We start from the raw sequence: 144,179 nt of genomic DNA, 5'->3' as shown, positions 1-144,179 counted from the left end.
AAAAGTACTTGGATGTTAATTATTTTAACTTACCTCATTACTCTTTACAACGTTAAATTAAAAAGAAACTCGAGAAGAAGTTTTTTTCTTACTCTTCACTTTGATTAATTATAAACTTATCTATCGTTTACATTTAACAGCTCGCTTTTCCTTGCGAACAATATATTTCTTCTGTTTCAGTACCCCCGTATTCTTGAACAATAATCGCTGTTAATTTTACTTCATTATTTAGAGCAAATATATATAAGACTAGCTGATGTACCCGTGCTTCGCTACGGAATTCTACGTTGTATACACGTTGTGGGCAAGATTGTATTAAATTGCATAGCACTTAACGTTACCGTAGAAACGCGACGGGGAAGTCACCAAACATCTTTTCTCATATGAAGACTGGGTTAGGGAATTTTCATTGTAATGGTAGGCCCTCTTGCCTACCATCAGTCACAGTCAGGTTGGGGAGTTTTCATTATAATGGCAGACACTCACTCTCAACCTGCCTTTTTACATCCTCAGAAAGACCGTCTTTGTATTTCCCAACTGAAATGAACATAGGTCATTACAAAGATGTCAGTAGGAATGGCTGATTAAGAGCAATGCTTTCATATGAAATACTCGATCAAATGAAAAACCACACATTTTCTCACTTTTAACGAACAGTACTACGCTGCCGATCTAACAGTCCTAAGTTCGAAAGCTGGAATGAGCAATTCGCAGAAAGCCATGGTCCGTGAACACACTTCGTCTTATTTCAGCCGGTTGGGGGTGTCAAATTGTAGAGACTCCCAGGGCAAAAAAAAATGACCTTTTACTAATCTGTTTCCTAGGAGTACTCGATGAGTCGGGAAATCTCAGCTCACTGCACAGGTGGCGGAAAAATCTATTTGATATGGAGGTAAATTTTTCCTCCAAGCCAGAGGAGAAATCCCTCTTCACTGCCAATTTAGAATAAAATGAATGTAGAATTTAATAAAAGTGAAGAGAAAGGAGCTTTCCTTAAGAAACGGCTCTTTTCAGCGTTGAATTTTGAGTTATTTAGTGAATTGTAGCGCTAGAATTTGGAATAGGCCTAAATTGTAATTCTAGACCGGGTCATACTACTAATACTACTACTATTACTAACTGAGCCTCTGCCTTGAGTATGGACACTGCTCATTCAAACCACCGCGTCAGAGTAGGAATCGAATAGCTGGAATACTATGATGAACCAGTCTGTTACGTACCGGCAGTATCAGAAAATGTATGAACCAGAGTAATGGCATGTTAAAGAAGAAAGTTTTACATCTCCCCAGCTATTTCCCGCCAATATTCTGTCAGGCTGTTATTACGCAGCAGTAATCCCATTTATCTGAGTTGAGCGGCAGCATAAGAGACGAAGAACATCACAACAAACAATGGTCAATATAATGTTATTGTTGATCAATGTTGTGAGCTGTCAGTATTGTAGGCCTTCACATTTAGTTTCCTTTCGCCTCTGAAATACCACTCTTGTCATAGTCGGTACGGTAAAACTGAATAAAACATAAATGGTCGAAATTGTATTCTCTATAACTTTCGTTATGTAGTAGTTTTCGATAGGACCAATAACATATGTATTTAAAAATTAAATTTTAGGCGCCTTCCCCTAAACTACAATTTGATCCAGGATGAATAAAATTGTTTATAACTTAGACTGTAGTTTCTTATTCCCCAACTCTATATACCGACTTTCATTAAATTCTGTTCACCCATTTTCTCGTGGCTCGGTGTTGATATGGACTTGGCAACAAAAATACAAATTCATGAATATCTGTGTAATCTAAGCCGGTACGGTGACAATGTATGACATAAATGATCGGAAATTAATATTATACAACTTTCGTTATACAGTATTCATCGATAGGACCACTAACAACATAAATAGTCGAGAATTAAATTTTAGGCCTACCCCTAAACTACCATTTCACTCAGCGTGAGTTAAATTATTTATAGCCTAGATTGTAGTGGCTCATCCCCTGATTTCAATACTGATTTTCATTAAATTCTCTTCAGCCGTTTTCTCGTGATGCGTGTACATACATACATTCATACATACAGACAGACAGACAGACAGACAGACAGACAGACAGACAGACAGACAGACAGACAGACAGACAGACAGACAGACAGAAATTACGGAAAGGTAAAAATTGCATTTCCTTGTTACTATGGACATGACCAATACAGAAATACCATTCTTTTCAAATTCTGAGCAATGTACAGACAAAAACTCTTATTTTATATATATATAGATTACAGCAATTTTACGGAAATGGGAAAATCTATTTTTATAATCCCTCTCGTGTACATGTAATAATAATAATAATAATAATAATAATAATAATAATAATAATAATAATAATGCCGCCTCTGTGGTGTAGTGGTTAGTGTGATTAGCTGCCAGCTCCGGAGGCTCGGTTCGATTCCCGGCTCTGCAACGAAATTTGAAAAGTAATACGAGGGCTGGAACGGGGTTCACTCAGTCCCGGGAGGTCAACTGAGTAGAGGTGGGTTTGATTCCCATCTCAGCCATCCTGGAAGTGGTTTCCCGTCGTTTCCCACTTCTCCTCCAGGCAAACGCCGGGATGGTACCTAACTTAAGGCCACGGCCGTTTCTTCCCCTCTTCCTTGTCTATCCCTTCCTATCTTCCCATCCTCCACCACGGCCCCTGTTCATCATAGCAGGTGAGGCCGCCTGGGCGAGGTACTGGTCATCCTCCCCAGTTGTATCCCCGACCCAGAGTCTGAAGCTCCAGGACACTGCCCTTGAGGCGGTAGAGGTGGGATCCCTCGCTGAGTCCGAGGTAGAAACCAACACTGGAGGGTAAGCTGATTAAGAAAGAGAAATAATAATAATAATAATAATAATAATAATAATAATAATAATAATAATAATAATAATAATAATAATAATTGTACCGGTTGGTACATCTATACGCCGCGCATTTGTATTTTCCGCCTTAAAGTACTCCTCTACAGCTGAAACTCCGAACTTTGAAACTGAATTAATTCAACCGTTTATCAGAAGATGTCACTGTGTTACTTTCGAATTGTGCTTGTTTACTATTATCAAGAAGTGTGGACATTCTCTCACAGATGTCTCTACCAAAAAACTATGATCATGCACCCTGGTGCGAAGTGATGGAACTTTTCTTGAAGATATTTTCTACTCAAAGTTTTCCTATAACTAAATTTCGTTCTTTCATTTGTGGGTTGGCAATACAAATATTTTCTTTCCACCAGATTTGAAGTTAGCCAATCAATAATTTCTGTCATTAATTTTCAGCCAATTGTATCTTTTTTCCCCTATTTTTGATGTGTGAATTTTAGTTAGCCAATAAACGCATGTGGGTGTGTCTTAATTATTCATGAAAGGTCTCGAATCTTCCCCGAGAGTATAAAAACTGCTGATTTTCCTGGCTCTCCGCCACTCGTACAACATTTAGCTTAGTGTGTGGAAGTATAGCAGGAGGCGGGAAGCGCCTCTTTCATAAGCCAGCAGCTCTTCTACAAGGTAATGGCCTTTTAACATCTTTATTTCTTGCTAGCTCAGCAGTTCAGCTCTCGGGGAAGGTCCGAATCCTTTTCAATGTAACCTACCTTTCTAAAAATGTAACTTAGTGCCGGCTTATGTACAAGTTTCTTATTACTTTAACTGTAAATCGGGGATAAAGAGTGCTTTACCCTCTCGAGCTCCCCTTCATTTTGAGTTGAGGTGACTACGTTTTCATAACCGATTTTCTACTCTTAATGTATTAATGTTTTCTCATACGAGTCACCTCTCTAGTTTGGGAATAGCCCCTGTGTCATCGGCCTAGTGCCCCTTAGGTTTTGTAAGGTTTCATGTAGGAAGCAAGCAACGCCTCCATTCATATTGGTATTTTGGGCCATTTAATTAACCTATTATTTTTCCTTTAAGGCTCTGTAGGCTGGGTACAAGATACCCCTGTTTAATTCTTGTAAGTTGCGCCTTGATGGCAAGTGATTGTAAAGCATTGTATTGCCTTTAATAGGCTTGAAAGATTGAGAACGGGTCAGCTCTTTATGGTGTTTTGAAAGGTGCCTCCAGGAGGCTTGACATTACTAGGTGGGAGCAAGTGCTCCATGTAATTAGGGGTTTTCCGCCCTTTGGTAAATTGTGGTTGTGAGCTGAGAACTCAGGAATTATTGATCTTGGGGCTCGTAACCCAGATCTTGTAATGATCCCCTAAAACTTGTGTTTTCGCTTGTAAAATTATCATTGTACCTGTGTTTTTTAATGGTTATTTCACCTAGTGAAAGTTTGTTAAATCTTGTTGTCTATTGAAAATATAACCTTTATTTAAATTTTAAATAATTTTTCGGCCTTGTAGTTAGACCCATTCCAGCCCGCACCCTCTTTCACCTCTGCCTTCCACGGTAAACTCCGTAACAATAATAATAATAATGTTTACGCCGAGGTGACGGAATTTTGTCCCGCAGGAGTACCTTCACGTGCCAGTAAATCCAACGATACGAGGCTGACGTATCTGAGCACCGTAAAATACCACAGGACCGAGCCAGGATCGAGCCTGCCAAGTTGGAGTCAGAAGGCCAAAGTTCAACCGTCTGAGCCCCTCAGCCCGGCTCGTGCACACATATTCACTTCAAAACGAAATACATATTTTTTCTCAAATTTTCATTCACTTTAAGCTTACTAAACAATATAATGGTAATGAATTGTATTCAAGATAGTGGTATCATTAGATGAAAAACACATTGGCCTACTGTAGTTCAATTTTAGAACACATTTTTATTCGACGATACAGTTACCGTACTTGAACCCATGTGGGTGGGGATGGTGGAATAACATCCACAGTATACTCTGCCTGTCGTAAGAGGCGACTAAAAGGATCTCCAGGGGCCCTTAACTTGGGAGCGAAGGTTGGCGATTACGGGGCCCTCAGCTGAGTCCTGGCATTGTTTTCACTTACTTGTGCCAGGCTCCTCACATTCATCGATCCTATCCAAACTCCGTTGGTCAACTCTCGTTCTTTTCCTACCCCGACTGTATTAGAGCACGCAAGGCCTAGGGGCTCTCTCATTTTCTCGCCATTCGTGGTCCTTGTCTTTCTTTGACCAATACCCTCATTTTTCATTGTGTCGGATCCCTTTCATGTTTTCTCTATCATTAGTGTTACATAGAGGATGATTGCCGAGTTGTACTTCCTCTTAAAACCTACCCTACTTGGACGTATTAAACTGAGGAACTAAGTACGTGCCTCTTCGTTTTGTTTTATAGCTTCTTGGTCTATTTTCAAATTTACTGGGGTCAGCACATTACGTGAACTTGGTCCAGTTTTACGGCGGGATGTCCTTCCTATTGCCAACCCTATGCGGGGCGATGTATTCACAATTGCGTGTTACTGTGAGGGATGAAATTACTGAAAAAAAAAGAACAGGGTCGAACAGTCCCGAAATGCCTTGGCATACCAAGCGACCGCTGCTCAGTTCGGAGGCCTGCAGATTACGAGGTAGTGTGTGGTCAGTACTGCGTATCCTTTTGACCATCATTCTTGGCTTTCCAGACCGGGGCCGCTATCTCACTCTCAGATAGCTCCTCAGTTCTAATTTCGAACGCTGAGTGGGCCTAGAATCAGCTTCTAGATCCAGGTAAAAATCCTCGACTTATCCAGGAATCGAGCCGGGGGGCCTCCGGGTATGAGGCAAACACGCTACTGCTACACTACGGGGGCCACCTGAATGAAACTACTACTGTTACTAAAAGTTGTCATACCGAGCTCGATAGCTGCAGTCGCTTAAGTGCGGCCAGTATCCAGTAATCGGGAGAGAGTGGGTTCGAACCCCACTGTCGGCAACCCTGAAGAAGGTTTTCCGTGGTTTCCCATTTTCACACCAGGCTGCACCTTAATTAAGGCCACGGCCGCTTCCTTCCCATTCCTAGGCCTTTCCTGTCCCATCGTCGCCAAAGACCTATCTGTGTCGGTGCGACGTAAAGCAAGTAGCGTTTTTTTTTTTTAATTTGTCATTGCATACCCTGATGACATACGATGGTCCTTCTAGAGGGTGACACCCTTTCTCAGCCCAGGAGATGTGTTGTGGTGACTTGTGGTGCAGAGGAGCGTGAGGGAGGTACGGGTGAGCGGGCGTGCCCTATATAAGGAACTCTTCCTGCCATTCAGCTTAGTGAGGAGAGTGGAAAACCACGGAAAACCATTCTCTGAACAGCGGACAGTGGGTCTAGTCCACAGCCTCCCGAACGCAGAGTTGTAGAGCCAAAGACATTCTGCTCGGTATGGGTGGTAGGACTGCCCGGTCGAGGTCCTCGGTAAAGACGTACTCGGTTCGCTTGGAAGGACGTGGGTTCGAATCCTCGTCACGAAGTCGTAAAATTTAAGAAACGAGATTTCCACTTCAGGAGGTCCACGTGGCCCTGAGGTTCACTCAGCCTACATCAAAAATGAGTACCAGGTTAATTCCGGGGGGAAAGATGGTCTGGCGTGGAGCTAACCACTATACCCCATCAAGTGCCGAGGTTACGGATAGTAGAAGCTTTTACCTTCCACCCCTCCAAAGGCCTTCATGGCCTGCACGCAGATGAGTTTGCTTTTGCTGGATGGTAGGAGTGGGGCGGTTAAATTTTTATTCCCTACCCTGACAGGGTAGGGTGGGCCTCGAAGAGGGTATCTACGTTGGAGGATATCTGCAACTTCCCAAAGCAGGCAGTCCGAAATACTGGTGAAAATTATCCCCTCCGATATGTTACCATGGAAACGCAAGAAATTTCTTTGTCATCACACCAGAGGCGATAAATTATATAGACACCAGTTCATTTGTAAATTATCTTGTTATACTTCATAATGATTTTAAAAATCTAATATGTAACAGTGACGTGTAACGACATACCGTTAATATATACACAGAAAAGTAGGGTTCCTAACCAACAAGATAACACTGAAATGTACCATTTTTACCAATTAGGATTAGGACGGAGAAAGAAGTGCCATAGACTACAATTTATGCAACATACTGACACACACATACTTTTCCAGTTAAAGCAACTCAATGTTGAAAACATCATAGGGATATGAGGTACGAATTTTAGGTCAATAAATGATAATAAAGTATGGAAATAGGTTCTGTATTTATTCCTAAAAATTACATCCCTTTTCTTAATCATCGTTATTGGGTCGATTAGATTAGCAGTTTGCCTTTCTTCTTCGACCACTACAAGCGTTAAGGTGATTCAATGTAGAGTTTAAGCCCTTATAACTACATTCGGTGTGGACATTTTTCAAAAAAATCAAAAAAACGCCCGAGGATATTAAACCAAGGGATACATTACAGAAATAATTCCGTAAATAAGTTAATTTGGCTAGGATTTGAATCATTAAGAATACGAGTAAAGAAACAAGTGACTTTAGGCTGTTTTTACGGAACTGCATTTAGGCAGGAACTGATATTTCGAAATTTGTTTTTTTTTTTTTTTTTTTTTAGAACTATCACATTTTAAAATATTTACGGGACCTTTAGCCCTTCAACGTTCGGCGCAATTGAGGAAATTGCTTAATTTTTAAGAATATTGATGAATATTGAATTTTCACGACCGCATTGTAATCGAAACAGACTTTCGACGTATTAGGTCGTGTTACGTACATGTAGTACGTGTTGAGCCGGGCTGAGTGGCTCAGACGGTTAAGGCGCTGGCCTTCTAACCCCAGCTTGGCAGATTCGATCCTGGCTCAGTCCGGTGGTATTTGAAGGTGCTCAAATACGACAGCCCCGTGTCGGTAGATTTACTGGCACGTAAAAGAACTCCTGCGGGACTAAATTCCGGCACCTCGGCGTCTCCGAAGACCGTAAAAGTAGTTAGTGGGACGTAAAGCAAATAACATTAGTACGTGTTGAAGAGATGTTAAGTACAGAACAAAAATGTCCAGCCGGACACCAGTGGGATCCGAACCCACAACCTCCCGATTTCGCGTCGGTTGCTTAATTTTACCTTTTTCGTAGAATGGGGAGCCCTACTTTGTCTGCTAAGAAATGTTTACGTTCGCATCTATGGTGTAGTGGTTAGTGTGATTAGCTTCCACCCCCGGAGGCCCAGGTTCGATTCCCGGCTCTGCCACGAAATTTCAAAAGAGGTACGAGGGTTGGAACGGCGTTCACTCAGACTCAGGAGATCAACTGAGTAGAGGGGGTTTCGATTCCCTCTTCAGCCAACCTGCAAATGGTTTTCCGTGGATTCCCACTTCTCCTCCAGGAAAATGCCGAGATGGAGCCTAATTTAAGGCCACGGCCGCTTCCTTCCCTCTTCCTTGTCTGTCCCTTCCCAACTTCCCATCCCCCCACAAGGCCCCTGTTCAGCAGAACAGGTGAGGCCGCCTGGGCGAGGTACTGGTCACCCTCCCCAGTTGTATACCCCGACCCAGAGTCTGAAGCTCGAGGACACTGCCCTTGAGCCGGTCGAGGTGGGATCCTTCGCTGAGTCCGAGGGAAAATCCGACCCTGGAGGGTAAACAGATGATGAAGAAGAAATGCTTACAACATAAAAACAAAGTTGATTTTAGAATGGTAATAGTATAATACTAATCTAATTATATTCTCCAGTATGTTCCTGAGACGCAGTGCACCCAGTTCATAACACGAACCAGTCCAAAATCCATCACGGATCAGGAAATCGAACGAAAATCAACTGGTATTTTATGGGACGGTACCATTTTCTTAACTGTATTCCTACGAAGCATTATTGAAATCTGTTTTCTATTGTGATCGAAAAAACGAAAAAGAAGTGCCAATGGCATACAGTGACTTGACAAGCAATAGTTGGTTGGGAATATGTAATGGGAAAACATCTCCATCTCTCGCACGCTCGCAACGGATGCTGTTACAGCGACTGACTAAACAAACCCAATTAAAACAGGATTATGCTTTCGCAAGCATTTGAAATCTGCTGTACACAAATAGAGAGAAAAATAGCATACGTTGTTTTGCAATGCGTTGCATTCCTAGTGGTCCATATCCTCACAAAGCCGCAATATGTGGTGGTTTAGTTGTGTGCCAAATCAATTATGAACAATAATATACTGTACTAAAATAAATGTGGGCAACCTCACTGGCTCTCTTTATATATGCACTAACATAATTATGCATGGTACAGATTTTTGTCATTATAATATTGTTAGAGCTTGCCACAACATTGTGGTTTACTGTTTACCCAGAACTAACCAATCCATGGCCATACGGATTACAAAGGACATCTAGAAAACTTATCAACATTTCTGCTCTTAGTTTAGTATTTTTATTAGTTTTAAAATAACAACTTGAGGTTTGGTTGGACAACACGTTTCGTTTATGATTACCACTACAGTATTTACTTTACGTCGCACCGACACAGATACGTCTTATGGCGACGATGGGGTAGGAAAGCCCTAGGAAGTGGAAGGAAGTGGCCCTGGCCTTAATTAAGGCCAGCATTTGCCTGGTGAAATGAAATGTCGTATGGCTTTTAGTGCCGGGATATCCCAGAAAGGGTTCGGCTCGCCAGGTGCAGGTCTTTCTATTTGACACCCGTAGGTGACCTGCGCGTCGTGATGAGGATGAAATGATGATGAAGACAACACATACACCCAGCCCCCCGTGCCATTGAAATTAACCAATTAAGGTTAAAATCCCCGACCCGGCCGGGAATCGAACCCGGGACCCTCTGAACCGAAGGCCAGTACGCTGACCGTTCAGCCAACGAGTCGGACATTTGCCTGGTGTGAAAATGGTAAACCACGGAAAACCATCTTCAGGGCTGCCGACAGTGGGGCTCGATCCCACTATCTCCCGATTACTGGATACTGGCCGCACTTAAGCGACTGCAGCTATCGAGCTCGGTTTTATGATTACGTAACTTTTCAGTTTGTTTTATATAATTCGCAATCTGCTGTACCATGATCAACTCAATAAGTTAGTTCCGGCCTACTATTGTTGACAGTTCCACAGGGACAACGTCACGGATATGGTGCATTCACATGGAGGATTAAGTCGCATTTACGTGATAGTTTGATTGTATTTTGTTGTAATTTCTTTAGTGTTTTCAACAAAACAATAATATTACGAAAAGAATCCGTAAAAATTTACTTTGGGTAGCCATATATTTTATCCATTACGGAGTATAGCATTTCTACTTTTATTTCATTTTTATTATTTTATTACTTCATTCTATTCCTTAATCATTATTTTACTTCACCTTTTGTTTTACACCATTATTTTCGTTGTTATTTGTTCTCCAATCCAGCATTATTATTGAAAGTGGTTAGGTGTAAGAGAGGGCCGCGAGCACCAACTACGCTACAAAGTAAGTCAAGAATAAATGGTTTGAACAGTTTGGTATTAACAAAACAAGAATTGCAAGGTTGTGTGAATGCACTGAACTTTCATGACGTGTATACTAGGCTTTAATATTCAGTATTTACTTATGATTATCTGTATATTTAAAACGTTTCTTTAAAGCACTTGAAATGAAATGGAGTATGGCTTTTAGTGCCGGGAGTGTCCGAGGACAAGTTTGGCTCGCCAGATGCAGATCGTTGGATTTGACTCCCGCAGACGACCTGCGCGCCACGATGAGGATGAAATGATGATGAAAGCGACACATATACCCAGCCCCCGTGCCAGCTAAATTAACCAATTATGGTTAAAATATTCCCGACCTTGCCGGGAATCGAACCCGGGACCCTTGTGACCAAAGGCCAGCACGCTAACCATTTATCCATGGAGCCGGACACTAAAATCAGTTTTGTCCGTTTTACTGGACCGATTTCCTTCATGCCGGTGTATCATCAGACATTAATAGGTTTCTAAGTTAGTCAACTTTGAGTAATCCTGAAATAAAGTCGCTAAATGACCACTCCAATAATCACAGGTGAAGTTTTACCCCAGCCTGCAATGCATTCTATACTTAGCGGATTGCTAAGTGATTAGCACTTTCATTCCTTAGTACTGTAATTGCTTGTATCCACGTTTGATTACTGCCTGTCAAGCCAGAGAGAATACACTTTCTCCGATAATGGAAGAATACTATTTTCTGTAGATACTCTTTGATTGTCTGACCTTCCCCACTTTCTAAATATACTCCAACAAATGGCAGAACTTTCCTAATAACTCACATACTGCTAAGGTAAAACAGTCGATGAACGTGCAGACGGGAAGATATCAAGGCGACTAGCCTTCTGCATGACCACTAAAAAAGCGCAGGGACAAACACGTGAAACATTGAGTGTTTACTTACTCGAACCAGTATTCAGTCACAGCCAATTGTATGTTGCACTATCTCGGGCAAGATCGTTTGAAAATGTTGAGATCCAAATACGGCTGAACGGTCGACGCACAATGAACATTGTATGGAAAGAAGTTTTATAACTAACTACATTACTAATAAATCCATTATTATGTACCGGTATTAAATTTTCATAAAACTATTGAAAAATGCAGGAAAAACAATATAACTACGATAGGCATATCAAGATGACTTATTTGACGTATTTATAACGAATGCTGTGAAACAGCACGGGTTTACTAGTTTGTAATATTATGTATTAGTGTGATGTAGGCTGATCTATACAAAATAGACTGAATATGTTGTGTGTCTGTATGTCCCATTGCCGTTCAAATATGGAAGGGACCATGTCAATATTTGCGTTTCCTAGTGATTAAAGCAGCGAGATAAATGGATTCATGCTGTACACCGTGCTGATTTAGAACCCTATAAACGTGCATTTATCTATATCAGGGATTCTTCTGCAAAGTTGTCTAATTCTAGTACACACTGTAAACAGACCGGACGGTTCTGTTGTAATTGTGCCAAGGGTAAAACCAAGGCTAAAAGAAAAGAGCCCGAAGAACGAAAAAAGGAGAGAGGATATTTGGAAGAACGATGAATTGAACATCACGTTGAAGATAATGATGCGAAGAATAAAAATATTAAATTAAATTAAATTGTGATTATTTGTTGGTTAAGTTAAGAGATTTAAACATAGGCTACTTGAATTTTAATGGAATATTATTGTTTTTACGTTTTATTTAAGTTCACTTTCACAAATTTCATACTGAACCCTTTGGTCCACCAAAGGGTTCAATGCCTAGACATGCTAATCCGTATCCGTAAGAGTTTTCAAAATGGTAAAAGTGTGTCTAAATTGTTGCAAGATAACATACCTTATAAAATATTTAGCTTGTTATAGATGATAGTTTGCTACGTAAAATAATTTCAGCATCTGAGTGTTCATTAAGCTATTCTAATTCTCTCAGTTACTCTTCTACATCACTAGTTACAGTTAACAATTCTTTGCGCGCAACTATAGACGATTGTATTAGTGAGTCACTAAACCCTGATTGTTATCACGCACTTACCACTCATTCATAAAATGAAGTTCCAGTAGAACGTCATTAATCTTGACTAATTGAGGCCCCAGGTTGTCCGAATGTATTAAAATGCGGATTAAGCCAATTAACTTATGAAAAACCGGGCGAGTTGGTCGTGCGCGTAGAGGCGCGCGGCTGTGAGCTTGCATCCGGGAGATAGTAGGTTCGAATCCCACTATCGGCAGCCCTGAAAATGGTTTTCCGTGGTTTCCCATTTTCACACCAGGCAAATGCTGGGGCTGTACCTTAATTAAGGCCACGGCCGCTTTCTTCCAACTCCGAGGCCTTTCCTATCCCATCGTCGCCATAAGACCTATCTGTGTCGGTGCGACGTAAAGCCCCTAGCAAAAAAAAAACAAAAAAACAAAAAACTTATGAAAAGAGCCGAGGTACATATTTAAACACTCTGCGCAGATACAAGAACGTGTACAGTACAATATTTTAAATTTAAGAAATATAAAGTTTACTTGGTATATAAGATATTTTTTTTTTTTTTTGCTAGGGGCTTTACGTCGCACCGACACAGATAGGTCTTATGGCGACGATGGGATAGGAAAGGCCTGGGAGTTGGAAGGAAGCGGCCGTGGCCTTAATTAAGGTACAGCCCCAGCATTTGCCTGGTGTGAAAATGGGAAACCACGGAAAACCATTTTCAGGGCTGCCGATAGTGGGATTCGAACCTACTATCTCCCGGATGCAAGCTCACAGCCGCGCGCCTCTACGCGCTCGGCCAACTCGCCCGGTATATAAGATATAGGCCTAATGAAATACATTGTTAAGCTCTGAAAAATACAGAATAACTAACACAGTACAGAATTACAACATAGCAATGTACATATATCTCCATTGAGCACACTTGATGCGCTTATTGGTATGAAGAAACTTCTGATCATTTCTTGTCTTCCTTTAACATTAATTTCTTTAATAATTAACTCACGCAAACGGCTCAATGTTTAGTAATATGCAGATATGTTTTCATAGTTGTTATCTTAAATGTATTGAATGACAAAGTTTAGATGGTATTTAATTTCACTAAGTTTTGGTGTAGCGTTAATAATATCACCTGCTTCATCCCGGTCATATTCATCCGCCTCAAAGCTTTCTGTAATTGTATGTATGCATTATTCTTGAACGGCTGTCCGGATTAAGCGAAGTCCGGACTCTTGGGGTGAGAATTAATGAGGTTCTACCGTATTTAAAGAACAGTTTGAGTTCAGCATGACCGAGCTCGATAGCTGCAGTCGCTTAAGTGCGGCCAGTATCCAGTAATCGGGAGATAATGGGTTCGAACCCCACTGTCGGCAGCCCTGAAGATAGTTTTCCGTGGTTTCCTATTTTCACACCAGGCAAATGCTGGGGCTGTACATTAATTAAGACCACGGCCGCTTCCTTCCCATTCCTAGGCCTGTCCTATCCCATCGTCGCCATAAGACCTATCTGTGTCGGTGCGACGTAAAACAAATAGCAAAAAAAAAAAAAAAGTTCGGCATGTGTTCAGGAACAAAGTTCCACCAGATATATACTGTGATCATATTCAGCATTTCTGTCATTATCTGGTGCATACATTTATTTCAAACATGCAATTACTTTCACACTATCTCACCCTTCTTACTTACTTACTTACTTACTTACTTACTTACTTACTTACTTACTTACTTAAGTTACATCAGACGTTGATATCTGATTTCGAAGGTACATTTTTAAGGAGAGGAAATCATATGGATATTTTCATAAATTTTTCAACATGAAACTTGAAGAAACTGCTAATTTTTTCACGAGTGACAGTGTGTGTGTATGGAATTAATGACTGTAGTTTCAAAGATCAGTCGTTTTGTGGAAATATTTTTCGTAATAATTATTTTAAAATATTGAAAAACAACTTTGTGTGCTCTATCAAGCTAAAATTAATGACTTATAAAATCTAGTAGGTAATTCTCCTAGTGATAGTCATAGATTCCAGGTGAGTAACCTTTTTTTTGCTAGTTGTTTTACGTCGCACCGACACAGATAGGTCTTACGGCGACGATGGGACAGGAAAGGGCTAGGAGTGGGAAGGAAGCGACCGTGGCCTTAATTAAGGTACAGCCCCAGCATTTGCCTGGTGTGAAAATGGGAAACCACGGAAAACCATTTTCAGGGCTGCCGACAGTGGGGTTCGAACCTACTATCTCCCGAATACTGGATACTGGCCGCACTTAAGCGACTGCAGCTATCGAGCTCGGTGAGTAACCTTAATACGAACATTTGCATAATGTGCAAAATACATTGAGTGCATGTTCTATTTGCATATGAGTAACTTCGATAGCATTTCTTCAATAGCATTACACGTACTGCAATTTAGGATTATCTTACATTATTTATATGCAATTCTTTATCATGTGAGAAAATATCGAGGAAATTATATTCTTCTTATGATGTAAATGTATGGATTCTAGTAATTAAGTAAAAAATTGTTTTATTAATATGTCTAAACTCTGTATATACGTGGTAAGAATCAGACATCCATTTTCTGGAACGTTACAACTCAGTTCACTTGTATACCATAGAAGGGCGGTGATATTAGGTAAAACCATCGGCCAGAAATATCCTGGGAATTGCACTGAGGTGCGTGACTATTCAGATTAAAACTGGCTAGGAAAAGGTGAAGACTGTGGAACGGAAATTGGCGCAGTGACATTACAGTATGAGCCTGGGTTTGCCCAAGTAATGGAACGGATATAAACTGAAGAGTAAGCTTAGTCATAAAGGCTGAAAACAGAAAGTGTGTTAGGATATATAATCCTATGATGTGTTATTCAGGCGACTTACATTAGTGTTGTCAGTGTGTTGTGCTTACAGTCATGTTTGTAATGTTTATGAAGTAGTATGATTATACAGTCGAACCTGCCCTAACGGACACCCTTATTCAGCGCAAACCTCCCTATACGGACAATTTTCCTCGGAACCGATTTTATTTTACATAAGACAAGTGTCAAATTGGCCTCATTTTAGCGGACACCTCTAACTCCGAACAACGGACATCGTAATTTGTCCCTTCCACTTGACTTAAGCGGACACTTCACACGTTGCTGGACAATTTATTACGCCGAACCATATGTCATCCTTTCTTTTAAAACCATTCTTCAGACATAAGGAAACACCTTTTGAACGTTTGTACTATTTCGCGAGCATGGGGGAGAGGAGGAACATCGGAATGCAGTTCTACATAGTGGTGTACAGACCTATTCCGAGAATTCTAATTGCCCAGAAATGCTGCCAGAGACTGTTGACTTACAAGTTACCTGGGGATTTTCTTCCCTTCTTGCCCCATTCTATTCATAACTCGGATTGTCGCTGATAAGGTCGGGCTCAGGTAGTCAACTTGAGAAGGAAAAGACAGTACAGGCGCTAATTAGTGAGATAGAAATACCGTAGCATTTCAGTTGTCTGTTAAACGTGAGTAACAATGGATTACTTCACGAAGCTGTAATGTTTGTAAATGATGTAAAATCACTTAGAATAACTCTCTATAAAATACTAACACAGAAATGACTTAGAATAATAAAAATAAAGATATGTATGCTTATATTTTATGTCGATGGTGGATGTTCTTTGCCATTAAAATGTCCGAATTTTACAAACTTGTTTTAGCGGACACCTCTCGTAACGGACGTTTTTCCTCGGAACCGACGGTGTCCGCAGAAGAGAGGTTCGATTGTATTTCATTGTGCCAGTGGCTATACATTGTTGTAAGACAGTCATATTACCGGTGTTCTTTATTCACGGTATAAGTGATGTAACTATGGACTTCGTCATAACTCGGTCGCAGTACTGAAATGAGCGTACATGAACTATTGTTAACTTTCCTTTTTTTATATACATTTTTCTTTACGTCACACCGACACAGATAGGTCTTATGGTGACGATAGGATGGGACAGGGGTAGGAGTGGAAAGCAAGCAGTCTTTAACTCCATTAAGGTACATCACCAGGATTCGCCTGGTCTGAAAATGGGAAAACACGGGAAATCATCTTCAGGCCTGTCGACAGTGCGGTTCAAACCCACATTCTCCCGGATGCAAGCTCACAGCTGCGTGCCCCTAACCGCACGGACAACTCGCCCGGTTATTGTTAATTCTTTGGGACTGTGCGCTTGGTCGGCTATGTGATAATAGTTTGAAAAGTACCATCAAGAGTACCAGATTGAAAGGCACTTCACTTCTGCAATTCCTATGCCTATAAGGCATGAGAAGGTGGCACCTGCAACTACACAAGAAAGGATGGTGATATGCGCTCTAGCATAACACGGTACTAGTTTGGAACAGGTTTTCGCAAGGAGACAGGACCAAGAACAGCTCCAGAGTTTCAGGACGTGAGGCTCAAAACCAGCTAAGGGGACAGTGATCTACTAGAGCGAGTAACCTCCCATTTTGAAGATGGGAAGTAAAGGGAAAACTCTAAAGTGAAGATTGTATAAGGTTTACCCGACTTACGCCAGGAACCTTGTGAAGTGACTTCTGTAAAAATTAATTCTATTATTTCTTGGTAATTATTTTACGATTTATTTTGCGTCGCACCCACACAGGTAGGTCTTATGGCGACGATAGGTTAGGAAAGGGCTATGAGTGGGAAGGAATCAACCTTGACCTTGATTAAGGTATAGCCTCAGCATTTGCCTGGTGTGAAAAAAACCATGGAAAAACCATTAGCAGGGCTGCCGACAGTGAGATTCGAACTCAAAATTTCTCAAATGTAAGCTAACAGCTACGTAACTCAAACTACGCAGCCACTTGCTCAGTATTTTTTCTTGTATTACAGAGAATTAAGTCAAATTTTTAGTTGAAGGCATTAGCATGATTGTGCGTTTCTACCATTTTCCATTGTTTAAAGGGGTTATAAGATAAGGCTCAGTCAACAGGATACCAGTTTTCCAGTCGTTAATATAAAATATTACCCGAGATTAGAATATTTTATGCTCTGCAGAAATGTATTAATTTTTATTATTTATATTATAAATTGAGCGATCCTATGGTGACCACTGGCACCCATTTATTTGCACTTCCGGCAAATTAATTATTATTTCATTAATTTAAAGTTATTTAAATTTGGAAGCCGCCAAGTTACAATAACATTCAGTTTTGTTACAAATAGGAATAGAATAATTATTATTATCATCATTTCTTTGGAATTTGAAACTTGTCATCCAAAAGCGGGACAAGTGTTTTTGTTATATTACAATTGACGCAAAAATTTGAGGTAAATATTTTGATAATGTTAAATTACAAAGAATATAGCAAATCGTCTTTACAACACACTACACTACCAACCACCACAGAGACACGCAATACTGAATACATCCCTCCATAAAGGGCTGGCGTCAGGCAGGGCATCTGGCCGCAAAACAGGGCCAGATTCACATGTGCGATAAAGTGCCACCCACGTCCCACAGATGTAGGAAAAGCGATAATAGAAGAAGAAAAATATAGTAAATCGTCTTTAATTAAATCACTAACCCAAAAGCACATGACATTTTTGAACAAAACTCCAATTTTTAGTTTTATCTCTCTGTTTTCCTCATCTGTAACATCGCTATTACTCTCTCAAGAAAATCACCAAGATCTTCAAGAACAATGTTTGCAGACCTCAGATAAATGTTTGACGTGTCTCACTCTTTTGCCTACTCTTAAGGAATCGAGATTTAGGTACATAAAATCATTTTCTTATTTTTAGCCTAAAATTAACTTTGGAAACCTGGCTTCAAAATGTTATATAAATCACCCTTGTATGATAAGTGTAATTATTTTTAAAAAATAGTTCATACATGAAAAGTAGTCATCTGGTAGCCATCATGGCTAAAGGATTTATCTATAAGGTTTCAGCGCGAGCATTTGAAATGTAGCACTTCTATAATGAAATGGGTGGTGTAATAACTGGGATAAATACAACCAATCACACAGTCTACCACTTGCTGTGATGGAAATATTAAAGCCAGTTTTATGGGACTTAGCAAACCATGATCTGCTTAAAAAATATCTGCAGAGACAATCACAAACTCCAAATGGGAGTTTAAAAAACATCACCTGGAGTTAGATTCACAAAACATTATTTGCGCGTATCTATCTATACCATTCACTTCAGAGTATTTGATGCAGTAGCAACATTCATTGAAGGAAATGTAACGAAATGTAAAGTTTTGTAAAAGCTAATATTGAGTGTTGGGTGTCGAACTGTTGACACCATGCTACGATGCGTCAAGGAATGACTCCGAAATGCTGACCGAAAGTTCCATAATTTAACCAAGCAAACCAGGAAGGGACAGAGCTGCCCAAAGAAAACTTCGGGACCAGTTTGAAGTGGGGAGGGATGACTCAAGTTATGAAACAGGCTTATTTTAATACTCTAACTTTGAAGGCTGTTTCCCGTAAGTTTACTTTTGAATAACTTGATGTATATTTTTTCTCAGCTTCTCCAATATGGAGGAGCTTAAAACTTGCACAGTTTCTTCATTGAAGTGTTCTACACGTACTAAAGGTATCTAATTGCTTGATTTCAAATGTGAACTCACCTTAATGAAAATGATATTCTGTATCTGTATATTTTTGACACCGTACGATAAACATATATTTATTAAATCTGAGGCACATCTTTAATTATATACGCTTCAATAGCTAGTCAAGGTAAATATCAAAAACACACAAAAATTTCATACATCTGTCATGGATAGTTTTTGAGAAAAGGTTCATCAAACATTGATGATTTAGCATTGCAGTGATAGGGTATTCCAGATCCCCTTAACTTCATACTGTTTCGGGTAGGGCTAACCAATTCATCTGTATCTGTTATTGTTGTTGGGGTACTATTTGTCCTTGGGCAACCTGCAGCTGGTGCAGGAAGATTGTATAATCAATAAATAAATAAACTAAGGGTAAACTGAATGAATGAAATTAATCAGAGACGTAATATTAAGTAATAATAATAATAATAATAATAATAATAATAATAATAATAATAATAATAATAATAATAATAATAATATCCGCCTCTGCAGAGTAGTGGTTAGTGTGATTAGTTGCCACCCTCGGAGGCTCGGGTTCGATTCCCGGCTCCGCCACGAAATTTGAATAGTGGTATGAGGGCTGGAACGGGGTCCACTCAGCCTCGGGAGGTCAACTGAGTAGAGAGGGGTTTGATTACCACCTCAGCCATCCTAGAAGTGGTTTTTCACTTCTACTTCAGGCAAATGCCGGGATGGTACCTAATTTAAAGCCACGGCCACGGTCACTTCCTTTCTTCCTTCTTCTTTGTCTATTCCTCCTTACCTTCCCGTCCCCCACAAGGATCTTGTTCAGCATAGCAGGTGAGGCCGCCTGGGTGAGGTACTGGTCCTCCTCCCGAGTTATATCTCCAACCCTAAGTCTCAGGCTCCAGGACACTGCATATGAGGCGGTCGAGGTGGGATCCCTCGTTAAGTCCGAGGGAAAAGCCAACCCTGGAGCGTAAACCAATTAAGAAGGAGAAATATAATAATAATAATAATTTGATGATGATGAACAGAATGAAACAGAAATTCGTTTAACAACACAACAATAACAATTTGAAAGAAAATAACTTGCTATTGATTAGGAAATATTTTTTGACATAGCTCTAACTGTATTGTTAAAACGTTTTCACCTATTAGTACATCGATATGAGTTGAGGAATCAATTATTGTACCATTTCATAATAAACAGAATGTTCGTTAATCCGTACTGATGCTCTAACATATTTTTTCTTTGAGGTATTGTTAGCGGGAGGAGATAAGTAAATATCTAACACAAGATCAAGATTCGGATGTGTCATTATGATATTTAACAACTAGAAATGTGTTTAAAATAGAATGCTGAAGAATTACTAAATGTTTTGCTTCAACAATACCAGGCAGATAAATCCCAAGCGCATTGAGTGGAGTGCGAACAGCGATGGTGGTGACATCTAGCAGTACAGCAAGTTTGGAATTTTTTTTAAACTCGGAAAACTATGCAGCCGGTATTTACACATTAAGGAAGCAAACTACTTTTTATAGATCTTAATAGTTGGAATAGATTCGTAATTTAATACTACAGCCTGAAAAGTAGTGAGAAATTGTGGAGTAAGGTTTGATAAGAGGATGACAACTGAGGTTTGTAGTGGGTACCAAATACAGTAGAGATAATACGCGACACTTACGGATTTCGCCTTGCTAAAATGGGAGACAATTCGACAGTGGCGCTCCTAGTGACTTGACCTGAACAAATCGCGCTAAATTCAAATATCAATGGAAATGTATATACGGAAATGGATAAATAAATTACGTCTAGAAAGAAAGTGTTATTGAGATATTAACTTCGAAGTAGCTAAAGCAATTCTGGATAAATGAATGAAGAATTATTTAAAAGGTTATTATTCAAAGACTGAAATTAGACATATAAACAAGAAGTGAAATGGACTGATGTGAAATGGCTTGATCTTTCATTTATGCATTACTTTTTAGCTTTAGCATTCCTGCCTGAACTCTTAAGGTTGGATTTGTCTTTTTTCTCACTTAAAAACACGGTATCATTACATTAAGACACTTGTATCGGCACATTCCTTACACATATGATGCAATAAATTAACATTTAATAGCTGGACAATTTTCCTCTTAACATGAAGCCTACTAACAGAAAGATATTCCTTACACATATGATGCAATGAATTAACATTTATTATTATTATTAATAATAATAATAATAATAATAATAATAATAATAATAATGTTTTTGTTTTACGTCCCACTAACTACTCTTTTACGGTTTTCGGAGACGCCGAGGTGCCGGAATATAGTCCCGCAGGAGTTATTTTACGTGCCAATAAATCTATCGACACGAGCCTGACGTATTTGAGCACCTTCAAATACCACCGGACTGAGCCAGGATCGAACCTGCCAAGTTGGGGTCAGAAGGCCAGCGCCTTAACCGTCTGAGCCACTCAGCCCGGCCAATTAACATTTAACAACTGGACAATTTTCTTCCTAACATGAAGCCTACTAACAGAAAGATAATCTATAAAAACCCTGGCTTTAATCTGAGAAGAGGGATAAAGAAAGAAAAGTATGAAAATGTTGTCGATAGTAATGCTTCAAGGAATATTTACGTATAATTAGAGCAAAAATGTAGCATACCCTTGGCTGTATTGTCGAGGATTTCTAAAGTCGCTGGTCTGGAAATGATTTGAACAGATCTTATAATTCTTATATAAGCGTAACGTCTCTTCTTTCTTGTACACCTTATCCAAATCGCTTCTGTGACATTTCAAAACCCACAGATCACACCAACAACAACACATCAGTATTGAAGGTTAACTGCTGCACTATACAATAAAATATGCGTATTACATTTTATGCCAGTTAAAATATGGGTCGAGCAGGTCAGAAGATTATGAAGTACTATAAAAATCTCTGTCACTGGAAGAATATATATGCAAACACAATATTACTTACATGTTCTTGTCACGAGGGAACCTGAAGAACGACCGCGCATTTTTAACTACTTCGTAATTACTGCAGCCAAACACAGCACATATCTTTCCCCCTTATGTTGAGAGGAGATATCAAGGAATGACACACACTACTATTTATTTATGTCAACTCACTGAAAACGCATAAATAACACCAAAAACTTCACACAAAAATACACGTGCTCTTATGAGGGAATCAGCACTGTTCAGGTCTATCCGCTAGAGTGAGCTCCAGTAGCTGTCCCTCGATATCTCGCTCAGTGTCGCGTATTATCTCTACTGTATTTGTGTGTACTTAACTTCACTAGAAAAGACTACAGATATTTCTGCTGTTGAGAGTACTTCTTGTGACAGTATGATGCGGTTCAAGTCAGCTATTTCTCCAGGGTCTCCTGGGCAGTGAAGGGTGTCCAAGACCATGATCGTGTCGAAATGACTGCGATAGCATTCATGATCACGACACATTAAAGATGTCGCCACCACCACTAAATGTCAACACGATTGCTGTTCACACTACACTCATTGCGCTTGAGATTCAACTCTCTGGTATTGTAGAAGTAAAGGATTTAGTAATTCTTTAACATTGTACTTTAAACACTTTTCTAGCTGCTAAATATTCAAATTCTTGAACCAGACTGGATTTAGGATGGTGGGCTGAAGCCTAGCATAGTGCTTTCCTCTCGTAATATGTGTCGTGCTCCAGTAGTCAGGTAATTCCCTGCAGGCCTTTTGCTTTATTGTGGGCAGGAAATCTGAATGTCGTGGCTGACTCTGGAAATGTTTACTTGTGCGTCTGTGTTCTTATATATTAGATAGCTGTCCCTTGTTATTTCGCGTTTCAGCTGACTGACGGCTTATTTCCTTTTAGGAATCATACTGTAGCATTCCTGATTCCACCATAGATTACGCTGGTTCTTTGTACGATCTCTACTTTTTTCTTGTAGTATCGCTACTGTGACCGCTTCGTTAAGAATGGTTATAAGAATCTGGTATCTGACGTGAGCTGTGTCGTGTTTTGGTATTGTAGAAATGAGCTGTTATATTCTTCTCCTTTTTCCATATTTCAAACATTTAGCTTTTCCAGCATTCCATTTCACTGCTGTTAATTTGTGGTATAGCGATATGAATTATAGCAGAAAATGATGATCCCATAGTGATTTGAATCTAAAGGATAAGGTAACATCTTCCAAAAAATTCCATGGAGATAGTTACTGACCGAAGAGGTAAGTCGACGGCTGAGTGTCTTTGTGTAGGTATTGGTGGACTGTAAGTAGTGAACCATCATTAAAATATAGGTTGTATTCATCCATAGTGTGTAAAATATCTCTCCATAAATGTCGTCTATTGCACAGCCCCACATAGTATTGTGAGCGTTCAAATCACCGTTGAAAAGATACGGAGGTTCTGGATTGCAAGTAAGGTAAAGCTATTCTAAAAAATGGCTTTCATGACCGCAGATCTAAACATCACTGGAATAGAACCAGCTTTTGGGTGGTTTGGGCGTGTTCGTTTGCAGAGTTTCGCCCAGATGTGTCATTTGGGCTCATCAGTTGGATTGTCACGCCCCTCCATGACTGTGCTTAGCAGTGGCAGACCACCCAAAAGCTGGTCCTATTCTTGTGATTGTAAGGCAGAGCTATTGTTGCATATTGAAGACTATGCCTGGAGAGCAATGGGCCTATATATAGAAGATGTAATATTTTAGTTACGAATGAGAACCATAGCTGCTACTGCCTGAAGATTGTCTTTAGATTATTGTTTATAACAGTAGTTACTTCGAAGGGAAGTGTACATTTAATTAATAATGCTCATCCATTGTATCCATCTTCGTGATTTTGGCATAACACGTCATAGTCTGGGATATACCTATCGTTTTTTGTGGAAATATTGTCTCTAAGATAGCTGTGGTCGAGGTATTTTCAGTTTGTAGTAGCCTACCTGTTGTAAGGGTTCTTTATTCGCACAAGCAGACCGTTCGTTCCAATAATAATATCGTGTGGCTGTTTCGAGCCGAGTGCAGCCCTTGTATGGCAGACCCTCCGATGAGGGTGGGCGGCATCTGCCATGTTTAGGTAACTGCGTGTTATCGTGGTGGAGGATAGTGTTATGTGTAGTGCGTGAGTTGCAGGGATGTTGGGGACAGCACAAACATCCAGCCCCTGGGCCATTGGAATTAACCTATGAAGGTTAAAATCCCCGACCCAGCCGGTAATCGAACCCGGGACCCTCTGAACCGAAGGCCAGTACGTTGACCATTCAGCCAACGAGTCGGACGATCGTTCCACTGAAGAATTTTAAACTCCACCGTTAGATGTGTACAAAGTTCTCACCACCAAGTTACAAATGGATAAATTTATTCACCTTTCTACTCTTCTTTTCCTTCTGTCTTATACAAACATATTTTTCCTTTACAAAACAATAAACCATTCCAAAATAATTATTAAATACGTCAGTATTTTTCTCGATAACATTTGTGCATCCTCATTATAGGAATGGTCATACAGTGAGTGCCAAAGTTTCGTTTCGTGTTTCTTCCTGTATGCCTCAACAGTAACTTCCCCTAATATCCTGGGTGGTGCATTGCCACGAAGAAGGCACGGATTGGTGACGGCAGTAGGTTTAACGCAGCTCGTAATAAGATGATACTTATAGTTTGGTCCAGGCCATTGTAACTGCTTTACATAGATTGATGCTACCTATGTCAGAACGTTGTACCTTACTGCAGAGAAACAATGTGCCAAAGCTGATGTTCTGAGTGCTGCTGCTGTCAGTGCTCCCCATACTGAAACCGTTCAATACCATGTTATTGGACATATCGGGAAGACTAGTAAGATATATGTGCCGTTTTCGCACCAATTTATGATATATTTGATTGTAGATAGCATTTTGTGCCCTGTCCGGGATACGAACGACGCTGCGTGATTTCGGAGGCAGGAGCCGTTATTACGCGTAAGGAGAGTGAGAAGCTCAGAGTACCATCACTTCCCGGCCTATTTCCTGGATACCAACCCACAGATTTCGCGGGCTCACTAATAATTGTAATGATGATGATTCGTCACAAGCCCAGGAAAACTACATAAAAGCGATAAATAAACTCCACATAAGTTTCAGTAGGGGTGTATATAATGATGTAAAATTATGATTTACTTGTCGGCGCATTCATAATGACGCCACTTGAAACAGAATCGCAATGACGAAGACCAGATGGCCTTTGGGGGAACGCAGAGTGGGGAGTCTCAATTACCCGCACCCAGCGCGCCTAAAATCCACATGACGCATTCGTAATTGCCATGAAGTCTGCGATACGATCTGAACGAAAATAGTTCAGTAGATAGAGGGTGTAAAGAGCTTCACATTGAGCATCCATCCGACTTTGGAAGATTACTATTAGCGGAGCGAATGTGTCACAGTGGGAGGAGCGTTCCCTCTCCATAGCGAAATACACTAGTCGATTATATAAGGCGTTTCACCCAGCACATTGAGGCTTATTCTATATCGCTGTGTAGTTCACGTCACAGTGCAGACTTAAGTGTTTCTTTTTACAGTCATTATGTGATAGGTGTGGGTGTGTGATACATCAAGTATGGGTGATAAGTACTATTCTGTGATATTACTGTGATATTATATACAGGCTAATTAAATGGTTTTGATTTGAAGGCCGGGTCAAGCTATATGTAATCGTCAGTGTGTAGTATAGTAAGACGGTGAGTACGAAGAGCTAAAGGTCAGTGTGCTATAGTTAGCCCGTGTGAAATTAATAGATGTTATAAACGCTACCAAATAAATGTAGTCATATTAGCCAGGAATGAGTAAGTGAAGAGTGATGTTCAATTTGGAGCATAAGTAAATTCTCAAGTATCGCTATCTGTAAAGAACGGGGTGCGAGTGGCGATCTTCAGGGACATTAATCGCTACTTGTTGCAGTCCATCTCGATCCTATGAGTGGTCACTACCATTGTTGCATTTATCTTGAAGTCAGATAAACAGTACCTCGAATAACTTAACTCTCGTCTGTGTTCACATATAAGTGAGTGGCCCTTGAACCCAGTATCTACAACTACAAGATCGCGCCTAAGTCCCAGCGGTATCCTGAGTAGAAGCACAGCGTGGGATTCTCAACGGCTTGGAGGTAGCAGCAGCATGCCACGGTATTCATGTCATTTATGTTGTTCTCTCACAATACAGTAGATACCTAAACGATATTATCATTAAAGTGAATGGAAAAGTTCCCTAAGATGTAGCAGTGAATTTGTAATATATGCAGTGTAGAGTGGTTTCGTCTTGGGAATATCAGAATGCAATTCCAGAGTGTATAATGAACTCGTTAAGACATTAAATGGCATTACCCATGTGATAAGATCTTAAAAATTACCACGAAGGCAGTTATTTGGTACCTGGTGTGCGTATAGAAATTCTCACTAATGATCTCTCAGTGAATAAAATTGTGTTTTTTATTTGATAAAAATCCATTATTTTCATTTCCTAGATTAATGTATTCTTCTTACTATAGTGCCCAACTTTCAAGATATATAAGTCATATACCCACTTTATTTTCACCGGACAGATCCATGGCCCATATGTCTTGAGCGTAGCCGTTACTCTGAATGAAGGTAGGGTGGATGGGACTTCGATGCCCGGGTTTTGTTCTCCAAAGATTTTCATACATAAGACATGCTTGTGAAGCAGGATTTATACTTCGTACTCTGTCGATGCCCGGGACAGATACAATATTTCCCAGGTAATCTTGCTGGTATCAGCCTTAGTTCTTGAGTTAAGATAATGTTGCCTTAAAGTGAGAGATCTACCAAATGTAACCCCGAGATATTTTGAATTGAAACTTTGTTCTAGCTGCTAATCACATCAAAAGATTCTCAGTTTCCTGCTTGACTCTCGGTTGCGTGGATTGAATGAGTACACTCGGATCTCCGATGGATTCAGTTTCAGGAATTTGTCACAGCAGCATGAAAATTTATCCAGAGCCATTGTCAACTTCGGTTCTAATCCTTCAAAGAGCTTCCCTTATCCAGCTATATATTTATCATCTGAAGAGATAATCTGAGGATTGTGTGTTCAAAAGGTGCTATTTACACCATAATTAAGTTGTTGAAAAACGCAAGTAAAGTATGATAAAAGGCACATGATTGCGTATGGTACTACATTTAAAGGATCACAAATTTCTGGTTCCGATTGTTCATGACATTCTATAGTATTCAACTACTGCAATGCATGTGGACAAAGTAATAAAAAATTTTGTGAGGTGGAAATAGTACGTTTAGAACAGACACTCCTCAATTCTTTAGAGGCTTCATGTTAGGTCGATCATCGCATACATTTTCTGTAGTAAAGGAGCTAGAACACTGCCTTCGGAAAGTCCATTCATCTGCAAGCGTCACCTGCAGATTCGTTCCCAAGTAGACAAGTAGACTAGTAGACTGACCTTGAACCTGCGGTTCTGGTGATAGGTGCCAATTAAAAGTGTTGCCGAGTGTATTACGGTTAACTGTGTCACATGTGGCAGTACCCTACGTCTCTAAATGACGCAATTCATAACATTTCAATTTTGTGATTAAGATACACATCTAGGCTTTAAAGAAACTATTCGCTTTATGATTTGGTTGGACTAAGTCATATTCTATCCGTTTCCATCCGTGGTGTTTTGCAACATTTCATCGTTCCCAACCAACCAATTTATAGAGGCTTTCTTATGGGACGCTTTATTTCCTACTGTTTGGAATTTCGGATATTCACGAGATCTAAATAACGTTATTGATTTTGTTTCATCCTAACTATTTTTGTGGTTTTCAGAAATGCAGACGTGTCGAAACATTATCCTGCACGAAGTTCTCTTACGTGCCGATAAATCCATCGACTCGAGGTTATCTTATTTCAATAACTTCAATTAACACTGGAATGAACTGATCTGAGTTCAAATCTGCCAATTTGTGCACTGTACTATCTGAGCTAGTCAGCACGGCATTATATCGATGGTGCACAGGCTAATTGGCGTAACCCTCCCGAATTTCCAAATTGAGTGTGAAACACTGTGACGAACATTCTGGTAAATTGGCGTAACCCTAAACACCTTCCTTCTATGTAAAAAAAGAAGAAAGTTGATGGCGTAACCCCACACATGGCAAGGTTAGGCAAGCCACTTGGCGTAGCCAACTAGTCGTAATCTACAGTTAACAATAGCGTAAGCCACTCTACTTGCTACAGCTAAGTCTCCCGATCTCACAAGCCCACGCAAGTTAGCTGGTGTAGCACAGTGTTCATCCTTGTTTGAAAAGTGTGTGTCATTTGGTTGTCGCTAAGATCAACTACATACGTCAGTAATAGCAATTTTGTCAAGCGTTATACAAATACTTATTAGTATATGATTCTATTCAGTTTCGTTGTGAATTTGAGTGTTACATATGTGAGGGAAATTTAATTAAATAAATCAGGATAGAAAAGTTGGGTTTTATAAGAGTTTTCTTACCATTAATGATCATTCTTTCACATAATAAACAACTTACCGTTATCATCATTATTTATTCCAATTAGTGTAACCCAAAATATACATCACTGTAACCAATATTGAAGTACTATCAGTCCCAGTAACATGGTGTAACCCTCGAATTTCACGTTAATGTAATAATTTCAAGAAACTGTACGATCCAACTTCATATATTCCAGTATACTACAATCGTATATACGTTATAGAATTCAAATAAACAACAATCGTAAGATAGATCAATGTCTGTAGTCCCTCCTGAAAAGTTTGGTTTATGTGGCATGCGCCAGATTGCCTGTACACCATCTATAGTCAAAGATAACCTACACCTACAGATAGGATACCTCTAATTACACTGGTCAACAATGATTTTGTTAAATGTATAATTTATGGTGATTCTTATGTACTTTTGTGTGCTGATTACGAATATGAAACCAGAAACTTCAGATCACCCGCAGTTTTCTTGTAATTTCAAATCTTTGTTTCATATTTACGGGTTAGCATGCTACCATTAACAAAGATTAATAAACTATTATAATAGTTGGTTTATCATACTCTTACTATATTTTTTTACTTTTTATTCTCTTAAGAATGCACAGAATTCCATATTATTCATTGTTGCCACAACAATTAGAAACTTTAAAACATTGCAGTTGTCAGTTGAATTAGAGATTTCTTTCATGCGACTGTCTGCATAGAGTTGTGCTTCCAAAGTATATTGAAAGGAGATAGTTTGTGTTCAATATACAGTAGTGTTTTATTTTATTGTGTGAAAAATGCCTCGTAACTGTAAAAATAAACCAGATAGTTTCTGTAATATATGTGGCGAGTTAACCCTTAAAGCGCAGAGGCGAAATGTTACTACTTTAATTAAGGAAGCTTATGAGTTGTATTTTGATTGCAAGATGGATCTGAATCACAATTGGGCCCCTAACATATGTTGTGCTTCATGTATAACTCTACTGACTGGATGGATGAAGGGGACTCGCCATATGCCTTTTGGAATTCCGATGCAGTGGAGGGAACCTACGGATCATTTGACCGATTGCTATTTTTGTGTGACTAATATCTCTGGTATATCTTCAAAGTCAAAACATACAGTTGTATATACGTCTCTGAAATCAGCAACCAGACCGGTTCTACATGGTCCAGGGCTTCCTATACCTTCTCCACCAGATACATCGTTGATGCATGGAGATGAAGAAGTTGATGTTGGTGAAGAGTTATGGGATGATAAAATGGATGATGACCAACCCTTTGTAGAAAGTTTTGCTGCTTCTTCTGAGCCTCATTTACTTACACAATCAGATCTAAATGATTTGGTTCGTGATCTTAATTTGTCTAAAGCCAAATCAGAATTACTCGCTGGAACCTTATAGAGAAAGATACCAAAGTCTGTTTCTTCCCCCAACGTCAAAAGGAATTTGAGCATCTTTTTTCTAAAAAGGAAGAACTAGTTTTCTCCAATGATGTTACAGGTCTCTTCGAGTTACTAGGGCAGCAGCATAATCCAGAAGAATGGCGTTTATTCATTGATTCTTCAAAAAAGAAGTTTGAAAGCGGTACTGCTTAACTATGGAAATACATTTCCATCAGTTCCTGTAGCCCATGCAGCTAACCTACAGGAATCATATGAGAACATGAAAATGGTATTATCCGCTATCCAGTATGAAAAGTATTCCTGGCAGATATGTTCAGATTTGAAAGTTGTAGCTCTCTTACTTGGTTTGCAGTTAGGATATACGAAATTTTGCTGCTTTTTATGCAAGTGGGATAGTCGAGATAGAAATAATCACTATATAAAAAAGAACTGGCCGAAAAGACAGTCATTTACTCCAGGACAGGAAAATGTTCATCAGCCTCTTGTTGCATCTGACAAAATCATACTGCCCCCATTACACATAAAACTTGGTTTGATTAAGAATTTTGTAAAAGCACTTGATCATAGTACGGATGCATTTCAATTTCTCCAAACCAAATTTCCAAAAATATCTGTAGCTAAACTAAAGGAATGCATATTTTTTGGTCCTCAGATCAAAGAACTGATGAAAGATACAGTGTTTCAAAGCAAGTTAAAAACATACGAACTAGCTGCATGGTCATCATTTAAGAAGGTGGTCACAAACTTTCTAGGAAATTACAGGTCAGAGAATTACAGGGAACATATTAGTGAACTTATACAAAACTATAAACACATGGGATGTAATATGTCTCTTAAAATACACTTCTTGGACTCGCATCTTGACTTTTTCCCTGAAAATCTCGGCGCTGTCTCAGACGAACACGGGGAACGTTGCCATCAAGACATCGTCGAATTTGAAAGCCGATACCGGGGAAAATGGGGTCCAAATATGCTGGCTGACTACTGCTGGTCACTCAAAAGGGATGTTCCTCAAGCTAAGTTCAGTCCAAAATCTACCTCTCATACTTTTTAGGTATGTAAATGAAATTTAAGTTTAGATAATAAATTTTAGTAGGGACAACAACATTTTTTTAATTTTTTGAAAATTACTCAAAAACTGTGAGTGATGGAAAAATTCTAAAAACGGATTTGAAATCAGCAGAAAAAAGTGTATGTAAATTAAAATGCATGTAAATTCAATTTAAGATAATAAATTTTAGTAGGAATAACAATTTTTAACATTTTTTATTTTTTTGAAAATTACTCAAAAACTGTGCGTGATAGAAAAATTATAAAAACAGATTTGAAATCAGCAGAAAAAAGTGTACCAGAAACACCCTTTCACTTCCATTTAACAAACAAAAGTTTAAATTTTGTTGCCCAGTGTTATTGGTCGTTGACATCGCTTAATGAACTCGCAGGTAGTTTAAAACCAGCTACCAAATAAGAAGTTCCTCTCTGCAGGACCATTATTACACACCGCTGTCCGAGGTCCGTGTTCTATTTCTGCCCCTACCAGAAACTTAAGTTTGGTAGGGATGCTAAAATATGGCAGAGAAGGTACTTTCATCTCGACTCTATTTATCTGAAGTGCACTTGAAACATCGTCACACCACATCAACTAACTACGAGTACAAAAAATGTCTTCTTCAGTATATAGACTGGAAAGTTACGCCCATCCAGCTCATCGGGTGCAATATCAGAATTTAGGTCTTCGGTTCAGAGAGTTCTCGGTTCGACTGCCGGCCAAGTCGGAGATTTAGCAGCGTTCGGAATGCTTTCGGCTCGGAAACTGCGTTTTTGTTCTTCCTAATCCACTTCTCCACATTCACAGATAACACACCACATTTCGTCCCTGTGGGTGGAGGCGGTAGAATAGCAGAAACGGTATGCCTTCCCTGTCGTAAGGGGCCGCTAAAAGGGGCTGCCTCCTGGCTTTGTTTCCACTTACTTATGGTAGACACTTCAGTCTCATCTTTCTTATCTCCCTTTGGCAACATTTGTTCTTTTCCGACCACGACGATATTAGGTTCCGAGGCCTAGGGAGTCTTTCGTTTCCACGCCCATCGTGGCTCTTTTCTTTCTTTGGCCGATACCTCCATTCTTGGAATTTTTGGACCTCTTCAAATTTCCCTCTGCTTAATGTTGTATAGAGGATAGTTGCCTATCTGTACTTCCTCTTAAAACAATAATCACCACCACCACATTACATTACCAACCACTGTAGAAACACGTGTTAGTATATACACCCTCCACACAGGTTTGGCGTCAGGAAGCACATTTCACACTTGGTCCCAACAGCGTGTGGGGTACTTGACGGATAAAGAGGAAAGTAAAAATAGAATGAAAGAAGAAAAATACATATATGGCATTGATAATAACGAAAATATATGGTGCTTTCTTGTGAGGAGAATGCGACTAATTTGCAGTAGGATACAGAAGGAAAATACAATTGATGAATGGAGGAAAGTTAAAACGAAATGTTCATTATGAAATGAGAGAATCAATGGTTGATTTACCGATAACACAAGAAAGAAAGCTCCGCAAGCCAGGGATTGTTCGTCGAACGACCACCCCAAATTGGGTCGTATTTACATGCAAAAAAGAAAAATGGAATTAGCAGCGGCTGTGAATGAGATTTACAATGCAATAATGTAGCTGACCATTTATATGGTTACTGTGTTTGTTACAAGCAAATATAGGCTACTGTTGTATCTCCATTAAATCCCCTCTCTCTGTTCTTCTCTAGCACCAGTAACAGAATGGTCAAATGAGAAAATTATGTGTTGGATGAGTACATTCTCTCTATCTATGACAAAGTATTGGCACTGACAGGGAAACTACTCTATTTTATAATTAAAATATTTAAGGATGTTGGTATCAAAAGAAGCAATCTCCACCTTCCTGCAATTTACAACAGAAGTCAATTTTTATCCAATGCATTTCTGTCCACTCTACCTGAATGTATTTTGCGTAATATATATGGAAAACGGTTGTATGCGAATAATCAAAGAAATCCAAGCATATGATTAGTAGTTAATTAGATATTTGAAATTTTATTTTGGAGATTGTCCCTTTTGATACAAAATGAACGATTTTCGTGGATATTGCTCTTTATTTTATACATCAACATGCGTGAAGTTTGTTCTTTATGTTAATAACATACAGAATTTTGATACCTACATTCCTTATTTGAGTACAAATGCAATTGAAATATTCTTTACCGGGAGATTTGGCCGTGCGGTTGGAGGCACGTGGCTGTGAGCTTGCATCCGGGAGATAGTGGCTTCGAATCCCACTGTCGGCAGCACTGAAGATGGTTTCCCGTGGTTTCCCATTTTCACATGAAGAGAATGCTGGGGCTGTACCTTAATTAAGGCTACGGCCACCCCCTTCCAACTCCTATGCCTTTCCTAACCGATCGTCGTCATAAGACCTATCTGTGTCGGTGCGACGTAAAGCCACTAATAAAAACAATATATTACATACACTAAACTGAAAGATCGAGATAAGCTTATATAGTATTATTACAAAAGTGTCGGGTAATCTATAATATTATAAAAGGAAGTGTTTGTCTGTCTGTGTGTCTGTGTGTCTGTGTGTGTGTGTGTCTGTGCGCGATGCCCAGCAAAATCTACAGCACGTAGAGATCTGAAATTTTGAACATAGGTAGATGGAAAGGGGTCCGAATGCACCTCGAAGCCGGAATTTTCATTTTCGCTTTCGTTGGTGAGTTATGAACGAAAAACCATCGGAAAACGTGCATTGGGATATGACAATCCAACGTGCTGTCATCAAGATTAAATGCATAGAGTCGCTGTCGCTAGGCAACGTACATAAGATAGGTAGAGAACACAATATGCAAGGAGCCATTTTACGTCCAGGACGTAGGAAGCTGGTTTTGGTCTTATATGGTGGGAGGGCATATAATTCGTCCGTCGGATCGGGACGTTAAGTCTTGAGCTATTCGAGAGGAGTGGGCTATGTGCCGGCGCCGGGTTTCATCCTCTTCATTCTTGCTATCATATATCATGTAATTCATTTCTTTCAACAAGCAACTTTTACAAGAATTACCCGATGTTCTACACAGTTACAAGTCTATCGACTACATGGCAGAGCTTCGAAAGACCTGGAGTCACCTGGAGTACCCTCGACATCTTAGAGGGGACAGTTGTGGCACCAATTATCCTTCTTAAGTATAAGACCTGCCCTCTGCAATGAACACGACTCTGAAACTGATGACTAATATTATTGAAGCCATTCTCATGATTGGGCATGCCGCGAGCAAAGTAATATTCATTCCTCGGATTCGATTAATTTCTTAGGATATACAGTTTAAGTTTAGATGTCTGCAGTGTTCAAAATAAAATAAATAATGTAATAATAAAGCAAGCATAATCTTCTTCTTCTTACTATCTTACTATATATAAAAATGTATGTATGTATGTATGTGTGTAAATGACACATCTCCTCCTAAACCACTGGAGCAATTTCAATCAAATTTTGAACACTTATTATTTGCTATCTGAAAACGAGCACTGTGGGGGTAAGCCACCACTAGCCCCCTTAGGGGTGGGGGGTTAGGGGGTTCATGTAAAAACATAATAGAAAATAGTGTCGAATCCATAATTTTTGGGGTCGCTGATGTGAATAGTGGCACTTCGGATTTTTAAAAAGACAAATTTCTGCTCCCATTTGGGTGGGGGGCGAGGGGGGGACTGATGATGGATGTATGTGTGTAAATGACACATCTCCTTCTAAACCACTGGAGCAATTTCAATCAAATTTTGAAACTTATTAAACCACTTCTAGCCCCCTTAGGGGTGGGGGGTTAGGGGGGTCGGGAAAAAATAATCGAAAATACTGTCGAATACATAGTTTTCGGGGTCGTCGAGGTGAATTGTACACTCCGGATTTTTAGTATCAGGAGAACCATGTGGGGGTAAGACAGCACAGGAACCCTTAGGGGCGGAGGGTGAGGGATCAGATATACAAATTAAAGAAAATAGTGTCGAATCCATACTTTTCGGGGTCTTAGGGATGAATAGTGACACTCGGGATTTTTAGTATAAGGAGACAAACCACGTGGGGGTAATACACCACTTGAAACCTTAGGGGCAGGGGGGCAAGGGGGCTCTGGTACAAAAATCATCAAAATTAGTGTTGAATCCATACTTTTCGTGGTCGCTGAGATGAATAGTCACATTCCGGAAATTTTTTAAGTCCAAGTTCAGCCCCCTTCGTGGTAGGGGGCGATGTGAGAGTGATATATGAAAATAATCGAAAAGAGTGTCGAATCCATAGTTGTCGGGGTCGCTGAGATGAATAGTGAGACTCCGGATATTTTATAAGTTCATCCCCCTTTGGGGTGGGTGGCGACGGGGGAGTGATATATAAAATTAATCGAAAATAGTGTCGAATACATAGTTTTCAGGGTCGCCGAGGTGAATTGTACGCTTAGGATTTTTAGTATCAAGAGACAAACCACGTGGGGGTAGGACACCCCAGGACCGTTTACGGAGGGGTGGGGGTCAGGGGTTAGACATATATAGCATCGATAGTAGTGTTGAATCAATACTTTTCAGGCTCGCTGAAATGAATAGCAACACTGCGGAATTTTTTAATGTCCAAGTTCAGCCCTCTTCGTTGGGGGGGGGGGGGAGGATGATGGGGGAGTGATATATAGAAATAATAGAAAATACTGTCGAATACGTAGTTTTCGGGGTCGCTGAGATGAATAGTGACATTCCGGAATTTAATATCAGGAGACGAACCACGTGGGGTAATACACCCCAGGAAACATTAGTGGCGGTGGGCGAGGTGCTGAGATATACAAATCATCGAATGTAGTGTCGAATCCATACTTTTCGGGGTCGCTGAGATGAATAATGGCACTCCGGAATTTTTTAAAGTTCAGTCCCTTCGTGGTGGGTGGCAATTGGAGCGTGATATATAAAAATAAACGAAAGTAATGTTGAATCCATAGTTGTCGGGGTCGCTGAGATGAATGGTGAGACCCCGAATATTTTACAAGTCCAAGTTCACTCCCCTTTCTGGTGGGGGGTGAGGGGATTCAGATTTAAAAATAATCCAAAATAGTGTCGAAGCCATAGCTTTCGGGGTCGCTGAGATGAATAGTAACACTCCCGTTTTTAAACTCAAAGTTTAACCCCCTTTAGGGGGAGGGGGAGTGAGATATAATAATAATCGAATATACTGCGTAATCCATAGTTTTCCGGGTCGCTGAGATGAATAGTAACATTCCGGATTTTTAAAGTCCAGCTTCAGCCCCCTTTGGCATAGAGGTTGAGAAAGGGTGAAAAAATAAATTGTCAAAAATGCCCCCCTTTGGCATAGAGGGTGAGAAAGGGTGAAAAATAAATTGTCAAGAATGCCCAAGGTAATAGACGTGTGTATGTTCCAGTATGACTTTCAAGTATGACTTACTGCCTGGAAAACATACTGTGGGAGTAAGACGCCCCTAGAACCACTTCGGAAGCGGGTGAAATATATAATCCATATTAATAAATAGAAGTCAGTTTGGCGCGATATATATATATACTGTACTATACATATATAAATTAAGGCATAAAAATGAAAACAGACGTGAATTAATGAGACCATTCTAGGTATCCCAGAAACTTAAAACTTGGTACCAGACAACCTGATGACTTGAGGATCCCTAGTAAAATATAAAAAATTCTCAAAATTCTCTGAGAGGGACACGTTGGGAGTTTCAAATCTGCATAAGAACACAGTCGGTGATATTTATCCAGAACGATAACCTATAGGTTTCTTGGGCTTAAAAGTTTCCTGAAAGTCTTAATTTTTAACCCCCTCCCCCATATCAAGATGGCAGCACAATCTCCCAGACAAGTTAAAAAATAGAAATTTGGCAAAATTTTAGCTTTTTGCCTGTAACCGAAGGAAAATTTTCGAGATGTTCAAAAAATTTATTTTCTACCCCCCAAAAATATAGAAATATCGAGGCAATTTTTATGACGGTGCCGATCTTCCTTTCGAGGTATTTGGTAGCTAAACGGTACGTCGTATCACACAACGGATGGCACAATCTCGGTTCAATTTGGAGTGATCTACAACTTTGGTCCTATGACTTTTTGTCGTATCTCTATCCCTTATGATAAATTTGGCTCTATTTCTGGATTTACCTAAATTTTGCACTTTGTACACGTATAACTGATGGTTTGAGTCACTTATAGGAAAGATGGGATCATCAAATTATACTCGAATATTGGCCCACCCAGCCAAATTCTATGTCTGAAGCTGTCGCATAAGTATCTGAAAATTAATTCACTGTGTGAAAACCTTACACAAATTTCACCCTATTCAACTTTTCTAAATTATCTTGCCTTTAAATAGATGAGATACGAGCAAATATCATAGGGCCAGCCATTTAAATAGCTAAATGAGGCCAGAGTCTTCTTTTTATACAATCCGTTTTTCAATATGAATGAACCTTTTAGCAGCAGTTATTCTGTAAATGAAGGTGAACATGCATATACTTCCGTATGCCGATCTACATTTATTAATTTAAGTCGATTTGTAGCGATCTAGAAAGGGGTGTGTCTTACATTGTAATTAATACTTTATAAATCAATAGTGACTCTCAGCAGGAGGGCGTCTGCTGTTGTAATTAGTACTTCCCACATCGACTTTAACTAACAATAGGAATGGGGTAGTTCTCCAACGCCTGTGTACCATTGTAATGCATAATTCCCTTCTTGATTTGACTAGCAGAAGGCAAGGGAGCGTGCATTTTTTTAAACTCTTTTACCTGATTCTCTTTATCATTAGATATAGGTGCCCCCGATTATAAACAAATTTACCTATCAAAATGTGAGTGACGTTACGCATAGTGAATTGCGACAGACAAGTGGACCTGTCGTTATCATCACAACTCTGCAACTCGCACTTCACATTGGAAACAACATCTGCGGACCTCCCTATGCTTTTTCTTGGATAACGCCAAGAGACATGCAATTTAAAAAAAATATTCACTTCATGTACAGCAATTTACTTCGATATCCGTATACATTGTAGAATACCGTAGCGAAGCACGGGTACATTTGCTAATATTATCTAAACGGAAAAACACTTAATTCCTAAGGCCAGTACACTCTCAGCCTTGACTTTTTACAGCATTAGTGTGATTCAACACACACTAAGGAAGATATAATTTTCACAAGGCTTTGCTTGGTCAGAATATTTGTCTTCTTATCACCCCTGCGATTTTCACCGGGGAGGGTGGGGGTTACATGTTCGTGCATATGTTTCAGCTATAGTATCAACCCGCTTTCTGGAGACATGAAGGATGTTCAGAAAAACTTGCTGATATACAGGAACCTTTGTATTTTTACTATTCCGAACATGAAATTTAGTTTGAAATGGCTTTCCAATAGGTTTTTCATCTTTTGGCCTCCTCCTCTTCCTTCTCTGCACAGATTATTATTACCTCAGCTTTTTAGCAACAAATGGTTTCCATTTCCTTATATCCCGGGTCCATTTACTCGCTTTTCTGGTTGACACAGGTGCCCAATTTTGCGGTATCTTATCCATCGCAGAACTCTACGAAGAAAGTTACAGCTTGGTTTGATAATAGAATATGTTCGTGCACCTTGACATCGTATCGAAACACCAAATATACATCCAGTATAACTATAAATCGGACAAATTAGCAGGACAGTCTCACTTTTCAATTCTTTTGAAACAATATGCCAGCATTTACGTGACCGGAACGGAAATAGCTGATTGGTAGTTATGGAGATTGTCCCACTTGATTCTAATAGATGGCGGAGATTGTTCCGTTTGAAAACAAGGTTATACTTTCATGCCCTGAAACGATAGTATTTTGTTATTTTTGGCAATAAACGACAATATACTGTAGATAGTAATACAATACAATGGTGTCAGTAACTCAATTTTGCCGAAAATTGGAGATAGCTCCTTTTGATACCAATAGCCACGTTTGGTTTTACATATTCCTGAAAATTATGATGAGTAATGAGACTCTATTTTTTGCCAGGATGTTATTGTTATTTCCCTGATGTACCATTAGTCTATAATTTCAGTACCGGTGGGCGTCAAACAAGTTTTAGTGTAATACCGTAATTTTTAGACAACACGTGTGACGAGTCTCTTCAATATCACATTGTACAGAGGACCTGTACCACTGATCTCTATACATGGATGGCTGGTAGCTTGGGTAGCAGTAAGCCAAATAGAAGATGACTGGCGTAGTAAGATGGCAGCGAGCGCACGGTGCAGTAGACCACTAGGAGCGCGCTTGCTTTTTTTATGCTTAGTTCAGGGACGCCAGGCCTCCCGATTGCAGTTCCACGGGTGTTCTGTGCTGTTTTATTGCAATATCCCACACATTTACAAATGAATTAAATTGAAATACATCAATTAAAAATCACTAGTTTAGATATTTTACTCGCTGAATTGAAACCACATGTTACTTCTACATGTTAGTAAAATATAAACAAACAAGGGAGTCGTGCTTTTACTACTACGATTAACACAAATGCGAATTCCTAAAGGTAAATAATACATAATATATTTAAACTATCAAAGTATACATGTGTGGCAGATATAAATTGAGCACTATTTGGAAGAGGTACACATTCTCTCCGTCAGTTCAAATTACAATATTTCCTAACATAACGTAATTGTATTGATTACGTAGTAAACAAGTGACTGACTACATGTCCAGGTGTAATTCTACGGCAAATACGCCGCGAAATACTTGAATATCCAGCAAAAGACACACAATAAACTATCATTATGCCGTTACAGGAGAAGTGGGTGTGGTTCTCGGCTTGTAAATGTCCAAGCGGGCTCATATTTAATGACTTCTACAGGCTTTAAACAAGCCGAAATTACTAAAACAAAAACATTTTCTGAAAGAGGAAGAATAGGGCTATTTTTGTACGAATAAGGAGAAAAACCGACTTTTTGGCTCAAAATACGGAAAATTTAGTCATACCTCCCCTCATGAATGCGTAATTTCGTGGCATACATGTACACAATTTACAGCATTGTTTCCAGAAACTGTTTTTCACTCGTATTGCATTACCGATCGCTAATTGCATGTATTCAGCACCTAAGTTAATATTTGTTGGCCGTTATTATACACTCATTTTCATTGCTGACCTCGGAATGACGTGTCGGTGTTCCCAATGTCCTTACGCTTTGAGTGAAGATGTCCCTATATTTTTAATTATTCCAATGCGCCATTAATTCAGATTTAAAATTTATTATATTATCATTGCTTCCCCATAAGGAGAGCTCTAGGATGGGTACACCAACATGGCGAACCGCGCGCTCAACTTGGCGTACTTTCTCCTGCAGCGGAGAGCTTCCATCAGCGATCCATGTTTAGAGATCTGTGACCTGTACCTAGAAATAAGAGTCTAGCCTCGATCCTCGATATGACGTAATTGAGTGAACGCTGCCATCTTGAGGTATTAATATCACTGTGTCATGTGGTTAACAGAGTGTAGCTGTGGACTCCGGCATCGAAGCACATCGTGTGAGGTGCCTTTTGATTCATCCCAGTGAGTTCTACAAGCATAGGCCAATAATCGAATAGAGAACATTTGCGAAAACTTGTGGTGCGATGAAGTATGAAACATTTCGTTCTTGAACACTTTTTTCGACATACGGAGAATAAATGTGTTGAAAACTATCGAAATTGCAATCAGGAAAATATAGCGGCTAATCAGAATTCCAGAAAAAATGTCTGAAATCACTATCGCTCAGGGTCAAGGGACTTGTTGAGAGAGTTTCAAATTTATGTGAAGGTGGCTGAGAGCCGGGAGAAGAGTTCCGTGCTGCTGAAGGCACAGCTGAGCACAACTACAGTGAGTTTCTCTCATCGGGTGGCCGGCAGGTGCGCCCAGCTTATCAGCTTATCTGCCTCCAGTTGTTGAAAATGATTTGGAACTTATGATTGAGGTGGTTAGTGCTTATCCTGGTGATGGTGATTGTTTGACTCCGGTGGACCCGTCGAGGCTCTCACGACTCTGCGTAATACAGTAATATAGGTTAAATTTTCACACGCAATAGTGACTCGGAGAGGTACATTCCTCTGAGTCTCGCTCAGCTTGCACCGAAAATGATTATCAGGTTAATGCCTGGGGGCAAAAGTGGCCGGGCGTAGAGCTAAGCACTTTACCTCACCAAGTGCCGAGCAGGCAGCGGTTAATGGAAATCATTATCTTCCACCACTTCAAAGATCTTCATGGCGTGTACGGATATGAGTCTGCTTTTACCGTAATATTGACGTTCTTCTCTTTTCATACGTATGTTACTTCTCACTTCTTACGTCACCAACCCATTTTATATCAATTTAGTTTTGAAGATTTGTAAATGACAACAATACACTTCAAACAAAACATACGGACTACATACAAATTCTCCCTTATTAACCCAGGCCGTCCGGTAGCGTTCGTACTCTCCCAGACCTAAGCAGCTGTACGGAAGGCGCGCGCATAGTTCTTGATCTTACAAGGAGCGTGCACGTCTTCGACCTTGCAAGCATGAGTCGCCAGTCTGAATCTCAGCTGTTAACATGGTGAGACTGTGGCCATTGCAACACCGTATTTTCGTATTAAAGTTATTTTAAGTACGAGTCGGCTCGACGGGTACGCGGAGCATTTGTTCCGCAATTTCCTGGTGAATTACCACCTTCATGAGCACAGATTTACGTAATTGTAAATACATTTGAATCTACTAGCTCAGTGCTGAATAAAGAACATGCGCGCACAGAAGCTAGATGACACTGGAGTGAATCTTGAACGGTCACCGAATATTTCACTCACAAAATTAGCATAAGTAGGGGTTTCGGTTTCTTTTGCATACTGAGCATTTTTTTCTTTTTTTTGCAATTTGTTTTACGTCGCATCGACACAGACAGGTGTTATAGCGACGATGGGAGAGGAAAGGGCTAGGAGTGGGAAGGAAGCGTCCGTGGCCTTAATTAAGGCACAGCCCCAGCATTTCCTTCGTGTGAAAATTGAAACCACGGAAAACCATCTTCAGGGCTGGTGGTAGTGGGGTTCGAACTCACTATCTCCCGAATACTGGATACTGGCCGCACTTAAGCGACTGCAGCTATCGAGTTCGGTGCATACACAGCTACAACGCTCTTACACATCAAAGCGTACAGGTTTACATGAGCCCATTGTTTAAAACCTGCTGATCCAGCCACAAGGGTGAGATATTCTGAGCGGTATCTTGCATCATGATCGTTTATTCGTTTATTCGACCCACAGCTTGTGTTCTTTTCGGATGAAACATAGTTTCATCTTAATGGTCATGTTAACAATCATAACTTTCGCTATCAGGCGCAGAAAATCCTCATTGTGTTTATGATGTCCCTCATTACGAAGGATGGCACTTCCAGCATCTTTTATGAAGTAAGATTTCATACACGCTTAAAGCAGGGCGGCCGCGCGCGACGTAAGATGGGCTGAGGCAGCTGTTGTAGCGCAGAGTTCAAACAACGTGCGCTCGGTCTGGGTTTATAAGAGATACCATGTACTTTATTTCGATTATAGTCCGTCTGGTAGCCATGATCGTTAAGGGATCAAGACTTCATGGTCTGACACCCTGGTTAGGCGGTTCAAAATTCTCTAGTGGAAAAATAATTCACTATCAGAAAGTTGACCTGCAGACCAGGAGAAATGGCAGTATACAATTTTCGATCACGAAACTGTGTACCAAAAGCCTTGATTCAATTCCAAATATCTCTACAGTGTCCGTGTGGAGTGAGGGCTCACGATGCTGCTGTTGGTGATGCATTTGTCGGATGGAGACATTAAACCTTGAGGAGACCCTTGTTGTCATTCGAGAGTATTAGGAAAATGCCCAGTTAGGAAGATATGTGAATGCTTCTCGCATAATAGTCTTTAAGTTAATGTCATGCTAAAAGTAGTAGCTAGGGAGAAGACTGATTTTCCGTGTGGTTATTGGAGTACAATTTGTGTTATAATCATTTAATTGCAGAGTGCAGAATAAATTCATAAAAATATTTCGGCAGCTCCAACACCAAGTACCTGGATCCTGCAAAAAGAATGAAACAACGAACAGAAACAATAAAACAATCTTCAAATGAAATTCGTGTTTTGTAATAAACTGAATTTGAAGCTGAGGCAAAGCATGTCGAAGTACTACACTTGGTCTCTGTTGTTATAAGGGTGTAAAGCCTGGAGACTAAAAGCGGTCAAAATTACCCGAATAGAAGCATTTGAAATGATACTTCACAGGGGGAAGATATCGTTTTCCATGGACAGCTCGAATATCCAATGAGGAAATGCTAATGAGAGTCGAAGTTGGACGAGAACTTCCAGTAACATAAAATTTAGGAATTTCACATACCAAGAACACATACTAATGGGTACGGTACCATCTTCGTAAGTTAATACTAAAAGGGAAAATAGAAAGTCGTAAATGTGTTGGAAGAAGACGAGCATCCTGGCTGGGAAACATTCAAGATTAGACGGTTGTGCGAAACCGTTAGAAATTATTCCCTTTTCCATAAAACAGAGACCAATACGCCGGATTTATAGTCAACATCCTGATGCTTGATACGGCACGCAAAAGTAGAAAGTGCATTTCTACATTAATTTACCCTAGGATTGTAACTGGTGCTCTGCACTTTATGAAGACTGCTATCCAGATATTTGAATCGAACGATCACAATTTTTGTAACTGTGGTCAGCATGGAAATTATCGGTATAGGATGTCTCGTTTCTGGAACTGAAGAGTTGATAGATAACCTGTTGTCATTCATTTCGTCATTCTGCAAAGAAGTAGTAATTTCTAAACTTTGGTAACAGTGCCAGGATTTATCTTTTCCTGACCACATGGCACTGACTCAGACATGTCTTAAAGCGACGTGGCCTTAAGTAAGGTACTGTCCCTCTTATTAAAATAGGAAACCACGGAAGACCACCTTCAGAATTGTCGATTGTGGTTTTCGAACTCACCATCTTCTGAATGCTGACAGCTGCACGGCTAAATGGCCCTAACTCAGCAGCCAACCCGTCGGCGGTATGAACATAACCACGGGACCACTGTAATCGGTGCCACTGGGACATGCAATTCAAAAATCCCACATACAGCTCCTGGAATTCGAACTGGTATTTATCACTGAAAGATATGCCGTTCTTCCCTCACAAAATGTAAACACATCAGTTCAACAAGTCGTCTCACTTACGATACATCACGCCATGGTGATCTCGAAGACCCGTCAACAATGACAGCACCAATTCAATCTCTCAAACACTCAGTGCGTGGTTTAAACTGGGAAATGTCCGAAAAGCTTTTTTTAGGTTATCGGCTGCCGACTTATTTCCTGTTTTCGTAAGTGAATCGCCTTCAGAAGCAGCATTACAATTTTCTGATTACGTTCAGGTGACGATGAATACCACTGAACACAGATCCTTCAAATGAAATAATTGGCCCCATAAGAAATGGTTACAGATCGCTTCTGTGGTGTAGTGGTTAGTGTGATTAGATGCCACCCCCGGAGGCTCGGGTTCGATTCTCAGCTCTTCCACTAAATTTGAAAAGTTGAGCGAGGGCTAGAACGGAGTCCACTCAGCCATGGGAGGTCAACTGACTAGAGGGGGTTCGATTCCCACCTCAGACATTCTCGAAGTGGTTTTCCGTGGTTTCCCAATTCTCCTTGAGACAAATGCCGGGATGGTACCTAATTTAAGGCCAAAGCCACTTCCTTCCCTCTTCTTTGTATATCCCTTCCGTTCTTCCAATCCCCCCCACAAGGCCACTGTTCAGCTTAGCAGGTGAGACAGTCTGGGCGAGGTAAGGTCCTCCTCCCGAGTTGTATTCCCCGGCCCAAAGCCTCACGCTCAAGAACTCTGTTCTTGAGGCGATTGAGGTGCGATCCCTTCTTGAGTCCGTGGGAAAAACCAATCCTGGAGGGTAAACGGACTAATAAAGAAAGAAAGAAGGAAAGAAATAAAGAAGAAAAAGTTCCGAGGATGTTCATCCCTTACATACAATGAAAAATTTTACAATTCACATCCTTCTGTCTGGAAAGTTATTGAAGTGCTGAAGGACATACAATGCAAAACACAAACCAAGATTAGGAAACCAACGCATAAAATGCTTCTTCGAAGGAAAGAACAAAACGTTTGCCGTGCTGAAAGAATTCACTTCGGAAAATTAGACCGTCATTTTCTAGGAAACGGTTAAGTGTCTACGGATAAGCCGTAACATGTGTTCGCTCATTTCAGCTCCTCTTTGACTTAGGGAAGTTTCTGGCAAATCGGGTTTTTACACTTGGCGGGTTTCCCTCGTGAGCTAATCACGCCCCCTGCATAATTAACGATTTTTTGATTCGTTATGTCCAACAAATGAGAGCGTTTGACTTTATTGATGCATTCTTATTCTTCTTTTCCAAATATCTCTTCATCCTCTCCCTGTGTACCTTTTTACGTTCTTACATCCATCCTGTATGTAGTCAGGTGGGCTTTATAGAAAATAGCCCTTTCCTACCCCCATCGTCGCCATAAGACCTATCTGTTTGGTGAGATGTAAAGGAAATATAAAAATATAAAATGAAATTAAAAAGGGTCCGCCTCTCTGGTGTAGCGGTTAGTGTCATTAGGTGCCACTCCCGGAGGTCCACGTTCGAGTCCTAACTCTACCAAGAAATTTTAAAAATAAGTGGTACGAGGGCTGGAACGAGGTCCATTAGGGGGGATCGATTACCACCTCAGCCGTCTTCGAAGTGGCTTTCCGTGGTTTCCCACTTCTTCTCCTGGTAAATGCCGGGATAGTACTTAACTTAAGGTGATGGCCGCATACTGGCCTATTCCTTGTCTATCCCTTCTAATCTACCCATCTTTCCATAAAGAGCCTGTTCAGCAAAGCCAGGTGAGGCCGCCTGGGCAAGGTACTGGTCCTTCTTCCCAGTTGTAATACCCGACCCAAAGCCTCACGTTCCAGGACACTGCCCTTGAGGGGGTAGAGGTGGGATGCCTCGCAGAGTCCGAGGAAAAAAACCAACCCTGGAGCGTAAATGGAGTAAAAAAGAAAGAAATAATTAAAAAAAGGATTTGATTCCCAAATCTTTTAGTTGTTACCCAACTATTTTCGAAGAGACACTCCTTTTCGTTTCCCAAACTGTTGAAGGGTTCAGTAAAGGAATTGGATCCCCGGTAGCCAACATTTTCCTTGCCATTTTTAACAGACCGAGGGCTATCTGCTGCTACTGGAAATGTTCTCTTGTTTTTTGTATTTTTCTAGTGGTTTAACGTCGTACTAAAACAATGAAGCTTTTCGGCGACGTAAGAATAAGAAAGGGCTAGGATTGGGAAGGAAGCGGCCGTGGCCTTAATTAACGTTCAGCCTCAGCATTTTCCTGGTGTGAAAATGGGAAACCACGGAAAACCATCTTCAGGGCTGTCGGCATTAGGACTAGAACCCACTATCACCCGAATGCAAGCAGACAGCTACGTGACCCAAACCGCACGGCCAACTCGCTTGGTTACTGGAGTTGTAAAAAATTCCCCAAATTCGAGTTGAAATTAATACGCGCTATGGGTAGTGTAGCTAGAAAACTTCCATTGATACTGTTGCCATCTCTAAATATAGTTTCCCGTCGTTGCCTACTTTCACAGCATGCATTGCTGGTGATTTCCCTTAATTATGGCCACGACCGCTACTAAACCAGCCTATCCAACCGTTACTAGAAATCTGAACGAGTTCAGTAACAAATGGAAGTAAACAATAAATACGATCGGAATCTAATGTGGATTACTTTACATGATAAATGGAAAAGAACAAGGTGATATTCTCATTTGCCACTGGTACGCACATTTTTTTACGGCCTGTTACCTGTAGGAAGTGTGAAACATATTTCTTGACGGATATTCAGATAACCTTATCCTCACCGACAAAGTTGTAGGATACAGATGTCTCTACTTTGTGCGAGAACTGGCGGAGTGGAAGTGACTGATGGAATTTCCATGACCGAGCAGATGGTGTGCAAGGAGTGATGGAAGTTCTTATCATATGTAGACGCTGAGGTGAATTTTCTCGCGAAACGCGCTCTCGGGATAGCGGTATAGATTTGCGCAGAAACGATGTCAAATATCCTTTCTAAAATATTACAGTATTTATTTATTTATTTATTTATTTATTTATTTATTTATTTATTTATTTATTTATTTATTTATTTATTTATTTATTTATTTATTTATTTATTTATTTATTTATTTATTTATTTATTTATTTATTTATTTATTGTAAAAATGCGAATTACCACTCACTTATTCATCATGATACCTCAAAAACTAGCATACAGATGAAAGTGAAATTTAACACAGAAATTCCTCTTAGGTCAACCTGATAAGTAACAAGTAGAAAATGTTTTTTGGAAAATTCAGATTCAGATCCTTTTTGATAATATTTCGACACGACAGTCTCTTAATTCCCACTCGCACAGATAAACGGCATTCAGATTTCGTCTGAATTCATTCCAGGGTTTCCTTCCCTCGAGCAATATTTACTGGTGTTCCGTTTCACGCCATTGTGCTAATAAGTTTTACATTGCAGATTTTGCTTGAGGTTTCGCCAAAATATTTCCAGTCCTAAACTCTTGCGCAAACAGCTCCGCAAAGGTTTCCCACGAATCGTGCTTCGCGTAACACTCGACAATCAACACGCGCTGTTTTGTTGTAAGCACCATTTCCTGTTGCATTCAGTAGGTTACTAAACACATCTGCTGCTCTCACTCGCTCACACGTAATGACACAGCGACGTACTCGGAACAGAGCATCTGGGAGATACGCAAGCGTAGACATGTGACAACAACTGATTGGTGCATCGAAACCACGGTTTCCAGCATTTCCTATGATGGACAGTTCTCCTGTTCATTAACAATTCCGTGCCAGTCTTATAAATGTGTTCCGTACCAGTTTCATTTTGCCCGTCCTGTATATAGAATGTAAAAAATTGTAGGGACAAACTTTCAGGGCACATTCCTTACACTTAGAAGAAAAAAGTTTGTTATGTGTACATGAGTCCGGAAACGCTTACATCTCATTGGGCCAAATTTTCAGGGCACATTTCATACACTTAGGGCCGGTATTATAATGAAGGTTTAAACTGAAGATTGAATTAAACTGTAACTTGAGTTTAAACCGATGTTGATTCTTATAATGGCCGGCCTAAGTTAAACTGAAGTGAAGAAGGAAATATACGATCTTGGTAGCAGTGACTTGCGAGGAAAGATGACTTTCGACAATGTTTTGCAGTGATTTGCAAGAAAAGACTATTATCGATAACGTTTTGTTTACTTCTTGTTGGTAAAATGGCGGACAAAAACAATAAACGTTGCAATAACTTTACTTATAAGGAAACAGAATTGCTTGTGCAATTAGTACAGAAATATTTATGTAGTCCGTGAAACAGTGAATTTATGAATTCCTCCGAATCTCCCATTGTAATAAACATACTACCGGAGGCATAAAACCGCAATGCTATTAGTAGCTGTCTGAGAGGTTCTACAGCATGATTTCTGAAATAGAAGGAAAAAATTTACACTTTTGGCATTCAAACAGTTCAAAAAGTCATTCTTACGTTCTTACCTTTTCGTTTTATGTTTTATTCTAACACCAATTTACTGAAATAGGGTTATGACAGTCTGTTTTGTAAGCCTAAACCTATTTAAAATCTCTGTTTCGTTCCATATATGAAAGTGGCGTACCTTTGCTCGAAAAATTCGTAGCGCCGGTAGTCGTTGAATAATTTGAACCACTTGTTCATCATCGCTTAGTATTTCTTCAAACACCTCAAAAATATCTTCGAGGTCCATTCGTTCTGCCATGTTGTAAGGTTGTGTATTCTTAAAGTTCAGTTTAAACGGTAGATGAGTGGCAGTAAAATTAATCTCTAGTCAAACTTAAGATTAAGTTTCACAATACGCGACTATCAGATAAACCGAAGTTTAAACTGAACCAACAGTTTAAACTTCCATTATAATACCATCCCTTAGAAGAATAAAGTTTGTTGTGTGTACATGGGTCCGGAAACGCTTTATTTCCATGTTACACCTCATTTTCTACAACTCTACTTAGCACATTGATCATGGGAAACGTACACCACATGAAAATTTTTCTAAACATTCAAAATGCCCACCGTTAACATTGGTGCATGCTCCTATAATACTAGGTACTCTTCCCCTATCTCAAGTGTTTAAACATCACAGCAACACTGTCAGAATTTTAATGCTATCGTTTTATGCCTTTGGCTGGCGAGATGTAGTGTTTACAGTGCACAATGTCTTCTGGTATGGGTTATATCAAATTTGTTACTTTCATTGACCTGTATCAGTCTCATCCTTCGCTTTGGCAATATGAAAGTGACTGAGGTATGAGTGATGCCAGTAATACCATTGCTTATGCAGCCAGTCCCTGTTATGAGTGGTGTGAAAATTTCGCTCATAGGGTCGGTTGGTGTATGCATTTCAGTGGGCTTGGCAGACTGATATGTAATAGCAAAGGTTGGCTCGGTGACGAAAGCAACGGGAAACTACCTCACTCCTCATTTCCTTAGTACGCCTCTTCGGTGATGCCTGGCTATTTATGACAGCTGTTGGAGGATCAAACCAGCCTTCGGGCTGAATACCCAACATACATACAGAACATTTTGAATATATTTCATGTAAGAACTAGTTTCAATGTCGTATGCTGGTACGATCTGTTTCTGTGTGTTTCCCCATGGTTAATGTACTACGTAGAGTTTTAGAAAATAAGTTCTAACATGGAAACAAAGTATTTCCGGACACATGTCCATATAACATATTTTCTCCTTCTACATGTGAGGAATATGTCGTTAGTGTTTGGCCGTACTTATTGTTTCAGCCTGTATATACTACTGTATCACTTCTCGTGGTTTTGTATCAGACAGAACTTAATTTGAGAAGTAGTTGGCAACTCTGCTTTATATCTCGTTTATGTTGCGGTTGAACGTAAAATATTCTACATGCTAGATGTTACAAAATGTGATAATCAATAATTAATTCAAATGTTGTGTGTAATGTGCCTTTATTAACGATGCAGCGATTTTCCACTCTGCGATGGCTGTCAGAGGGGATTTTTTCCTCCATCTCTCATTTAATGTACGGCAGAGACATGCATAGGGAAAACGTTGGAGTGGGTATAGTAAACCACGTATCAATCAACTGATGTGGTTTCTAGCTGTATTCGGCAACATTAACTGGTGATTCGTATCAGAGTAAGGCCGAATACTTAGCAGACATAGCAAGGGGACTTTAAAGTAGAAGAAAATGAAAAGGAATGGGTATCTTTTGAAGAGACACATTGGCCCTTGAAAATAAACCTCTAGAAGTAGTACCAAAATTCAAATATCTTATAGTTACTCTTCAAACAACATTGGCATCTTTTTACAATTATGTCAAAGAAAGAACAACATCACCAATAAAAACAATTTACATCATTCAACAACTACAAAAACATTCAACATGATACTATTTAAAACAGCTATAGCACCAATATCAACTTATGGGATCCATATAATATGGGATAAACTTAAAATTAACGACCTGATAAGGCTAGAGAACCTTAAAGCTCGTCATATGAAATTAATCCTGGGTGTCGGGAAAACAGCAATTTCAAGACTGACCTACGTCTCACTAAAAGATACTTTCTTTATGGAAGACATCAGAATGCATATACACCTGCCAAACCTTAAGGCCTACGAGAACACATTCCATATTCTCACAGAAAAACGGAGCTATACATGGAACGACTTTTATACAACAGGCCATAATTACGGATGATTGGAAACAAGCAAATTACGAAATTCGACACGTAATAACGCGATGTGCAACACATGGTTTTCGTCACAAGTTCTGACAAAATAAGAGATTTCAACACCCAAATGAAAATTGTGTCTGTGAATTGTGCAATGAACACTGTAAAATATATGATGCAAACATCTGCAGTAAAAGACAAATATTTATAACAAAACTAGGACTAGAGTAATGAAATACATAGTTTGTATTTTGCACATTTTGCGCATTTTCGTTAATAAAAAAATAAAAATGTAAAAAAAATTGTATCCTGGGCATCCCTCGTGGTGTTTCCCTTGACACCTTAAGAACCAACGTAGAATTTTATTTTACATTTTCTGAAAAACAATAATTTCGTTAACAGAAAGGAATTCGATGTAATAAACGTGTAATTCTGCCAGTTTCTTTGTAATTGCACAAAGGGATTCTTAGGCATGGTTAGCAGGCATGGAACGATAAACACTGCCATGCCATCAGACATATCTCAAACATGCCAACCGACATATAGTGCCATAGAGAAGAATGTGGCAACGTTAACGGCTAGAGACCCTAAGAGGCACGCAGTTCAATAGGTGGACCTATTCCAGCCTCTGATGGAGATCTCCCCATGATGATACCCTGATGATCACCACTATGCTCTCTGAAGATCTAGAGACTGAGCCGAAGGATTTTGGGCATTAGCTGATAGCTTTTCACCCAGACGGTTTAAATTGGAATCCAGGTCGGTTCTGAGATGGAATTTCAGCTTAAACTGAATTCGAGATAAGCATTCATCCATATGCATACACTCAACATTTAAAAATAGGTCATGGTGGCTCCAACGACCCTAGAAATTTCTAGAATAACCTTAAAGTTGTACAAGGACGTTTAATACCCATCGATAGGTTCCATTCCCGTCAGTAAAACTAAGAATTCAGAAATGAGTTCATATTTCACGAAATGCTGTATAACACTGAGGACGGCACAGACCAAGGTAACTAATTCTATCTGTTCATTCACACTAAATCACACTCGGTCTTTGTCCAGTAGCACTCACAGTCTCACTCAGGACATCCACTTTTCTGATCTATTTGATTGTGTCGGGGGAGGTCATGATGACATCAAGCCAGTCACCTGTCCTTGAGATCATCAGGATTCTCTGATAAGGTGGGTGGTAAGTTCTCCAGGTAGTTCAGATGAGCCTGAATTATCTCTGTAATTATGGCAGTTTCGGGAAGGGAGGCTGTAACCGAGGTTACGCTGTTGTTCCCTTCGTTAACAATTTTAGATTCGGACACAGCCTACAACAAAACTGAGTACAAGATTAATTCCCGCGGGTAAAGACCGTCAGTCATAGGGGTAACTACTCTATCCGAATTAGTGTCGATGTTACGGAGAGTGGAAGCCCTAACTTGTCACTGTTCAAAGGAACTTCATGGCCTTTGTTTCCACTCTATCCCCCCAACACCAAGTAATTAATTCCTGAACTCGCACAGAGAAAAATTCTTTCGTTCATGTACTCAGTCTGCTATCAATTGTATTCGGGGTGTCGCAAATGATGCGTGCTACGGAAATGGAATAATAATAATAATAATAATAATAATAATAATAATAATAATAATAATAATATCATGCACTCTGGTGCGAAATGGAATAAGTAGAGATTTAAAGAAGTTTCTGTTTATAGGTTTCCTCAACTGAATTGACTTTCATTATTTTGATACTTGCAACACTTCCTTCTCATCCCGCCAGCGTTGGTTTTAAACCAATCATAAATTTTCTGTGTTTATTTTTCAGCCAATCAAGCGATTCGTGTACCTATTTTATCTGCCAATAAAAGTTAGAGGGTGTGTCCGGATTTAGTCCAGAGCCTTCTAGAAGCTTCCTCTCGGGTATAAAAGCTGCAAGTTAACTTGTATTATTGATCGTCGAATTACTGAGTGTGTGTGTTAAGGCAGGAAGCGGGGGCCTCTATCCTCAGCAGGCAGAACATCAGCTAAGGTAATAGCCAACAGTTTTTTCATCTAAGTAGTTATCTCCGCAAACTGACCCGAGGGGAAGGTTATAATCCTTAACTATGTAACCGTCTATTTTCTAAAATGTAAACCTTCTTCTTTCTAATGTAAAATTTCATGGAGACTTAAACTGTAAATCGGGGATAGAGAGTGCGTTATCCTCTCGAATTCCCCTTCAATTTATCTTGAGGTGACTACGATTTTTCAATGTTTTTCTCCTGCAAATTACTAATTAAATTGTTCTTCTAGTCACCTCAGTAGTGTGGTATAAGCCGCTGAATCATCGGGCCGCAAGCCCAAGTAGTGTTTTAAACTTGGTTTTCAAGGAGCGCAAATGTACGCCTCCATACATTTTGAGTTTGGGCCAGTAATTTAACCTGTTCCTTTTGACGAAGGTCCAGTAGAATGGGTACTAGATACCCCTGTGTCAACTAAAAGGTACTTAATATGGTATTGTAAATTGTAGGTTGTGCCTAGCGAGGCCAGAAATTGTAAGGTATTGTTCAAAGTTGCCTTGAGTAGGCCGTAAGGATTTGGGAGTGCAGCCTCCTTGGTAGAATTTGTAGAGCATGTAAGCTCTGTTCTGATATTTGTGTAATACTGAGTGGTGCCTTTGGAAGGCCGTAAATTGTAACTGTTGGAGCAAGGTGCTATTGAAAATTCTGTTCTGGGAGATATCTCTCCTTACATAACTAAATAAACCCAACATTGGCGAAGTTAGACACTTGTAAATTAGGAGCTTGAAGCTCAAAATTTGTAAACTTCCAATTCTTGGCTTTTCTTTGTTTGTATCAAAATTTATATTTACCTGAAACCTCATTCTTTCACCAAGTGAAGAGTTTTGTTGAAATTTGATATCTTAAAAGAAATATAACCTTTATTTTAAAATTTTAAATTCATCTTTGACTATTGTACCTAGACCATTCCCACCAGCACCTTCTTTCACGAAAACTTGGTAATAATAATAATAATAATAATAATAATAATAATAATAATAATAATAATAATAATAAATTTACCTTCCGTTAACAATATTTACGGCTTCCGGAGACACTAAGTTGTTGGAATTGAAGAGTTATGTTACGTGCCGGTAAGTCTACCGGCAAGAGGTCGGTGTATTTCAGCACCTGCTGTAACTAGTCCCTAGAGCAGTCAAACACTGAGCCATACCGAACGAGTATCAGCAGCTGCGGGTCACTAAACCATTTAGCTCTATACTAGACATATGAGAAGTGAGGTGGTATCCGGCTGCTTTTTTTCACCAAGGAAGGAAATGTTTTCACACAACAGTCTGCCAAGTCCACCGAAAGACAGAAACTAATCGACCATGTGAGTGACAAGTTCACATCATTCACTACAAGGAGTGGGGGATTTTGGCTGCTCTAGAGACTGGTTGCCAGAGGAATGATGTTACTAGCACTCGGCAAGTTTCATTTTGTCAAAGTCAAGGATAATATGAACTTTCAAAAAGTCGCGTGAGACTTATTCTACTATTAATCGCGCGTGGAGAAAATATCCCAGTTCAAGAAAGAGTCGTCGTTTTCGTCCTATATCTCATGTTATTTAGAAGAAAACTTTCAGTGTCCGTTTACATGTTTGGCGGCTAATTTTAAAGTAAATGCACAAAATTCTTACGTTATTCATTCAAATGAAAAAATAACAGAATGCTAATAAGGGACAAGAACGCATGATTAGAATGTTATAACCATGGGCTTTATCTCATACGAAAAGAATGCACCATAAAAGTAAAAAAGAACTTGCAAGCGAGTGTAAGTATAGAATAGAAAACTATGATGCCATCGGCTACAAAAATTAAACTATAAAACTACCTGTATAGTTGAAATTAGTGAGAAAACTTTCTGGAAGTTTGTTTTAAATGAACTGAAAATTATGTACACTTGTTGAGCTTTGTGTCCAAAAATGAACAACACAGTTTCTGCACTTACGAAACGATTCAGAATGTCCACAATGTAGTCACTGATTCAATTATGTTTAGAATTAAGCCCTTTCCTCTATATGGAATATAACTATATTCGATGTGTGAAAGTATTTCATTTCATTCATTGAAATGCTTGTCTTCTTGAGAATCCTCATTACATTCTCAATCCGCACGGTACGTCACTGGTTGTCGGCACGACATTCTTGAAGATCTGTTCTGCTTGCAGATACAAAACGTGCAGCTCCCTCTTCCTCGGTCAGCGTTTCCAAGATACTGTGGTACATCTTCATTTCCAGCAAACTGTTTTACATTTTTCTTCAGGGTAACGAGTGTATCATCTCTCAATAATACACGCAGAATTCACGAGACAGATTTTTCAGAAGTGTCACCTTTTCCGTTTGCCAGGAATATTATATGGGCATTTATTGCTCCAGTATTTATGAGAGCAAAGAAGGGTTATAGAGGCCTTCTCTTACAGAGCATCAACTCCACTTCCAACCCTCTTTACGTCGAAAATCGGAACGGTGAGAAGTTCATTATCAGATTGTTCGCTTTCTGAACTCATTTTGAAAACATCTTAATGCTCATCCGAGACACCTCAAATTCATCTGGATTTTTTCGAGTATGTTTCTTATCCCACCTCTGTGGTGTAGTGGTTAGTTAGATTAACTGCCACCCCGGCAGGCCAGGGTTCGATTCTCGGCTCTGCCCCGAATTTGGAAAAGTGGTACGAGGGATGGAACGGGGTTCACTCAGCCTCGGGAGGTCAATTGAGTAGAGAGAGGGGTTCAGTTTCCTCCTCGTCCATCCTCGAAATGGTTTTCCGTGATTTCCCACTTCTCGTCCAGGCAAATGCCGGGATGGTACTTAACTTGAGATTACGGCTACTTCTTTTTTCTTATATATCCCTTCCAAACTTCTGAAGATGGTTTTCCGTGGTTTCCCATTTTGATGCTGCTGCTGATGATGATGATGCTTGTTGTTTAAAGGGGCCAAACATCGAGGTCATCGGCCCCGTTTCCCATTTTCACACCAGGCGAATGCTGGGGCTGTACCTTAATTAAGGCCACGGTCTCTTCCTTCCCATTCCTAGGCCTCTCCTCTCTCATCGTCGCCATAAGACCTATCTGTGTCGGTGCGACGTAAAGCAAAATAGCAAAATAGCCTCCCCAGTTGTATCCCCCGACTCAAAGTCTCACCCTCCAGGGCACTGTCCTTGAGGCGGTAGAGGTGGGATCCCTCGCTGAGTCCGAGGGAAAAAACCAACCCTGGAGGGTAAACGGATTAAGAAAATAAAGAAAGAAAGAAGTTTCTTAACTCATCCTCCTGTCGTGAGTCCATCTTTCTACAGAAAATATAACAAAAATGCCGTGATAGTGTTATTCACAGGAGAAAGGCTTTGAATAACGAAAATACGTGCTCAGGTCTGTTATTCATAACAAATCCTTATAAGCTACACAGTGTTATCACGTGGTCCTAAATAGTACAATAACTGATAAATACGTTTTCTTAAATTGACCTTAGTATGTATAAAATGTTACTTACCAACGGGCTTTCGCAGTAAATCACAGTTGTTAACACGAAATAATGACAATAAAACCACACACGCAGGAAATATAGAACCACGCTTGTTAGCCGCGCACGGAGGAAACGTCTGGGCTCAGCGAACGGCCTCTGAAATGTCCCTTCCCAGCCACATCCGATAACCTGCGACGACGAATTCCACACAGGGCGATTCCAAATGAATGAGAAGCAAGGTATAGTGGTAGACAACTTCGCCAGTTCCAGGTAACGAATTCTGTCGTGTGAAGTATAACAGGCCCGGAGGAAATCTCCGTGCGCGACTAATCGAGGGCTAAAACAGACTAAAGAATGTTTCAGTACGAGACACGTAATGAACAATACTCACAACGTCAAATCGTACAACATTTAAGTAACACTTTCTCCGAGCCTATTGAATTTACACATTTAAAACTTTTATTCTAGTATAGGCTGAGTGAACCTTAACTGTACATCTCAAGAAATAAAAGTCTCGTTACTAAATTCCTTGACTTCCTGACGGGAAATCAACATGAAACTGAAATGACTGATTTCAAGGAAGAATGTTTCTTTGTGATATTATTCTGAACTTCTGGTTCTTCAATAATATTATCTCTGTTTTCGAGCTGATAATATTTTCTAATATAACTTACTATATTTTACTAAAATATCATTTCAATATATCATCCTTATGTCTAAAAAAACCGCTATGTGATAATATTTCAGCTTAGAACTCTGACCAGAAAGGTTCTGTCATCTCGGGTTCAGTATCGCATGAACTACGAGTATATCGACGAATTTTCGTTCTAAGTAATATATGTGCTGCGAGTCAGTATTTCTCCCCTCAACATTGTCAAATAACAATATTTCGAGGCGCCACGACGATATGTGTGGCAACAGTATAAAGGAAATCAGGAATTCTTAAGACCCTAGATTTGAAGAAGTCTTCCTTTAGAAATGAACAGGTAATGTACGGGATATTGCGTTTAAAGTCAGAGCTTAAGCACCTGGTGGCACGCGTACTGTTCACAAAAGAATTGAAAATATTTCCAGTTGAGATATCAGTATTATTTGTACGCCATTTAAAAGAAAATGTCAAAGAGTCGATAATCATATTGTCTTCTTGAATATACAATTGAACATTTGTTCGTCGCCACTGGACTCAAAAACTACTAGAACGATTTCGCTAAAAATTACACAATTTGTTCTTATTACTACTGAGAGGGTTTAGGTTTAAACGAATCTGATGGGTAAGTTAGTTCTCTTACGATGAATAATATTATGTAATTAATTTAACTGCAAAGCCACATCAAGATTGGATGGACTTGAATGACAGTTTATCGCTAGGCCACCGCGACTAACTCTGTATCATGGTAGTCCGGTAGGATGAGAACACGCCGCCATGTTTTATGAAGCACCTTTCCATACCTTCTCCTAAAACAATGGAGCAATCTCATCCAAGCTTGGGTGGCATATAAAAATAATCTAAAAACGTGTAGAATCCGTAGTTTACGGGGTCTCTGAGATGAACGGTGACACTCTGGATGCCGTTTCAGTCAAAGTTCAGCTCCCATATATGTAGAGGTTGAGAATAATAGGTCCAAAAATGACCAACATTATGAATGTATTTGTGTACGTTACAGTATAGTTCTCAATCACATTTGGTAAAAATATGTACAAATCTGTAAAAGAAACAACTACTCTGCGAGCAAGACACTCACAGGGGAGGGGGTGAAATGTAAAAAATAAGCGGAAAAGGTCTGTATAAGTGTCAAATCCATGGTTTTCCGAGTCGCTGATATGGATTGTGACAATCTGAATGCCGTTAAGTCCAAATTTAGCCCCCATCGACATGGGAGTTGAGAAGGGGTTAAAAAATATGACAAAAATTATTGTTATTTTTCTTTATTCCACAGGTTTCTGGGCCCCTAACCTGATTGGTGACAGTTCCAGTGACAGCTGGAATCTTGTAAATCATATACAGTGACTCGCATAGACATGATCTATTACATTTTCCTTTGTATTAGTGATTTCAGTAATAACAAATCACTGATATAATCTAAATACAAGTTTCTGTAACGAATATAAAAACTAAACGTCCATCATTCTTCTAACGAACACTGTCAATGAAATTATAATAATTAAGAAACAAAATAAAACCAAAACCAATATTGCACAAAATTATTCGGACACTTTCCTTTTTACTTATGATCCCAAAGGTTCAGCGTCTGGTTGTCTTTCCTTTCATTTTAATTACTTCCCTGAGTCGACTTGGCATGCTCTCCACTAATTTCCTGATGTAATCGGGAGATATCTTCTGCCACTTTTCTTGAAGTGGGTTTTTTAGCTGTTCTCTAGATGTGATTGTTGTTTTTCTTATTTCTTTATCAAGTTTGTCCCAAAGGTTCTCAGTCACATTCAAGTCTGGTGATTAAGGGGGAGGATGAAGCACCACTGGGAAATTAAACAATAACCACATCCTTACATTCCAGGCCATATGCTTTGGGTCGTTATCTTGATAAAACTTAAAATGTTCACCAAGCCACATATTTTCGGCACTCTTTTTTATATTGTACCTCATTATTCTAATGTATTGAAAGTGGTCAATTTTACCCTCAATAAAAACCAATTCACCAACTTCGTTTGTCGACATGCACCCCCACACTATTAAATGTCCACCGCCATCCTTCACAGTTGCTTTCAGATTTTTCTTTTGAAGCTCAGTATTAGGACGCCACCAAACTGTTATCCTCTCATCAGACTGAAATGTTAAATTTACTCTCATCAGCAAATATAACGTCATTCCACCACTCATTGTACTCTCTAACATGCTCTTTGGCAAACAGCATTTTCTTTCTTCAATTTATTTGATTTATGAAGGGCTTCCTTCTTGCAATACGGCCATGCAAGTTACCTCTTCTGAGCACTCTCCGTATCGTTTTGGGATGCACTTTCTTTCCGGTGTCTGCGGCAATCGCCATAACGAGTTTTGGAGCACTTAATTTGGGTTCATTTTTTGTCTTTCTGGTGATATAACTCTCTTCTCTCACAGAATTTCTTGGGCGTCTCGTATTGCCGTAGATGTTCAATCCTATCTTCCTCCCGGAATCTTGTGGTAATATCAGAGACTGTACTTTCTTCATTTGTAACATTTCAGCAATTTGACGACAACTTTTACCTTTGGCATGGTGGAAAAATTACTAGCTGCCGCTGTTCGATTGTACTCTCTCTTCCTCAGTGGGCGATTTTCTCTTAATTTGTACACAGTACTCTAAACTCACTGAATGTTTTCGTTCATACTGTCCGTGGCTCGTCTAAACACGACCTCTGTATGGCAACTGACTTGTGTCCGAATAATTTGGTTGAAGCACGTTAACTGCGTTCTGAGGTTCCAGGGTCACTGGTTCTCTTCTGTTAACTAAAAGTACACATTTCAACGCCGTGTTGAAACTGTCAAATTGGGTTCTGTCAGAAACTAGTTTGCGTGTATAATATTTTCTCTGAACCATAAGGCCATAGTGTGTAGCAAAGGCTACAATTAAGGTGTCCGAATAATTATGTGAGTCACTGTAAATTGCGCGAGGCGTAAGTACATACAATTATAACTTAGACCCTACCTTTATTATTTGTTTTGAAGGAGCAGCTACTTCCCTGAAGATCTGGTCTGCCACAAGGAAACAGTTTAACGCGAAATTATAATGTCAAACTAAAAGTTAAAGTTAAACACATCACAATAACTCTAAATGTACACAAAATTTCGTAAACTATCAGTCAGCGCCACAATACAGAAGTCTACATGAATACTTCAAACAGTTAATACAATTATGAAATGAAACATTCAAAAAAAAGTGCTCGAGCCGAGCCAGGTACTACAGCTAGTAAAATATAAAAGTGAAATTTCATTAACTTCTGTGTTCCATTTCCGGTTAAACTGACCCCTAAAGGAAAACAGCGAATTGTAAATACTCTTCTCCACAGAGATGTATCTCCGCAAGTAAAGTAGGTCACGCCTAATTAAATCATACAGTAAAATTCATCTAGAAGGCAATTACAATCTATTGATCCGCTGTTCCTCTTCTGATAACCGGAAATCAGGTCACCAAGGGAGCATTTTCGACGCTTCTTTTTGTGAGAGTCTACAACTTGGCATTCACTGTGCACCGAAAGAGCACATGCCCGTTTGTAATTTAATTTCCTGTTGTCTCCGAGCTTCCATTTGTCTTCTTGTTGTGTTTACTTCTTAATTTGTGCTGCGATGTCTCACTGTCACTTGTTAGAGCACGACCCTGCTCTCCACACACATATTTCTTGCTTTATTCGTTCTGCTTTTCCCATCACACGTGCTGTTGCTTCCATGTTCACCTTATATGAACTCTTACAAACATTACGTGCACTGTAATGGGATTATTTTAACCCTAGAACGGTAGAGCTACTCGCAATATTGTTATCGGTAGCGCTTCGTCCAGGCAACGACTCGCATACTTTTGCTAGTTTTTATAAACTGTTATTTTTCATTGTCGGTTTAAGAGGGTTTAAATAATTGTTAAAATCCGCATTGTAATGGTACTATCAATGATATGTTTTATTTTTTCATTTGATATGACAAAATTATCATTACAAGTACATCTCAGATTTAGTGAGATACACGAGTAGGAGCACAGGAGGAATATAACACTTACACGAAACCTTTTATAATACTGCTTGTTGCTTGATGCTTGTCGTTTTAAGGGGCCTAATATCGAAGGTCATCGGCCCTATTTTATAATAGACATTGAATAATAGTACATGACTCACTATTCAAACCTAATGTTGATCATAATGCTGTTATCTTTATCGTATTCTGTATCCTGTTCCGTGGCTAAATGGTTAGCGTGCTGGCGTTAGTTCATAGGGGCCCCGGGTTCGATTCCCGGCAGGCATTTTCATCTAGCTCTGTATCAAACTACTGTCGATCGGGTATAAAGTACGGATCTAGGCCACTGTCATCTTCTTCAATATCGCCATCTTGTTCAACATAGTCGATTTCTCCTTCCCCATCAACGAGAATATTCTGAATTTCTTCTTCCGTGAGATCTCCATCAATATGAGGCTGTTGATCATATACGAAAAACAGTTAAACATTCCACTTTGTGTAATTAAATGTAAACTATACGGTGATCATTAGTAGCAGTTCGTCTTCAAGACGAAAGAAGTAGTAAGCGTTTATTGTAGCGTTTCGTATCGGCGACGACTACAATTTTAGAAACTGATCCTAAACAACACTTACCTAAACTTGCCGTCCACTCTTTCTGCTACCAGGAAGGAGACTAAACATTGCTCTATGCACTGCCACACCGAAGTGGGGATAGAATTGGGGGAAGATGAACTGTATCATGTGTTCGTCGCGGAGACGAGCGCTACCGTTCTAGGGTTAAGGTGATATCTATAGGTGAAAGTCGCATTCTGAATCTCTTTGTCCACACTTACACCTAAGGGACTGTGAGGATTTTTGCTATAGGGCGAACTCTTATGAACAACAAACGGCAAAATATGCATGCATGTATGCACTAAAAACAGCAATATATGCACTCATGTATGCACTATTGAATAGTCTGAAAAATAAAGTTGGTTTTACAAATATCCTGTGTTGAAGTAGAATGCTTGTATCTGCTTTTTCCTTTGCCGTGATTTCTAGTAGTTACTGATCTTCATACAACGAAGGAATGAAAATCTATATATATATATATATATAGATAAATGCCTTTGCTGGCAGGACGTTGTGTTTACGGTGCACTATGTCTTCTGGTATGGGCTAGAGCAATATTGTTACTTTCATTGATCTGTCTCAGCTTTATCCTTGGCTTTGACAAGATGAAAGTGACTGAGGTATGAGTGATGCTAGTAATGCCATTCCTTATGCAGCCAGTCCCTGCTATGAATGGTGTGAAAATGTTGCTCATAGGGTCAGTTGGTGCATGCATTTCAGTGGGCTTGGCAGACTGATATGTAATAGCAACGGCTGGCTCGGTGAGGAAAGCAACGGGAAACTACCTCACTCCTCGTTTCCCTAGTACGCCTCTTCAGTGATGCCTAGGCCATTTATGACAGCTGATGGCGGAGCTGTTGAGGATCCAACCAGCCTTCGGGCTGAGGACTAAACATACACATATAAAATAAGAGTTTTGTCTGTACATTGGTCAGAATTTAAAAGGGATGGTATTTCTGTATCAGTCGTGCCCACAGTAACAAGGAAATGCACTTTTTACTTTTCCGTAATTTCTGTCTGTCTGTCTGTCTGTCTGTCTGTCTGTCTGTCTGTCTGTCTGTCTGTCTGTCTGTCTGTCTGTCTGTCTGTCTGTCTGTCTGTCTGTCTGTCTGTATGTATGTATGTACACGCATCACGAAAAAACGGCTGAAGAAAATTTAATGAAAATCGGTGTACAAAGTCGGGTAATATGTCGCTACAATCTAGGCCATAAATAATTTTATTAACGCTGACTGAAATAGTAGCTTAGGGGAAGGCCTAAAATTTAATTCTCAAATATTTAAGTTATCAGTGGCCACATCTTAATGAAAATCGGTATACAAAGTTGGGGAATAAGTCGCTATAATCTAGGCCATAAATAATTATATTCACGCTGAGTGAAATGGTAGTTTAGGGGAAGACCTTAAATTTAATCCTCAAATATTTCTTATTAATAGCCTTATTTTAACAAAAATCGGTACGGGAAGTTGAGGAATAAGTCACTACAACCTAGGACATAAATAATTGTATTCACACTGAGAAAAATGGTAGTTTAGGGGAAGGCCTAAAATGTAATTCTCAAATATTTATGTTACTGGTGGTCGTATCAATAAATACTAGGCCTACATAACTAAAGTTATACAGTTTTAAATATCCGATAATTTATATCTTATGCATTGTTAGCGTACCGGCTTTGATCATAGAGATATTAATTAATTTGGATTTTTAAGTCCATATCAGCGCCAAGTCAAGAGAACAAGGGTAAACAGAATTAAATGAAAATTAGTATGTGAAGTCGGAGAATAAGGAACTACAGTCTACGCTATAAATAATTTTATAAGACGCCCTAATATCACAGAGTTGAAACAAAACTAAAGGTTATGGTCTACAATACAGCTCATAAAACTAATCAACAATAACATTACATTGACGATTGTTTGTTGAGGTGGACTTTGTGTCTTCTATTGCCACTCATCTACGATATATGGGAATACTGCTGTGTACCGAGTGTTTTTTTTATTTACCTTACGTCGCATCGACACAGATAGGTTTTATGGCGACGATGGGATAGTCCCAGAATTTGCCTGATGTGAAAATGGGAAACCAAACAATAGCATTTTCAGGTCTGCCGACATTGGGGTTGCAATCCACCTGATGCAAGCTCACAGCTGCGCGCCCCTAACCACACGGCTAACTCGCCCGGTTGTGCCGAGTGCAACAGCCTGCTTGAATATTGGCGGGAAGTAACTGGGGAGTTAGATAATTTTCTTCTTTAGCATGCCATTCCTCTGGTTCATAAATTTTCTGATACTACTGGTACGTAACACACTGGTTTATCATAGCATTCGAGCTATTCAATCCCTACTCTGAGGCACTGATTGGAATGATCAGTGTGCATATTTAAATGAATTATGGAAGAGGAGTGTTCACGGCTGTCTGCGGTCTGGTCATTCCAGCTCTGGAACTGTGGACTGTTAGATCGGCATCGTAGTACTGCAACAGACTATCCTCATTTTTTCGTATTGAATAGGTAGTATTGTGCGTTAAAAGTGAGAAAATGTGCGGGTTTTCATTTGATCGAGTATTTTATATGATAACATTGCTTTTAATAGCTACTTACAGTACCTATTGATGTTTTTGTAATGGCCTTTGTTTACTTCAGTTAGGAAACCCAGAAACTCAGTCTTTCTGAAAATCCCGTAGCGAAGCACGGGTACATCAGCTAGTATAGGTTATAAATCCAACAGCGGCGGGCTCCGACGAGCTAGCAATGCACTGGACAGGCTTGCCAATGTCGGTACTTTATCCACAAATACTAACACGAAAGATGAACGGAAAATGTGAACGGTAAGTTAGAGCTACAATTTAGTTGTCTGGACAATACCATTGTTCTGGATTTGTTAAGTCCTGCTAGCGATAAGACCCTAGGAAGAAAGTCAATGGTGGCATTATTTACTTTCAGGCTGTCTCTGTTTTAATTTTTCTATATTAGTAAGAATAACTTTTCGCGGCGGGCAAGTTGGTTCGTGCCAAGCATCGAGGTAAAGTCTCTCTTTTCTACTACTTCAGGTATCGTAAAACATTAATTTTATATGATTCCAACACCCGAACCGAATACCAAAACGTCACGGGAAGAAAAGTAGCTACTGTCAAGCTATAGTTGAAAAGTCTGTTAGGTTAAGCTTGTACTCTTGGGCAGTGAACTTGGATCTGTAAAGTTAACGCCCTTGTAAGGTTCAGCCTGGGATCGTTTTGCACTTACTTTTCTAAAGTTAATCTAAGCTACTTGATGAATTAACCGTTGTTTAAATATGTCTACACAAAACACAAAATAAATTACATACAAAAAATATACATATTCATGCACTGCTGTTTAACATTTTCCCTGTCTTCTGTTCTACTGTAGACTAACAGTAACTTTTCAGTCTAGATCTCCCTACAAAGGCCCCTTTAATGTGGCCTTGTGTTCTATTTTGGGTCTTTATAAGCTCTTGATATTCATTCACTGTTCATTGGAAATCTGATTAGTACGTAAGCGGACGTACCGCGGTGAGTGGTGAGTGCATTTAAGAATACCGTGTGGTGATCAGCCATTGAAATAAAATATGGACAACCGTTTCAGAATCAGTGAAAAACAAAAGAAATTTAGGGCAATCATAGCAGTGTTGTTGCTTACGGTTGGAATGAGTGTCAACCCACGATTGAGGGCTGCGCATGTGAGCTTAAGTAGGTGGGTTCGAGCCCAAATTTGTCCAGGTGATATTTCAAGGTTCCAAGTTGGGCCAGCCTCGTATAGGCAGTTTTTCTGGTACGTAAAAGAAATCCTGTATGAAAAAATTCCGGCACCTAGTCTCTGAAAACCAGAAAAGATTGTCTGTGACAGTGTGGTGACTTAATCCCCATTACTTAATAACCAAAGAATAAGTGATAACTTGTATTCTTCGTTAGATATAAACTCTATTGTAAAATACTAATCGGCAGTTCCCTTAATTTCATTATTACTAGTTTTCCTTCCGGCGGAGTGACTTGCATAAAACATTCATTATTATTTCTTAATAAATAACCATCTATTTGGTGGACTTGTTAGTAGCCATCACGACGAGTAAAAATAACACTGTAAGAGCTACAAAAAAAAAAAAAAAAAAAAAAAAGAAACTCAGCAGAGTTGGCCAGGGATGGGAAACCATTTAAGACTTGTGTGTCAATTAATCGTGCCTATTATTTTCTATTGTCTTGTCCGCCTTTAAAAATAATCATGAAACCCCATCCTTTGACATATTTTAGGTTTCATGAGTTTATTTTGCAAGCATCACTGAAAATTATATTTTAAAAACAGGCCAATTTTAAGAATAAAAATATTTTTACTTTAACCTAATTAAAATTAATATCCGCTGCATGTTTCCAGTCATTCGACTGGACCAGGAATGGAATGAATTAAGCCCCCATCTGGCGGCGAGGGTAGGAATTTTACCGGCTGCCGAAGTCTGTTGCATTCCTCTGAGGCAATGATTAATGACTGACAGATAAATGTGAAATGATACTGGAGAATCTGGCTGGAATGAAAAATGGTAGGGGAAACCGAGGTATCCGGAGGAAAACCTGCCCCTCCTCCACTTTGTCCAGCACAAATCTCACATGGAATGAGCTGGGTTTGAACCACGAACTCAATAGTGAGAAGTCAGCGTGCTGCCGCCTGAGCCACGGAGGCTCCGCCTTAATGAAATCAAATTTGTTAAAAATATGGCCATAGGCTTAATAGTAGCATTCTTCTTCATTAAAACGTAATGTTAAAGAATGTTAGTACTGTACGTTGTGTCACCTAGTGGCACGCGTCTCATACGTTCGCCATCCCTGATATAGGTCCTCATGCATCTCTTGTCCGGATTCCATAGAAGACTATGTCCCGTAAGTTATGAAAATCCGACGTCGTGCCATATAGTTTTCTTGCTATTATTACTGATCCTTTGTCCTAGAATAGAACTTGATCTAATCAAACATCGATAAAAATCACAGTCAAGTTACATGTTCACAGGAAAGCATTAATGAGTGTGACTAGGTGATAGTATATGCTCTTACCGGGCGAGTTGGCCGTGCGCGTAGAGGCGCGCAGCTGTGAGCTTGCATCCGGGAGATAGTAGGTTCGAATCCCACTATCGGCAGCCCTGAAGATGGTTTTCCGTGGTTTCCCATTTTCACACCAGGCAAATGCTGGGGCTGTACCTTAATTAAGGCCACGGCCGCTTCGTTCCAACTCCTAGGCCTTTCCTATCCCATCGTCGCCATAAGACCTATCTGAGTCGGTGCGACGTAAAGCCCCTAGCAAAAAAAAAATAAGTATACGATCTTTACTTTCCATGTAATGAAAATAAGCTAAGCACTTTATGGTATGATACTATAGATAAGCTGATAATTCTCGTTGTATCCGAACAATGCGCTTTATTTACATACAAACTAGAGGAATTTCAAGTTGATGTGTGCTTGTTGAAAGCCCAGTCATTTTTATTTTATTTTTTATGATATAAGCAAAAAATGTAATACTGCCTTTGAATGTGTAACGTGATGAGCATTAGAAAAAGGCCATTGTGTTCCGTAATTTGAGCACGCATGTTAAAGAGTTGAACAATTAGTATGAGCTCTTTGCTTGTCGAGACAGTGGAATATAGCTTCCTGCATGTAGCAATTAAAGTGCTCGCTTTCTGCTATACACACGGGTAATTGTTAATTGAACATCTCTATACCCCATGTCCCATTAACCTTCCGTAACTTTCCTGAGCATGAGATTTATTTTCAACATCGATATGTTTATTGGGCAGTGGGTCTATCTGGAATTATCGGCACAAATTTCTCGACAACACTTCAATAGTGGCAACCAGTGTTCGTCTATGTATACTAGATCAGTCGCGTCATCTTCTTACTGTGCGCTTTTATCCGGTAATTGACAAGTTGAGAAAATCTCGTATCAAATGCACTTCGCTCAACTACACACTCCAGAGTTAAACTCTTTGAACTGACCGGAAATTGAACCCAGGACCTGAGAATAAGAGACAGGTACGCTACCTCTGCACCATGGAACTGGCCAATAATAACAATAATAATAATATTAATAATAATAATAATAATTGTTACCGTTTTTTGGTGGTAGGTAGAGGTGAAAGAAGGTGCGGGGTGGTGAACAGGTCTCAAGCTACGAAAGTAAAATTAATTTAAAATTTAACAAGGTTATATTTTCTTTTCAAAATTAAGAAATAACAATTACGGCAGGTACAGAGTAGCAAGGCAACAACAGTTCCAATTACAGGATTTACAGGATTTGGACTTCGAGCCCCAAATTCACAATTCTTGAGCAATTAGCCCGACTTTACTCCAAAATAAATTTTACCAGAGGGGCCGAAAACCCCGTTCATGTTCCAGAGCACTTGCTCCAAATTACACAGAAAAGCCTCCTCGAGGCATACAACACTTAATTTTCAAGAAAGAGCCACTCGCTCTCAACTTTAAGCCTCTCAAAGGCCACACCAAACTCCACCTTCAAGTTGTCCTCTCTGGACATAGACACAGGGGTAAAATACCCAACCTACTGAGGTCTATTAAGTGAGAAAAGATTAATTACTTGACCTCTAAAATAACAATTTGAGAGGAGGCGAACTTGCGCTCCTAATACGCTTTGTTTAAAACCTACTTGGCACTAGGCCGTTAATACAAGGGCTAATCCCATACTAAAGAGGTGACTAAAGAAGGAAACAATTTACATTAAGTCGAAGAAGAATAGGTTGAGAAAAATATAAGTTCACCTCAAAACAATATGAGTGGGAGCTCGAGAGGGTTAAGCACTCTCTATCCCAATATGTAGTTTAAAAGATAGAATAGATACAAGTTTCTTTACATTTTAAGGAAGGTTACATAATGGAAAAACTTCGGACCCGCCCCGAGAGTTAAACTGCTGAGCAAGCAAGAAAAGAAGTAATTATTCGGCCATTACCTGGTTGTTGACTGTCGCCGAAGAAAGAGGCGCTTCCCGCCCCCTGCTATGTACTTTACACACTGAAAGATGGAACAGAAGTGGCCCGGAGACCCTAAAATCAGCAGTTTATATCCTCTCGCGGAAAGTTCGAGGCGTTAGGGGAATGAGAACACCCTCCCACAAAACTTTATTGGGTAGGATACAGCAACATATTCAAGTTGGGGGAAGATACATCCGATTGGTCAGAAATTAATAAAAGAAATTCGGGATTGACTAAATACAAAACAAGGGGAAAGAGAGGGGTATACAGCCAACTTAAACAATAACAGAAAGAAATTTAACAAGAAACAAACTTTTGAAATAAAAATTTCTCCAAAAAGAAAAACAGTTCTTTCACTCCGCACTAGGGTGCACTATTGTTGATCTTCAGTAGTGTCCTCTAGAAGAGAAAGTTCACACTTCTTTCTACAAGCAAAACAAAAATACGTCGAAAATGACACAGTTCAAAAACTCCAAATTTTCCACGTAGTGACATCTTCTGAGAAATTTGAAAATTAATACCGTCAATAAAGTTCAGACTTCCTCCAGCAGAGGACTTTCAATTGGCGCACATTTTAAATTAGCGGCGTGGAGGTGTACCGCCCGGTACAGACCTCCCCCCCAAAAGTTCCTCCAGGGGTGACACATGCAATTTGTTTGGAACGGTCCAAGTTTTGATATTGATATGGAGATTAATTGCAGAAATATTTATAAGATTTTCTTAATATGGTTTGATTCAGTTTCAAAATTTTTGTTGTAACTGGAGAAGTAAAGTTTTTATGTTTGTAGAAGTTGAATTCAGAAGGAAAACTTTAGTTTTTAAAGTTGAGGAAAATTTTCTAAGTCCACCAAATATTGCAGTAGAATACCCAAGAAAAGGTAGTAAAGTTGATCTGGAATGTCCATATAGTTGATGTTGATTAAGTTGGATGGCCAGACCGGCCGTTGCAGCTTGCGTCCAGAGGAGGCCGCTCGGACCCCTCAAGTACCGTGAGATACCGCTCGCCCGCACTATGAGGGGAGCCGTGGTGTTGAAACACGCCGCGCCCGCGGTGAACATATACAGGCTGCGGGCAAGTAGCAGGTCGTGCGCCGCACATCAGCCTTGGCCGGGAGGAGGGCTCCGGCTCGCCGTACACATGTGGTCCTCGCTGGGGAAGAGGGGGCCCTTCCTCTAACCCAGTCGCAGCACGGCGCCGCGCGGCTGCGGGGGCACTGAAACATTAAAGCTAGGCGGCAGAATTGTTGGACCATCATCATTTTTTGAGGGCACAGGCTTTGTGGAGAGGTTGAGGGGCCAGCGGCGTGCAGAAATCCATGGCCTTAATTAAGCCACTGTGTAGAGTGGAGCAGGAGGCGGGAGCGTGGTAATGGCGGTGGCAAGGACAGGATGGCAGTTTAACCATGCGGCAGGGGTTTACAAAAAACTTACATATGCAACAAAATATTATAGAAGGGGCAGAATGCCTTAAAAGTGAAAACTCAAAAAAAAAAATATAACCTTCATATTCCTTTCACGATTATATGAAGCAAGTTAACCCAGAAATTACACCGGTTTCACCTGTGACAGGTGAACCCTAAATATCCTCTCGGTAGCTGGATTACTTAATAATAACGTAACCGACGTCAGGAAATCGAGAATGACACACGGCCCATGAAATCTGGGGGCAAGCTTGCCCGCGGGAACAAAATTCTTGACCTTCACTTGGTCGCCTACCTTCAAATTGGTGGGTCTCCGTCCACGATCATACCTTTCCCTAACCTTTTCATGAGACACTTTAAGATTGGCTTTAGCCTTCTTCCAAAGATCTTTAATGTTGTCCGGATCTATTGTCTCAGGTAGAATGTCACTCAGAGACCAGAGGTTAGAGAGCGGGGTGTTGGGAACAAACTTGAACATCAAAGAAGCTGGAGTAAATTTATGTGATTCATGAACCGCCGAATTCAAAGCAAAAGCTAACCAATGCAGGGACGTGTCCCACCTGGAATGATCTTCATGGTGATAGGCAATAAGCGCGGACCTGAGATTACGGTTAACCCGTTCAGCCAGAGATGGTTGAGGGTAATAAGCAGAAGTTGTCACATGAGAGATGGACAGGTCAAAGCAGAACTTACGAAATAAATTAGATGTAAAAGCCTTAGCATTATCAGATACAATATATTGGCACGGACCGAAAGAAGCAAAAATAGAATTTAGGCAAGTAATGGTGGACTGAGCGGTAGCCAGCTTAGTCGGAAATAACCAGGAAAATCTAGTAAAGCCATCTACGCATACAAAGATGAACTTGTTGGCATTTCCCTTTGACTGGGGGAAGGGTCCTACATAATCGATATACAGGCGTTCCATGGGACGCGACGCTTGATGCGAAGACAAAAGGCCTACCTTGGTGGACATGGTGGGTTTACTGAGCAAACAAGATTTACAAGCTTTTACTAGTTCACGGATTTCACCGTCCATACCCTTCCAGATGAACATTTCACGAATCTTCTCACGAGTTTTAAAGATTCCAAGATGCCCTCCTAATGGGGTCTCATGATAGTATTTGAAGATCATAGGCACAAGAACAGCTGGAACGACAACCTTCATCATCTTATCATGCCTCGAAGGGCAACATAGAACACCATTCCTCAGAACATAAGGGACAACATGTTCCCCAGAAGAAAGGGTTTCCATTATCGGAGCCAGCGTCGGATCTTCACGTTGGTATTTCTCGATATCCCTAAAGAGCATGGGAGCATCTGTTAAGATGGCATTAACATCAGATAGTATGGACTCGGGAGGTGATGAACTGTCGACCGGTTCGTGGGTCTCGACGTCGTTGGAAAACATACGGCTGAGTCCATCAGCGACAACATTTTCGGTACCTCTGATATGCCGGACATCGAATTGGAAGGCAGAAATACGGATGGCCCAACGGGCTATACGACCAGTACGACGCGGTCTACCTAAGACCCAGCTTAAGGCTTGATTATCTGTCCCCAGGTCGAATTTGACACGTTCCAGATAGAGACGGAACTTCTCTAAGGCAAATAAGACTGCCAACCTTTCGAGCTCATAGATAGAATACTTGGCTTCTTGAGCCGATAGAGTCCTAGATGCATAGGCGATGGGTCTCCTCCCTAGTTCAGTCTCTTGAAGAAGGACTGCAGCTACTGCTGACGACGACGCGTCGGTTTGGACGATGAATTTCTTCGAGAAATCAGGCATAGCAAGTACAGGGGCATTACATAGAGCTAATTTAAGATCTTCAAAAGCGGCTTGTTGAGAAGGTCCCCACTCGAATTTGATGCCTTTCCTACGAAGAAGGTTCAAGGGCGCCGCTCTATTAGCAAAGTTAGGAATGAACTTCCTGAAGAAATTCACCATACCAATGAACCTGGCGATACCTTTAATGTCATTGGGAGGTTTAAAATCACGGATGGCCTGTGTTCTAGAATGATCGACCGCTACACCATCAGGTGACACAATATGCCCTAGGAACGACATAGAGGGCTTAGCAAAGGCAACCTTGGACAACTTGACAGTTAACCCAGCCTTACGAAGGCGATCGAGAACTTCTCGCAGATGATCTAGATGTTCTTCAAAAGTCTCTGAAAATACGACGACATCATCCAAGTAGTGATATAAGTACTCAAATTTGATGTCGGAGAAGACCCTATCTAGTAGCCTAGTGAGTACAGCTGCTCCCGTGGGGAGCCCGAAAGGCACGCGGTTGTATTCGTATAAATTCCAGTCCGTGGCAAACGCTGTAAGATGTTTAGACTCTTCGGCAAGGGGAATTTGATTATAGGCCTGATTCAAGTCCAAGATAGTAAAGAACTTGGCCTTACGGAACCATGAAAAACAAGAATGAAGGTCGGGAAAGGGCACAGATTGTAACACCACCTTCCGATTGAGAGCCCTATAATCAATGACAGGCCTGAAGCCTCCTTGGGGTTTCGGGACTAGAAAAATAGGTGACGAATACGCCGACTTAGAGGGCCTAATAATACCATCCTTCAACATCTGATCAATGATTTCTTTCAGAGCCTTCATTTTAGGTGGCGATAGCCTATAAGGTGGAAAACGGACGGGAATCGAATCCGTGACCTCAATTTTGTATTCAATAAGGTCAGTAACGCCAATAGTATCCGAGAACACCTCTGGAAATGACTGACATAATTTACGAATACTATCAGCCTGCTCCTCAGGTAGATGTCTAAGGTCTAACAACATCTCATCCTGGGTAGGCGAAATAGATGAACATGATACAGAATTACACTTTAGCAAGGGAATTTTACAATTGGACGCAAATTTGAACGTGCACGACTTACTCTGAAGATCGAGCACAAGACCAGTGCGAGAAATGAAGTCCGCTCCCAGTATGATGGGGCAAGACAAGTGCTTAGCCACAAACAGTTTGGTTTTCCATGTGAATTTAAAAATACGAATTTTGACCTGTACAGAACCTAAAATTTCTAATGGAGATGAATTAGCCGAAACATATTGAACAGTAGATGAGCCATAGTCAGGTAATTTACAAACAGACTTCAATTTTGAATACCATTGGTCCGAAATAATTGAACAAACACTGCCTGAATCTAATAAAGCTGTTATAGGCTCGTTATTTAACTCAATCTTAAGAAAAGGAACAGGTGCGGGGGTATCCGCCGCATTCCTAAGACATTCTTTGGGGCATTCGAAAGATGGATTTGCAAATTGAACGTTCCCTGAATTCACGACCTTTTTGCCAGGGGCTGAGCCTTGAGAAGCAGAATTAGTCGACTCAGCCGAAGCCGCTAGTCACATTTTATTATTGGCATTGGTGGAATTTGCACCAGAAGTTGAGCAGGAGGGGGTGCTATTTGAGTTTGGGCAATTCTTGGCGATATGTGAGAAAGCCCCACATTTAAAACAGCCTTGTGATGAACCAGCTCCATTATTTGCCCTACTAGACTTGATCAGTGGACACTTATTGCGAAGATGGTCAGGCGACCTGCAAGCATAACATTTACGAGGTGTGACGGATCGGCGAGATGGAGGCCGAGTATTACTAAAAGAAGGCGGGGGTTCTTTCGCGACACGCAAGGAATCGGCGTATCTCACTCCTTCCGCTGAGACGGCCAACGCTTCAAGTTCGGAGAAAGTTTGCGGGCACGCCGCGAAACACAAATATGACCTATAGGGTGGTGAAATTCCTTCTACAATAGCCTGTACAATCTGGTCTTCAGGAAAATGAAGAGCAAACACCCTAGTATAGAATTTAATATCTTGGATAAAGTCTGCCAAGTTTTCATCCAAACGCTGTACACGATAATAGTACTTCTGAATAAGGGAGGACCTGGCCCTAGCCGGGATGAAGTTAGCTAGCAAGTGGGCGTGGAAATCCTCAATAGATGATTGCTCGGCAATGGCTCTTACTATTTTATCAGAGAGAATACCAATTGCATAGGGATAGATAATTTGCAAAATTTGACATGGAGAAAGAGAAAACACAAGGGCATGATCCTGAAATTCAACTAAAAATCTTAAAAAGGAAATTACTTCACTAGTGGTATTAACGGAAAACTTAGAGATACCTCTGAGCAACATTGCCAATGGATGAGGCAAACTGCTGAACCCGGGTGACATAGTAGGTAAAGGTTTCAGTGGCAAGGAAGTTAATTCCGAACGTATATTATTCAACGATGCACGGCGTCCAGACTCGTTGTCCAATGGGGCAGAGATAGTTTGAGCAGCAACGGTTATCCTATTAACTTCTCCCTTAGGAGGCTCTTCCTCGGAACCTGCATTCATCCTGGTGGGTTGATCAATTTTGGGAGGAATTTCCCCAGTTAACAATTGAGTGACCTTTGCTAGATAACTCAGAAATATTTTCAAGTAGCGTACTAGCTTCCTTCTTCTGAACGTCATTCAACTTTAGAGACAACAGATCGTTAACTCTATTTGAAAAATGAAACAGCCTGGCTTGCACACGCTTAATTTGATTAGGAGAAGGATCATTTTCATCAAAAAAACTAACTACAGAGGCTAGCCCAGTAATATTCTCGACGATCGTGGAAAGAGAGTCGTCAATTTCTTTCTCTCCCAAGGTGGGGATGGAAATGGGCAATTCAAGGGACTCTCTAAGCTTGTTTGTGTCTACCGCAACCGTGCCTCCAGATTGCACATTTCTAATAGTCAATTCATAGATCAACTCCTCCTTGCGCAAGTAGTTAAGATGGAGAACATCGCGAGGGCCGGGCATAATGACAGAACAATTTTGAAAAACTCAAAAAATTCCAGCAACTGAGAAAATTGTTAGAGTTCGGATCAAAACAATGTTTAGCCGTCAAAAGGGGCTAAAATGAGACCCATTCAACCACGCTCTGCTACCACTTGTTACCGTGTTTTGGTGGTAGGTAGAGGTGAAAGAAGGTGCGGGGTGGTGAACAGGTCTCAAGCTACGAAAGTAAAATTAATTTAAAATTTAACAAGGTTATATTTTCTTTTCAAAATTAAGAAATAACAATTACGGCAGGTACAGAGTAGCAAGGCAACAACAGTTCCAATTACAGGATTTACAGGATTTGGGCTTCGAGCCCCAAATTCACAATTCTTGAGCAATTAGCCCGACTTTACTCCAAAATAAATTTTACCAGAGGGGCCGAAAACCCCGTTCATGTTCCAGAGCACTTGCTCCAAATTACACAGAAAAGCCTCCTCGAGGCATACAACACTTAATTTTCAAGAAAGAGCCACTCGCTCTCAACTTTAAGCCTCTCAAAGGCCACACCAAACTCCACCTTCAAGTTGTCCTCTCTGGACATAGACACAGGGGTAAAATACCCAACCTACTGAGGTCTATTAAGTGAGAAAAGATTAATTACTTGACCTCTAAAATAACAATTTGAGAGGAGGCGAACTTGCGCTCCTAATACGCTTTGTTTAAAACCTACTTGGCACTAGGCCGTTAATACAAGGGCTGATCCCATACTAAAGAGGTGACTAAAGAAGGAAACAATTTACATTAAGTCGAAGAAGAATAGGTTGAGAAAAATATAAGTTCACCTCAAAACAATATGAGTGGGAGCTCGAGAGGGTTAAGCACTCTCTATCCCAATATGTAGTTTAAAAGATAGAATAGATACAAGTTTCTTTACATTTTAAGGAAGGTTACATAATGGAAAAACTTCGGACCCGCCCCGAGAGTTAAACTGCTGAGCAAGCAAGAAAAGAAGTAATTAGTCGGCCATTACCTGGTTGCTGACTGTCGCCGAAGAAAGAGGCGCTTCCCGCCCCCTGCTATGTACTTTACACACTGAAAGATGGAACAGAAGTGGCCCGGAGACCCTAAAATCAGCAGTTTATATCCTCTCGCGGAAAGTTCGAGGCGTTAGGGGAATGAGAACACCCTCCCACAAAACTTTATTGGGTAGGATACAGCAACATATTCAAGTTGGGGGAAGATACATCCGATTGGTCAGAAATTAATAAAAGAAATTCGGGATTGACTAAATACAAAACAAGGGGAAAGAGAGGGGTATACAGCCAACTTAAAAAATAACAGAAAGAAATTTAACAAGAAACAAACTTTTGAAATAAAAATTTCTCCAAAAAGAAAAACAGTTCTTTCACTCCGCACTAGGGTGCACTATTGTTGATCTTCAGTAGTGTCCTCTAGAAGAGAAAGTTCACACTTCTTTCTACAAGCAAAACAAAAATACGTCGAAAATGACACAGTTCAAAAACTCCAAATTTTCCACGTAGTGACATCTTCTGAGAAATTTGAAAATTAATACCGTCAATAAAGTTCAGACTTCCTCCAGCAGAGGAGTTTCAATTGGCGCACATTTTAAATTAGCGGCGTGGAGGTGTACCGCCCGGTACAATAATAATAATAATAATAATAATAATAATAATAATAATAATAATAATAATAATAATAATAATAATAAATCTGCTTAAAACAACATTTTGGAAAGATTAAATTATTTTAAATACCTTGGCTACAAACTGTCTCTCTTTGAAGAACTGGGCATACCTGAGAAAATCTCCAAGTTCAACAGATGTTTGGGAATCATCAATAAAGTGTTCAGACCATCATTAGTTCATAAACACACCCGTACAAGAATCTACAAAACCTTGGCAAGACTTTGCTATGGAAGTGAAGCGTGGACCCTGAGGTAATGCGATGAGAGAAGAATAACTAGAGCTGAAATGAAATACATGCGGCAAACAGCAGGAGTCACTAAGTGCGAACACAAAAGAAATGCAGAAGTTCAGAATGATTTTAAAAGCAGAACTGTATTGGACAATGAATACTAGAGAAAGTGGCTACAACACCTAAACAGAATGGACAGAAGCAGGATCCCCAAAGCAGTCATAAACTACTGCCCCGGTAGGAAGAGATCTCTGGGACGCCCCAGGAAGAGATGGCGTGAAAATACCAATTTGTGTATACCGCAACAGTTATTCTATAGGACTAATACATGAAAGGATAATAAATAATAATAATAATAATAATAATAATAATAATAATAATAATAATAATAATAATAATACGAATACGCAAAACTTGAAATAGCCTACCAAACGTCCGCACGATTAACAACAAAAATACCTTTCCCAAAATACTAAGATACGTCACTATGGAACTGTTCTGAAGCCAGTAGTTATGTATGAATCGGAAACCTTATCCCTAAACGCCAATGAAGGACTCCTCGAAGAACTGCAGAAAAAAGAGCGCAGAATATTAAGGGGGATCATGGTATCCAACTACAAGAATGTCATGCACAAAAAAAATTGAGGATGTCTACAACAGAAAGAGAAGAAGACGGACATAATTTTACGGTGACCTCGAATGAATGGACGGAAACAGTTTGAGCAAACAGACCTTTCACCTATTTGATTCAAAATTCAAAATCTAAGACCACCGAAGACCTTCAAGTGCTACAAATCAAACCGGAAGATACCTCTGACAGAGGTCTTTTCCGAAAAAAGAAAGCGGCGAACGGACTAAACCGAGACTAACAACCAAAAAGAAGACACGGTGTATCTTGGACAGAAGAAAGCAAGCAGGCTTACTGAGAAAATATGAGGGAAATTTGGACTCAAAGGAAAATAAAGTTCATAGCCAAAAGTAACAAGATTTAACGTGATCCTGGATAGCCCATATCTATATATATATAAAATAACTTGTCCTGACTGACTGACTGATTCATCATCGCCGAGCCAAAACTACTGGACGTAACGAAATGAAATTTTGGGGATATGTTCATATTAAGATGTAGGTGCTCGCTAAGAGAGGATTTTTGGATATTCCTTCGCTAAGGGGGTGAAAAGAGGGGTGAAATTTTAAAATGAGTGTGTCTATATCTCGAAAGTTTAAAAGTTTACAGATGTAAAAATTGGTATTTAGAATCTTCTTTAAAAATAAGGAAACACGTATTTTTTTGTTTTCATATAATCCTAATAGGAGGGGTGAAAAGGGGTGAAAATGGGAAAAATGGGTTGAATGCTCTTAATCAGTATACCAGTACTTATATCTCAGAAACTAAAGATATTACAGACCTGAAAATTGGTACTTTTGATCTCTTTTAAAAATAAAGAAACACGTATTTTTTTGTTTTTGGATAATCCAATTAATGGGAGGGTGAAAAGGGGGTGAATTTTTAAAATGAGTGAATCTATATCTCCAAACTTTTAAAGTTTGAAGATGTAAAAATTGGTATTTAGAATCTTCATTAAACATAAAGAAACACGTATTTTTTTGTTTTCGGAAAATCGCAATAGGAGGGGTGAAAAGGGGTGAAAAAAGGGTTGAATGCCTTTGATGAGGCTACATATATTTCAGAAACTGAAGATATTACAGACCTGAAAATTGGTGTTTGGGATCTCCTTTAAAAATAAAGAAACACGTATCTTTTTGTTTTTGGAAAATCCAATTAATGGGGGGTGCAAAGGGGGTGATTTTTTAAAATGAGTGTATCTTTATCTTAAAACTGTTACAGTTTATAGATGAAAAAATTGGTATTTAGAATCTCCTTTAAAAATAAAGAAACACGTATTCTTTTGTTTTCGGAAAATCCCAATAGGAAGGGTGTAAAAGGGTGAATAATGGGTTGAATGCCTTTAATGTGGCTACTTATATTTCAGAACCTGAAGATATTACAGACCTGAAAATTGGTATTTGGGATCTACTTTAAATGTAAAGAAACACGTATTTTTTCGTTTTTGGAAAATCCAAATATTGAGGGGTGAAAAGGGGGGTGAATTTTTTAAAATGAATGTGTCTACATCTTAAAACTTTAAAATTTACAGATGTAAAAATTGGTAGTTAGAATCTCCTCTAAAAATAAAGGAACACGTATTTTTTGTTTCCTGTAAATCCCAATAGGAGGGGTGTAAAAGGGTAAAAAATTGGTTGAATGCCTTTAATGAGGATACATATATCTCAGAAATGGAAGATATTACAGAACTGAAAATTTGTATATGGGATCTCCTTTAAAAATAAAGAAACACGTATTTTTTTAGTTTTTGGAAAATCTTATTAATGGCGGTTAAACAGAAGTGACAAATTGGGGTGAATTTTTTGAAAGATTATCTTGTAAACGTAAAGTGTTACAGACGTAAAAAGTGGGTGTTTGGAATCTCCTGCAAATGTAAAGAAACATAGGTGATTTGTTTTTGGAAACTCCACTTAAGGGGAACCCAAAAGGTGTGAAATTTTAAAATGAGAATTTTTACAGTATATCTAAAAAAAACTTAACATGTTACAGAAGTGAAAACTGGCATTTTTATCTCTATTAAACATAAAGAAACGTGTATTTTTAATTTTCGGAAATACCACTTGGGTGGAGGGGGGGTGAAAGTGACTGAAAATGGTGTTGAATTCTTTTAATTAGGCTACTGATATCTTAAAAATGAAGATGTTACAGACGTGAAATTTGATATTTGCAATCTGCTTTAAAAATAAAGAAACACGTATTCTCGGAAAATCCAATGAAGCGGGGGGAGGGATGTGAAAGAATTGAAAAATTAATTGACTTTAATTGTATGAGAATATATACATTTAATAAAAACTAAAGTTGTTACAGACGTGAAAATTCGTATTTGGATCTCCTTTAAAAACAAAGAAAAACGCGTTTTGGGGGGGGGGGAATCTTGGGGGGCGGGAGTGTAAAGGAGTTGAATTCCTTTCATGAGGACACATAAATCTAAAAGTGAAGAAGTTAGAGCCGTGATAATTGGTATTTAGAAGATCCTTCACTATTAAAGAAACAAGTATTTTTTGCGGGAAGATTCACTTAGGGGGGGAGGGGGAGTAGTTTGAAATTAAGTGACAAAAGTAAATTATATTTATGGGGATACTTATATCTCAAAACTGAAGGTAATAGACGTGAACATTGGTGTTTGAAATCTTCTTTAAACATAAAAAACAAGCCTTCTTTTAAGTTTTTTTTGGGCGGGGGGTGCCGGTAAATAAACTTAACGGCGGTGGGGTGTAGAAGGAGGTGAGACCAATTGATTTTACTGTTCTTAATGTACTTATAAGGATCCTCCGTTGCTCAGGCGGCAGCGCGCCGGCCTCTCACAGCTGGGTTCCGTGGTTCAAATCCCGGTCACTCCATGTGACATTCGTGCTGGACAAAACGGAGGCGGGACAGGTTTTTCTCCGGATACTCCGGTTTTCCCTGTCATCATTCATCCCAGCAACACATAATAGTAATAATAATAAGAAGAAGAAGAATAAGAATATCATTAATAATAATAATAATAATAATAATAATAATAATAATAATAATAATAATAATGTTCCGGACCGTCGTCAAATATGCGGACCGCGCTGGAAACGGCTCCTGGACGGGTAATGACTAAGAATGCAGTCCGGCCGCGGGTTCAGTGCCGCCAAGGCACCCAATATGACACCACGCCGGATCTCCTGAAGGATTTTATCCAGATTAAAAATGATTATAGGAAAATACGGTATGGCAAAGATTTACGGACCCAACTGACCGGGAAGAATACCTGAGCCTAGCCTGGGAAGTACGAAATCGATTGCTGGAAAGGAAGATTGAAAAATGGGAGGAAACGTGCCGTAATCTAATAGAAAACGAGTCAGATCGGGAATTTTGGTGGATTCTCGCTGAAAACGTGTCAGATCGCGAATTTCGGCGGATTATATATCTAAAACAATAAGCATTCAATTATAAATTTCAGTATAATACCGTAGCGAAGCACGGGTACCTTGCTAGTTATAAATAAATAAATAAATAAATAAATAAATAAATAAATAAATAGGATTCATTTTATGGCCACATAACACGTATGGGCTCGCAGAGATCGACGAACTGGATCTTATCCTACTTTGTAAACAACAAAAACCAAGGGACCCTGGTTCATCGAAGTTGAAAAAGACCTTCAAGAGATAGGAATCACACATGAAGACGTGTTCCTCTGCACAAGAAAGTTCGAGCATACCAGCGATTACAAGAAAAGCCGAAGTTGAAAACAGGCAAGAAGTGGACTGATGAAAGAAACGAGGCTCACAGAAAGCGAATGCGGGAATATTGGCAAAGAATTAAACCTCAAGGATGCAAGCGGTTGAAATAACGTGGCCCACGTCCGGCCGAAACCAATAATAACAATAAATAAATAAATAAATAAATAAATAAATAAATAAATAAATAAATAAATAAATAAATAAATATTACACTAATTTACGATGTCTAGAATGTCTTTTTATTTTGTCACAATTTTTTCTGGTGTGGATTCACTCATATTTCTTTCAATTTATAGGAACTCTACATAACCCCCCCCCCCATGCATGTCGTAAGAGGATTCTAAGAAGGAACAACAACGGAATTTTTGCTTGTTCTCTCGTCTCTAAGCCTAAGAATGTATTCATGATTCTACGCTTTTTCGTGTAGAGAGAAAAATGTACTCGCGCATCTTTCTTGATTTCCGTCTCACCATCACAGATAGGTTTTATGATGGCGAGGAAGGGATAGCGATTTTTAATCTAAAATTCAGTATACTTGTAAATAGAACGGGTGCAATGTCTTAGGACTTATTCATGTTAAATAATATGTTCTCATTCTTTCGTTGACGTCTCCTCACAAAAGGCTGATAACCATCAGAGTCACTTTTCCTATTTTGTGTTTCCCGTATTAAAGGTGCTGTATCACTGACGTTGGACAATTGCTGGAAGTTACGCAACTTTATCCGCCCACATCCAGAGTTTCCTTCATTTTTGCCTTATATAACCAGTTGTATCAGGTTGTACCTACCATTTACGAAAATATGACAGGAACGGGCTGCATTTCGCTAGGGCTTGGATTTCACGTGATTTTCCGATACGACAGCGTAAGTTACCTCCTTGTTGGTGAATTGGTCTACTCCTAGGATCTTGAACATTCTGCGATATATCAACTTTTCAAGAACATAAGGTAGTTAATTGCTATGATTTTGCAGTCTACTTGGAGCAAGATCCAAACTAATTCACCTAATCACGATAAATTAATGAAATTTTCGCCACATACATGCATAATGTCCATAAATTGTACTGTATATTTAAAATTCCTAATGAAGATATACAGGTGCCTATTTATCAGCAAATATTTGAGATAGAATTTTAATTTTTTCTGTGTGAACTCCTGAAACCACCCATAAGGTGGCGAATAAAATCATATGATTTAAATTGAAACTACTTCGATTATTTACAATAATATTAGCAAAATTTTAGGCAAATTAAATTGGATAAATAGAAAAAGGTATTTTCCTTAACAATACGTCATTTTAAAAATATTTGTGTTCAGTAGATCACATATCTTATATCCAGTCTAAACGTTTATTACATATTGATTTGTAATTTTATGAGAAAATTGTACCTAAAAAGAAGCTTGCGTGGAAGGAAATTTATTTTAAGTTTTTTTACAAAAATCTTCTTTGCAGGTGAACTAATCGTATTCAGATTTTAAAACAATATAATAACATTTAAGACCATTTTACATGTGTTTCATGAAAATGTCATTAGTTTATTGTGAATAGGAGTCCAGCTGCGTTAGTTTGAATTTTTACCGAAGCAGGCTGCAAAATGATAGCAATTACCAATGTATGCGGTATCTGTATACACGCCAACGCATTTCGATTCGGAGGTCACGGCTTCATGCGTGTACTGCAGTGACAGTTCTAGTTTTGATGTAACATTACAGTTTTATATTCAAAATGGTCTCCAAGCTTCGCTTCACTATTTTATATTGTTATAGCACTATGTTTTCTGTAGGCTAGTATCACGGTATAGGGACAGCGTGCCTGCCTCTTACCCGAAAACCCCGGGTTCGATTTCTGGCCGTTTCGAAGTCCACCACCCTACGTGAGAACAACTGAGAAGGTATCTGGCCGTGATACAGCGGTCCGTGGCCATAAATACAAATATAACGGCTGAGAAGATACGTCCCACTGAAAACACGCCACCTAGTAATCTGTTAATGAGCAGAGGTTCCTTAACAAAGCAAAGCCGTATGGGGATTGTTTTGGTTTTTTTATTAAGATTACCCCTTCCTTATTTGTCATTATAATACTGTTTGTATTAAATGTACGAAAACTGCTTCGCATAGCCTCTAGCGATCCTATGCGTCATAATATATGATACGTCATGTATTTTATCTTCTTCTGGCTCAGGCAATTAATATAATTTGTGACGATATTGTGTATCATACATGATACACTCTACGTTTTATATTTATAATTAGTGTGTCTTCTTCTATTGCAAGTTATAAGTGGCTGCACGGTGTAAATGTAAAAAATTGATGTAGTCCCGGATGTATCATATATGATACAAACAAAAATAACACTAGAACCCCTCTCCAAAATACTCTTTCTACATATAGGTCGTATTTTTCTCCTTAAGGTAAAATTGAACAGAAAAGAAATCAAGTTAATATCAAAATATCCCTCCACAGAACCCCCAAATGCCCCCACGGCCAAACGTTTGCACTCCCCTTCCACCTAAAATATTATTTTTTTCAGATTTGTCACATTTGAGGAGTGTCTGTCCAGAAATTGCTATTCATACCCTACGAAACTAATGGGAAAATCGTAAGGAAACGTATAATTGAAGGCACATGGAAGGTACCCGTGATCGTGTATGGTAGTTACAGTTAAGGAATTAAATCTTTCTGGTCTGAAATGCTCACGGCATTCGATAGTACTCAACTACTACAATGCATGCGGACGAAATACTAAACAAAATGTTTCAGTGGAAATGGTACCTTTTGAAGGGACACCCCTCATTTATCAAAGAGCCAATTAAACACAAAAAACTTAAATGTCTAAATGTGGCCTTAGGTCTTCAGAGGATAGTCATTTCACTGTAGCCGTCTTAATCCTGATTTCCTCTATCACCGAACCCAGGCTTAAACCTCGTCTATTTTACGTGCATTGATGAAACTCTCACACACTATATTTTCCGTTATATCTCTCCGCCTTACCCCAGCAAGGATCTAGCCTCTCCGAATGTTGGCACTACAGCCTACAGAACTGGAGGTTTTCCTATATGTATATTCGTACGTTCATTAAAACCCTAAACACGAACAGTGTTATCGGAATACCCTGAGCATAAGGGAGTTGTAAAGTGCGGAAATCTTCAAGTAATTTTCTTTCATTTTATATACAGTTAGTGTTAAATGTATTCGTACGAACCCAAATATTTTAGAAAATAATTAATTTTTCATATGTTTAGGTAGATTTATGGATTGAAAAAATCATTCATGAAGTATTCAAACACCTTTATTCAATCCATAAACAATATGAAAACAAAACATTGTCATGAACTTGTAAAAAATCACAGACAACACATTTTTGTTTGAGGACCCGCAAAGAAGTATTGGCGCGACCCCGGTTTTTGTGAGTAGAATCAGCCCTCCACTCTCTGATAATGACGTTGTGCATGCTGCTGTACCTCGGGCGCATCCCGACTCAGATGTTGATAGGACACCGTTCGAGTGCATTCACACGTTGTCAGAATGGGGCGAAAGGCTCCGGAAATTACTTCCAGCTAAGGGAAAGTCATCATCCGCCTTCGCAATAAGACATGGTTGCTCTAAATGTTTGTAGAAGCAGTTGGGAGGCCTAAGTCAACCGTGCAGTCGATCATCGACCGCTTTTCCGAGACAAAAAGCTACAATTGAAGCCTAGAATTGGACGTCCCCGGACCCTGACCCAGGCAGTCAGGCGTTTGATTGTCCGATAAATGAAGAAAAATTGGCGACGCAGTGCCCCGAAAATTGCTGCTGAGCTGGAACGGCGAGGTGCTAGTGTGAGTGAGTCGAAAGTGAACAATACCCTTTGTCAAATTGACTTCCACGGGCGTCGGGGACGTAAGAAGTTCCATGTCAGCTAGGTTAATCTTGTAAAATGGCCACGCTTTGCCGTGAAGCACCGGAACACAGGTCTGGAGGTCTTTAACAGGACTGTCTGGACTGATGAGAGCAAGTACAACACCTTCGGGTCAGACGGGAGCCGGCAAGTGTGGCGGTAACCGAACACCGAGGTACACCAGCGGAACCTGATTCCTACTGTAAAACATGCGGGTGGTTCAGTGATGGTGTGGGTGTGTATGAGCGCTAAGGTAGTGGGAAATCTTCATTTCGTTGAAGGCAAGATAGACCATCGAATGCCCATCACTACTTTGAAGCTAAAAGTTCCTGCCAGTGTTGATAAAATGGGCCTGGGCAGTGATTATCTTTTTTAACAGGGCAATGATCCAAATCACATAGCTAGAGAGACCCAGCTCTGGTTGTTGTACAACACTTCCAAACGCTTGGAAACCCCTTCCCAGTCCCCTGTCCTAAACCCAATTGAACATTTATGGCACTAGCTTGCAACAAAAATTAGATCTAGAGGCATTTCAAACAAGAGAGGTTTACATAATGCTCTGAAGGTGGAATGGGAGGAAAAAAATCCTTTCTACTGTGCTAATTTAGTAAAATCAATAGCCAATCGCATCCAAGTTGTCATAGCCACCAAGGGCAATCCTAAAAAATACTGATTTCCATGGAATGACTGAGAAATGTACAGAAGATAGGGGTTGTACGAATACTTTTTGTGGTCTCAAAAGAGATATTATTCGTTTCTTAATTTTTTACAAGTGTATGACAATGTTTTCTTTTAATATTTTTTATGTAATGAATAAAGGTATTTGAATACTACATGATTTATTTTTTCAACCCATAAACCTACCTAAACGTATGAAAAGTTCATTATATTCTAAAATATACGGTATCGTACGAAAAATTGTACACTCACTGTACCACTCCTAAGGACTTGAATATGATTTAGTTTAAATATTACTTAAACTGAAACACTAGCGTGCACATATCAACAAATAACTACTAGAGTCAGTTGATATTTCAATAAGAAGTTCTCTCGAGTGTCGCGCAAACAATTTATTTAAAGGTCAGAATAGGCTTTTCGAAGTTAAATCTTTCTCACAAAGATGGAAACTATACACGAACGCTTCAAGAAAAATGGTAGTGGATAAGAATAATACTAATGGTTGCTAAGTAACAAAACAACATTAACATTAAAATAAAATTCATGAAACTCAATCGTCAAAAATTACCAGTGTTCTCCCCAGTGCGGCATGGGCTCATCAGTTGGATACCGCATCTTTCCAATACACTGGCCGGCTAGCACGCCGATAGCGATTACTACTACTACTACTACTACTACTACTACTACTACTACTACTAAAACGTTTTCATTCGTCCCCAGAAAGGTAACGTCGTCTCTCAGGCCGGGAGACTTGTTACGATGAAGGAGATGCAGCACGGAGAAAGTGACCGTCTCCCGAATGCAGAGCCACTGCAGAGCCGTGGCCACCCCTCCTCTGTTCAGTTGGCCGGTCGGAGTGCAGAGCTGTTGGTTGGACCATGGACCAGCCGTGGCCACTTGTAGGCCGAGACCCACTCTGCACCCATCGACCACATGACTCCAAGCTATACATGTGATAAGCACAATTCAGTGCCGACGCACTGGGGCGAAACACTGGTAAATTTTGACGTTTTTTTTTTTTTGCTAGGGGCTTTACGTCGCACCGACATAGATAGGTCTTATGGCGACGATGGGATGGGAAAGGCCTAGGAGTTGGAAGGAAGCGGCCGTGGCCTTAATTAAGGTACAGCCCCAGCATTTGCCTGGTGTGAAAATGGGAAACCACGGAAAACCATTTTCAGGGCTGCCGATAGTGGGATTCGAACCTACTATCTCCCGGATGCAAGCTCACAGCCGCGCGCCTCTACGCGCACGGCCAACTCGCCCGGTAATTTTGACGGTTGAGTTTCCTGAATTTTGTATAGGTATCTTAACCGGAAGTCATATATTTGGTCAACATTAATATTTAATTGATGCTATATATTATTATCCGCCTCCGCTACTGTAACGGATAGCAAAATTAACTCTTAGGAGCCCGGGTTCAATTCCCTGTACTGCCATACGTTTAAGGTTAGCAGGAGGGATGCTCTATGGTTAACAATGTACATGCAGCTGACCTGCCTTGAGGGAGAGCCTGAAAATAGCATTACCTCCTAGTTAGTAGTTGCTGAAATAGACTCAAATTTTATATCATCTCCGTAACAAGAGATTCTAACACTAGTAGTTGAGTATTCATATTATGAAGATGTTATTAAGTTGTTATCTTCCAATTAGTGTGTTAGTTTAAATTATAGCAATAATGTTGGCTTTACGTCCCACTAACTTATTTTACGGATTCCGGAGACACCGAGGTGCCTGAATTTAGTCCCCCAGGATTTAATTTAATCCACCGACACGAGGCTAATTTTGAGCACCAGCAAATACTACCGGACTGCGCCAGCATCGAATCTCCTAAGCTGGGGTCAGAAGGCCAGAGCCTCAATCGTCTGAGCCACTTAGCCTGGCTGTGATAGTTTTATTTTCACACACACTATTCTACAAATAATAATAATAATAATAATAATAATAATAATAATAATAATAATAATAATAATAATAATAATAATGAGGGAAGCGCTTGAAGTAAAACACACAAAATTAATACACAGTGTGTCATTGACCTAGCCAAGGGAAGGAACTTGATGTGGCGGAAGTATGTCAACGGACTGCAGCCGTTTGCGCCCACACCAATGACAAAGAAATGGTTTTTAGAAAACCTCGCAGTAAGTATGGGAGTAGAGACAAAGGAGGACTTCATTAAGATAAGTCCCAGATTCAAATTTCAAGTAGTTAAACATAAATAAACAGTAATATTTGAGTGCGATTGATAGTATCTGATGATGTTATATCAAGGACGAAACATGTCATTCTACTTTAATTAAGTTGTTTCTTTTGCAGCTGTAATACTTTTTTTGCTATTTGCTTTACGTCGCACCGACACAGATAGGTCTTATGGCGACGATGGGGCGGGAAAGGCCTAGGAATGGGAATGAGGGAAGGAAGCGGCCGTGACCTTAATTAAGGTACAATCTCAGCATGTGCCTGGTGTGAGAATAGGAAACCTTGGAAAACCATCTTCAGGGCTGACTACAGTGGGTTCCGAACCCACTATCTCCTGGATGCGAGCTCACAGCCCGATAGGTGTAATACTGTTAACATATGTTTCCTCTTCCAGGTAACTTATAAATGTATATACTCAAAGTTAGTTTCGGCAACCTAACTGAAGAGAGATGGCTTCATATATTACAAAAGAAGCGTACTCTTTCCTGGAAAGTTTTAATTTTGTATTTGCCACCTTTTGGAAATTAACTTCTTACATGCATTTCTGTATTTGTGTATGAATATATTTGAGTCTTAAATTTTATTTTTCCTCGTTAATTACATGTTTTGCTCTTGATATTATATATGCGACTGCATGGGAATTTGAAAAGATAGTGGATTTTCTTTAGATATCTTGCCTTTGCAACCATAGAATTAAAACATTTAATTTAGTGTAGTCTAGTTTAGTTGAATCATGTAGGCTACAATTTATGGCATGCCTAAAAACATGCCATTGTCTTTTAAATTTCTCCCATTTTTATTCTGCTTTTAACGACATAAAATGCCCAGTAAACAGAAATATGGGAATCATTTGGCAGTGGTTTGTTCAAACAAAAACTAGCATTTGATGTTTTGTTCCGAGGAAGTCCCGCTGTATGCATCGGCAAACACATTCCGCTTTGTGGAGAAGCAAAAATAATCTCTGATCATTAGTGAGCTGTTTGAATGAGCGCTGGTCTTGCGCTTGGGCTCGTTACGTAGGAACGGTATATGGAGATCAATTGAGAGTGGTGAAGTGGACTGCGAAATACTCAGTGCAGGGCATGGTACAGTACTTCCAATTTTACAGATTCCCTGGAGTTATTGAGATTTAATTAGATACTTATCAGTACAATTCTGATGATAATTACCTAATTTTTAACGCATTTCGGAAATACACGTTAATTTTGTTTACCTTCCCTGCCATATAGTAATGATTGCATCAGTATTTACCTGAAAAATCAAGAGATGGATGGTTCAGTTCACAGTTTATTAACATGAAGTTCATCAGTCCCGTAACTTAGAGAATATGAGTTGTGACAGTTAGAATAATGTTAATATCGAATGAAGAAAGGGAATTGTGATGTAAAGATGGATACTAAAGACGTTCTATGCCATTCGAACCTCAAACCATAGTGATCGAATTAGGGTAATTCCGGGAGAGTTGCCGCACTTTTTATGTCTTTTGTTATATCTCGGTATACTTACTTTTAAAATTGTTGCAAATTCATCGAGCATAATTTGAAAACATGTACATTTGATCAGGGATGAACAAAATATTGTCAGTTGAAAGTAAATGGGAGAAAGGAGTGAACAAAGGAATTGTTGTATCTGCGGCGTCTCTCCCTGGATCCCGGTATAGATGCCGACTTTGCTCGGGAGGGATGCCGCGAGTAAAATAATTAATGACAAAATCAAATTTAAGCCAATTTCTTCAACTTTAATATAACCGAACACTAGAACGTACAACAAGACAATTATATCCACATAATATAATCATTCAATGGAAAAAATCTATCTGATAATTTACAACATTAAAATCATACTTTAATTTCGATTTACTATAAATGTGCATGTGCAATAGATTCTTCACTGTGTTATATAAAACCCCACGGCACTTAACACCCTTGAAATGGCTCTGGCCTGCACAGCGACCGCTGCTCAGCCCGAAGGCCAACTATCAGGGAGAGACGCCGCACCCTCCTGTTTTCATACCTCAAGGCTATCATGGCCCAAAATTAGCTTACTCTCAACTACAGTTATGTTTCTGACGTCTACTGTACTAAAAACGTCAGATTTAAGCATTTGAAGCCAACTTAATATACAATAAATTAACACACGCAAAAACTTTGTCAGGAGGAAACATGCACTCGCCTCATGATATCGGCTATAATTGGCGTAATATACGAGCAAATTTCGTCACACTCGCAGACAGTAGTTCTTCCTTAGAAACTGAAAAACCACACATATTGCCATCTAGCTGTAACGATGGGAACCTTTAGCTACAGTGTATGCGGCATCTCTACCGGGGCGGCATCTGTCCCGGATTTACCTTATCTGATCAGGGTACATTGGCTGGAAAGAAGGGAGGAATGAAAGATAACAGCGGATCCGATGGCTTGGATGTTTGGTCCCTTAATACGATCATCAACATCATCATTATCATCATTAAACGATAAGTGACAGCCTGCGACAAGTAAAGAGAAACACGGCCGAACATAGCATGCTAACTGGTTCTCATCAAGGATCTCATCATAGATGTATTAGTTAATATTACTGCTGCTATAAATAATAATAATAATAATCAAGTCCACTAAAACAAAAATATCTCAAAGACTATGACGTCTAAGGAGCAGCAAGCTTACATGAAGGTTGGCTCCTAGCCGCTTCGCTCATCATTCAGTCACTATCGATCACTGTCGCCCTGCTGGCAGATTCCATATCAGTAGTTAATATTTAGTCTTTCGTTAAATGATATTAAAGATTTGTACATTTATCAAAATGTCTCCCTTGATAAATTATTCCGATCCCTAATTCTTCTTCAGGATTCCATTCCAACACTGTGCTTTATATAGGCCCCGCTGGCTTTCTCAAAGTATGACCTATCCATTTTCATTTCCTCTTCTTGATTTCCATTGTGACTGGAACTTGGTACTTTGTTCTCCATAGCTCATCATTGGATATAATTTCAGGCCATCTGATGTTTATGATGCGTCGTAAGCAACGATTTATAAATGTCTGCAAGAGATTAGTGATAGTTCGTGTAACCTCCTAAGTTTCACAAGCATATAGAAGGAGTGATTTAACACTTGTGTTGAAAGATTGTATTTTCGCCTTCCTTGAAATGTTATTGTTCTTCCCCACTGTATACAGCTGCATGAAGTCTCCATTTGCTTTCATTATTCTAGCCCTCGCATCCTCTTCCGCCCACTCTTCCCAAGTAGGTAAATATTTTAACCTCTTCAATCACTTCTCTTGCCACAAGGGACACGGAGGACAAAGAAAAAGTGTTACGAAAATGTTGCAAATTTTGGGCTGGAAAGACTTTCGAGTAAGGAGATGCTCGACTACGTGGTATGTTTCGAGCTGTCATTGGAGGGATGGCTGGAATAACATTCGTAGATATATACGTTTGAGAGGAGCTTGTACAAGAACGGAAGATCATAATACGAATATAAAGTTGGAATTCAAGAAGACAAATAGGAACAAATATTCATTTTTACGACGAGGGGTAAGGGATTGGCATAATTTATCAAATGAAATGTTTAGTTCCTTGAAAATGTTTCTGGCAGTTGGGTGACAGCCGTAAATGAATATTATTGTTGATTGATTGACGTAGGGTAAGCGGTGTAATGACACTACGAGGGTAGTTTCCTAAGCAGTCCTTCAGTCCATTCTCCTTCCTTCCTTCCTTCCTTCATTCATTCATTCATTCCTTCCTTCCTGACTTGTTTCCTAACTATGAAGGGGCCTATGTGGATTAAGACTAGTTTTTCTAGCCGGATGCCCTACCGGAAATCATCCCAATTACATGGACGTATTCAATATATCACGTTTCTATGGTTGCTGATAACTTGATGTGATGAACGGGTATATTAAGACAGCCACAAACACCTAAGCCCGAGCTAAAAGAACTAACCAAACACGGCCAACATCCTCGACCTGGAAATCAAAACCGGGACCCCATGAACCAAAGGCGATCACGCTGGCCATTCTGATAAGGGGAAGACTTCAGCTCCCGACAACTGTGAATAACAAACGTTAATCACAACACCCCTTCATTCACTTACGCAGTTTACGCGGAGCAGTGAACCTTCTCAGTATGGACGAGAGAGTTTTCTACTCTAGACATTTTGTGTTATATGGTCACATAACAATATAAATAAAATTTAAATTAAAATATTAGAACCTGATTCCAATTTTTATCATTTCTAAGAATTTTATACACTTGTAAATCTCTATCTGTGTTTTACTCTTTGTTTAAATGATGATGTTGTCGAGAAGAGCTGCGGGAGATTTCATTTTCAGCCAAATGAACCTACTGTAGCTTTCATCGAATGATATTCCAATAAGAAAAACGAATTACATTCCGATGGTTGAAGTGAATTGATTTTCTACTGATTCATTCTCTCGTGAACAGAACTAATTATCCTGAGCTAGATACAAGCTAGTACCCTAATATTAAAATGTACAATGCTATAACATGTACATATTTTTCAATACCAGTAATCATTTTAATGAATCAGATACTGTAGGAATGAAATAGAGAGTTGGCTAATAAAGAGAGGATATAGTATGAATAGTACTACTCTACCATCTATTGCTTCAACGCATACTGGAACCGTGAGTAGTACTCTCACATATTTTGTATCAGATGTTAAGAAACACTAGATGTTCAACAGCAAGATCACTTGTCAATGCAGTTAATGACAAGATTATTCCATCATTTAATTGTCATGAATTTTACTCAATATTGTGAAATGAATTTCTTATGAATAAAGCCTTACATTACTATTGAAGGAAAATGATCTACACTAGAACATCTGGGGGGGGGGGGGTTGTTGGAAGACGGTTTTGGGTAATCCAAATTTCGGATAATAATAATTGAATGTCATTTTTCGAGTTTAAGAATCGTTTTTTGAAGGTTTGGATTGAAGTAAATGAAAAAATAGGCTACACACGAACATATAATACATTATTGACAAAGTAAGCTGGAAAACCGAACTACTCATGTTCGACAGTGCATGTACTGTAAGTAGTTTAATTATAACTCCTCTAATGATAGGGTTGCCACAAGAACAAAGTATAGTACATTTTTTTCAATACAAAACCTACCATCACTGTTGAACAGGTTGTAAAAAATTCTACGGTATATGATAAATCTTACTTCCATACAATATGATATGTCTTTTACATACAGTACAAAAAAGGAGTTAGGAAGGAAAACATACGCACGCGGTGCTATTGACCGTATAAATGGTTTCTTAAAATTAATATTGAACCGCAGATGGCACCTAATGCTATGTTTTTCTATACCTAATGAAGTTCAAAACTGCGATAAGAATTTAGGAATTGTTTCCCGGGCTCCCACGATCAAGCCTGTGACTGATATATCTTGCAGTCGATATTTTTCTTTATAATGTGAGACTGTCGGTTCATAAATGCTCTTCTTCTCTAAATCCACTTTTTCCGGTTGACCAGAATGCGATTCAATTTAAAGTACCTAGCCCCAAACATTTTTTTCTGAAAAAGTCTTCTACTTGTTTTATCTTTTGCTAGTCGCTATGTCAGCCCACCATTTCATTAGCAGAACGTCAGAATAAAATAACAAATTATGTTTCTTTAATTCATTTTTTTTTGTAATTTAACCCACAATATTTCTCGATCGTTTCCGTTAAACCGTATTGTGGTTAAATGTGTTAGGGATAACGGAGGTTCTACTGTATATTATAAATAAAACTCCTTGTTATTTTAAATACGGTGTGTATGAGACATGACAGTTTCTTAACGCAAAATAATTGTTCGGACACTGCGCACTTGAAGGTTCAGTAATCCGGCAACATAACAATGAGCTTAGTGTTGACTATCCTCTCATCGAAACAGCAGTATAGGGCGGAAGGGAAAGGAGACGACATATACCTAATCAAAGATAGTTGATATTACGACATCACGAGAAAAGAAAAATCATTAAAAGGTTTGTCACAGAGCTACAGACGAACAGAATTACAGTGGCCGATATCATTCATCAATATATAAACGAAGATAAGGTACAGCTGAAATAACACACTGGCTCTCCCAACGTCATGAGAGTCAAAGAGAAATGAATGATTGTGGAAAAAAAAAAAAGCATTTCCTGGATAAATTCTCCTAAATTGGCTATCGAAATTCAGCCAGCCACTATTAAGAGAATTCATTGAGGCTACAACGGTAGGGTCACAAGAAAGTAGCCTTAAATTTGCAAGAAAAACAGACGTAAACGCTAGACGTTCGCAAAGGAGCACGACGATAAATAAGAAATTTGGTGGAGAAAGGTTCTTTTGTAGATGTGAACATATTCATCAATAGGCAATTAGTCTGAAGAAAACCTAACCTAAAGGTAGCAACCAACAATTTTATGGGACCTGTGAAACATAGTGGTGGACATGTGATGGTATTGGGCTGTATGCCAATTTCAGGTGTGGTTCAACCGGTGTTCATTGAAGACCGGTAGTTCACCAGTCTAACTCACTCATTCCTTCAACGGAATACCAAAAGGGACTTCAAGGGGGGTAACAGTCGCATTACCACGAAACAGTATGTATATGCACTGTTGGGGGCATGATCAGCTGACTGGCTCATCGGATGGCTTTCCACCCGAAAGGCTGATGTTCGAATTGCAGTCAATCCTGGGTTGATACATACATACATAATCATTGTAGACCTTTATGCCTTTCAGCGTTCAGTCTGCAAGCCTCTGTGAATTTACTAAACGTCGCCACAATCCTCTATTTGCAACTAGTGCTGTGGCCTCATTTAGTTCTATACCTCAATCTTTAGAGACTCAGACTAACATCGTCGTCTTGGTCTCCTCTACTTCTCTTACCCTCCATAACAGGAATTGAAAATTAATGATCGAACTTGTTATAGCTCAGATTGATTTTTAATTTTCCTCGGTAATATGCATTCGTTACGCCTTGTTACACAGAATATCGATGATAGAACTAGTATGTCATTACCTGACTAACTGAAAATGATAACAAATATTTATAGCCTATAACATGCAACATCTAGTTTTCTCCTAGGTAACTATCCTCTTCCATTCGCCTCACATGACTCCACCACCGAAGCTGGTTTATGCGTACAGCTTCACCCATCGAGTTCATTCTTAACTTAGCCTTTATCTCCTCATTTCGAGTATCCTCCTGCCATTATTCCCACCTGTTGTACCAGCAATCATTCTCGTTACTTCCATATATGTTACGTCCAACTTATGAATAAGACATCCTGAGTAGTCACAGCTTTCATTCCGGTAAAGCAAAGTTGGTCTAAAAACAGACCGATGTAAAGATAGGTTCGTCCGGGAGCTAATTTCTGTCTTACAGAACAATGTTGATCGCAACTGCGAGATCACTGGATTAAATTTGCTGCACCTTTATTCAATGTCACTTACCATACTGCCATACACACCCTTGAAACTAGAATGTTCTACCTGTTCCGGTTTTATATTCACAACCTGACATTGATTTCTCTTAGGATTCTTCCCTACTGACATCACTTTAGTTTTCGAAAGGCTAATAATTTTCATATCCTACCCATAGGACCTATTTTCACGTTCCAAGATATTATATTGCAGGCTTTCGGCGCAATCTGCCATAAAGACCAAGTCGTTGGCGTAGTCAAACGTGTTGGGAAGATAATATTTTACCCATTTTGAAACTGTTGCTCAAATATAACTTGCAATTACAGCAAAAAGGGATTAAACATGAGTGGTGTTACATCGTTAACTACGTCTTCAAGATTATTCTGACAGCTAACCTTAATATTTTAGCCGATGTAACCGTTCATAACTATACTGGTCTCCAATAATTTAAGCCAGCAATGATTAATTTTCATTCATATTACGGTCCTATCAGTATGTGTAATAGGCCTTAAGCGAGAACTGGAATTAAAAATTAATGATCTAACTTGTTATAGCTCAGATTGGTTTTTAAATTTTCTCGGTAATATGCAATCATTACACCTTGTTACTTAGAATATCGATGTTAGAACTAATATGTCATTACCTGACTACATCAAAATGATAACGAATATTAATAGTCTATAGCATGAAACATCTAGTTTTTAATTTCATGCTGATATTATCCTGAATATTAATCCGAGACAGCTTTAGCGTTTTAACATAATGAGAAATTTACTGTCTATATCCTGAAATTTTGATACTGGGTGGTGTGTTACTTAGTCTCAGAGAGTCGTTCTAACATTATTGTGTCTTCTTTTTATTTTGTTCGCCACATTTCCCCCTCCAGGTAGGGTGAGATAGTGGTTGTGATTGTTGTAGGAGGAAGTACAACGACGTAACCATCCTCACTGAACATATTAAGTGCAAACAAAAGTGAAAACAAAATTGAAATGATGTATTAAACGGATTAATTTGAAAATTATTTGAAAAATATTTTTATTAAGCCAGAAATGACATTGGAAACTTGACATTTATAACCTCTAGATTAATTCACTCTCACACATAATGCGAGTGACGAAATCTCACTATTCTCGCCATTGGCTGGTATGAGTTCGAGAGTCCCCTGCAGGCCATGTTTCCGTCTTAGGCCAGAGAAATCGGTGCACTCTCTGAGGATGTGGGGCACGGTGAATTCGGCACCATAAAAACACACTGGGCGGCAGGGGCGTAACGTATATCATAACGGATCGCCTGACGAAATAAAAGTTCGGGATCTCTCAATTAAAATGTAACATCTTAAATAATTAATCTACATTTCATTACAGCGAGTAGGAGTAATGTAATATATTGTCAAGTTATACAAAGAAAAGGGTTATACATTATTGTAAATCTCAATCAACCAATGTCGTCACCCATGACGTCACACAGATGCGAAGTCCGTGCCGGCGCATCCTGGACTTTTACAACTTTAATTGGTTTCATTTTTCAGTAGCCAAAGATACGGGTGTCTCAGTTATAATCATTTATTCAATTACAACACCATAAAATATACGACCAAATATAAATCAAAATCTGTTGAAGTAAAGTTTGAAAAGGATCAAACCGCACAACTGATAAGCGTAGTCTATTATTAATTCGTGCAGAGAGATCTCGTTTAAAAATAAGTTGACTGATTGTTACTACGCCAAAATTTATTGGCATTATTTTCGAACTAAAATGTGGTTTTTGGTATCAATTTCCATTGCTATAGTTATTTTTAAATAATTTGATGCAGGCCTTTTATGGGAAGAATGTCGCGGTGTTGCGAGAGACGGCTGTGCTGTGCTACACACAACTCACTGTAATGACTACTGCTAGATGCAACCAAAAAGCAATTCCTCTACGTGCAAACTGTAAAAGGGATTTATTTCGACTGATTTTACAAAACCGCCCCGACCAGGTTCGTTCAGAGTGACATAAGTCTAGACATTTTTTTTGCGCGAAGTCTGCAGGGTCCGGGCCCGCCTGCATTGCAGACCTTAAAGGCCCTAACGTTACGCCCTTGCTGGGTGGTCTTCACTCTTTAGGAGGTAAGAATGTGCGGATTTTCAACGACGTATCCTCAGCCTACACAAACGTAGAAGGAAGCATGTATTCAAACATTACCGAGCAAGTGGCCGTGCAGGACCAGGTCGCACAGCTGTGAGCTTGCATTCGGGAGATAGCGGGTTCAAACCCCACTGTCGGCAGCCCTGAAAATGGTTTTCCGTGGTTTCTCATTTTCATACCAGGCAAATGCTGGGGCTGTACCTTAATCAAGGCCACGGCCACTTCCTTCCCACTCCTAGCTCTTTCCTGTCCCATCGTCGCCTTAAGACGTATCTGTGTTGGTGCGACGTAAAGCAACTAGCAAAAGATTTTCCATAGATAAAAATTATGCCCCTTTATTCTTAATTCCTGAATTCATCAGTCATTTTCGTTATTTGACAGCAACTACAGTGCTACTGTACCAAATGCCAGCCTATTACTTTGTGTTCGAAAACGAGGCTTACTAACGCAAAGGAAGCGTACGTCCGGGTTTTATTTATTCGTGTTCTGACATAGCCTGCCTGTAGAAAGTAGAAACCCTGTTAAAATCAATTATTATACAACCCATTCATCATCAGTGTATGCGAAACACTGTAACAAGTTGATAATAATAAATAAAATCATGAATAAAAATATATAAATAAAATTACTCAAAAACTTAATAAAATTAATAAGCATAATTAACCGAAATGTCCGTAGTATGGGCGCCAGAGTTCACCAGAATGGATCCCTCGAATTTATATAAGAGCATGATAAACTTTATATCCCAGGGCGTGTACATAATGCTGCGTACTGGTACATCTGCTGCAGGCCTTACCTAACCTCCTGAAAACGACTAATTAGGTAGGAACTGCACCTAGGTTCATCAATAACACTGATTCTAAAATAGCTAACTAAATTCTTAACAAATTCCGTGCATGAGCACCTCATCAACATACAACATTATACATATAATACACACATAAAATATTGCTGGAAGACTCCATATTTACAACAACAACAATAATAATGAAAATCGTGGGAAAACGAAAGCGAGAACTAAGCTACCATTTGTAGATAGTCCGATGAACAATGTACATGTATGAAGATAAACACCCTTCACTGTCTCTATATCAATTCGACTTTCCGATTCTCATAATCGGCAGTTGTCACATCACACAGATACTGTACCTTGTACTACTGTGTTCACATATTTTAACACTTGTTGTAAAGATATATACACACGTCTGTCGATCCTCAACATAAATTTATGGAAAGTCTGAGATAGCTTTCACCAACATATAATGCTAGGCCGCCACAAGTGCTACAATACTTAATGCGCAAGCACTCTCCACAATCAGCCACTTTCCACAAACATAACAAGACTACGCTCCACGAACGTTTGAAGTCCAGTCCATTGCAGCCGTGTTACTCCAGTACCGTGTATCAGCACCACTTCCTTCCCGTACAGTGCGTCAGTTGTAGTTGTAGTTATCTTCCTTCTCGTTCCTTTACAATCACCTCTACAATCACCCTTACAATGTTTCTTACAATCTCCTGGTTGCCGCCGTATGATCAACCTTTATAGACATCAACATCCCCCTCCTCTCAGATGAGACGTCTTGATTGGTGCTTGCCCACCAATCATGAGTGAACCTCTTGTCAAGACCAAGCCCTGAACTACTTCTTCCTCCCAAGACAATAACAAACTCTCGGGAGTTTTACATGAATCACCAAATTTTCCTAATACAACAACAAGCTCATCTCATCAGGCTGGGATATATACATGACTCATGAATTTCCCGACACAAGTACATCACAACAAGCACTGGGGCAGCCATATGACTCATTCAAATTACCAGAGTTATTAAAGCAATGTTTTCCCACTCATGCAAAACAAATTACTCATACCTACATATGTGGATATCTTCCAGCTTATAAATATAAATGACAAAACATACAAATGAAATACCGATAATAATAATAATAATAATAATAATAATAATAATAATAATAATAATAATAAATCGAATACTGACAATAATATCTCTACCTTCTACATATAATTCGGGGGTGTGTTATATGTACTATCACAACACTTATAAAGTACTGCGCAGGCGGGCCATCTGGTATATCGAGAAATTCTCTGAAAGGTAACTCGAAATATTTTGTAATGCGTGAACACTAACTGATGAACACGATTTGATCTTTGTGTGTGATGTAGGGCAGAGACGTCTGGTCCTTCCTTCCTTCCTTCCTTCCTTCCTTCCTTCCTTCCTTCCTTCCTGCCTTCATTAATTAAATAATTAATTCATTCATTAATTCATTCACTCATTTATTCATTCAATTTGCTAATCCTGTCCGCTACCTCAGTTCCAAAATGTGTTCCTGTATTACCTAGTAAGCATACGAACTAAGCCGTGCCATCCCGCGAGAAGACGTCACCTCGCCTTGTATGCTTGCTACGTAGAGTCAAGTTTCTCGGAACTCCGTTATCTAAAGCCCACTTGAGAACAAAGTTGTAACACTACTCAAGGAATAGCAAATGTGCCTTGTTTGACTCTCCTCCCCTTCCAGGCCTTGTTGAAATTGGGGAAATTGATAAATTGGAACATGGCTCGATCAATATCTCCATAGGAATTATATTATTGAAAAATTTTCATCCGGCTCCTTGGCTAAACGTTTCACTTGTTGGCCTACGGTGAGAGAGCTCTGGGTTGGATTTTCGGAGGAGTAGAGAACTTAACTGGTTATGGTTAATTCCGTTGGCTCGGGGATTATATGTTTGTGTTCCTCTTGATACACACTTTCCTCCACTCACAACACTACTAAACACCAAAAATGCAGGAACAAGTAAATATACCTCTCTACACAGGGTTGGCGTCAGTGAAGTCGCATACCTGAGGACCAAGAAAAAAAGATTATTGAAAGCGTTCCCAGCAAGGTTGCTGAAGTACTCAATCAACACAGGTCAAACTAGTTCGTTTCTTCTTGATTTATAATATTTCATTTATTGGTGCTTTCATTCTAGTGAACTGTGGGTACTCTGGAAGAATTAAGGCAGGCCTTTATCGTGCTAGACGTAGAAGAGCTCTTTACGTATACCACGCGTGCGTTCTGTAGCATCGAAGCAGGGGCAAGGAATGAGTGGCTGCAGTCATTCATTAAATGCAGTGCCTGTACACTGCCCTGTCACTGCCAAGGAAGTCAGAATGAAATTAACCCGTTAAGGGGGGGAGACCTAGGTTAACACAGGGAAAATAGGCCAATATTCATTCGATTGTTATATTTGCTACAAACGTAGTTGACAAATGCTGCACATAACCCAGTATTGGGATGCTTCAGAGCAATCAGAAGCAACTTCAATAATGGCAAAATTCTAATTACAACATTTCAAAATAAAATGTTCGAAATTCCCCGCCTTTTTAACGGGTTCCTTCATAACTCCCTTACTGTTTCACGGATAATTATGAATTTTTGAGAGTTTCCTCCCATAGTATTGTACTACAACCTGTACCTCATTCAGATCAATGGGATTTAAATTAGATTTTATATAATATATTTATTTACAAAAAGATTAATATTTTCTGGTGCTCGGAATAAAAACCCCCAAAAAAAATCCGAATCACAGTCTATGTTAATGATTGAGGTTCATTTTGCAGCTGGAGGTTTTATACAAACTTCAAAAAAAGGAAAAGTACGAAAATTCTTATAAACTTGGAATTTATAAGGGAAACAGTGATATACTGTTAAAAAGGCGGGAAATTTTGAACATTTTATTTTAAAATATTAAAATTGTTAAAATTCTGACATTATTGAAGTTGCTTCCGGTTGCCAGGAAGCATGCCAACACTGGGATATGTGCAGGAATTGTCAAGAACAATTGTAGCATATTTAACAATCAAATGAATATTAACCTTCTTTTTTCCTTTATTAAGCTGGGTCTCCCCCCTTAAAGAATAGGTTTCAAACATATGATTAACTGTCTTAAGTTACTTTTCACGTTTCACGATTTCTTTACTTATTCGATCCCGGTTTCCATTAGAAATCTGTCCTGGATAGAAGCATAATTTTCGATGAATATCACTAGAACTATCGTTATCTTCAAATCCACATTAAATTCGTTCATTGTGGGAAATTTGCCTACCGTTCGCTGACAGGGCCATTCTCTAACGTACTGCCGTCTGTTGTCATAGATATCTGATTTGGCACTTGTAACAACTCGTAATATTTCTTCCTAATTCAGCGAACGACTTGACCTTATCATTATTGTTTACAAAACACGATAGTTGAGGCTAGACGCAGACAGAACCACAGATAAACAAAACAATACTGAGTATTTATCAATGAATAATATCAATGCGGGGCATAATTCAAAATCAGAAATATATATCTCACCAGATTTATTGTAGAAACAGTCGTACATGTTCACGCAACGGTACGTTCATAGGCCATCGAATGCACGTGACAGCGAGCTTTCCGGTACGTGCCCAGTAATTAAAAGATTAAGGTAACTCTTACACCTTATTTATTTGAGTGTTTATTAATATATATTTATCAACGATACAAAGATTTTTCACTGTTTATAATATTAACACTAGAAGCCATGAATGAATGTAAGCAATAATTAGGCCTAAATAAAACCTGAATTATCACCAAAATAATATTTTAGTTAATGTTATAATATCTAACAAATAGCTTAGAGTAAAACTTATTAGCTAAAGAATAAGGGGCACAAAGAAATTAATTGAATGTTGCTGTGTTATTTATCTATATTCAACAAGTTATTTCTATTTTTAAATTATTTTGTCCCTATCTCTCTTCAGTTGGAACCAAAAGTAGTGGAACGTCGGAGGAATTACTTTAGATACATTTAATTTATAATATTTTATTAATTTACAGACGCATTCATTCTGGGGAGCGGTTTGTACTTTAGAAGAATGTACGGCTAAACGGGAAAGAGTTCTTTACGTAATAATAATGTTATTTGTTTTACGTCCCACTAACTACTCTTTTACGGTTTTTGGAGACGCCGAGGTGCCAGAATTTAGTCCCGCAGGAGTTCTTTTACGTGCCAATAAATCTACCGACACGAGGCTGACGTATTTGAGCACCTTCACATACCACCGGACTGAGCCAGGATCGAACCTGCCAAGTTGGGGTCAGAAGGCCAGGGCCTTAACCGTCTGAGTCACTCAGCTCGGCAGTTCTTTACGTATAAACGCGTACGTTTTCTATAGCATCGAAGCAGAGACAAAGAATGAATGGCTGTAGGTATTCGTTTGATGCAGTGCTATTTCACGAAATAAATCGGAAAGGGTACAAAGTTCATGAAATGATGTAAGTAGTCTGGATAATAGACAGCTGGGGCAGTATGCAAAACGAAACTGGTTGACGATAGTAATTTGATGGGTTTGTGGTATGTTCATAATTATCCTAATATTCTCTTGTATAATATTACCTGGTCCGCCTCTGTGGTGTAGTGGTTAGCGTGATTAGCTGCCACCCCCGGAGGCCCGGGTTCGATTCCCGGCTCTCCCACGAAATTTGAAAAGTGGTACGAGGGCTGGAACGGGGTCCACTCAGCCTCGGGAGGTCAACTGAGTAGAGGTGGGTTCGATTCCCACCTCAGCCATCCTGGAAGTGGTTTTCCGTGGTTTCCCACTTCTCCTCCAGGTGAATGCCGGGATGGTACCTAACTTAAGGCCACGGCCGCTTCCTTCCCTCTTCCTTGCCTATCCCTTCCAATCTTCCCATCCCTCCACAAGGCCCCTGTTCAGCATAGCAGGTGAGGCCGCCTGGGCGAGGTACTGGTCATACTCCCCAGTTGTATCCCCCGACCAAGAGTCTGAAGCTCCAGGACACTGCCCTTGAGGCGGTAGAGGTGGGATCCCTCGCTAAGTCCGAGGGAAAAACCGAACCTGGAGGGTAAACGGATGATGATGATGATGATAATATTACCTGAACATCATGTCGAGCTGGAAGTCATACTAAATACAGCAGTTCTGGTATTGTAATGTCTCTGCTTCTTCACCCGTGCGCGTAGAGGCGCGCGGCTGTGAGCTTGCATCCGGGAGAGTAGGTTCGAATCCCACTATCGGCAGCCCTGAAAATGGTTTTCCGTGGTTTCCCATTTTCACACCAGGCAAATGCTGGGGCTGTACCTTAATTAAGGCCACGGCCGCTTCCTTACAACTCCTAGGCCTTTCCTATCCCATCGTCGCCATAAGACCTATCTGTGTCGGTGCGACGTAAAGCCTCTAGCAAAAAAAAAAAATTAACAAATCGTTCCTCTCCGGATTTTTCCCCTTCACTCAGCTGGAAGACTTCTGACGAAAAGGAAAACGTGTTATTTTCGGATTTCAAGCGCTTAAGTACACAGATATTCAAATCCAGCATTACTCTAGAGATATTTCCAAAATTTGGAGATACAGGAGTTCGGCCTAAGAAACATGTTTGGACTTCCGATTTCCGAATTCGTTGGCTCATAACATTCGAACTGTTGATCCGATTTCAACTTTCTTACCGATATCTCAAAGTTCATACTTTCTTCTCTTCAGCGATGTAAAATACTTGCAAATCGGTTACATGGGGATAAAGCTAGCCGAAGCAGAGTGAGACGAAAGTACAGTTCCGTGTCAATTTAAAACTTTTTCGACATTTTGATCAAGTCACCCATCTTTCTGAAAGTACATCCTACTGCCCTTCTTTTTCCCACCTCAGTAGAACTAACTTACAGTTTTCGATACGATTCATATCCGATATTCCAATATTATTTCTTGCCCGAAGCACAAATCCAGTGTCAGTTTTCCGAAAATATCATGATGTTTTTCGGAACATTTCCTGGACACCTGTTACATTTTATACATATTTTATGAACATATTGCGAGCGTGAATATACTTCAACATTGTGCCCTATAAAAATTACTCAAAAAATAGAAATTGGCGAAGTGAGTAAGGTTTTCATGACAGCTCAAAAGAGGCTACAATTTTACAAACAACAAGTATTTTTCTGGCTGAAATCAGAAAATAGATTTGAATATCACATACGTGTATCAGTAGAATATACAAACATTTCTATAGCAACCCTCCTCCGCACTTCCTTGCTATTCATCTTAACCATTCAACTGCTGTACGTTTTGCAACTCCTTTATCGTGACCATTTCCAGTCTCCAAATTGCTTGCACTCAGTGTAAGGAACAGTGATTCATTAGCTGAATTGAAACGATCTTGCATTGAGTACCTGTTGAAAGCTACTGACCGACGAGTGCACCGTACAGCTGAGGGTGGGTATGACAATGGATTGTGAGAACGCTCCTTTTTTCTTTACATATGCAATCCTAGTTGACAGTTGTGTAATACGTATAATTATTTTGTGCTCGTGTGTAAGATTAACAGATTATTGATATTCATATTGGTTGATGTACAGTATACTATGTAAACACTGTGCACGTGAGAGTGTGAATGCGAGTGTATGAATGAACGGTTACGTGCCAGATGCGACCGTGCCGGATGCGACCCGGCCATTACCGTGCCAATAGCGACCGAGCGGATAAGAACCGTGCCGCATGCGACCCATCAATCACTAAAAATTGATCTGCATTAAGGGCTGTCACCAAGTGGCAGATTGCATATAAGTAGCTAACTTGGTCTTTTCTAAAAATAAAGGTCTGACACCATTGTTAGCAGGTTCGAGTGCCGTTGGTCGAAAGAAAAATATAATAATGTTGCTGGCTTTACGTCTCAGTATCTACTTTTATGGTTTAAGGAGACGCCGAGGTGCCGGAATTCAGTCCCGCAGGACTTATTTTACGTGCCAGTAAATCCACCGACACAAAGCTGAGGTATTTGAGCACGCAAATACCACCGGGCTGAGCCAGAATCGAACCTGCCAAGTTGGAGTCGAAAGACCAGCATCTCAACCGTCTGAGCCACTTAGCCTGGATGAAAAAAAAATCACCATCAGAATGTTGGCCGGCACGGTAGGCAAGTTGGTGGTAGACAGTTTCTAAACACTAGATTGCATGCCAAAACCCGGGATTCAAATCCAAACCTTTTCGCAGTGTTCAAACGGAGTGAGGGGATATGATGCTGTTGGTGGTGATTCGGCCGTCGGATGACGACGTAAAGCATTGAGCAGACCCCTTGGTATTATTCCAGAGGAGTAGGCTACGTGCCGAAACCGGGTTTCATCTCTCCCTACTTCATTATCATAATCCCACATCCAGATGCACAGGCCGCCCAAGGGAGTCAGGTAGAAAGACCTGCACCAGGCAAGGAATGGGAATGGGAAGGAAGCGGTCCTGGTCTTAATTAAAGTACAGCCCCAGCATTTGTCTTGTGTGAAAATGGGAAACCACGGAGAACCATCTTCAGGGCTGCCGACAGTGGGATTCGAACCCACTATCTCCCGGATGCAAGCTTAGGGCCGCGCGCCTCTAACCGCATGGCCAACTCGCCCGGTGGGAAAAGACGTAAACGCATCACTATGTTTCGTGTTGTAAAACGAGTTTCCCCCAGAAGTGTTATGTAAAGTATTGGACTTACTGAAATGGCATTGCACTTCATTTAGCTCACCTTATCTTGGGTGATGACACAACTTATCAAATGACAATTTGTTTGTCAACGCCGGTCGCATCCGGCACGGTTACAGATTATGCGGTCGCTATTGGCACGGGTCGCATGCGGCACGGTCGCATCTGGCATGCCACCGAATGAACAGTGTAATGCAATTCGATAGATTGTAACTTAACGCATCTGCAGATATTAGTTAAAAAGGAGATGCTTTGATGTTGTAAAATGTAAGCGATGGACGGCACCCTAACTTCGTCACGTAAAGGAAGCCATAATCACCGGGCTGAGTGACTCAGATGGTTGAGGCGATGGCCTTCTGACACAAACACGGCGGGTTCGATCCTGGCTCAGTACGGTGGTATTTGAAGGTGATCAAATACGTCAGCCTCGTGTCGGTAGATTTACTGGCACGTAAAATAACTCCTGTGGGACAAAATTACGGCACCTCGGCATACCTGAAAACCGTAAAAGTAGTTCGTGGTACGTAAAGCAAATAACATTATTACGGTATTAGAAGTCATAATCTTCTTCTTCGTCTGTTTACCCCCAGGGTCGGTCTTTCTCTCGGACTCAGCGAGGGATCCCACCTCTACCGCCTCAAGGGCGGAGCTTCAGACTCTGAGTCGGGGAATACAACTGGGGAGAATGACCAGTACTTCCCCCAGGCGGCCTAACCTGCTATGCTGAACAGGGCCTTGTGAAGGGATGGGAAGATTGGAAGGGACAGGCCAGGAAGAAGGAAGGAAGCGACCGTGGCGTTCAGTACCATCCCGGCGTTTGCCTGGAGGAGAAGTTGGAAACCACGGAAAAACACTTCCAGGATGGCTGAGGTGGGAATCGAACCCACCTCTACTCAGTTGACCTCCCGAGGCTGAGTGGACTCCGTTCCAGCTCTCGTACCACTTTTCAAATTTCGTTGCAGAACCGGGAATCGAATCCGGGCCTCCGGGGGTGGCAGCTAATCACACTAACCACTACACCATAGTGGCGGACGAAAAAAAATACTACCATTCAGTGAAATGAATTAATTTTTTTTCACCTTTGGGATTTATCACTATCGATAAACATCACACAATAAAGCCCACATGGTGGTCGTGGTCGTTAATGCGTCAAACTGTTATGGTCTGACAGCGTGATTAGACGGTTCTAATCCCGTTCGTTGAGAATATTACCATCAGAATGTTGGTCTGCCGGGAAGGGAAGGTGGTGTTATGGAATTTCTAATCACTAGAATGCGTTCTGAAAGCCTGAATTAAATCCATAACCGTCCCGGTGTGTTCATATGGAATAAGGGCCTATGGCGCTATTGATGGTGATTCGTTTTGGGGACATTTGTACGATGGGCGTACTATATTGTTTTACACTTTATTATTTCTACGTCCAGGAATGATTTACATTTCACTTCTGAAAGTGGTGACGTGTAACTAGTGACTTGTTCCACCATTTGGTAGCAGCACACGTACAGGAGCTAACGAATGCTCCCGTCATAGCCATTACATAACAACACTAACAGCGAAGGAGCAGACAACATGGAAAGCAACCGTCTTTTTTTTTGTTAGTTGTTTTACGTCGCACCGACACAGATAGGTCTTACGGCGACGATGGGACAGGAAAGGGCTAGGAGTGGGAAGGAAGCGGCCGTGGCCTTAATTGAGGTACAGCCCCAGCATTTGCCTAGTGTGAAAATGGGAAACCACGGAAAACCATTTTCAGGGCTGCCGACAGTGGGATTGGAACCTACTATCTCCCGAATAGTGGATACTGGCCGCACTTAAGCGACTGCAGCTATCGAGCTCGGTAAAGTAACCGTCAGGGACAGCGCTATACTACTTGGTTCCTATGGAAAGAAGGCATGACCACTGCAGAAATTCATCGGCTCTTGGTGGCAGTCTGTGGAGAACATGCGGCGTCACGGAAAACAGTTTACAACTGGGTGGAAGGTCCACATCGGTGGACAAGGGAACCAGTTCTGGAAGGAATGTGACAGTGTCCAAACCAGCCAACATTGCCCGGGTCGAACAGGCCATCCAAGGAAACAAATGTATCACATTTACGGAAATGGAGGCAGCCTCGGCAATTAGCCGAAACACCCTGAAGCGGATCCTGCACGGCCACTTACATTTGGGGAAGGTGTCATCCAGGTTGTTGCCTAAACTCTTGTCTGCAGACAAAAATCATAGGCGTGTAGACATGTGCAGAGTACTTTTTCAACGCCATGATCAAGATACAGCCGACTTCATGGCTGGGCTTGTGACGGGTGATGAGACATGGCTCCATTACCATGAGTCACAAACGAAACAACAATAGATGAAATGGAAGCATAGGGGTAGTCCACCGCCAAAGTCATGTCGAACAGTGCCATCACATATTCGGGAACATGAAGAAACCTCTGCGTTGTCGCCGTTTTACGGATTTTTCAGAACTGGACACAGCTGTCAAGGGATGGGCACGCAGCATTCCGAGAGAAAGAAGACTGACACATGCAGACAGTTACAAGAAGATTATGCTGAGAAGGTAGACGTAACAACTGATGTGTAATGTATTTCATTTCGGTAGAAAAAGTAACGTGTGAAACCATACAGTACGCCATTCATTCATAGCTTTCTCAAAAGTACGAAAATCCATAGAACCGGGCGAGTTGGCCGTGCGCGTAGAGGCGCGCGGCTGTGAGCTTGCATCCGGGAGATAGTAGGTTCGAATCCCACTATCGGCAGCCCTGAAGATGGTTTTCCGTGGTTTCCCATTTTCACACCAGGCAAATGCTGGGGCTGTACCTTAATTAAGGCCACGGCCGCTTCCTTCCAACTCCTAGGTCTTTCCTATCCCATCGTCGCCATAAGACCTATCTGTGTCGGTGCGACGTAAAGCAAATAGCAAAAAATAAAATTAAAAAAATCCATAGACGTCAAAGTACAACTCCGAGCTACAACTGCACTCAATAGGGTTTGTAAATAAATAGTACAATACCTATTTTTATTCCATTCGAATGCCGTATAAAACCTTGAAAGTGTAACTTTTATTCATACTTTCTTTCTTAATCCCTTTAAAACCATAGAACACTAACCCTTCGTAAATTTTACGACGGTAGGTAGCAGAACGGTATAGTTTATTGCCTTCCGCGCATGCGTGCGTGCCGCTATTTTGTGTAGCTGATGTTTTCGAGCAGTTATTGACTGTGGCATGTGCGATTGTTGATATCTTTGCTCCTTCTTGTAATAATTTGGTGGGTGTTGTCATATTGACGAACGGTTAGTGATAGTGTGAACTTATAAGTATAATGTTTCTTCATGCCTTTTTTTACATTTATATTTATTTTATTTATTTTCTCGCTACTTTTGGTTTCTTTGCGATGTAAACAACCCACATTCATAATTTTAAGGGTTTATTTGAATATGTTGTGTTATAAAATTCATTTCTTATAAAACGTGTTCATTTAATATTTTTTGTGCGTCAAGTTTTCTATATTTAATACATAATCACATAAAATTATTTAATATCTACGTATTTTGACTCATGTTAAGTTTACGACATTATAGGAACTCTAAATAACCTAAATCCTGCCAATAATAAGCTGTTACGTAGAAAATATAACAATTATAAATTGGAGTAGTCAAATTTACGAAAGGTTAGAAATAATGTGTGGCGAAATAGGGTTAGTGTTCTAGGGTTAAACTCCAGGGTTGGTTTTTCCCTCGGACTCGGCGAAGAATCCTACCTCTACCGCCTCAGGGGCAGTGTCCTGGAGCGTGAGATTATGGGTCGGGGTGCTCAACAGGGGAGGAGAATCAGTACCTCTTCCAGGTAGCCTTACCTGCTATGCTGAACAGGGGCCTCGTGGGTGGGATGGGAAGATTTGAAGGGATAAATAAGGAACAGGGAAGAAAGCGGCCGTGGCCTTAAGTTAGGTTCCATCCCGGCATTTGTCTGGAGGAGAAGTGAGAAACCACGGAAAACCACTTCCAGGATGGCTGAGGAAAGAATCGAACCACACTCTACTCAGTTGACCTACCGAGGTTGGTTGGAACCCGTTCCAGCCCTCGTACCACTTTTCAAATTTCGTGGCAGAGCCGAGAATCGAACCCGGGCCTCCGGGGGGGGGCAGCTAATGACACTAACCACTACACCACAGAGGCGGACAAATTTTATTTATAAGATACATTAATAGTCCATTTAGAAATTCCAATTACCGGTACTTTATACATAGTAATTTCAATTGACAAAGACCGTCTTATGTACTAGAGAATAATTTCTACAAACTTCACTGGAGGAGAGATAGAATCTGCGCGACGAAATTGAAAAGCTAATGCATCATAAACGGCCTGTTTTATCCGGTTTGATTAAATATAACGAGTCACTTGCTGGAACAAGGTGCTGTGCTTTACTGAGCCTCGTAAAGGAATATTAACAGTGTAATTTGCATAATCACCGCTGACTCTCCTCATTGCGTTCAATTACTTCTCTGCTCATTCTGCTAGTTACAAGTGGATCCTCGTAAGGTAACTGTATTCACTCAAACCTAATATTCTGAGGAGATTCACATGACTATTTTGCGGTAAGTTCGGACAGACGTTAATACGTTTTCGTCCTCCCAAAATGCATACGGGGATCATTGAAGAACTTTGTAGAAGCAATTTACTTTTCCATACCCCCTCCAGCCTCCAAGAATTAAAACAATTTTTCCCTTGTGATGTAATGGTCAGCGTGTTAAGCTGCCCCCCCCCCCAGAGGCCCAGGTTCCATTCCCGGCTCTGCCATGAAATTTGAAAAGTGGTATGAGGGCTGGAGCGGGGTCCACACAGCCTTGGGAGGTCAACCGAGTAGAGATGCTTTCGCTTCCCCTTTACTATTGCCTGAATTTCATTTTGTGGGTCACACTGGATTTGACAGCAGTAGATAGATCCTTACGACTCCACTCCACTGTGAATGAGGAAGGTAATACCACGTTCAAATAGTCATTTCCCGTGAGGATTGGCCGTCGACCAGGAAAGACGTATGAAACAGTCATGGGTATTTGTTTAAAATCCCTTCAATTTTTATGAGTGTCCAAAGACCCCATGATGTTAGAAATGTTCTCTAATACGTCTTTAACTTGTCGAAAACCAATGGCATCTACTTCTCGTATTTAAACAACCTGAAATGTTACTGAACTCAGCCAGAGCTTAACCCGGTATCTTCAGAACAGAGGGTGAATGTTTAACCATTGCTCCACTCAAAGACTCTAACAAACTTCCAATAGAGATTCAAAGTGAGGTGATGGTCATGGCATCGACAGTCGCCTGAATTCGAACATCGGTCTTCACATAAGAAAGTCTTCAGTTAGGTCAGTTTGTTTTAAAATATTTACTGCATCATTCATGCTTTGTTATTCAAAATGTAATTGCCTGACAATCTCCATCCTACTTTGTTCTCTCATCAGCTTATCCCAGATGTTTTTGGGGTTACTGGAAACACTCACACTCAGCTCCCATTTCGATCGAGGGTTAAAGGCCAAATGCCCTTCCTAGTGCCACTAGATTTTTGAGATGATAGTCTCTATCCAGCAGCGACCGGGATTCGAAACTCCAACCTCCGGGTCGAAAGCCTGCAGCTAAACCACTGAGCTAATCATTCTCCCCAGCCTACTTTATTTTCCCTCAATGTATTTAATTTCCTTTATATTTTGTTAGACCCGTCGGAATTAATGTCCCAATGTCCTTATAAAAACATTAAACAAGTCTACGACGAAGAGGTGAATTTTTTTAACATCCAAACACGTACAACCAATTGTAATATTTATCCAGCATTGCCTATGTCTTGCATGTTTTCATCTTACAAGAAAGCATCCCACATCGACAAAACAATGTATTTGCTGAAGGGAACGTTGAGCTATCCCTTATAAACATGCAACATTATTTGCACACAATACTGTAACAAAATACTTGGTATTGGTTTCCTCTATGCATGTATGAACACATTTCACCAGCAGCAATTTTTTTCTTATAAAATATTACAATGAAGCATCCAACCTAAGTCAAGTGACATATACGCTTCTGTGCACGGTCGATTAAAGACCGACTTGGAGGTTCACTTGTGAACATCCGTAATTTTAATTATTAAGAACATTATATACACCACAGTTCGTTAAATTACATTACATCCTATTTAAATGATAAAATCTGAAACGCACATGTCAGAAAAATTTCAGTTTCATCGTAAGGAAAAGTTAACAGTGTTAGCCTCAGAATATATTTCGTCTAACCAGGAAAACATTTTCACCTTCCTCAAATCCCTAAAATAAAAATGAATCTTCTATATATAAAAATGGTTGTATGTGTGTAAATCCTCCTAAACAACTGGAGTACTTTCAATCAAATTTTGAAAACTTATTATGTGCTATCTGGAGACGAGCACTGTGAGGGTAAGCCATCTCTAACCCCTTTTAGGGGTGGCGGTGAGGGGGTTAATTATAAAAATAATCGAAAATAGTGTCGAATCTATAGTTTTCGGGGTCGCTGTGGTGAATAGTGAAACTCCGAAAATTTTATAAGTCCAAGTTCAGCCCCCTTTTTTCGTGGGGGTCGGGCGAGGGGGAGTTAGTTAAAAAATAATCGACAATAGTGTCGAATCTATAGTTTTCGGGGTCGCTGAGATGAATAGTACCCTAACACTCCAAATTTTTTAAAGTCAAAGTTCAGCCCCCTTTGTGGTGGGGGACGAGGGGCAGTCAGATATAACTATAGTCGAAAATAGTGTCGAATCCATAGTTTTAGGGGTCGCTGAGATGAAGAGCAACACTCCGGATTTTTTTAAAGTCAAAGTTCAGCTCTCTTTGCGGTGGGAGGCTAGGGGGGAGTGAGATATAATAATATATATAAATGAATGTATGCATGTAAACCACTGGAGCAAATTAACGAAACTTGGTAAACTTATAACTTACTATCTGGAGACGAGCACTGTGGGGATAAGCCATCCCTAGCACCACTAAGGGTGGGGGTCGGGGGTGTTAATTACAAAATTAATAGAAAATAGTGTCGAATATATAGTTTTCGGGTTCGCGGAGATTAATAGTGACACTCCGGATTTTTAAGTCCAAGTTCAGCCCCCTTCGGGATGGGGGGCGAAGGGGGAATGATAAATAAAACTAATCGAAAATACTGTCGAATCGATTGATTTTGGGGTCGCTGAGATAAAAAGTACTTTTTTTCCTTTTTTGCTATTTGCTTTACGTCGCACCAACACAGTTAGGTCTTATGGCAACGATGGGACAGGAAAGGCCTAGGAATGGGAAGGAAGCGGCCGTGGCCTTAATTAAGGTGCAGCCCAAGCATGTGCCTGGTGTGAAAATGGGAAACCACGGCAAGCCATCTTCAGGGCTGGCGACAGTGGGGTTCGAACCCACTATCTCGCGGATGCGAGCTCACAGCTTCGCGCTCCTAACCGCGCGGCCAACTCGCCCAGTGAAGTGAAAAGTGACACTCCGGATATATTTATAGTGCAAGTTCGGCCCCCTCTGGGGCAGGGGTGTATACATATATACATATTACCTACTGTCTGGAAAAAATACTATGGGAGCAAGACGCCCATAGTACTCCTAGGGAAGGGAGTAGTATATAATATATATATTAATAAATTGAAGTCGGTTTGGAACGATGTATATATACTGTACTGTATATATATATATATGAATTAAGGTATAAAAATAAAAATAGACGTGAATTAATGAGGGACTTCCAGGCATCTTAGAAACTATAACCTTAGTACCAGAGAAGCTAATGACTTCAGGATCCCTAGAAAAATCGAAAATTCTCAAAATACCCTAACGGGGCCTCGCTGCGATTCTCAAATTTTGGGCTCAGCATAAGAACGCAGTCGCATGGATATATTTATCCCAAACGATAACCTATAGGTTTCACGGGCTTAAAAGTTTCCTGAAAGTCCTAATTTTAACCCCCTCCCCAGAATTAAGATAACGGCACAATATGCCAGACGAGCTCGAAAATTTAAATTTGGCAAAATTATAGCTTTTAGCCTGTAACCGACAGAAAAATTAAAAGATGTTTTAACTTTTCATTTTTACCCCCGAAAAAATGCCGAAATATGGAGGTAATTTTAATGACAGTTCAGACCTTCCTTTCGAGGTATTTTGTGGCTAAACGGTATGTCGTATCACAAAGCGGATGGCACAAACCCCGTTCAATTTGGAGTGATCTACAACTATGGTCCCATGATATTTTGTCGTATATTTCTGGAAGGTACGTAAATTTTGCACTTTTTACACCTGTAATTGATGGTTTGAATCACTTATGGGGAAGATAGGATCATCAAATTCTACACGAACTTTGGCCCACCCAGTAGCTACATGTGAGCTAAGTTCTATTTTTTCTATATGTGTAGCTGTCACACAAGTATCCGAAAAGTTATGCACTGTGAGAAAACCTCACTCATATTTCACCCTATTCAACGTTTCTAACTAAATCTTACCCGTAAATAGATCAGATACGAGAAAATATCATAGGACCAGCCATTTAGACAGCTAAATGTGGCGTATTATCTTACAATACGGTTGTCGATATGATGTACCGTTTAGCAGCAGTTAAATTTTAAATGCAGGTATACATGCGTATACTTTATTATGTCGATCTATATTTATTCATTTGTGGATTTTAGCGATCTAGAATGGGTGTGTGTGCCATTGTAATTATTGCTTTACAAATCGATAATGACTCTAAACAGGAGGTCATCTGCCATTGAAATCAGTACTCCCCACATCGACTTTGACTGGCAGTAGGAATGGGGTCCTTCTCCAACGCCTTTGGACCATTGTAATTAATAATTTCCTTCTCGATTTGACTGACAGAAGGCTAGGGAGCATGGAACGTTTTCAAAACTCCTTTACCCGATCGTGTTTGGCAGTAGGCAAGGGTGCCCGTCATTATAAATAAGATTACTCATCTAAATATGACTGACGTTAGGCATAGTGGCCTGCTATAATAATGGAAACTCGCCAAATCAGCGTGACTGGCAGTAAGCTGACTGGAATTAGGGAAAGGAGCCTGTGATTATAATGATAAGAGCACAACTCAGGTATATCTGGCAGTAGGGAACATGCCTGCCATTATAATAAAAATTCCTCAACTTTTATCCTCCGGAAGTAGGAAATGGGACGTGCCATTGCAACGAAAACTCCCCATATCGATTGTGACCGCACAGTAGGCAATGGGGCCTGCCATTATAATGAAAATTCCCAACACGATTGTGAATGGCAGTAGGCAAGTGGCTTGCACTTTACATTGGAAACAACATTTATGGACCTCGCTATGCTATTTCTCCGATAACGATCTGCGTAGGTCAACATCAAGAAGAGGGCTTCAAGTGGACTAGAATGAACTTGTAAAAATTCTAAAGTCAGTTGGCTCGAGGGAGAATACTTTTACCAAGTAGTAAATGGTGAATGGTGAATGGAGACTAAATTGGAAGTAAAAGGGTGTGATTGCAGGCTTGCAAGGAAAAAAATCCTCTGCCAACGCTAATAATTATTATTGCTTAAAAGTCCATATGCAAATGCACAACACTAAATAGAACAAATGTTCGTATATTAATACTATTTGATTAACCTCCACCAGAATTTGTAATAGGGTCGAAACTTTGCACCTCTTTTTCTCAGAAGTATATTTTGGCAATTATACTCCTTTGTTTCTAACCACCTGAATTGTATCAAGGGGCCACGGTAGTTGAATGTCATCGTCATTGGCCTCTCATCAAGATGACTGCGTTTCGAATCCCAGAAACTGCATACGGAATTTTTCAAATGAAAAATCACTTCGTCGCGGTACAGATTCTGGGTAAAATTGAAGGTTTGTAGCTAAGATTACATCAGTAGACACGTGATACTACAAGCTTCCCTAGAAAATCATCAACTTTGTAGTGCATTTATACAACCAAGAATATTTCTCCGTAATTCAACTGCAGTCAGCTTTACTTGTAAAGATGGCTGCGTCAGGCAGAGAAAGGACTCTCAGGGTTAGAATTTTATAAAACCAAATATACTAGCAACTTTTTTACGTAATTTTGGACAAAATTAGTACAACAGGCAGGGGTTTCGGTTTCTTTTGCACACAGAGCTACAAAGCTGCGCGCATGATGTTTTAGACCGGGTCAAGAAAATATGTTGCAAATTAAGGAAAGACAATGTTTAATGTTACAGAACTAGTAAATAATTTTGGACGAACTTGTAAATAATGTTCAAAGATATTTTGACAATATAAAAATCTGATGTTAAACAACTGACGTTCATTCTGCGTCATCAGTCGATTCTTGACTTTCCGTACTGAACTGTACACATGTCACTGCTGAGTGTTCTTTGTAGACATGTCACTGGCATACACGGCATCTAGTCTTGATTTTTCTGTTAGTAACTTTTTCTATTGCAGTAGGCGTATTGCAGAGGGTTGCTCTAGCCCCGTTGGGAGAGTATGAATACCGTTCTTGCAAATATCTCACGCATAGATGTTAGTTTAGTTCTTTCAAATAATTAGGCCTTTGAATATTAAAGTTACCATCCGCATGATTGTAAATAAAATACGAATTATTCGAGTAATGTTCAAGATAGTAAAAAACAGTCATTGGCCAACGGTTGCTTGTGCGTGAAACTGAGTAACACTCTTTATAAGTCTTTCGATTTCTCTTTCCCTGTTTCTGTCCATGATGCGTTGGACTTCACTATGTACAAAGGCGCTATTTTACACTAAAATAAAACCAAACTGACACATTCTTGGTATATTAACTTTAAAAATAAAGTAAAACTTAACTCATAAACACACATACGTCATGGGGCGCGCCAAGAATTTTAGACCGAATCCATCAAGCAATGCACTTTGGCTGAAACTGAGGGGCATGAGGGGTGAAGTGTTTACGCACACTGATACTGGACGGGTCCAATGTAAGGTACTGAGGGGATGGAAGATTGTTATTAGTGGAATACTGTGTAGGAGGGATACTGACTGGAGGGTGATTGGCGATTTAAATGAGACTATGGAGTGGGTATGTGGGAAACTGGGAGTGAAATTTCTAGATCCTAATGGGTGGGTAGGAGATAGGGATCTGCGCTCGGATGGCCTTCATTTAAACCGCAGTGGTACGTATAAATTAGGAAATTTGTTTGGAAGGGTAATAGGGAGGTACATTCAGGGAAACGGGATGGCCTAGGGAGCGGTGATAAGGGAACAGGGAACTGGAAATCAAGTAGGGATAACATAAAATTGTTAGTGTTGACCTGTAGAAGTATTGTAAAGAAAGGAATAGAATTAAGTAATTTAATAGATATATATTTACCAGATATTGTAATAGGAGTTGAATCATGGCTGAGAAATGATATAATGGATGCAGAAATTTTCTCACGGCACTGGAGTGTGTATCGTAGAGATAGGATAGGAAAGGTGGGAGGGGGAGTTTTCATTCTGGTGAAAGAAGAATTTGTAAGCTACGAAAAAATTAAAGATGAGATACATGAAATTGTAGGTGTAAGGCTCATTTCTAAAGATAATAGGCAACTTGATATATTTGGAGTGTACAGATCGGGAAAGGGTAGCACTGATGCGGATTCGGAATTATTTGATAGGATAGTCAGCTATGTGGGAAACGACATGGAAAGACATGTGATTGTAGCGGGAGATCTGAATTTGCCAGATGTCAATTGGGAAGGAAATGCGAACGACAGGAAGCATGACCAACAAATGGCAAATAAGTTAATATGGGAAGGACAGCTGATTCAGAAAGTGATAGAACCAACCAGAGGGAAAAATATTTTGGATGTGGTGCTGATAAAACCAGATGAGCTCTATAGGGAAACTGAAGTAATAGATGGTATTAGTGATCATGAAGCTGTTTTTGTGGTAGTTAAAAATAAATGTGATAGAAAGGAAGGTCTTAAAAGTAGGACTGTTAGGCAGTACCATATGGCTGATAAAGCAGGTATGAGGCAGTTTCTAAAAAGTAACTATGATCGGTGGAAAACGGTAAATAAAAATGTAAACAGACTCTGGGATGGGTTTAAAGAAATTGTTGAGGAATGCGAAAACAGGTTTGTACCTTTAAGGGTGGTAAGGAATGGTAAAGACCCACGTTATTATAACAGAGAAATAAAGAAACTAAGAAGGAGGTGCAGACTGGAAAGAAATAGAGTTAGAAATGACTGTGGAAGTAAGGAGAAATTGAAGGAACTTACTAGAAAATTGAATCTAGCAAAGAAGGCAGCTAAGGATAACATGATGGCAAGCATTATTGGCAGTCATACAAATTTTAGTGAAAAATGGAAGGGTATGTATAGGTATTTTAAGGCAGAAAGAGGTTCCAAGAAGGACATTCCAGGAATAATTAATGAACAAGGGGAGTGTGTATGTGAGGATCTTCAAAAGGCAGAAGTATTCAGTCAGCAGTATGTAAAGATTGTTGGTTACAAGGATAATGTCGAGATAGAGGAAGAGACTAAGACCAAAGAAGTATTAACATTTACATATGATAACAATGACATTTACGATAAGATACAAAAGTTGAAAACTAGAAAAGCGGCTGGAATTGATCAGATTTCTGGGGATATACTAAAGACAATGGGTTGGGATATAGCACCATATCTGAAGTACTTATTTGATTATTGTTTGGCCGAAGGAGCTATACCAGATGAATGGAGAGTTGCTATAGTAGCCCCTGTGTATAAAAGAAAGGGTGATAGACATAAAGCTGAAAATTACAGGGCAGTAAGTTTGACATGCATTGTATGTAAGCTTTGGGAAGGCATTCTTTCTGATTATATTAGACATGTTTGTGAAATTAATAAGTGGTTCGATAGAAGGCAATTCGGTTTTAGGAAAGGTTATTCCACTGAAGCTCAACTTGTAGGATTCCAGCAAGATATAGCAGATATCTTGGATTCTGGAGGTCAAATGGACTGTATCGCGATTGACCTGTCTAAAGAATTTGATAGGGTGGATCATGGGAGACTACTGGCAAAAATGAGTGCAATTGGACTAGACAAAAGAGTGACTGAATGGGTTGCTATATTTCTAGAAAATAGATCTCAGAGAGTCAGAGTAGGTGAAGCTTTGTCTGACCCTGTAATAGTTGAGAGGGGAGTTCCTCAGGGCAGTGTTATCGGACCTTTATGTTTTCTTATATATATAAATGATATGAGTAAAGGAGTGGAATCGGAGGTAAGGCTTTTTGCGGATGATGTTATTCTCTATAGAGTGATAAATATAGCGGCCCGCTACGTTAAGAACTATTATCATTTATCTCTGAACCCGGTCTAAAAAATCTTGACGCGCCCTCTCCAGGGTTAAAACCAGCTGATTCTGCCGCAAGAGTGAGATATTTTGAGTGGCATCTTGCATTATCGAATGATTGTTTATTCGACCCACAGCTCGTCTTCTTTTCGGATGAGGCGAGGTTTCCTGTTAATGGTCGTCTGAACAGTCATAACTCTCGCTATTGGTGTGCAGACAAGCCTAATGGTGTTTATGAAGTCAATCATTATCAAGGATGACACTTCCAACATCTTTTATAACGTGTGATTTCATATAAGATTGTATACACGCTTAAAGCAGGGCGGTCGCGCGCGACGCAAGCTGGGCTGAGGCAGCTGCCCTAGCGCAGAGTACAAACACCGTGCGCTCGGTCTGGGTTTATAAGCATTTTTAACGCATTTTATCCTAGAAATTGTTTTAATATTATTTTAGTTATTCTTAATATCCTGCAATAAAATAATATTAAAATGAGTATCAGTTTCCCCGTTGTAACATATTTATCGATTTGCAAATTCGTTAATTAAATAAAATGAACATTGTTGGTACAATAATTTTTTCCAGGTATTTTATAATGTATTCTGCTATTAAAAATGTTTCCTTTGAAGATATGATTTGGCGTTTTCTTAATTTAATACTAGTTTCAACACACTGAAAAATGTAATGGTTATATCCTGAATAATACGAAACTGAAACTCCGAGCGAGCAGTTGAAAATGAAAATCCACAGCCTGTTTCCAGTCATTCTACCGGCTCAGGAATGGAATGAATGAAGCCTCCATCTAGCGGCGAGAAAAGAAATTGTGCCGGCTGCCGAAGCCCGTCACACTCATCTGGGGCAATGATTACTGAATGACAGATGAAATTAAATGATGTTGGAGAGTGTTGCTAGAATGATATAAGACAGGGAAAGCCGGAGTATCAGGAGAAAAACCTGTCAAGCCTCCGCTGTGTCCAGCACAAATCTCACATATGAACCACGGAACCCAGCGGTGAGAGGCCAGCGCGCTGCCGCCTGAGCTATGGAGGCTTGTGAGCAGTTAATTATCTATACTATAACCTTCCATCTCCTCTTATTTGAAGTAACATACGATTTTATAAGGTTTACCATCACAGCTAACCAGTAAATGTGTATTATCTAACTTAGGCACCAGCCAAGCTCGATCCAGAAGCGTTATATAAGGTCATTAGCCAGCTCGGTACCTCAGCATCTGTGCTACGCCAACTGACTCTTAATTAAATCAGTGCTTGAACCCCAGCCTTCTTCTTGTGAAACTAATGAGTTTTTTCCCAGCGCGTGATGCAGTGTGAGCAGGTAATCATACTTTATGTTACCTTTCCTTTTGCTAGAATATACTTATTCAGCTGATAACGGTACTGCTGCGAATGACGGCGAGAAAGGAAATATCTAAACGTTAAAAAAATAGTGCTGGGTGAGGAAGTTTACAAGTTCCCCCTGGCGCATGAATCACTCGTTGGGGCTGCAGCATCCTACCTCTGGGGACCAGGAAGCCAACTAAGTGAAACACGTGAACTTCCTCCGCTCCCTCGCCCATCGTATATCGTCCGCAAGCGTTCATTTCACTTCTACTTCATCGCTACCAACTGGGATAACATTAAAGGGGATAACACGTGAGAATACACCAACGAATTCTCTTTAGATTTTCGTGTGCGTATCACGATCAGAAAAAAGTGTATACTTATAAATATTTTATTGGGCTTCAAATCATTATTAGCCGCCCCGTGGTGTAGGGGTAGTTGCCTGCCCCTTACCCCAAGGCCCCGAGTTCGATTCACGGCAGACCAGGGATTTTTACTTGGATCTGCGGCCTGGTTCAAGGTCCGGTCAGCCTACGCGATTAGAATTGAGGAGCTATCTGACGGCGAGATAAAGACTTCGGTCTAGAAAGCCAATAAAAGTGGCCTAGAGGATTCGTCGTGCTGACCTAACGTCACCTCGTAATCTATAGGCTTTTGGACTGAGCAGAGGTCATTTAGTAGGCCAGGGCCCTTCACTGGCTGTTGCGCCGTGGCGTTTGGTTTGGTTTTGGTCAGATAATTATTTGTAAAGCAGATAATGTATAGTCCAAGTTTATATTTACTCGATACCACCAATATTTACGCATCACAATTAACAATATTTTAGCATAAATAACGGAGAAAAAGCATCTCCCTAAACGTATTATTATTATTATTATTATTATTATTATTATTATTATTATTATTATTATTATTATCCATAAATTGTAGGTACAATTCAGTGATGGTGAATGGAAAAAGAGCATAGCTCCACATGCTCGAACGTGCCTCCATCCCCATTTAAAATACAATATTAAAATATAAAACTGTAGGCCTATTCTACATAGTGTGCTTATATACAGTTATCGTATTTACATAGACATATCTATACAAATAAAATCGTAAAGACCGTGTGTCTGTACATTCATTATTTTGGCGAAATTTCCGTACAGTTATCCGGTTTAGGTGTAATAATGACCATCTGCATATTTTTTTAGCTTTGGTGTCTGTTTGTCTTTTAGTCTATTACCTGACAACTGCGGGATATATTTCTACCAAACTTCATATTTAGAATCCCCCTGTCGTTGGGTAGGATTTAGGGCCAGTATTGTTTCTAAATCCCTGAACTGACTGAGGGTTTATACGATGCCGGGACCGTGATTTTGCACTCCTACAAAATATAGAACACCAAACTTAATGGAAATCTATTTCTAAACATTTTTTTCTCGTGTGCATATTTTCTATAGGAGGATTAACAGGGGAGATATCATTTACGGACTGTTTATCAGTACAAGTCCCACCGGACTTAATTCCAAGGCGGGTGCGTGTATAACGTATTTCTTATAACTTGAAAACTACTGGAGATATATCAACCACACTTCACATTTAGCATCCACCTGTCCAAATGTAGGTTTTCAGGTCTATACCATTTCAGATTTCCTGAATAGACTGGGGGTTTAGAGGGAACCGAAATAGTGATTTTACTCTCCCACAATATTGTATATGCAAGACCAACCTGACTGGAAATCGACCAACCTTGATGGAAATCCATTTCTAAAACTTTTTCCTCATGTGCATTTTTTCTATAGGTGGATTAATAAGGGAGATATCATGAACGGTCGGTTTTTCAGGCAAGGTCCAGCGGACATAGCCAAAAGGCGTTGTGCGTGGAGCAGATTCCTTATGTAAACAAATAAAATCGCAACGACCGTGTGTCTGTACATAGACTATTCTGGCGTAATTTTCGTAGTTATCCGTTTCAGGTGTAATAATTACCATCAGCAAATTTGTTAGCTTTAGTTTCCTGAAAGTCCTCATTTTTAATCCCACCCCCAGAGCAAGATTGAGGCATAATCTGCCAGACGAGTTAGTAAATTGAAATTTGGCAAAATTATATGTCTTAGCCTGTAATTGACGGAAAGCTTCTAATATCTTTAAATATTTCATTTTCTACCGCCGAAAAATATCGGAATATTGAGGCAATTTTAATGTCGGTGCATACATTCGTTTCGAGGTATTTCGCGGCTAAAGGGTAAGGCGTATCACAAAACTCATGGCACAATCTCAGTACAATTTGGACAATAACTAACAAAACTTGGCAAAGTCTTCCAAAACAAAATATCGTCCTTGCCGGGGTTCTAAGCTAAAATATTTCACATCAGACATTTTGTCCCGGCAGCGACGATATGCTGTTAATAGGATGTATGGTTAACCCTAACGGCCACACATGCTTCGCAGCGACGTGGGATGCTCTCTGTCAGATGGTCCAAGAGCTCTTGTAGCAATCAATCCGATTCCTCAGAAAGGGCAATGCGAAGGTCTTGGAGGGTCCTTGGTGGAGGCTGACGGGATGCAATTTGCCTCCCCAATGCATCCTAGGACTGAGATCCGCAGATCTCGCAGGCCAGTCCATGCGATGAATGTCTTCCCCAGCCAGAAATTCATCCACCATAGCGGCGAGGTGCTGCCGGGCAGTATTGTCCATTAAGAACAAATCTGGACCAACCGCACCTCTGAAGAGTCGAACATGTGGTCTCAGTACCTCGTCCCTCTATCTCCGAGCGTTAACAGTGTTCCTCGGACCACCCATGAAGATGTGCAGATCCGTACGGCCATTCAACACGATACCGCTCCACACCATGACGCCACCACCACCATACTGGTCCCATTCCACGATATTCCTGTGATTGTATCGGCTGCCCGGTTCTTTCCAGATTAATGTGCGACGGGAATAGTTCTGCAAATTGAAGCTGGATTCGTCTGTGAAGAGCACATGCCTCCATTCATTCATGGCCCAGTTTCGATGTTGACGGCTCCACAGTAAATGTGCCCATCTCTGTACTAGAATGAGCGGGATGTCAAGCAAATCAGGAAAAGAGCCCTGTTGTTCAGAGCCTCCGGTACACAGTTTGCCGGGAAACGGCAACCCCCGAGACGGCTGCAAGCTCCGCCGACAATATTGTCTTGCAGGTGAACTACGATTTCGTCGGGCGGTTAAGGCCAGGTATCGGTCCTGCTATGGGGTGGTTACCCTTGGTCGACCTGGTACTGGCCTACAACTAACATCTCCTGTGTCTCAAAATCGTCTCCAAAGACTGGAAATGATACTTTGTGGCACATTCAAGGATACGGCGACTTCAGTCTGTGTCTGGCCTGCTTCCAGGTGTCAGAGTATTCTATCCTGCAAAACGGGATCCAAATTGCGTCGTTGTGCCATTATGTTGTCACGTTCACCAGGAGGCTACACTCCGCACACTATAGCAGGGCAAACACGACTGAGGGAATATGGGGCGCAGGCACTGGCTGTGTTTACCTTGCGGTTACGCCGCTAGTTAAAAACAGAGAATACTCCTTTCCTATACAGAGCGAACACGTAAGGTTGGTAGGTGCATGTGTCGTGCGATTTGCGGTCTATTTCCTGTTGTTCTGCTTACTCGTAACTTATGCTTAACTTATCGACACTAGTGTATGTTTGTAGCTGTCACATTAATACCGGTACGCAAAAGTATTGCAGTGTGAGAAAACCTTGCCCACACAGACCGCTCTTTAGTCGCTTACGTTAGGTACTCATCAGACAGGGGAGAAAAGATACAATACATTTTCGCAACAAAGATATCGAAGCCTAAAAAGCAATACCTCGTATCTTACAATGTTCCTCCTCTCCATTATTTTCCTTAAGACTGGTCAACCCTAGCCCCGTACGGATATACAGTGCGTCAGAACAATTTTCGTTGTATTCAGTTTGGTATGCCTGCGTATAAAGGAAAATGAACCTTATATACTGTAGGAGTGCGTAAGTATTTCATGTAAACTGGCATCCCTACAGTAGTGTACGGTAAGGTCAATTGAGGCATTGGCATGAGAAAGGTAGTAAGTCATAAAAAATGAATTTTACAGGAGAAGAAAAAATAGTATTTTCAAGATGCTGAAGAGGATATCACTGAAAACAAATAATCTAAAATCAAGGAGTAATCCATTTATCAGTTAAGCACACAAATGTGTGCTAATCATGTTTCAGGCACTGAAATGTCGTATGGCTTTTGTAACGGTTCAAATCCCGTTACAAGATGATATCTGTATTTTTATTATTGTATGATTTTATCTGTATTTTATTATTATTATTATTATTATTATTATTATTATTATTATTATTATGTTATCTGTGATATTGTACTATTATTGTAATTATCCGTTTTATTCAATTTTGCAATTGCCTGTTGCTTGCAAGATTGCACTTAGATGTATACATATATACGTATGTGTAGATTATCATTAAACACCTGTACAGTGAGAATTGTTGTATATATCAGAGATTGGAGGTGACGTTGGGACATTGTGCAAGATTAGTGGCGATTCTGCCAAGTCATCGCCGCGCCATGGCTACGGCATTGTATTTATTTAGATATGCGCTCACGGAGTTAGCCGCCTGCGGGCTATTTCACCACTGGATGTTATATCTGTCGCGTAGGTGGGAGTATGTCATTGTTATTTCTGGAGATTACGTAGCTGTGTCAACCAACGTCTATATAAGGTGGATGCATATTGTAGCGTCAGTCATTACTTATACGGATGCAGTACAGTGAAGTAGTCTACTAGATCAAGAGGCCTTAGTTGGTCCGTCAACCAGTGTGAACGAGAGATGGTGAAGACTCAGTGAGCCATTTTTGGTCATTGAGAGAGTGAGACCAAATGGTTGGTCCGTCACTTAGTGGAAGACGCGGACGCAAGGCTTACCAAGGAGTCAGAGAGGGCAACCCTGGACCTGCCAAGAGGTCATACCATATTGACTTACAAAGAAGTCAGATGATATGGAGAAGAAGAAGTCTCAAGGATGTATCACCACGTTAGGCGTGACACATCTACAGTAAACACCAGAGCAATGGATTACGTCGTAATTACACTCAAAGTGTTAAAGGTACAGTCAAGTGAATCAGTGAGGGAAATATTTCGTATAAATTGTTAAATGTCCGGTCAAGAAGAATTCAAATTCATGCCTAGTTTCTTTCAGTTGCAATGTCATAATTTCACATTCTCATCAGTTTTATCGCAACAAGACTCACTATTTTTTGATATATTATTTAAAGAATATATATTGTTCTATCAAACGAATTCATAGTTTCATTTCATTGACAGTAAAATATCTTAACCTCAAAATTAATGGGGAAACCGAACGCCAATCTCCTTTTCCCAGAACTTATATGGTATGTTGTCAAAAGTAAGCTTATTACCCCACACCCTAGAGATGGTCAAGAGTCTCATTCTATTATTGCTGTACTGAGTGACAGCTGGCGCCCTTCAAATAATGTATGTGTAAGTAAGCAGGTAACAAGTAAGTGTGAGTACAAGGTTCGACAAGTGTGTATTTTATTTAATGAATGTTAATTTTCATAATTTCCATTTTAAATGAAGATATTCAGATTTTTCAAGTTAAATGCAGTTATATATATAAAGATCAATATTTGTAAAATTAGTCAGACAGTTAGAAAATTCACAATGTGGTGTCAGGTGTGGGGTAATAAGCTTACTTTTGACAACATACCATATAAGTTCTGGGAAAAGGAGATTGGCGTTCGGTTTCCCCATTAATTTTGAGGTTAAGATATTTTACTGTCAATGAAATGAAACTATGAATTCGTTTGATAGAACAATATATATTCTTTAAATAATATATCAAAAAATAGTGAGTCTTGTTGCGATAAAACAGATGAGAATGTGAAATTATGACATTGCAACTGAAAGAAACTAGGCATGAATTTGAATTCTTCTTGACCGGACATTTAACAATTTATACGAAATATTTCCCTCACTGATTCACTTGACTGTACCTTTAACACTTTGAGTGTAATTACGACGTAATCCATTGCTCTGGTGTTTACTGTAGATGTGTCACGCCTAACGTGGTGATACATCCTTGAGACTTCTTCTTCTCCATATCATCTGACTTCTTTGTAAGTCAATATGGTATGACCTCTTGGCAGGTCCAGGGTTGCCCTCTCTGACTCCTTGGTAAGCCTTGCGTCCGCGTCTTCCACTAAGTGACGGACCAACCATTTGGTCTCACTCTCTCAATGACCAAAAATGGCTCACTGAGTCTTCACCATCTCTCGTTCACACTGGTTGACGGACCAACTAAGGCCTCTTGATCTAGTAGACTACTTCACTGTACTGCATCCGTATAAGTAATGACTGACGCTACAATATGCATCCACCTTATATAGACGTTGGTTGACACAACTACGTAATCTCCAGAAATAACAATGACATACTCCCACCTACGCGACAGATATAACATCCAGTGGTGAAATAGCCCGCAGGCGGCTAACTCCGTGAGCGCATATCTAAATAAATACAATGCCGTAGCCATGGCGCGGCGATGACTTGGCAGAATCGCCACTAATCTTGCACAATGTCCCAACGTCACCTCCAATCTCTGATATATACAACAATTCTCACTGTACAGGTGTTTAATGATAATCTACACATACGTATATATGTACACATCTAAGTGCAATCTTGCAAGCAACAGGCAATTGCAAAATTGAATAAAACGGATAATTACAATAATAGTACAATATCACAGATAACATAATAATAATACTGACATAATAATAATAATAATAATAATAATAATAATAATAATAATAATAATAATAATAATAATAATAAAATACAGATAAAATCATACAATAATAAAAATACAGATATCATCTTGTAACGGGATTTGAACCGTTACACTTTTAATGCCGGGATATCCCAGGACGGGTTCGGCTCGCCAGTTGCAGGTCTTTCTATTTGACTCCCGTAGGCGACCTGCGCGTCGTGATGAGGATGAAATGATGATGAAGACAACACATACACTCAGCCCCCGTGCCATTGGAATTAACCAATTAAGATTAAAATCCCCGACCCGGCCAGGAATCGAATCCGGGACCCTCTGAACCGAAGGCCAGTACGCTGACCGTTCAGCCAACGAGTCGGACTTCCAGGCACTAATTGTGCGACAAAATACCTTGTAAAAAATTACGTCTAATCAGTTCGTCAGCTGGTGTGCATGTTTCAAACACAATTTTTACTATAAAACGCATAATATATTTCATCCAAGAAATACAGCATAGCCAGTAAGTCCTCCTCTTTTTCGGTTCGCTGATGGTTCATCTCCTCTCAAGTGGTTGTAAGAATCATGTGATGGGATGTTGCTCTCCTTTCAAGGTTCTCACTCGTTTTAAATGATTGCCTTGTCTTAACTGAAGGAAAATTCAGTTCTTGAAATCCTTATCTAGGTCACAGTTCTAATATCAAGACGTTGAATATTCAGATATCTCATGTTTCCATGGCAGAGTCACAAAAATTCCCAGGCATCATAATAATTACATGAATTTGTCGGAAATATTTAGCCTCTCTGATTATTTCCGCATCTTCTTCTGGAACCATTGATAGGAACACGTAGTGTCTATTTATAAAAGCAAAGAACTAGTATGAACATCATGTAAATATGCTGGCAAACACGACTTATCGTTCTGAATGGTATAGGTTATGGAGTCATTCTGGAAACTGAAATATCACTATGAATAATTACAATAGCTATTAACAAGGTTTACACGCATCTGCCTGTCAACAAATGGCAAAGGTGATACCTAATTCCACCAGAGGCACGGGCTGACTTATTACCCACTCCATGTCAAGCGTCGTGGACTTAACACATTTTCCACCTTGCATCAATCGTAGAAGTAAATCTACTCTACCAGTTGGGTTACTACCTTTTCAGTGCCACTGGCATGAAGGTTTACTGCGTTCTCCATGAAAAAGAATATACTTTTTGTACTATCTTTCCCGGGCTGATGACCTTCGATGTTAGGCCTCTTAAAACAACAAGCAACCTATCTTTCCCACGGGCTGCCGGGGCTGCCTGGCCAAGGTGATAAAGGCGTTCTCGGTTCGCCCGGAAGGACGTGGGTTCGAATCCCCGTCAGGAAGTCGTAAAATTTAAGAAAGGAGATTTCCACTTCCGGAGGTGCATATGGCCCTGAGGTTCACTCAGCCTACACAAAAATGAGTACCAGGTTAATTCCTGGGGTCAAAGGCGGCCGGGCATAAAGCTAACCACTCTACCGCATCAAGTGCCAAGGTTACTAATAGTGGAAGCCTTTACCTTCCACCACTTCAAGGGTCATCATGGCCCGTACGGAGAGAGAGATGACTATCTTTCCCACGTCAAAGTCTCAGTTTCCCTTTACACGTAACAATAGGAAAATGAACACAACGAAAATTGTTCTGTTGGACTGCATATCCACAAGTGACTGGGAGGCGTGACCTGTCATAAGGAACATAATGGATGGGAAGAACATTGCGAGATACGAGGTATTGATTCTTAGATGACGATATTCGTTCATGATTACACTAGTCGGTAAATTAAAGAGAGAGACAGTATTTTCAAGTACTCGGTTACCACATGTCATTGCCCTAGTGGATATCGTATTATTTATTTATTTATTTATTTATTTATTTATTTATTTATTTATTTGTTTGTTTACTTATTGTGCGCTAATTGTCCAATTAGGGACCATGATAAGTTTAATTACATATTCTGGCGTGTACTCAGTTTTTGATTAGTCCAGTAGGTTTTCATTAGGTTGCTGCGTCGAGCACGACGTTCATCCGATCACTTTGAACCAGTTGCCTATTTTACATGCTGTAAAGTTCCAAAAGTCATAATGCTTGTTCTGAAAATGTCTCGTTTGTGAATGTGATCTGGTCGTAAACATATTCCTTGGATGTCTTTGTTAACGTTAACGTACCAGGGAGTTGTTGCTTTTGGTTTTGAGTCGAAATTGTTTAAAAAATATGATTATTATTATTATTGAAAACCTACAACCTGTTTTCCAGTCTATGACAGGGTCGGGGATGGGATAAATGAAGCCCCCTACTTGCGGCGAGGATATGAATTGTGCCGGCAGCCGAGGCCTGCCGCACTCCTCTGGGGCAATGATTAATGACTGGCAGATGAAATGATATTGGAGTGTGTTGCTGGAAAGAAAGATGACAGAGAAAACCGGAGTACCCGGAGAAAAACCCGTCCCGCCTCCGCTTCGTCCAGCACAAATCTCGCACGGAGTGACCGGGATTTGAACCACGGTATCCAGCGGCGAGAGTCCGGCGCGCTGCCGCCTGAGCCACGGATTTTCTATTATTATTATTATTATTATTATTATTATTATTATTATTATTATTATTATTATTGTTAATATACTCCGGGATACTAATTAATGGCAAACGCGATTATAGATACAGGCATAATGAAGTATCAAAAATAATCCACCAGAAACTGGCTCATTAGTTTCATTTCACTCAGTACTCAACTCCTGACCGGAAGTGCACACAGAAGTCAGTCCTTGAAAATAACTACTGTGGACTTTGAGATAGAAGAGCTGCAGTATAATTACTGACAGTACCATCCAATGTACCACATATCGCATTACTTGACAAGACTAAAGAAATATGCTACATTATTGTTATTGCAATTCCTAGTTTCCGCAACTTCTAGATACATCAGTTTCTTCTTCTTCTCCTTCTTAATCTGTTTATCCTCCAGGGTCGGTTTTTCCCTCGGACTCAGCGAGGGATCCCACCTCTACCGCCTCAAGGGCATTGTCCTGGAGCTTCAGACTTTGGGTCGGGGATACAACTTGGAAGAATGACCAGTACCTCGCCCAGGCGGCCTCACCTGCTATGCTGAACAGGGGCCTCGTGGAGGGATGGGAAGATTGGAAGGGACAGGCAAGGAAGAGGGAAGGAAGAGGCCGTGGCCTCAAGTTAGGTACCATCCCGGCGTTTGCCTGAAGGAGAATCAGGAAACCATGGAAAACCACTTCGAGGATGGCTGAGGTGGGAATCGAACCCACCTCTACTCAGTTGACCTCCCGAGGCTGAGTGGACCCCGTTACAGCCCTCATACCACTTTTCTAAGTTTCGTGGCGGAGCCGGGCATCGAACCCGGACCTCCGGCGGTGGCAGCTAATCACGCTGCATCCGGTTAATTACCCTGATGATGCAAGGAAAATTCAAATATTCTATATCGACAGATGTTACTTTCTTATTCATTTAGAACATCCACTTGTTGGAGTTTAGTATGTCCATATATTCCTTGCTACTGACCTACTTAACTAGCAAAATGTCCGGCCGCACGGTGTAGGGAGCAACGCGTCTGCCTATCACCCGACGACCCCGGGTTCGATTCCCGGCTGGGTCAGGGTTTTTTAATTGTAAGTGATTTTTTTGCTAGTTGTTTTACGTCTCACCGACACAGATAGGTCTTATGGCGACGATGGGACAGGAAAGGGCTAGGAGTGGGAAGGAAGCGGCCGTGGCCATAATTAAGGTACAGCCCCAGCATTTGCCTGGTGTGAAAATGGAAAACCACGGAAAGCCATTTTCAGGGCTGCCGACAGTGGGGTTCGAACCTTCTATCTCCCGAAAACTGGATACTAGCCGCACTTAAGCGACTGCAGCTATCGAGCTCGGTAATTGTAAGTGATTAATATTCCTGCCCTGGACTGCGTGTTTGTGTCGTCCTTAACGTTCCTTTCCTCACATTCAACACTCTACACTTCCTCCATTCCAATTACACGCAGATTCATATCACATGGTGCAAGTAGGGGGAAAAGATTTCTATAGGTCGACGCCCCGAACAAATAGCATTAAAAAAAAAAAAACCTACCGAAATGGTGACATTTCTACCAATTGCTTTGGACTCTGACTTATTCTTTCTTTATCTGTTTTATTCGCCACAGATGAGAATAACAGCTACGCAGGGCTTTCAAATTCCAGAACCTGTTCTACAGGTTCGTCCAAAAATTATCGTTGTGTTCTTAGATACCTCTCAGTTAGAAGGTCTCATCAAAAATTATTTGAAGAGATGGGCGTTTGACCCAACTAATGAAAGCATATTTCATTCCACATTATTGTCTCTTAAATTTTCATTACATTTTAACCCCGAGATAGAGCGAGGCTTGAATTATCGCCGTATTTCAGTTATCACGAACTCCGAGAAAGTAGCGTGTATCTCATCCATCACCCGTTGGAACGTCACGCCGCTATGTAGACACAAAAAAATAACAAAATAATCAGCTGTTCCACCCACACGCTGCTACTAAAAACAATAACGCTTTAATAGTCGATGACAGTGATGGAGAACCCAGGGTCGCACTTGTCGGTCGACTTTGTCCTTCTGAGGTAGATCCATTCACTGTCTTGGAAAGTGAAGGAAAATTACAAGGCCCACGTATGAGGAAATGTACCTAGCTAAATGGTACATCAATATTAAAATGTGTGGAATTTCTTCGTCACACACCTATGACGTAATTCCACGTAAAATTGGGGATCTTGTTTCTAGGATTACGATATAACTGACACATAAAATTCAACCGCCTTGATTTATAGCCCGTCACTGTGTCCTAACGGCCGTAGCCGTGTTGAAACACCGGATCCCGTGAGATCTCCGAAGTTAAGCAACATTGGGCGTGGTCAGGAGTTGGATGGGTTGCCACGCGCTGTTGGTGGGGGGTAAGGGAATGGAGGAGCGGAAAGGAACTGGCCACCCTACTGCACGTAAACTCCGGCTCAGGAACACCTCTGCGGAGGTTCGGACCTGCCTTCGGGCAGAATAACCCTTACCTACTGTGTCCTATACCGATCAACGTATGATCTTTCTACTCAGTAATTTACTGTAAATTGAAATGGCGTATGACTCTTAGTGCCGGGATGTGTCCGAGGATATGTTCGGCTCGCCAGGTGCAGGTCTTTTGATTTGACACCCGTAGGCGACCTGCGCGTCATGATGAGGATGAAATGATGATAAAGACGACACATACACCCAGCCCCCATGCCAGCGGAATTAACCCTGCCGGGAATCAAACCCGGGACCCCGCTGACCAAAGGCCAGCACGCTAACCATTTAGCAGTGGAGCCGGACAGTAATTTACCACGATATTTGTATACTCTGAAATAATGATCAGTCTTTACCACTTAATTTAATAGGTGACTAAATCAAGAGTATACTCTGAAGGTTGTTTACAATGTTGTAGTGTCGCAGCAGTAACGATGCAAGTTTATAGTTAATTTATTATAGTAGTTGAATATGGGCTATATTTACAGACCATCCTCGTATGTGTGTGTGTCGTAATATTTAGCTGTTTAGTGAATATGGAAGGTATTTCATGAAAATCATGTAAAAATTACTCAACAAATGGGGGCGGGTGGGGAGAGTGCTCTACTGAACTATTTGAGATAGGAAACATAGGACCAGAGGAATCAACTTAAAGAGTTATTGGCTTAAACATATATATCACTATTACTGGTTTCGGAGTCCGACTCGTTGGCTGAACGGTCAGCGTACTGGCCTTCGGTTCAGAGGGCCCGGGGTTCGATTCCCGGCCGGGTCGGGGATTTTAACCTTAATTGGTTAATTCCAATGGCACGGGGCCTGGGTGTATGTGTTGTCTTCATCATCATTTCATCCTCATGACGACGTGCAGGTCACCTGCGGGTGTCAAATAGAAAGACCTGCACCTGGCGAGCCGAACCCGTCCTGGGATATTCCGGCACTAAAAGCCATACGACATTTCATTTCACTGGTTTCGGAGTCCAGCTCCATGGCTAAATGGTTAGCGTGCTGGCCTTTGGTCACAGGGGTTCCGGGTTCGATTGCCGGCAGGGTCGGGAATTTTAACCGCCATTGGTTAATTTCGCTGGCACGGGGGCTGGGTGTATATGTCGCCTTCATCATCATTTCATCCACATCACGACGCGCAGGTCGCCTAAAGGAGTCAAGTCAAAAGACCTGCACCTGGCGAGCCTAACTTGTCCTCGGACACTCCCGGCACTAAAAGCCATACGCCATTTCATGTCATTTTACTGGTTCCGGACACCCTGCGCCCAGTTTGTTTAACTTTAAATTTAAATTTACTTCTTTCTGAGTTTTAACTTTAAAAAATATATGTATATAAAACAATTGCCAACAGTGTGAAGATTAAATGCAAATAAAAAATATGTATAGGCCTATACACATAAAGTAAGAGTTTTATATGTACTGTACATTGCTCAGAATTTTAAAAGAATGGTATTTCTGTATCGGTCATGTCCACAGTAACAAGGGAATGCACTTTTAACTTTTCAGTACTTTCTGTCTGCCTGTCTGTACGTAAGTACGCGCATCACGGGAAAACGGCTGAAGAGAATTTCATGAAAATCGGTACGGAAAGTCGGGAAACGAGTCACTACAATCTAGGCTATAAATCATTTTATACACGCTGAGTGAAATGGCAGTTTTTAAGAAGGCGTAAAATCTAATTTTCAAATATTTATGTTAGTCTATTAGTGGCCCTATCGATGATACTACATAAAGTAAATTTTAGACCATTTATGTCTTATGCGTTTTTACCGTACCGGCTATGATAACAGAGATATTCATGAATTTGTATTTTTATTGCTAAGTCCATATCAACGCCGAGCCACGAGAAAATGGGTAGATAGAGTTTAATGAAAATCGGTATGCAGAGTCAGGGAATGAGAAACTATGATTTTATTTACCCTGGATAAAGTGGTAGTTTAAGGAAAAGCGCCTAAAATTTAAGTTTTAAATACCTACTATATGTTATTGGTCCTATCGAAAAGTACTACATAACAAAATTTATAGAGAATAAAATTTTCGATCATTTATGTTTTATTCAGTTTCACTTTACCGAAGAAGTCGGAAGAAACCTAAACGTGAAGGCCTACAATATCGGAAGCTCATGAAATTGATCAATAATAACATTACATTGACCATTGTTTGTTGTGATATTCTGTGTCTGTTACGCTGCCATTCATCTCCTTTAGATGGGGTTATTGCTGCGTACCGAATATAACAGTCTGTCTGAATATTGGAGGGAAATAGCTTGGGAGTTAGATAAGTTTCGTCTTTAACATGCCATTTTTCTGGTTCATACATTTTCTGATATTATTGGTACGTAACACACTGGTTCCATAGTATTCCAGCTATTAGACCCCTACTCTGACGTGCTGATTGGAATGATCAGTGTGCACACTTAACAGAATAATGGCAGAGGCTCACTTGTTACCTGATCTAGATTTGCAATTTCGGCCTATTCCAAATTATAGCACCACAATTCACTAAATAACTCAAAATTCAACCCTGAAAAGAGCCGTTTCTTAAGAAAATCTTCTTCCTCTTCACTTTTATTCACTTCTACATTAATTTTATTGCAAATTAGTAACGAAGAGAGGTTTTTTTCTCTGGCTTGGAACAAAAATTTGCTTCCAAATCAGATAGCTTTTTCCTCCACCAGTACAGTGAATTGACATTTTCCGACTCATCCGGTACTCCTATTAAAACAGATGAGTAAGAAACGCCCCGGCACTCAACACTATTTGCCCCCCCCCCCTTCCCAACTCCAGTAAAGGATTAAGTGTTCACGGTTCACGGGTGTCTATGGCGTGGTCATTCCAGCTCTGGAACTTTGGACTCTTAGAACGGCAGAGTGGTACTGTTCGTTAAAAGCGAGAAAATGTGTTTTTTTCATTTGATCGAGTATTTCATATCATAGCATTGTTTTAAGTTAGGAAAACCACTAAGACACTCTTTCTGAGGATGTAAAAGTGCAGATGGATAGTGATTGTCTGCCATTGTAATGAAAACTCCCCAACGTGATTGTGACTGTTGGTAGGCAAGAGGACCTAACATTACAATGAAAATTCTTTAACCCAGTCTTCACATAAGGAAAGACGTTTGGTGAGTTCCCCGTCGCGTTTCTAGGGTAACGTTAAGAGCTATGCAATTTAATACAATCTTACTCACAACGTGTACACTACCTAACCTAGAATTATGTATATAATGTAGAATCCTGTATCTCACGTATAAATTTTGCACGCTTTTACTAAAACACTCCGTATATTTTACTTCTTTTTGTTGTTGTAATAACTGTAAACCATATATCATTCCATTATACTGCAGTTGTTCCTACGGTTGAAAGTAACCACACATTATAATATCAGATGATGAAACAGACAATAGCAGGCATCTGTTGTGAATAAAGAAGAGGTTCCGTAGAGAATAATGCATTAGTAGACTGCCTTGGTGTACAAAGAGACTACAACAGAAACCTGATTAAATATTTATGTAATATAATAGAAGGCAGTCCCATGGTATTAGGGTTAGAAGCCTGCATAAACTGGTTTACAGTTGGTTCGGTCAGCGGATACAATGCGACTGAGCGGGATAGACAGAAGTACTCGGACAAACATTTCATCAGGCTATTACTAAAATGTTTTCATTCCTCCCCTGAAGGGGGAGGCGGGCCTCTTAGATGGTAACGCCGTCTTTCAGGCCGGGAGACTTGTCACGGCGAAGGAGATGCTCGGAGAAGGTGAGGGGGTTGTCGGCGAACTGGTCTTGTCCCTGAGTACAGCATCGCTTATGAGACAACATCGCGTCGCTAAGAGAATACCGCTAAACACAGTGGTTCAGTATCCCGTAACTAACATGGACAAATTACTTTCTTCTTCTTCTTCTCCCATCGCTTTAAACACACCTGTGGGGTCGCGGGCTCGAATTCTGTCGCACAAGTTCTTACAGGTGAGTCGGAAAATCTCAATTCACTATACTGGTGGAGGGAAAAAGCTATCTGATTTAGAGGCAAATTTTTCCTCCAAGCCAGAGAAGAAAACCTCTCTTCGTTGCTAATTTGGAATAAAATTAATGTACAATTGAATAAAAGTGAAGAGGAAGAAGCTCTAGTAGGGGTAGCGCGCCAGCATTCTACCTACAATTCCCAGGATTTTATCCTGAATTGAGGTCTGGTACGGGATTCACGCAGCTCCTTAAGACCAACAAAAGAGATGCTGGTGAGAGAGGCAACGGAGATGGTCTTCAGAGCTAACAAACATACCTGTGGATGGCGTCACGCTGACTGTATGGCACTTCAGTATCTGCAGAGCACTGTACTCAGTGCACTCGTCCTCGAATCCAAGACTAGGGATTTTTGTTTCGTTTATTGTACTACAAAGGTTATTACACTTGATATACTCGCACACACCAACACTAGATATTAAAGTACTCAATTATATAAAAAAATCTCTAAGAACTGATTATGTGGACTTTTAATTGCATTATCATTATACCGATAAAATAAGTTTTGAATGAAAATATCTTGCTGGGTTCCTTTGATGTACTAATAAGACTACAGTATGATCTTCGTCCAATGGCTGTGTGTTTTCATTAATGGAAAATAAAATAAATTAATCACTGGTAACCCTTACATGTATTACTGATCCTTACAATAAATATAGTGACCACAAACAAGAGTTTGCGGAGAATTATAGTGAGGCGCACATATCGAAAATCCTACCGGTCCTTCCCGCTGGAGACAGATGTTGGTCTCTTCAACAGAAAGGAATTAGGAAACAGTCTTATTATCCTAAAGAACAGGAAAGAAATAAGAAGCAGACCTTTTCCTTTCCATATCTTATTGTCCATAGCAGCTGCATAAAATGATTTCCATTTTCATGAATGCAGACCTGGCATCTTCGAAGGACATTCTGTAATTTAATTTATCACTCTCTTAAAATTGATTTCCACGACCTTAGCTTTAGACTTTCTGTTTTAGACCTCCCCACAAATGAAATGAATACATACGAAGTTCTGGAGAATTATCTCCTTCTCCGAATATGGCAGAGCTCATTTACGATAATAATATTAATATTCATTATTATTATTAATCGAAATTTAAAAAAAGGAGGAAGAAGGCGAAGTAAAAGAACAGGTACACGACGGGGAGGAAGGTAGGAATGAAACCGTGTTCTTAGCAGAAAGGGGAAGAAAAAAATAAAATGGAGAATCTTAATCTTCTCATTGTTCTTCTTCATGTCCTCGGTATACCGACATGCGTACCCATAGTAATTTTAAAGTTAATAACAATAACAATAATAATAACCCGCGTGTTTCAAAAATAAACACTCGTTGCTCAATGATGGATAATTGTTACTGTGTACTTTTTATTCTCAGCTTTTTTAGTGTATGGCTTTTTGTGCTGGGATTGTCCGAGGACATGTTCGGCTCAGAAGGTACATGTTTTTCTGTTTGACGCTGATTGGCTGCCTGCACGTCTGAATGTGAGATGGTAATGGGGTAGGGAGAGGGTGAAATCAGGTGTAGGAACATAGCCTACTCGTGTCGAATAACACCAAGGTGTTTGATCGAGGCGTAACATCTTCATCCGATGGACGAATTACCATAAACTCGTCCTCACTCAATATGAATAATGAATTCAAACTCTTGGCATGCAATCTAGTGATTAGTAAATGTATACCTCTCCTACTCTGCCGGCCAAAAATTCTAATGGTGATTTCGTTTTTCAACCAACAGGACTCCAACCGGCTAGCCATGTTTTCAGGCAACTTAGAATTGACGCCTTCACGATCATGGCCACAAGGTGGGCTCGAATATATCTTGCGTCTCACTAGCACAAGTGCAGAGCTCTGCTTACGATCGAGTCTTACCGGACAGATGATGGAACAGAGAAGCTGTTGTTCTCCAGCATCGTAGCTCCTTGCTCATACTTTGATTGTGCCGTAAACTCTTGTTCGGTGGTCACTCTACACATCGGAAAACATTGTTATTGTGACGTCGGTTTCTGTGACAACTCTTCTATAGTGTTAGGTATTGTGTGGTAAAAATAAATTTCTCATAAGAAAAGTGTTCTTCAACCCTACTTTATACGACAAACCTGAGTTTCGCCATACGAGACTGTTTTCAAGTGAAGAAATAAATGCCACTGAATTTGAAGATGATGTTGCTGACATTGATGATGATTTGCTTTCATCTGAATGGTTGAGGAAATACAGTAGACTGATATATTCTGAATCAATATCACTATACGCTGTAGCCTAGTTACAATGGAGGCACAAATAACAGTGAATCGGTGAGTGGAGAATAATGGCAACAGTGATATTGAAGAGGAGGAATAGAAAAGAATAGGGAGAAGGAAAGTTTGTACCATCAGTGAGCTATGTTCTAGAAGCCACCATATTTGTGAACATGTTCTAGGAAATGAGGAAAGTGCAGCGAAACTGTGATCCAAGTAATGAATATGGACGTTAGTTCAGAAAGGGTGTATCAGGCAAGGAGGAGAAGACAGACACAAATTTATCTTATTTCTAAACGAAAAAGCTGAGTGAATATAGTACGTACTGTAACATAGTTGTAAATTAAACTATACGAGGTGAAATTCTTTTATGAAATATTTTATCTTATTTTGTGGTGTACGTATCTCAATATTGCACTTTAGTGTTAGATCTAAAATTAAATATGTATAATATAAAGTATGCTTAATTACGTTTGGTTTTATGCCCTTTTTACCTCATTCGACTGACTGCATAGATAACGGTTACAACAAAACGTTTATACAGTGTATCAGGTCAATTATATGTCGTCATAGCCAAGTTCCACTGTATCTGTAACAGTAACCATAAACGATACGTATGAGAAATAAATACAAAATGTAATTAAAAATTTAAACGTATATTTCTCACGTGTTAGCTTACCCATTTTCAACTTGAAAGTGTGATGTCTGAATGATCAGTAATCTTCCGTTCAGAGAGTACTGGATTCGATTTCTGGCCGGCATGGAAATTATAGCCGCGTTTCTTTTCCTTTGGGACACGGTATTCGTGTTTTTGTTTGCCTTAATGCATACCTTCTTGATTTGAATCTATATAACATACCAGACTGCCTACCACTACAGAAAAACGTAATAATCGAATACCGTTGTTGTACCTGCGAAAACCGCTATGTGAAATATTTCAGCTTAGAATTTCGATTGGTAACAATCTCTCATCCAAGGTTCAATATTGTGCGATGATCCTCTTTCTTTATGAGATATATGCTGCGGGTCAGTATTTCTCCAAAAGCATCGTCATCAGGCGGTTTTTGGCAGGTGCATGACTAGGAGCCAGGGAGGACAGACTGCCGTATAAGAGAAGGAAATAACAAAGTGATATAGCCACTTTGAAAGTAATAATAATAATAATAATAATAATAATAATAATAATAATAATAATAATAATAATAATTGTACCGGGCGGTACACCTCCACGCCGCGAATTCAAATATTGCGCCAGTTGAAACTTCTCTACAGGAGAAAGCCTGAACTTTAACAACTGTATTAACTCAACGGTTTCTCGGAAGATGTCACTACTGTAAATTTGGTAATTTTGAAGTGTTCTGAACTGTGTCTATTTTGATTTGTGTTTGTTTGCTCCGTATCAAGAAGTTTGAACATTCTCTAACAGATGTCGCTACCCAAAACTATGGTAACACACTCTGGTGCAATGGAATGAACTTTCTTGAAGAAATATGGTATTCCTAAGTTTTATTTTTACTAAATTTTGTTCTGTGGTTTGTGGGTTGGAAATATAAATCCTTTCTTTCCGCACGTTTTGAATGTAACCAATCATGAATTTACGTAATTAATTTTCCACCAATAAGGTGTTTCTTCATCGTCTTGTGTATTAGTTTTTGCTGTTGGCCAATAAAAGTTTGTGGGCGGGTTGTTATCATTCATGAAAGGTCTCGAATGTTCCACGAGGGTATATAAACTGCTGATTTTCTTGTCTCGGGGCCACTTCAGTAACATCTCTCTTAGTGTGTGAATATGTAGCAGGGGGCGGGAAGCGCCTCTTTTTTCAAGCAGCAATTCATCTACAAGGTAATGGCCTGTTAACATCTTAATTTCTTGCTAGCTCAGCAGTCTAACTCTTGGGGAGGGTTCGAAACCTTTAGTATGTAACCTACCTTTTTAAAATGTAAATTCTTTTCTGTCTATCTATAAATTACCAATCTGTAAAGCGGGGATAGAGAGTGCTTCACACTCTCGAACTCCCCTTCATTTTTGAAAAAAGAGGTGACTACGTTTTCATAACCGTTCTTCTCTTCTTTAATATAGTAAAGTTTTCTCATACGTGTCACCTCCCTAGCTTGGGATTAGCCCCTGTATGATCGGCCTAGCGCCACATAGGTTTTAGACAAACTTGGTGTAGGAGTGCAAGTTATCGCCTCCATTCATTTTGTATTTTGGGCCATTTACTTAACCCGTTTTGTTTTCCTTCCTGTGAAGGCCCAGTAGATTGGGTATTAGTTACCCCTGTTTCCTTGTGTGCCTTTAGGGCAGATAGAAATGAAGTTTGTTGTAGCCTTTGATAGGCTTGTAAAATTTTTTTTGTTTTTTTTTTGCTAGGGGCTTTACGTCGCGCCGACACAGATAGGTCTTATGGCGACGATGGGATAGGAAAGGCCTAGGAGTTGGAAGGAAGCGGCCGTAGCCTTAATTAAGGTACAGCCCCAGCATTTGCCTGGTGTGAAAATGGGAAACCACGGAAAACCATTTTCAGGTCTGCCGATAGTGGGATTCGAACCTACTATCTCCCGGATGCAAGCTCACAGCCGCGCGCCTCTACGCGCACGGCCAACTCGCCCGGTGCTTGTAAAATTGAGAGCGGGTCTGCTCTTTTTCTTAACATTGTAATTAGGAGTAAGTGCTCCTCGTACTTTGGGGTTTTCTGCCCTTCAGCAATTGCGGTTGTGAGCTGAGAGCTCAGGAATTAGAATTAGGGCTCGAAGCCCAAATCTTGTAACAAACTGTAAATTGTTAATTTGTTGATCTGCTACTTGTTACCTGTTATACTCTGTTAATTGTTGATTTTGAAAAAAAAATATATAACCTTTGTAAAAGTTTTAAATTAACTTTAATTTTGTAGTTGAGACCTATTCCCGCCCGCACCTTCTTTTCACCTCTAACTACCACGGATATCTCCGTAATAATAATAATAATAATGATAATAATAATAATAATAATAATAATAATACTGTTATACTTTTACGTCCCACTAACTGCTTATGATAGTTTTCAGAGACTCCGACGTGCCGAAATTCAGTCAAGTAAGAGTCACCGCCAGTAAATCGACACGAGGTAGGCATGCCAAATTGGGGTCAGAAGGACACCACCTCAACCGTCTGAGCCACTCAACCGGGCGAGTTGGCCGTGCGCGTAGAGGCGCGCGGCTGTGAGCTTGCATCCGGGAGATAGTAGGTTCGAATCCCACTATCGGCAGCCCTGAAAATGGTTTTCCGTGGTTTCCCATTTTCACACCAGGCAAATGCTGGGGCTGTACCTTAATTAAGGCCACGGCCGCTTCCTTCCAACTCCTAGGCCTTTCCTATCCCATCGTCGGCATAAGACCTATCTGTGTCGGTGCGACGTAAAGCCCCTAGCAAAAAAAAAAAAAAATGAGCCACTCAACCCGACCACTTTGAAAGGACTTTTCCTAGTAAGACTAGAGATTCCGTGGCTATGATCACGACGTAAAAGCCAAGTAAAATTTCAAGTTACCTTACTACATTTTGATCTCTCCCCCTCCCCCGCCCCTCCCTCTCTCTCTCTCTCTCTCTCTCTCTCTCTCTCTCACCTCCCGTCAAACTGTCTCTCGCAAATAATAGCTCTGATATAATTTTATCAGTGTGCTTGGTGAGGTAAATGAATTAGCAATTCTGTTCAGAATTAGGAACCTGAGAGGAAAGAAGCAAACAACACAACAAGGCAGGAACTGAGAACAACGACTGTATTTAACTAAACTAAAAATAATTACATCTCTAGACAATGGCCATGAACTTATAGGCATTATTCTAACTGTTGAATATTTGTAATATATCTGTAGAAAGGATCTTAGGATAGTGCGTTGAGTGGAATGAGGATCCAGCAGTAAGTACATTGTTTCACTTGAGGTTTCAGGTATGTTTTTGATCTTGTTAAAAGCACTGAAATGGGGGAAAGGTGGAATAATATATTTCATAAATTTCCTAATGATAGCTGGTGGATACAACTTCTCAGAATAATAATAAATCCTTTGTTGTTCCATTGTAGAATACGCGCGCTCTCTGTCTAGTAACACCAAATATATGGGCGTTTTCTGTAACATTGTCTACAGACCCACCATGAATTAAACTCCCGAAGATCAACTCTGTGGGAGTGCAAGGTTGATTGTTATTTTAAAGATGAAGAATAATGGATTGACAGGCAGAGCGGCTAAGGAGGATGAGCACTAGCATTCTAACCCCAAGTAGGCGGGTTCGATTCTGGCTCCGTTCGGAGGAATTTGAAGGTGCTCAAATATGCCAGCCTAGGGTCACTTAAAAGAACTACTGCGGGATGAAATTCCACCACCTAAGCTCCTCCAAAAACAGCAGAAATTAGTTAAGGGCACGTTAAGCAATTAGGCCTATTGTTATTCATCTTCTTTGCCTACCTCTTAATCACATTTCTTTAATGCAGGGTCGGAGATGAGGTGAGATCAATTTATACGGCATGATTCCACGACCGGATGCACTTCCTGACCTCAATCTCATTTGAGGAGCTAATGATGTTGAAATCAATGATTGTGAATGAAGTTGGGTAAGGAGATGCAACGAATCTACTGAGGTTTCTAGAGGCGCTCAGGTGCCGGAATTTTATCTTGCATGAGTTATTTTAAGTGACACTAAGCCGGCGTATTTGAGCACCTTCAAATATCTCCGAACAGAGCCATGATCGAACCCGCCTACTTGAGGTTAGAAGGCTAGTGCTCATCCCGGCATTTTCTTAGAAGTGAAAATGGAAAACCAAATAAAATCATTTCAGAACAGCCACCGGTGGGGTTCGAATCTACGCGTTTCCCAAATGTACATATTTATTATTATTATTATTATTATTATTATTATTATTATTATTATTATTATTATTATTATTATTTATTTATTTTACATTTGGTTAAAATCAAATTATGAACTTATATTACGTATTTTGAAGTTAGTTCCAGAAAATATTTTATTATAACAGCAAAAAATTGAAATTTTAGATCCATGTAAAATTGGTAATTCCTTTATCCATCGCCTCTTGGAATTCAGGCATGCCACCAATGAGTCCTCATCGTGACTACATGTGAACTAAAAGTTCAACTGTTTGCCTTTCAGTACCGCGGTAACAACTTTGTGAAGATGATTTACTAATAAATAATCATGTTATTGGTTTGAAGTCCCACTAACCACTTTCACGATTTTTAAAGACGTTGAATTGCACATAATTTTTTGCCAGAGGAATTCATTCACGTTCCGGTAAATTTGCTGACAACATAGTGGAGTATTTGAGCACCATCCAATACCATCGGACTCAGCCGGGATCGAACTCACCACTAACCGTGAGTCCCTAGGTGACATTTATCAATTTACTCAGCGAATCAACATAAATGTAGCAAAATCAGTCAGCGAACGATAATCGACATGAAAGTTGGAGAGATTTGACTACATTGGCCTCCCAGAACACCATTGTGGTGGAGAAGGTAAGCCATAATCTTTGGTAACACTTGCCTTCAAAAATCATAGGCCTAGTTTGGCTCGGGGAAAAATAAATCCATATTCATCAGTAATTCATCTATTCATGATCACGAAACACGGCAATCTGGAAACTTGCACGTCCCTAAAATGAATATACTGAAGTACGGAACTAATGGTGTATTGCATAGGGCTATTAAATCATTTAATTCCATTCTAGACTCGATAACATCTTGTCAGAATTTCAATAAATTCTAAGAAATATTAAGAAACGTTTATGGACGAAATGTAATGCTCTTGGATTTAGTCCCTTTAGATGAACTTATTATC

The sequence above is a fragment of the Anabrus simplex genome, chromosome 8, assembly GCF_040414725.1.
Source record: "Anabrus simplex isolate iqAnaSimp1 chromosome 8, ASM4041472v1, whole genome shotgun sequence".
Taxonomy (NCBI): domain Eukaryota; kingdom Metazoa; phylum Arthropoda; class Insecta; order Orthoptera; family Tettigoniidae; genus Anabrus; species Anabrus simplex.
Note: the sequence above shows the minus strand (reverse complement) of the source record.